The sequence below is a fragment of the Punica granatum genome, chromosome 8 (assembly GCF_007655135.1).
Source record: "Punica granatum isolate Tunisia-2019 chromosome 8, ASM765513v2, whole genome shotgun sequence".
NCBI classification, from domain to species: domain Eukaryota; kingdom Viridiplantae; phylum Streptophyta; class Magnoliopsida; order Myrtales; family Lythraceae; genus Punica; species Punica granatum.
The window spans coordinates 730,689-839,339 of record NC_045134.1 but is presented as its reverse complement, the minus strand read 5'-3'; the positions used below and the strand labels follow the sequence as shown (position 1 = coordinate 839,339).

At 39.8% G+C, this 108,651-nt stretch overlaps 23 protein-coding genes across 30 annotated transcripts; 9 read left to right on the top strand and 14 right to left on the bottom strand.

The window, feature by feature from the left end:
* Positions 1-1,071: 1,071 nt before the first annotated feature.
* On the top strand, positions 1,072-2,227 carry LOC116189103 (transcription repressor OFP13). The gene has a single exon (XM_031518635.1). The coding sequence runs from the start codon at positions 1,349-1,351 to the stop codon at positions 2,147-2,149; it is 801 nt and encodes a 266-aa protein (XP_031374495.1). The 5' UTR covers positions 1,072-1,348; the 3' UTR covers positions 2,150-2,227.
* A 2,646-nt stretch (positions 2,228-4,873) lies between these two features.
* On the top strand, positions 4,874-8,197 carry LOC116189102 (protein SMAX1-LIKE 3-like). Of its 2 annotated transcripts, none has more exons than XM_031518632.1 (3): positions 4,874-6,328; positions 6,429-6,645; positions 6,770-8,197. In XM_031518632.1, exons 1-3 carry the CDS (start codon positions 5,130-5,132, stop codon positions 7,877-7,879), a joined length of 2,526 nt encoding a protein of 841 aa, XP_031374492.1. In that variant the 5' UTR covers positions 4,874-5,129; the 3' UTR covers positions 7,880-8,197. The 2 variants fall into 2 exon arrangements, with proteins under 2 accessions (XP_031374492.1, XP_031374494.1); XM_031518634.1 differs by having other exon boundaries at positions 5,130-6,328; positions 6,773-8,197.
* Positions 8,198-14,806: 6,609 nt separating this feature from the next.
* Positions 14,807-17,543, bottom strand: LOC116187110. Its single transcript, XM_031515709.1, has 7 exons — positions 17,378-17,543; positions 17,123-17,240; positions 15,894-15,977; positions 15,782-15,821; positions 15,513-15,581; positions 15,288-15,397; positions 14,807-15,164 (listed from the first exon to the last, which is right to left on the bottom strand). The coding sequence occupies exons 1-7, from the start codon at positions 17,526-17,528 to the stop codon at positions 15,023-15,025; spliced, it is 714 nt and encodes a 237-aa protein (XP_031371569.1). The 5' UTR covers positions 17,529-17,543; the 3' UTR covers positions 14,807-15,022.
* Positions 17,544-18,912: 1,369 nt separating this feature from the next.
* On the bottom strand, positions 18,913-21,641 carry LOC116188289. The gene is made up of 7 exons (XM_031517551.1): positions 21,295-21,641; positions 21,068-21,176; positions 20,127-20,210; positions 20,015-20,054; positions 19,720-19,788; positions 19,485-19,594; positions 18,913-19,370 (listed from the first exon to the last, which is right to left on the bottom strand). The coding sequence occupies exons 1-7, from the start codon at positions 21,458-21,460 to the stop codon at positions 19,229-19,231; spliced, it is 720 nt and encodes a 239-aa protein (XP_031373411.1). The 5' UTR covers positions 21,461-21,641; the 3' UTR covers positions 18,913-19,228.
* A 276-nt stretch (positions 21,642-21,917) lies between these two features.
* On the bottom strand, positions 21,918-26,992 carry LOC116188286 (exocyst complex component EXO70A1-like). The gene is made up of 12 exons (XM_031517547.1): positions 26,559-26,992; positions 26,032-26,127; positions 25,699-25,904; positions 25,336-25,575; positions 24,692-24,830; positions 24,398-24,610; positions 23,777-23,982; positions 23,363-23,563; positions 23,180-23,279; positions 22,965-23,077; positions 22,740-22,886; positions 21,918-22,379 (listed from the first exon to the last, which is right to left on the bottom strand). Exons 1-12 carry the CDS (start codon positions 26,712-26,714, stop codon positions 22,262-22,264), a joined length of 1,935 nt encoding a protein of 644 aa, XP_031373407.1. The 5' UTR covers positions 26,715-26,992; the 3' UTR covers positions 21,918-22,261.
* Positions 26,993-27,164: 172 nt separating this feature from the next.
* On the top strand, positions 27,165-29,643 carry LOC116188287 (pentatricopeptide repeat-containing protein At1g61870, mitochondrial-like). The gene is made up of 2 exons (XM_031517549.1): positions 27,165-28,589; positions 29,352-29,643. The coding sequence occupies exon 1, from the start codon at positions 27,318-27,320 to the stop codon at positions 28,524-28,526; it is 1,209 nt and encodes a 402-aa protein (XP_031373409.1). The 5' UTR covers positions 27,165-27,317; the 3' UTR covers positions 28,527-28,589; positions 29,352-29,643.
* Positions 29,644-30,033: 390 nt separating this feature from the next.
* Positions 30,034-32,037, top strand: LOC116188290 (nudix hydrolase 26, chloroplastic). Its single transcript, XM_031517552.1, has 6 exons — positions 30,034-30,485; positions 30,646-30,696; positions 30,827-30,919; positions 31,269-31,363; positions 31,564-31,678; positions 31,777-32,037. The coding sequence occupies exons 1-6, from the start codon at positions 30,186-30,188 to the stop codon at positions 31,840-31,842; spliced, it is 720 nt and encodes a 239-aa protein (XP_031373412.1). The 5' UTR covers positions 30,034-30,185; the 3' UTR covers positions 31,843-32,037.
* Positions 32,038-32,191: 154 nt separating this feature from the next.
* On the bottom strand, positions 32,192-35,441 carry LOC116188288 (uricase-2). The gene is made up of 8 exons (XM_031517550.1): positions 34,785-35,441; positions 34,488-34,580; positions 34,282-34,357; positions 33,961-34,070; positions 33,631-33,722; positions 33,306-33,479; positions 33,122-33,215; positions 32,192-32,509 (listed from the first exon to the last, which is right to left on the bottom strand). Exons 1-8 carry the CDS (start codon positions 34,989-34,991, stop codon positions 32,426-32,428), a joined length of 930 nt encoding a protein of 309 aa, XP_031373410.1. The 5' UTR covers positions 34,992-35,441; the 3' UTR covers positions 32,192-32,425.
* A 1,169-nt stretch (positions 35,442-36,610) lies between these two features.
* Positions 36,611-39,146, top strand: LOC116189626 (vacuolar protein sorting-associated protein 60.2). 2 transcript variants are annotated; one of them, XM_031519378.1, is made up of 7 exons: positions 36,615-36,973; positions 37,379-37,530; positions 37,725-37,818; positions 38,112-38,183; positions 38,280-38,391; positions 38,554-38,696; positions 38,866-39,106. In XM_031519378.1, the coding sequence occupies exons 1-7, from the start codon at positions 36,905-36,907 to the stop codon at positions 38,917-38,919; spliced, it is 696 nt and encodes a 231-aa protein (XP_031375238.1). In that variant the 5' UTR covers positions 36,615-36,904; the 3' UTR covers positions 38,920-39,106. The 2 variants fall into 2 exon arrangements, with proteins under 2 accessions (XP_031375236.1, XP_031375238.1); XM_031519376.1 differs by having other exon boundaries at positions 36,611-36,973; positions 38,112-38,391; positions 38,866-39,146.
* Positions 39,147-41,040: 1,894 nt separating this feature from the next.
* On the bottom strand, positions 41,041-44,480 carry LOC116189570 (basic leucine zipper 6). The gene is made up of 5 exons (XM_031519286.1): positions 44,176-44,480; positions 42,658-43,407; positions 42,230-42,305; positions 41,681-41,807; positions 41,041-41,450 (listed from the first exon to the last, which is right to left on the bottom strand). The coding sequence occupies exons 2-5, from the start codon at positions 43,233-43,235 to the stop codon at positions 41,305-41,307; spliced, it is 927 nt and encodes a 308-aa protein (XP_031375146.1). The 5' UTR covers positions 43,236-43,407; positions 44,176-44,480; the 3' UTR covers positions 41,041-41,304.
* A 3,215-nt stretch (positions 44,481-47,695) lies between these two features.
* Positions 47,696-51,276, bottom strand: LOC116188464 (glycosyltransferase BC10-like). 2 transcript variants are annotated; one of them, XM_031517845.1, is made up of 2 exons: positions 49,837-51,276; positions 47,696-48,250 (listed from the first exon to the last, which is right to left on the bottom strand). In XM_031517845.1, the coding sequence occupies exons 1-2, from the start codon at positions 51,073-51,075 to the stop codon at positions 48,242-48,244; spliced, it is 1,248 nt and encodes a 415-aa protein (XP_031373705.1). In that variant the 5' UTR covers positions 51,076-51,276; the 3' UTR covers positions 47,696-48,241. The 2 variants fall into 2 exon arrangements, with proteins under 2 accessions (XP_031373705.1, XP_031373704.1); XM_031517844.1 differs by lacking the exon at positions 47,696-48,250 and adding an exon at positions 48,264-49,133.
* A 3,303-nt stretch (positions 51,277-54,579) lies between these two features.
* LOC116187175 (dnaJ protein homolog) lies at positions 54,580-57,791 on the top strand. 2 transcript variants are annotated; one of them, XM_031515788.1, is made up of 7 exons: positions 54,580-54,731; positions 54,834-55,014; positions 55,678-55,843; positions 56,064-56,205; positions 56,291-56,567; positions 56,739-56,937; positions 57,145-57,467. In XM_031515788.1, the coding sequence occupies exons 2-7, from the start codon at positions 54,865-54,867 to the stop codon at positions 57,465-57,467; spliced, it is 1,257 nt and encodes a 418-aa protein (XP_031371648.1). In that variant the 5' UTR covers positions 54,580-54,731; positions 54,834-54,864. The 2 variants fall into 2 exon arrangements, with proteins under 2 accessions (XP_031371648.1, XP_031371647.1); XM_031515787.1 differs by lacking the exon at positions 54,580-54,731 and having other exon boundaries at positions 54,865-55,014; positions 57,145-57,791.
* Positions 57,792-58,748: 957 nt separating this feature from the next.
* On the bottom strand, positions 58,749-59,816 carry LOC116187178 (putative RING-H2 finger protein ATL71). The gene has a single exon (XM_031515792.1). The coding sequence runs from the start codon at positions 59,623-59,625 to the stop codon at positions 59,104-59,106; it is 522 nt and encodes a 173-aa protein (XP_031371652.1). The 5' UTR covers positions 59,626-59,816; the 3' UTR covers positions 58,749-59,103.
* A 344-nt stretch (positions 59,817-60,160) lies between these two features.
* On the bottom strand, positions 60,161-61,700 carry LOC116187177 (cucumber peeling cupredoxin-like). Its single transcript, XM_031515790.1, has 2 exons — positions 61,328-61,700; positions 60,161-61,227 (listed from the first exon to the last, which is right to left on the bottom strand). Exons 1-2 carry the CDS (start codon positions 61,536-61,538, stop codon positions 60,752-60,754), a joined length of 687 nt encoding a protein of 228 aa, XP_031371650.1. The 5' UTR covers positions 61,539-61,700; the 3' UTR covers positions 60,161-60,751.
* Positions 61,701-64,356: 2,656 nt separating this feature from the next.
* LOC116187176 lies at positions 64,357-67,418 on the bottom strand. The gene is made up of 2 exons (XM_031515789.1): positions 66,114-67,418; positions 64,357-64,877 (listed from the first exon to the last, which is right to left on the bottom strand). Exon 1 carries the CDS (start codon positions 67,248-67,250, stop codon positions 66,135-66,137), a length of 1,116 nt encoding a protein of 371 aa, XP_031371649.1. The 5' UTR covers positions 67,251-67,418; the 3' UTR covers positions 64,357-64,877; positions 66,114-66,134.
* A 577-nt stretch (positions 67,419-67,995) lies between these two features.
* Positions 67,996-78,277, top strand: LOC116189187 (DNA gyrase subunit A, chloroplastic/mitochondrial). Of its 2 annotated transcripts, none has more exons than XM_031518741.1 (27): positions 67,996-68,561; positions 68,962-69,031; positions 69,160-69,225; positions 69,375-69,476; positions 69,558-69,602; positions 69,710-69,808; positions 69,967-70,053; positions 70,497-70,567; positions 73,129-73,237; positions 73,339-73,401; positions 73,745-73,810; positions 73,931-74,019; positions 74,152-74,200; positions 74,651-74,737; positions 74,943-75,036; positions 75,269-75,339; positions 75,442-75,531; positions 75,628-75,753; positions 75,859-76,016; positions 76,223-76,304; positions 76,417-76,581; positions 76,670-76,771; positions 76,880-77,016; positions 77,317-77,437; positions 77,529-77,583; positions 77,696-77,760; positions 77,883-78,277. In XM_031518741.1, the coding sequence occupies exons 1-27, from the start codon at positions 68,167-68,169 to the stop codon at positions 77,904-77,906; spliced, it is 2,688 nt and encodes an 895-aa protein (XP_031374601.1). In that variant the 5' UTR covers positions 67,996-68,166; the 3' UTR covers positions 77,907-78,277. The 2 variants fall into 2 exon arrangements, with proteins under 2 accessions (XP_031374601.1, XP_031374600.1); XM_031518740.1 differs by having other exon boundaries at positions 67,997-68,561; positions 77,696-77,795.
* A 51-nt stretch (positions 78,278-78,328) lies between these two features.
* LOC116189190 lies at positions 78,329-80,037 on the bottom strand. The gene is made up of 4 exons (XM_031518747.1): positions 79,780-80,037; positions 79,206-79,299; positions 79,011-79,115; positions 78,329-78,825 (listed from the first exon to the last, which is right to left on the bottom strand). The coding sequence occupies exons 1-4, from the start codon at positions 79,941-79,943 to the stop codon at positions 78,556-78,558; spliced, it is 633 nt and encodes a 210-aa protein (XP_031374607.1). The 5' UTR covers positions 79,944-80,037; the 3' UTR covers positions 78,329-78,555.
* Positions 80,038-80,237: 200 nt separating this feature from the next.
* Positions 80,238-84,008, top strand: LOC116189189. 2 transcript variants are annotated; one of them, XM_031518746.1, is made up of 8 exons: positions 80,238-80,443; positions 80,843-81,472; positions 81,764-81,864; positions 81,996-82,072; positions 82,618-82,687; positions 82,831-82,915; positions 83,001-83,048; positions 83,210-84,008. In XM_031518746.1, the coding sequence occupies exons 1-8, from the start codon at positions 80,375-80,377 to the stop codon at positions 83,834-83,836; spliced, it is 1,707 nt and encodes a 568-aa protein (XP_031374606.1). In that variant the 5' UTR covers positions 80,238-80,374; the 3' UTR covers positions 83,837-84,008. The 2 variants fall into 2 exon arrangements, with proteins under 2 accessions (XP_031374606.1, XP_031374605.1); XM_031518745.1 differs by having other exon boundaries at positions 80,239-80,443; positions 82,995-83,048.
* A 48-nt stretch (positions 84,009-84,056) lies between these two features.
* Positions 84,057-85,217, bottom strand: LOC116189191 (non-specific lipid-transfer protein 3-like). The gene is made up of 2 exons (XM_031518748.1): positions 84,442-85,217; positions 84,057-84,351 (listed from the first exon to the last, which is right to left on the bottom strand). The coding sequence occupies exons 1-2, from the start codon at positions 84,801-84,803 to the stop codon at positions 84,342-84,344; spliced, it is 372 nt and encodes a 123-aa protein (XP_031374608.1). The 5' UTR covers positions 84,804-85,217; the 3' UTR covers positions 84,057-84,341.
* A 194-nt stretch (positions 85,218-85,411) lies between these two features.
* LOC116189188 (probable inactive leucine-rich repeat receptor-like protein kinase At3g03770) lies at positions 85,412-88,925 on the bottom strand. 2 transcript variants are annotated; one of them, XM_031518742.1, is made up of 7 exons: positions 87,400-88,925; positions 87,038-87,168; positions 86,624-86,870; positions 86,318-86,520; positions 86,171-86,220; positions 85,981-86,092; positions 85,412-85,893 (listed from the first exon to the last, which is right to left on the bottom strand). In XM_031518742.1, exons 1-7 carry the CDS (start codon positions 88,748-88,750, stop codon positions 85,624-85,626), a joined length of 2,364 nt encoding a protein of 787 aa, XP_031374602.1. In that variant the 5' UTR covers positions 88,751-88,925; the 3' UTR covers positions 85,412-85,623. The 2 variants fall into 2 exon arrangements, with proteins under 2 accessions (XP_031374602.1, XP_031374603.1); XM_031518743.1 differs by having other exon boundaries at positions 86,321-86,520; positions 87,400-88,924.
* Positions 88,926-92,070: 3,145 nt separating this feature from the next.
* On the top strand, positions 92,071-94,847 carry LOC116189450 (ABC transporter I family member 6, chloroplastic). Its single transcript, XM_031519117.1, has 7 exons — positions 92,071-92,536; positions 92,845-92,895; positions 92,987-93,208; positions 93,297-93,419; positions 93,652-93,828; positions 93,975-94,075; positions 94,507-94,847. The coding sequence occupies exons 1-6, from the start codon at positions 92,201-92,203 to the stop codon at positions 94,059-94,061; spliced, it is 996 nt and encodes a 331-aa protein (XP_031374977.1). The 5' UTR covers positions 92,071-92,200; the 3' UTR covers positions 94,062-94,075; positions 94,507-94,847.
* Positions 94,848-97,854: 3,007 nt separating this feature from the next.
* LOC116187734 (benzoate carboxyl methyltransferase-like) lies at positions 97,855-99,641 on the bottom strand (the record flags this gene model as incomplete). Its single annotated transcript, XM_031516649.1, has 4 exons — positions 97,855-98,369; positions 98,631-98,732; positions 98,812-98,889; positions 99,564-99,641. Coding segments are annotated over 4 exons (624 nt in total), but the record flags the coding sequence as incomplete, so codon positions are not given.
* A 2-nt stretch (positions 99,642-99,643) lies between these two features.
* Positions 99,644-100,329, bottom strand: LOC116187733 (jasmonate O-methyltransferase-like; the record flags this gene model as incomplete). The annotated part of the gene is made up of 2 exons (XM_031516648.1): positions 100,129-100,329; positions 99,644-99,967 (listed from the first exon to the last, which is right to left on the bottom strand). Coding segments are annotated over exons 1-2 (399 nt in total), but the record flags the coding sequence as incomplete, so codon positions are not given.
* Positions 100,330-108,651: the final 8,322 nt, after the last annotated feature.

The following is a 108,651-nucleotide window of genomic DNA, read 5'->3' as shown; positions in this document are numbered from 1 at the left end:
TATAACGTACATATATGCGTTACTAACCGACCCTTTTGCACAGTTCCTCACATCTGCCGGCCCCTCCAATTCTATATTATCCAAATTCACCATTACGTCGCATGCAATTGGTTAACTTATCATTATTACAGCTTTCATGCATGTCATGTCTAAAGGCAGTGCCTATAGCTATGATCGATGATTATATACAAATATAAAGAATTTCACAAAAAGTCAAAAGGACGAAGATAAATGCAAGGAGCTAGTCGTAATTCTCGTATCTTAGCTTATTATTCTATTATGATGAGCCCAGCAGCAAATGGGTCCGTATTAGTACTTTTACTTTGGCAAATGGCTGCATTTGTTTTTTCGGCGGAAGGTAAATGGCTGCATTTAATTACGAGAATATACAATAATAAATCTACTCTGCAATTTGACAACAATCTTCTTTTCAATTTTTCTTTCTTTCCTCTTTTACTAGAGAAAATACTTGTCCTTCAATGAATATCATGGTTGTTGTCATGTCTCTATTTATCGTGTCGATCTCAACTAAGAAGACAGGGTGAATCTTCGCATGCACATTCTTGCATACACATTCTCCCTAATGGTGAATATTATGTAATCATGCGTCTCTTTGTGGAATCGTGAACGATACATATGTCTGGTATCGGTTTTGGGATGAAAAAAGAGCAATATATATATATATATATCTTTTTTTTAAAAGAAAAAAGAAAAAAAGAGGACATTTTTCATGTTAACTGCCATTGTTGTTGGTGGTGTTGGAGGTAAGAGTGGTTCTGAGAAGAGAGGGAGGCATTAAATAAGACATTGAATTCGACCACCCAACCATTGGTTCAATAAAAACGGATGAAAATTATTCACAAGAACGTGATTCAATGGCAAACTGATTAAAAGTTTTCAACGCGCGAATTTTTATTGCAGTGTAGAAGATTCAAAATTTACTGAAATCATTGCATTGCTATGATTGAAAAAAAAAAAAAAAAACTCAAACAAGATTAATTTTGATCCGTAAATTGAGAACATCTCGTGATCCGACCACATAAACTGATGAATAGCAAGGAGAGATTGGAGAAGCCAGAGAGGACGCTACTAGTCCCCCATTGCTTCCTCTCCATCTTCCTCCTCACTAGTCTCTCACCTTCCTCCTCATCCTTCTTCTTCTTCCTCTTATTCTACTTCTTCCCTCCCTCCTTTAAATATCATCTTCCTCCTCTTCGCCATTAATTCCAAAGACAAAAACCTTTCACTTAACATTCTCATTTTTTGTTCCATAACCTTATACACACTTCCCAGGCCAGATCTCCACTTCGTTCCAATATTTCCAAAGAAGAACACCTGACCTCATCATATGGGCAAGAAGAAGATGAATCTTTTACCTGCTCTCTTCTCCTCCAAGAACAGGGCAGAAACGGGGCAGCCACGGCAGTGGGCCTCCTGCAAGCACCCCAAGACCCTGTCCTTCCGAGCCGGGGATGACAATGGCGGTGAAGGTATATTCAAGACTGTGAACTCTATCTTCTTCGACCCGAGCATGAACGGGATCCGGGGGCTCGATGGCCACTCTCCCGAGGCCGCCTCGTGGTTGTTCACAAGCACGTCCGAGTCTGCGAGCTACTCCACTGAGGTGTCAGAGGACCTGGTGGCTGACGAGTCGCTTGAGGTGCTCGTTCGCGGGGCGAGGTCGGATCGGCTCTTCTTCGAGCCCCAGGGGGACACTAGCTCGATCATTGGACATCCTGGGAGCGTTGACGCCCTCGTCCCGCCGTTCAAGGAGAGCGTAGTCCTGGCTATGGAGTCGGAGAACCCTTACGTCGACTTCAGGAGATCGATGGAGGAGATGGTGGAGAGCAATGGGATCAAGGACTGGGAGTGCTTGGAGGAGCTCCTGGGATGGTACTTGAGAATGAATGGGAAGGAGAATCACGGGTTCATCGTCGAAGCCTTCATCGACTTGCTTTTGAACCTCAGCAAAGGTACCAAAGATGACTCATGCGGAGGTTTTAACAAGAACATGGAAGTTACTTCTTTTTCATCGGCTGCTTCTTCGTTTTCTGATGATTCATCATCAGATCCTTCTGTGAGAGAGGAAAATGTTGCTGGGATCAACGAGGAAGAGAAGACGATGATGACGATAACGTCGGTATCTTAATTAGGATCTTTTAATCCCGTTTGAGTGTAATCGATCTCTGTCTTTCTCATGATCTCTATTGGAAGTTTATTTTGTGTATATTAATCAAATCAGTTAGGTGATATATATATATATATATATATATATGAAAGGCAAATGACAAAAGGATAGCTTTCAGCATTCATTAGATCTTCAGATGTCGTTTTCCCTTTTCATCACTCCATTTCTTCTTGCAGCATCAACCGCACCACAGTGTGACTTTCAAGATCAGTCGATTAGTTTGTTCTAGCTAGGAGAACTGCAATTCTGGATCCCGATAAGACAACATATGCTTTACCCTCGATCTCGTCCACTGAACTGAACCTAATAAAGTCGTCTGTGTTTAGTCTGTCATCTACATTCGCGATTAATCTTTGTTTTTCTTTTTTTGGTGCTAATCCTAGTATCCAGAAGCTCAATTGAATCCCGACTAATCCAGTCGAGCTGGGTCGGCCTCCCTGCATGGATTTTTTTCATTCACAAAATTAAATGTTTATTTATGACGAGCACATTTATGCATATATATGGAACAAAAGAAAACGGCTCTCTGTATGAGTGACTGAGGTCCATTTTGGTATAAAGCTTGCTATGGCACACAGTTGAACTTGAGTGGCTGACTCTTTGGCCTTAATAATAATAAATAACTAAATGAGAGGGAGAAACGGTGCCTAACCTTCACTCTCACCGCAAATGTAGCAGGCCAGCACCGTTGGGAGTAGTTGAAGGTCAAAGTCGATCGAGTCCTTGCAACGATTGAGACCGCATGGGTGCTATTTCCGGTTTTCTACTACCTAGCCACTATATATATTACTGTCAGATCATATGAATCCCAATGGACCATTACGTACTGACATGGCTATCATCAAGTCAAGTCCCAAGCATAATGTGATGGGCAGCTCTGATCAGGCCACTAGAACTTTTACCTAAGTCCAAAGAGTAAATCGGGCTCATCGTCATCATCCCAGGCCTGCCGAAAGCTGCATTAAAGCCTCAATGGGCCTGGCTTTGGGCCATATGATGACATTGCCTGAATTCTGAAGTAGGAACATGCCCGTGCATGGTTATCACCAGGACATGCATATTTTCTTGTTAATTAATGTTTTACCGACAGATCCAACACACCCGTGGTATCGCTCTCGATCTAGTTAGGAAAACCATAGCGAGATCTCCACTTAACACGAATTTTCATCTTGTTATCAACAATCCTTAAGATCCGGCCAGTAGACCAACTCCCCTGATCTGGTGCCAATTTTTGCTCTCTTCAATCGTCCTCGTACTTGTCTCAAGTGGCGTATTTGTTTTGGAAAATGCATACGCTTCTAAGGGCATACCGTAAACGATGACTTGTGATTGTACCATAAACCTTTCCTGAATATATAGCAGTCACTTCGAGGTACATGAAACTGCTGGCTAAACTTATAGAATGCATCTCCACGAAACACTCGGAAGGATTATATATTGTCAGTTAATTACACTGCTAGCTGTGTGTGCTTTTTAGCCTCTCACGGCAAAAGAAACAAACATGACATTCAAAAAACTCGGAGCAAAGAGAGCTTCAAAGCCAACTTTATGTTTGTTTGTGAGAGAGAGAGAGAGAGAGAGAGGAATGTTTTTCTTTTCTTCTCTTTTCATCTTTTTTGCATGGATTTCATGAAACCTTAAGCACACAGCTTCTGATCTGATCTGATCAATAACTGCAGTCAATCATGGAAGCTATTAATCCTCTTCTTTTTTTTCGGCAAGTATTATTCCTCTTCTTTGAGAAGAGAGAAGTAAAAAAGAAAAAAGAGATAGAGAGAAACAAAGGAAGAAAGAAGAAAGTAAAGCAAAAATTAAAGCCCACAAAAACACATACACATACATAGAATAGAATAGGGGACACAGTCTCCTATCCCTTCAAACAGACAGACAGTCTCTCTTCTCCTTTTGTTCTGCTTAGTCCAGCCTTCGTAATTGGGTTCTTTCTGCCCTTTTCTAAAATTTTCCCTGCAAAATTTCACTGTCCAGGGTCCCATTCATGAAACCCTTTAGGCCGCTGAATCGTCGTAGAGCTCATGACCCGATTGGTTTGATGGGTTCACGAAACACTCCAGTTCATAGATCAGCTGTGTTCAGTTTCCGTTAATTAGAATTATGTAGCTAGTAATTCATTACATTGTATTGCCACGAGGATTTTTCAATAGAACAATTTTGTATTATGGCCAAAGCATATATAATTTATATATACATAAGCAAACAAAAGTGATTATTCCACTCAGTTCCTAAAGTTCATTTGCTCATATTTATTAATCAGTTCCCACTATTAGTGAATGAGTGAAGACTCGCTCAATCACTTAGGCCCGTTTGGATCGAGAGTTAACTGATTTGAACTTTAACTTTAACTTTAACTCAACACACTACACAACAAAAATACACATTTCTCAATTCAAAAATTTTAACTTTAACTTTAACTCAACACACTACACAACAAAAACACACGTTTCCCAAGTCAAATTTATAATCACATCTCATTTGTCCTTTTCCACAATCAAAATCAAAATCAAAATCAAAGTAATTTTAACTTTGAATCCAACGGCCCTTAGCTTTCACATATCCACAGAACACTTATGATCGAGAGAGAGACAGAGTGAGAGAGAGAGAGAGACCAAAAGGTTTGCATCACATGCACTGCACTTTCACATACAAAATCTCTCTCTCTCTCTCTTCCCCTTCCCTCACCAACAAGAAAGGAACCAAACCCAGTGGAGTTCCCATATATAATCCCTACCTTCCCTTCCTCCTTAACTTCTCCAAACTCACCTGCAATAACACATACACACTCCTACTACCTGATCATCCCCATCGAGCCTCTTATACAAACTTGTCAATATCTGTCTCTGGACATAAACCGACATCGACCGAGAAATTAACCTGAACCTTTGTCTGTTGCTTGTTAAACATATATAGCAACGAATTTATAAAGATGAGAGCAGGTATCTGCTCTATACAGCAGGCTCTGACTGTGGAGGCACTGGCAACAGTGAAGCAAGCAGTGAGCTTGGCAAGGAGGAGAGGCCATGCCCAGGTGACACCCCTCCATGTGGCCAGCTCAATGCTTGCCTCCTCCACCGGCCTTCTCCGGAGGGCTTGCCTTCAATCCCACTCCCACCCTCTCCAGTGCAAGGCCTTGGAGCTCTGCTTCAACGTCGCCCTCAACCGCCTTCCCGCCTCCACCCCTAGCCCCCTCCTGGGCCCCCCACACTCCCCCCATCCTTCCTTATCTAACGCTCTCGTCGCCGCCTTCAAGCGCGCCCAGGCCCACCAGCGCCGCGGCTCCATCGAGAACCAGCAGCAGCCCATCCTGGCCCTCAAGATAGAGATCGAGCAGCTCGTCATCTCCATCCTGGACGACCCCAGCGTGAGCCGTGTCATGAGGGAGGCTGGCTTCTCCAGCATGCAGATCAAGAGCAGAGTTGAGCAGGCTGTTTCCGTCGAAGCCTGCTCGCAGCAAGCCCCCAACCCAGACAGTTCTGTCAACAACCCGCCAGCTGCCAAGGAAGTTGCTCATGTCACTGCTGCGAAGCCTCTATCGGTACACTTTGCCACTCACTCGGCACTCGAACATGCCAGTAATGAGGATGTGGCTAGTGTGTTAGACGCCCTCCTCAGCAAGAGGAGGAATGTCGTGATAGTTGGAGAGGGGCTGAGTGGGCCCGAGGCGGCAGTGAGAGGAGTCATCGACAAGTTCGAGAGAGGGCTTGTCCCTTTGGAGCTGAAGTCGGTTCAGTTCATTAGCCTTCCCCTCTTCTCCCTGCGGAACTCGTCGAGAGAAGAGGTGGAGCAGAAGCTTGTCGACCTCCGGGGCCTAGTGAAGAGCTGCATTGGGCGTGGGATCGTGTTCTATTTGGGGGACATGCAGGGAGTTTCTGAGTACTGGTCGAGCTACGTGGAGCAGAGGAGGAGTTATTACTGCTCTTCCAACTTGGAGTACCTGGTCCTGGAGCTCAAGAAACTGGTATGCGGGTTCGGGGAGAGTAATAGGAGGATTTGGCTAATGGGGATCGCAACTTTCCGGACGTACATGAAGTGTAAATCGGGCCATCCGTCCCTGGAATCTATCTGGGACCTTCACCCTTTAACTGTTCCTGCTGGTTCCTTGAGCTTGAGCCTCAACCTTGACAGGTATATCCAGCGAGATCGATGTCATTCCGAGGTTTTCCATCGAATGAAATATATAAGTGCGATTAATTAATTACTGACTCGTATCATTCTTCTTATTCAGCGATCTGCAGGCTGATTCTAAAAGCAACGTTCTGATTGATGTCGAGAAGAGCCTCACTTGCTGCAAGGATTGCACCCTCAATTTCGACAAAGATGTGCAGGCCATTGGCAGTGTCGAGATCAAGGACTCAACTAACGAAACTTCTGTGAGCTCGAGTTTGCCCTCATGGCTCCAACAGTACAAGAACGAGAAGTCTAGAGATTCCCGCCATTATAAGGTATGCAACTTGTAGGACACTTGGAGGAACTACTATTTTGTTCTCACTACGAAACAGTTTTTGGGTTTATCTTTCATGTTGACACTAACTAAAGATTTGTTTGTGTTCTATGTTTCGGTTGCAGCAGGAGGAATCTGTCAGTGTCAAGAGTCTCTGCAAGAAGTGGAATTCATTCTGCAACAGAGCTCACCAGGACCCTCTGCATGGGAAGACACTCAAATTCTACTCGACTCCATCTTCCCCGACAACCTCGTTCTCTTCTCCTGAACGAAACTCGAGCTTCCCTCCAAGCCACCTGAGCTGGCCCACGATGATTGAGTTCAAGCAGTGCCCCAAGGAACACCAATTCTGGGCATCCGATGGGCCATTGGTCGACCCGCCGAAGCCCGACCTCCTGTCCAACCCGAACTCAAGTCCTAACTCTGCCTCTTCAAGCGAAGTGGCAGAGGACATGAATGATAATAATCCGAGCTTCAAGGAGTTCAGTCCCAACAACATAAAAATCTTGTCAGATTCCTTGGTGACGAAGGTTCCATGGCAGAGAGAGATTATTCCCGAGATAGTTGACACTGTCCTTAAGTGCAGGTCGGGAATCATTGAAAAGAATGGAGGCTCACGGTCAGAGAGACATAAAAGGGAAGAGACTTTGATGTTATTTTTGGGGACCGACTCCAATGCCAAAGAGAATATCTCAAGAGAACTTGCTAAGCTGGTCTTCGGCTCTCAGGGCAACTTCATTTCAATTGGCCTGAGCAGATTCTCAGACCCAGTTCAAGAATACGGGAAGAAGAGGCCGAGAGATGAGTTGGGATTCAGCTACCTGCAGAGGTTCGGAGAAGCAGTGAACGAGAACCCGCATCGGGTTTTCTTCCTAGAGGACGTGGATCAATTCGATTACAGTTCCAAGCTTGGGATCAAGAGAGCAGTCGAGGGCGGGAAAATATCTGTTTGGGGCGGGGAGACAGTCTCACTTCAGGATGCAATTGTCATCTTCAGCTGCGAGAGCCTAGGTCCTGTTTCGAGAAGGGAAAACAAAGGCTTAGAGCAGCAGGAGAAGGACAGGAAGGAGAAAGAGAATGATGACTACTCGGAGGAGAAGAACCCCGGCAGCGTTTCGCTAGACTTGAACATGGCCATCCATGACGAGGACGAGAAGGGAGATAACGAAATCAGGATGATTTTGGATTGTGTTGACAGGAAAATTATCTTCAAAACTGTCCAAGAACAACTATGAGCGACCATCAGGAAGAAGGAAAACAGTTATCCAGCATCAGTGTTGTTCCAATTAATGGCACTTAATTGATGTTTCTTTCTTAATTAATTCTTTTTTGTTGTTGTTGTTGTTTTTTTTTTTTCCCGTGTTTTTAAAGATTTTCAGGGTAAGGCTGGGTGGGGCGGACAGGTATAAGTTAGTTAACAGGAAACAGGAAACACAGATTGGGTGTTTGTATGTTGGGGGGGTGTTTGGATTTGGGACGTAGTTCTTTAATTCGCAGCTATATTGTAAATTGTTACATAATATATAGTATATCAACTTTGACTTCGATCATAACCCCCGCCCAAAAAAAAAGAAAAAGAAAAGAAAGATACTTCAACCAAAAAAATCATTTTTTTTAATGGATGTAGTTATTTAACAAGCTGACAGCACGTTATATATAAGATGTCAAGTGCTACACGTATAATGAGCAGCACCAGATTTAATTTTCATCTTTTCGACATAACCTGCATGCGGATGTTTTAGAAAAATTCTATGATACATATATTTAAAATGCATGTGTAGTAAATACATTTATTTAAAAAATTTCAAGTAATTTACTTATAATTCAAGTAGTAAATTACTTGAAACAAAGAAATTTACTTTAAAAAGTTCATGTAATTTTCTTGCATGTACAATACATACATATCTTCAATCCTACATATTGTAAACCAATCCGATGTTCTACCTCATTCTTTACAAACAAACGAATATGATAAAACATATAGATTCCATCTCAGACTTGTTAGAAGATTATGACACGAATAATTTCTCAGCGGCCATTTGATTGTTGATTAATGTATTGCGTCCTACATATACATATATCCTTATAAAAAAATCGCTTCATGACGATGAGTTTCTAGCTAACTAGCTTATACATAAACGGGTAATAAATTGATAATCTTCTTTCAGGATTTCGTTAAAAGTGTACAAAATTTAGATGGAGATGACAGATAGGAGGGAATAATTCTAAAAATGGAGGTGTGATCCATTACGTGAGAATGATGCAATAGAAGGGAAAGAAAAAAAAAAGGCTGTCACGAAGTGCAACAGAAAGTCCTATAAGTTTGGACTTTTTTAGAGCTCAGTCCTATAAGTTTTAGTTTGAATTTTTCAATCCTATATGTTTGCTCCGTAGAACACTTTTAATCATATTCGTTAATAACCATTAGGGATATTCTGCCATGGACTTCACAACATCAAATCTGTCATAGGTGATTGTTAATTGTCCACGTAATAATTTTTTATTAGCTGAAAATTAAAATGTTATAAAATTTTTAAAAAAATAAATTCAGAAATTAGCATAAGAAGTACACATGACAATTTTTTTTGCTGAAAACTTTTAAAAAAATTAAAATATAATTAATTATTATTTTTAACAATAAAAATATTTTAGAAAATAAAAAAAAAATTGAAAGGGGAGGGTGTCGGTGACCTCAATAAGGGGTGATGACCGGAATTGAGGCCTCCACCGCCGGCTTCCGCCCTCCCTTTCAATTTTCTTTTTAAATTTTTTTATATTTTCTAAAATTTTATTATTATTAAAAAATAATAATTAATTAAAGTTTAATTTTAAAAATGTTTTCAGCAAATAGAAGATTGCCACGCGGACTTCTTATATTAATTCCTAAAATTCCTTTTTAAATTTTCAGGCAATAGAAAGTTGTCACGTTGACAATTAACAAACCACTTAGGACGGATTTGAGTGTGAAGTCCACGTCAGCAAATTCCTAACGGTTATTAACGAATAGGATTAAAAGCGCACTACAGAGCAAATATATAGAGCTGAAAAATTCAAAATAAAATTTATAGGACTGAACTCCAAAAAAGTCCAAACTTATAGGACTTCTGCTGTACTTTTTCCCTTTATTAGCAGTAAAAATTGAAAACTTAGCACTGAGAATTGGAAAAAGCATAGCCTACTTTACATCCAAAAAATGGATGGATGGTTAGATCTTTTAACTTTAAGATTTTCTTGCGGATATTATGAAAATGAAAACCATATAGTTAAAAAGAACAAAACATTCTCGTCTTTTAAAAGATATGGGCGGGGCTTTGAATGATCAGAGAAGCTCAAAAAGAAGATAATCTTACTCCTTTTCATTTTTTTTTAAAGAAGTTTATCAATCCATATATACTTAATAAATATCAAATTAAAAAAGAAAAAAAATGATCAGAAGAAGCATCTGAGCTTAAGTAACTTTAGACCATAAAGATGTTTCTACTTTGGAATCAGCAAAAAGCTTAAAAGAAGAAAAGTTGCAATTAACCAATACATCAATCAAGGAATATTTAAACTAATCTACGCATATTTTTATATTGTCAAAGAATTACGCATATGTGCTTCACTTTCATTAATTTACAAATTAAAGGGGGCAATTTCCTTATAACAAAAAAAAAAAGATGCGCAAGAGAAAAAGAGTATAGTGTCACGTGCCCATTTGTTAACTATTAGGATTTATCTTTCATTATACTAAGTCTATTGATCTCCCTTATAACTGAATGAAAAAAAAAAACGAAGATGAGCCATTAACTAGGATATCAAGAGGGATACCATATATGCTTCAACAATGTCGTATTTTGTTTCTTTAACGCACTAATCTTGTAGTATATATGAATATGAGAAACCAATATTATTTGCAACTACATGAGAAGAAAGAGGAGTGAATTTTTAGGTGGTAATTAATTGCTTAATTATATTGAGGGTATAGCTTTTAAGTGAATGTTTCTTGTTTTAATGATAAAATCCAGTAAGGTGGTGTTACTTCAAAACCATGTCAAATTACGGCTTAAAATTGCACAATGATGAAGCTTTGATTCTTTTGGAGATTCTCTTTCTGATGATTATGTCCCGAATTTTCTGGACATGAGAAAAACCAAAAAATGAAAAAATGAAAAAAAGGGCAGATAAAAAGAAGTAAAGGAGAAAGTAGATGAAAGGAAAAAGGTTTAGTTTGTAAGGTTCCAAAACCACGATGCAAGAAAAACATCTCATCACGCAACCTTAAAGATTTTTGAGTGTTTAATTGTTATATGTACAATATCGGTTTTCTTAGCACAAGACAGTGAAGTGTATATATATATATAGTTGTAACCAGTGCATTAGATAGGGGTAGAAAGAAAATGTTAAAATAATATAAAGGTAAAGTGGTAAAATCCTTATAATTCATATGATAATATACTATATATATTATAAAAAAATTATAAAAAAGTTGTACCAACGCATAAACAGGGTAAGAAAAGAAAATGTCAATAATATAGGGGTAAAGTCATAAAATCCTTATAATTCATATATTAATATACTATATATATTATAAAGAAAATATTAAAAATCTATAACAAAATATTTCATTCACTTATTATCATATAGTGAACAAATAAAAATATTCATCATTTTAAGAAAATAATTAATGCGTTAAATTGGGGTAGAAAAGAAAATATCAAATTAATATATGGATAAAGTGATAAAATCCTTACTAATTCATATGATAATATACTATATATATTATAAAGAAAATATGCAAAAATGTCTAAAAAATATTTCAATCACTTATTATCATATTATTAACAAATAAATATATTCATCATTTTAAGAAAATAAATAATCACTTATACTTATATGAAATTAAAATTAATTTTAAAAAATTAAGTATTATAGCTAATCTTATAAAAGCTTAATTAATTAAAACTCTCTTTCAAATGACTTGATCATTTTGTCTAAAGTGTTCAAGGTATAAAACTTAATATATGGAAAATCAATTATAATGAAAGCACATATGCAAAAAATAAAGTTTAAAAGTTGTGATAGACTCTAAGATTCTTATTCTTTTATAAAATAAAACAAACGATCTTATCTAAAAGTATTCAAAATTTAAATTAAGTTTTCTTAGAGATTAATTTGATAATTGTAATGATGCATATATTACATGAATTCCTTACTTAAGAACTTTTGATATATATATATATATATATAATATTCTTCTATTACAAGTTTGAATTTGTTGCATAACTTTTTACATGATAATATAAATTATACGTTCAAACCTATTATTGTTTTCATATTTAAACTTTTATAGTAATATTATCTGCAAGGTCCACTAAACTAGTATATATATATACATATATATATATATATTAACTTAACTTGAGTAAATGTCCATGATTAGCCTTCTCATATACACATCCTCATTAATTATCGGCACACATGCATGTAGAAAAGACGAAGATATACATGTATGTAACAGACAATTCAATAAATCTGGCCAAGAAAACCATTCAATAAAAATTTTCTCGATCATAACAGTTAATATAGGACAATGATGTAAATATAGATAATCTCAATCCTCTATAAGATAAAGTGTGCTTCTTTTTGTGGATGTTCAAACATATCTCAGTGATATATATAGGTGATAATTGGTCAAAAACGTGGCCAAATACCCACAATAAACAACAAATAACTCTACTAAATGATTAATACCCTTTTTCCTTTGTTTACCAATAGCCACTTACAATAGTGGGCTTCCTTTTTCAATTTTTTTGTTTTTTTTGGTTTTCGGGGTCGAAGGAATAGTGGGCTTTTGATCACATGAAGAAAGACCTAGACATGGCCTCGAGCTCTGCTCCCATTATCAGGACTAGTGGGGCCAAAGTGCTTGCCCTAAAAAGTGAAATTGTTCATTTTTTTTTCATTTTTTTCCTTTTTTTTTCTATGCCAACTTTGATGATTTTTCATTCAATTTCCCCTTTTAGAAGTTTTAGATAATTGATTCCTTTCTTATAAGTAAGTGGTCCATGCATTAATTTCCTATCTTTTATTTAATTAGTGACTCATTGTGTTCAGCTGCTAAAACACCACTTTTCTGGAGCGAATCCAAAATGGATTTCATTTGCTGATTATATAATAGTTATATTTGCCATAATTTTGCAGACATCCAGGTGCCTCACTTCCCTAAAAAATAGGGTTGGATTATGTTCTACAGGTAGTCTAATTTGCTAGCTTTGCCCTGAAATAATATCCGTAAAGATCCTCACCTATCTCTCATACAAATTAGTACGACAACAAAAACGCATTATAATAGATAATTTTCATGTAAAAGGATTTTACTTAGGTGTCCACTTCCATAGTGAACTATGAAAATAATTTTGTCTTGCATGTGTTTATGTACTTGTTATTATCGACAATATATATATATATATATATATGAAATATTATGAGAAGTGGATAAATGATATTTGAAAGAATGAAAATTTGCCTAAAGGTTCTTTTATTCAGAAGAGATGGATATAATTCTAAGCAAAAACCGTTTTCAAACAGGGATGATCATTGAGAAGATGATCTACAAATCATTTGCATATGAAAAGTGAAGAAAAAGAGAGTTCAAAGGGAAAAAAAAAGAAAAAAGAAAAGGAATAAAGCATATATATGAATGCACTCCTTTTCATGTCTCGGGTTCTCATTAATGCCCTAAAAGCATTCAAAATCTCCCAACTTTTTCCAAAGGTATTCCGTCTTTCTTTGTTTTTTTTTTAAACCTTCTTAGCAAACAATCCTTCCGGCCTCACCCGAGATAGTTTCTAGATCGATCATCTGTCTATTTATCTAGCCGTCGTACAATTTGAGTAAAAGCTCTCTCTGAAGATTGCTAATTTAATTAGTCACCTTGACCTCAAATCTTGTACATGAGTTGGACTTTAATATCGGGTAGTAATGCCACCCATCAATGGGATATACATGAAGTAGAGTATAGTATAGCATGCCAACTATGCATGAATATATATATGATAGGATAGAAAGAGAAGGAACTAATATATGCATGCAGTGAAGACAAGCTTGAAAGCCACAAAATGTAAAGGGATGGGAAGGATGCCAAAAAATAAGGCAAAAGAAAATAAAGAGGAAGGGATTGAGGAAGGAGACAAAGTTTCTAAACATCCTTGGAGGGAGTTATCTTTTGTCAGTCTTTCTTTAGTAAAAGAGAAAGGAGGAAGGGAAGTGAAGGCCAAGGGAGTGTTTGTAATTTGGCCTCTCTCTTCTCTCAATCTCCCAAAAATCTAAGGTCACTGTCTACTTCATAAAGGGCTTTCTTCCTTTCTTTAAAGCTTTAAAGCTCTCTCTCTCTCTCTCTCTTTTGGTCTTTCCATTGTCTGTCCCCATATCATATTTTTGCATGAAAGTAAGGGAAGAATTCTCCGATCCCAATGTGACCCTCCAAATAATCTCAGCATCATTTCATCATCTCTTTCTCTCTCTCTCTTTAAAACTGATCTCATCATTCATTATCAGCTGTGTAGGAACTATAACAATCTCTTGTCGGATCCCTCCCCTCTCCCAATCATTGATCTCACACCACACAAAATCATAGCGTATATTGTATATCTGCAGATACAGTTTCATTTCTTTGTATGCATTACTCTCTGTGATCTCCCCCCCATAGAGAGAGAGAGAGAGAGAGAGAGAGAGAGAGAGACTTTATAGTCTTAAAGCAGAGATGGGTTGTCTGTCTTCAGTGGGGGATTCAAAGGGAGAGTATATTTAGTGGTAGAAGACCAGTCAAAAAGAGAAGATCTCTGTATATATATGTCTTTCCCTTGCATGTTTTATTTTACATGGCACTTCCCCACTACTGTTCTTTTTGGTCCTCATTTTCCTCTAAAGCATTCTTGTCATTTGTATTCCATCTGCAGATGTCTATCTATCTTATACCATACGTACACACAGAGCGCGTGCCGCAGAAAGATAGCTGCAACTATCCCAAGGAGTAACGGTGGCCCCATTACCATGACGTATCATAATGTCAGATCTGTGTAGACCCAGGGGATCCACTGGAGCAAGGAGTACCACTTGGTTTTGTACAGACAAGATCGCAACTAGATAAGAGAAGTTAATATAGACATTGAGGAGGAATATTATTGCAAAACAACTATCTTATCATAATATGCTTCTTCGCAAGTAATTTCACAATAGTACTACGAGTGATCGGCATGATGAATTGCTTCTTATACATGCAGAAAACTGCTGCAATATTGTTGTTCATGAATACACAAACAAAAGCTATCCTAGTTTGGAGCAATAATATGCATCTTTATTCATATGATGTTTAGTTTCTCTGCATTGACATTGGATCAAGTTTCGGGCTGGGGATCCTTCCCGAACCCCATCATAGCATGGATTGTCAACATGGCTCCCCTTCGCATTACTTCCATGGCTCTCCCAAACATCGGAATCTTTTCCGTCTCCCTGCTCCTGGGAGGCTTCTTGTCCCACCTGAAGAATTATATCCATACAAAACAAAACCATTTTGTAATGAAATATTGGAGGATATGATGCTGGCGAGACAAAGTTATGTGGAGTATATATATGATGGAGCTGAAGGGCTGCAGAGCATACCAGTCCTCATGACGAACGACTTTACCATTCTCAATATACAGCTTAATGAGTGAAACTAAATCGACATCCTTTCCCAAGAACTTGTAGTATTGTTTGCTATCGACTAAGATCTGAAATCAAGTGAAAAGAGTGGGAACATCACTAACTCGATCACTATGTACTCGAAGCAGTAATTAACCTGCAAAAAGGAAGAAGATTCTGCGCATATATAACGTGACAAGATACCTCATGTTTCCCAGGTGATACTTCATTTTCTTTCACAGTGTATTCAACAATTCTAGATTCCTTGAAAACCTGATGCATAGGCAACAGAGAAATTCAGCATTTAACAGGATAATCTGCGGAGACAGAGTAGAAGATAATTACTCAAAACTGATGACTATATTATATAAAGATTATCCAATTATTAATTGTACTTTCTGGCATTGATTCCAACTCCACTGTAGAACAAGAAAAAATATATAAGCAAAAAATGACAGAAGATGATGAGTGACCTTGGGGATTGAATAAAATGCTGATTTAATCTGCTGTAACCTGCACAACAATTTGCAGAGCGTTACTTAAAGGATCGTGAAGAAGGCAATAAATGCAGTTAACAACACATACCCATTAGCAGACGTAAGTGGATCTTCAAAAGCAGCATTTTCAGCATAAATATCAAAATCGCGGGGAGTGGCACGGGAGGCATATCTGAGAAAAGGTGAGAGCAATTTGATGAATTTTAAAACCAGTGCTACTTGAAAAATGAAACCTGGGTCTTCCATCAAACTGAAATAGCATATAACGAGTCCATGGAAACAGAGAGTGACATCAATACACGTGCATATCTGAGAAAAGGTGAGAGCAATGTGATGAATTTTAAAACCAAGGCTACTTGTAAAATGAAACCTGGGTCTTCCATCAAACTGAAGTAGCATATAACGAGTCCATGGAAACAGAGAGTGACGTCAATACATAATTCTTACCATCTTTTGACTGGCATGAAATATTTCCCATGGATAAGATATCGAGGATTCATTCTTAAGTAAATCGTAGTCATTAACATGGGCTCTCTAGCAAATGCTCAATATGCATATTTCTTTTCACATTTCAGGCCCACATCAGTTGTGTATCTCTATCTCATTGGGCCTATTTTTAACGGGAACTACTAAGTTGCAGCATACCAAATAGTTCATTACCAAGTACACAGAATATGACCACCTGAGGAACTACCTGTGCCCCCAGAATAACTATGTGATCCATGACATCAAGCATTGACTGCGTGCAGGCAGTTGAGACTAGATTTATGATCACCAGTTTCAGCTTGAACATAACTGGGAAATTCGCGATCCACTAGCTAGGCATATTCCTTCATAAGATGAAATCCTAGGCATAGCAGGGGCACATGGACACAATATCTAAACCCATCTCTGAATAGTGAGATACGTAATGTACACAGGATGCTTCAAACATATAATACACAACCAATAAGAAGCAAATTCGATCTCAGAACTACCCGCATAGCTTTCATTCCATCAAAACAGCTTCCTCGACTATCAAACGTGGCAACTTTTACTTAACTTTCAGTACTTATGAACTTCAGGAACATTGGAAGCAAAAGAATGCGAATCTCAAGAGATCCTCCTATACCCAATCATTTGAAACACAACGCACTAATCAACTATCATTCTTCCCTGCCTCAGTAATAACCAAAGCATCCGAGACCCGATCCCTGATGCTGAGACATCTATAATTAAATGAAATCGAAGAACAGATCACAATAAAAATTTGAACTTTTAAACATAAAGTAGAGGATATCGTTAAGAAGGAAAGTGGGTGATAACAAAGCAGCTCACAAGTTGAGAATATGGGGCATTATTGTCTCTGATAACCCCGTAGTCTTAGGCTTAGTATTAAAGTCGTTTGCTTCTTTACTGTAGCGTTCCCCCGTCTGATCCATTTTCGCTTCTTTATCTGCAGAACCCAGGAAGCAAAATCTTTCATTTAAGACCAAATACACATAAAAATTTCCCAGAACTCGATGATGGAGTAGGAGGTCCCACAAGGTCCAGAGATCACGATGAGTAACAAGAAATGATGAGTAATTTCACCTTGTGAGTGTCTGTCTATGTGCAGCTTTCGTGTTAGTTTCGCAGAGAAAGGGGTTGCTCGAAGTTGCAGACGAGATGGCTGTGAGAGTAGAGATCTTAGAAGAAATGTGGAAGACGGGAAAATGGCGGGGTTGACTATTCTCGTGGCCATTGGCGCGCAATGTGGCGAATGTACGGACAGTAAAAAGACAAAAACGTTGAACTGTTCCTGCGGTCAAATATTTATTTATGGGGAAATTACAGTAAAAGTCCTTAAAGTTTGTCATTTTTGTTGATCGAGTCCTGTATGTTTCAAAATGGAGATTTCAGTCCTAAAACGTATATTCCATTACCATATTCAGTCCAAATCGTAACTAAGAGTTAATGGGTGCCTACGTGGATAATAAACGGCGTGAAATATTTTTCATGTGTCAGGGAATGAAGACATGGCTAATTTTTTTAATGATGTGGCCAATTATTAAAAACAAAATGAGTAGTAATATTACTAGTTTACCCATTCTTTACTAATCAAATCGTCCAAATCATGCCACTCTTTCATCACTCCTCGTTTGTGACCACCACCGGATGTTTAAATCCGTCTACATCAGGACCCTCCCACGATTGTTCTTGAGTCCAGAAACCAAATCCGATCTCAGTGAGCCCAAATCTGACTTCCGTAATTTGTTCTGCAACGTCATGCAACAGAGCCACATCTGAAATTGTAGCTCGGATAGTCCCAACTTCTCCGACAGCCCGCTCGCATAACGATCAAGTTGTGATTTTCAATTCAAGTACCATATTCCAAAAATCTTGAGGTGGTTACTGTGGGGGTAGGAGGGGGAGTATTATAACAGGTCTCCTTCTCAAGGAAGAAGATGAGGAGGAAGCCATGCCCCAATTCTAGATTGATGGCGCTACTTCTCTACTAGCTGTCGCCGCCCTTTGTCGAGATGCCCATTGTTGCATCCACCCCTTCATCTAGATTTTGCAGGCAAAAGCGAAGGTCCTCTCATCGACCCCTTCGATTCCCGAGAGGTGGTGGTCGGATTCAGGGGCTACCACCACCCCTTCCCTCTTCGTTGAACCCTCGATTCTCTCTTCTTCTTCTTTTTTTTTTTCTAAATTTAATTTAAAAAATTAAATAAGATATGGACAAAAGTGAAAAGAAGTTAAAGTAGTAAGTATTTATCTAAATATAATTTAAGTCATTATACTTTTCATCCAACCAAATACTTTTTACTTAATCAATTATGCAGTTATTCTATTTAGATCTTAAATTTTTAATATTTAAAATTTAAGTCAAAACAAACGAGCGGGGTCTTTATTTGAATGGAAAATTCTACCGTGCCCGTTGTCTTGGGCCCCGTCACTACTGGATAGTCAAGCATTCCAACGCTGAACAAAGGCCCCATCCAACAGTAATAGGAACCTCCGGTACAGTGTCCGTGGGGTACCGGTAGTAGTTTTCCCATTTGAATACGAAGAGATCTCTACCCCGAAATTATGAACGGTCAAACCATCAAAAAGTGATACCGTTAACATGACGTACCAACATATTAGTAAGTGCAGGATGAGAAGATTCAATTACAAAAGGATCACAGAATTTTATCGAGATGAAGTCTGAATAGGAAAATGATATTCGAAAAGCAGAAGAATAACCATAAAGCCGCTCCATTACAATGTGCTTCTTTTACTAATACCTTCACTAAGACGGCAATTCTACTTCCTAAGACGCACTTTGCTGCTTAAGCGCAAAACTACTCGAAATATTGTCCTTAAATTTGCCCGTGGAATTATAGAAACCTTCCCAGGGGCAAACGGTATGATGCATCTTCACTTATTCATTTTTTTTCCCTCTATATTGGCATGTGATCAGTTTTTGGGCTGGGGGTCCTTCCCGAAGCCCATCATAGCATGTGTTGCCAACATTGCTCCCCTTCGCATAGCCTCCATGACTCTCCCCAACATCGGAATCTTCTCGGTCTCTCTGCTCCCAGGAGGTTTCTTATCCCACCTGCAAAGACATCCCATATAAAACAAAAAAACCGAATCAAAACGAAAGCTGGAGACTGCTGGAAACAAGAAGTGATTCGGAATATATGACGGAGCAAATTGCTTCAGGGCTTACCAGTCCTCATGACGAACGACTTTGCCATTCTCAATATACAACTTAATGAGTGAAATCATATTAATATCCTTCCCCATGAACTTGTAGTACTGTTTGTTATCGACCAAGACCTGCATTTAAGTGAAAAAGAGAGGGAATATCATTAACTAAATCGCTATATGAAGCAGAGATTTACCCGCAACGAGAAATAAGAAAAGATTACTCGTCCCGAGCAGAAATAACATGATGGACAGACCTCATGCTTTCCCGGTGATACTTCGTTTTCTTTCACCGTATATTCGACAATTCTTGATTCCTTAAAGACCTGAAGGAGCCAACAGAGGGATTCCGATGAACAGGATTTGATAAGAGGAATCGCAGACAGCTTAGAAGATAATCCTCTTCTCTTATCATGTTTGATACTTTTCATTTTCGGTAAAAACTTAATACCATCCATTCTCGAGAGTATTTCACAGCATTAAAAGGTCTAACTCCACGGCAGAACAAAGCAGAAAATTTTGAGCTAAAGATTACAGAGGATGATGAGAGACCTTGGGAAGTGAATAAAATGCTGATTTGATCTGCTTTGTCCTGAACAATAATTTGGAGAACATTAGTAACAAGACCATTAAGAGAGCTGCAGATGCAGATAACATCACCTACCCATTAGCACACATAAGCGGGTCCTCAAAAGTAGCATTGTCGGCATAAATCTCAAAATCGCGAGCAGTGGCACGGGAGGCATATCTGGAAAAAGGTGAAAGAAGAGGCGACGAAAGTTAAAATCGAGGTCACTTGTGAGACTGAAAATTAAAGGGCCTTCCATTAAATTGAAAGAACGTCACAATGAAGCCATGGAAGCAGCACAAATGATTTGAGAAAATAAAGCTTGCCATCTTTTCAATGTAAAAAGCATGTGCGCTAAGATGACAGCGATATTTATCCCCATAAGTAGAATTATAATCCTTAAACATGGTCACTTCAGCAGGCCCTCAGTATGCATTTCTCTTTTAAGTTATTTCTTTAATTTAACAACGGTTCTAGGCATAGAGAATTGGCAGGCAATCAATGCTATGTTTATGGCCATGAAAGTTCCAGTTTAAACGAGAACATAGAGAATTTCTGATCCATAAGGCATTGCTTTGTTCAGTTAGGTAAAATCCAAGCAATAGCAGGGGAGATGGAATAATATTTAAGCCAGTTTTAGCTATTACTAGTAGTAGTCAGACATGCAGGATACTTGATCGAGTATGATATACAAGGAATATTAGGCATACTTAATGCCAGAAGGACATATAACTTTCGTATCCGTCAGAAAGCTTCCTCGACTAACACTTATGACAACTTTGATATTACTTTCGAGTTCCAATGTTGGCATGACTCGTCACTAACATCTAAAGCAAAAGAACTCCAATCTCAGGACATCCGCCGATCATTTGAAACACAACACACTATATAAAACATCAGTCTGAGATTCCTATGGAGCCATTCAACTGATTGCTGATGCTGAACAAAGGATCTAAAGAAATGACATCAAAGCACAGAGCAAAAGAAAAATCTAAACAATCTGCAAGAGAGGAAAGGGGCAGTGCGAAGGAGCTCACAAGTTGAGGATATGAGGCATTATGGTCTCGGAGAAGCCCATGGTCTTCGCACTAAAGTCGCCTTCTTTACTGTAACGTTCCTCCGCATGATCCATTTTCACTCCTTTATCTTCAGAACCCAGGGGACAAAAAAAAAAAAGGGTTTTCCATTCAATACCAAATACATGGAAAAAAATCGCAACTTTAAACGACCCGACGAGTCCCATGAAGTCGAGAGATCACGTCACCTTGTGGATGTCTGTCTACGCGCGGCTTCGGTGCTGTCTTCACAGAGGAAGAGGTTGCCTGGAGTAGTTGCAGACGAGAAGGCTGTGAGGGTAGGGCTCTGAGAAGGATGGAAGAAGCTGGTGAAGGTGAAGTGACATGGTTGATAATTCTCAGGGTCAGGGCCATTGGCGCGCGATGTGGCGGCTGCTTGTCCACATTAATGTACGGCAGAAGAGCCAAAGTTACTCAAATGTTTCCTTCCCTCCGGTCAAAACTTATTTATGATGAAGAGCACTCCTTCCACTGTTTGGTTCACATTTGGCTCTCTAAAATGATCCTCCCTCGTCTGTTTGAATACAATCAAAGAGGCCCCACGAATGTCACGCTGAAGAATGAAAGGTCAAAGGTGACCCATTTTGGATAGGAATATAGGCAAATAAATGCCAAATACAGCAAGCAATGCCTAATCTTCAGTTTTGTCACTTCTCCTAATCATGTATGTTCTTCATCAATAATACTGTCAATCATTAGAAATGCGGGTCTTGAAAATAGGAAGTGATTCCATTTCCGACTAACGTGATAATTCAAAAGACGAAGATGTGAGAGAGTGAGAGAGAGAGAGACGTCCAGCAGATGGAACAAGTAGCAGCAACACCCAAACAGAACAAGTCATTACAAGCCCAGCTTCTGATTGAAAATCAAATCCTCCATGTCCAAAACATACCTTCTCTGTTCTGAAACTGAAACAACAATCTGCTCTGCTGTTCCTATTCACACCAATATACAGAGAATTTCACACACACGTACTACGTTTCCTCTCTCATTGCCCTTTCCCCGAGTGAGTGCATCGACTATGTAAAAGAATTTTACACATAGACCTTCTGGCTTCAAGCAATAACCCTCAGCTCCATAAATAAGTGTAGCCTTGTTAGGTTTTTCTGCTCTGCATGGTGCACCTATAGTTTGCATGACTGGCAGGCTGAAAATCTACCGCTTGGGCTCAGTCCCGTTCTTTCCATCGAAAAATTCACCTAGCATATGCTCGAGATCCTCGGCTGTATACTTGATGTACTTCTGTGGGGTTTTTCCGCTCTCCACTAAAGGACTGTAACAGAACACAGATAATATTTAGAATCAAATCACATATATACAATGGATTAGAACTATATATTATAACCCTGAAAGGATTCTCAGTTCCAAATATCATTTCACAAGTGCCGAGCCTCTGTACTTTTTAAGCTCTCGTACACCTTCAAGTATACTCTTAGATACTTCTACAAGACTCCATTAAGCCATTGTAGACAAAATTCACAAACGCTTTAACAACAAATCTCTTTTCCTAAATAATTAGTCTGCAATAACAATCTTGAAAATATAATCAAGGATTTGAAGAAGTTATCAATAAATATCCACGATTAAAGGACTGATCTGGGAACAAAAACTAAAATATCACCAAAAAACATACCCGAAACGTTTGACAAAGGATCTGTAAGCTGGCAAAAGTACTTCAGCAACAGCAAGCCTCAGAGACTCTCGCAGCTCGGTATCAGGAACTGTCCACTGAGATTGCTTCTGATGAAGCTCGTCGAACAGCATATTAAAAGTCTTAAACCTGAAGAAATATTCCACCTCTTTTGAGACTCCATGATGATTAAAAAAAAATCATTGCGTGCGGAATTTTTTGACTAACCTGTCTTTGACCAAAGCTCTCGAAGCACCACTACTATTTCCTCCATCCACAACTGATGCATTACTACTACCTCCAGATGATGTCAAGCCTTGAGCAGAAAGACACTGCAAAATCTGCACACAGTCGCAAAGAATAATGAATATTCCTTTTTGCTGTGAAGGCCCACTTTCCAGTTCCCAATGGCAAAAAAATGACGAAACCATCCAAAATCATACCTTTGCCCAAGCAATCCTCTTGTACTGATTGGCATGCTGCTGGACAATCCTCCGATGCCTTTGTACCCAATCATCACCCAAAAGATCCTTGGCTTCAGACCTGAAGACTTTCATATAAGGCCTTCTATTGAAAAAAAAATAAAAATGCAATCATTTGTAAAGCTTAAGAAATGGAGGGCAAACCTTCGAACTGATCTGACCATATAATGTATATTGTTCATGAGGAATAAATGTGTCAAAGCAGGATCCCTGTACTGCTTTGATTTTCCATCCAGATTGGTCTGAAGAGCCTGCATTATTCGCATTGTCACCTCTGCTAACTGAGAATTCGATCCATCCCCAGTTTCGAATTCTTGAAAGAGTTGTTTCAACGTTGATTGGTAGCTGAAAAGAGTTCAAAGCTTCACCGTTAGGTCCAGTAGTGAATCGTAAATGCATGATAGTATCAGTATAGAGCAAGAATTACACACACATATGCTCACTTATAACTCTCGACATGATTCAGAAGATCCCACGGCATGGGATGTATTAACATACAGTACAAAATAAACCAAGTAATTAAGAAATCACAAAGTAATAATTAAGGGCAGAGCATACTCGAATAAAAACTTGACATAGTTGATGACGTAGCTCGTCAAAGGGTGTACAGTTCCGTCTGAAACTGCAGTTTTTGTAGCATCTTTCTCGACTGCTTCTTCAAAGTCTCCAAAGGTCTCTTGGGCTGTTTGAGCCAGCCGCTTCGTCAAGCCCAATGCAGATTCTCTAATTTCAGTGCAAGCTTTGCCCTGGAAAAGAGATTCAATCTGCAAACAAACGAGAAGTTTCCCGAGTTATTGACCTTTTGAGTTAAAGTATCAATAAAATGCTTATTAGCAGCACGTCGAATGATGGTCCATACATATTGTTCGTGCTATCCTGCAAGCTTAAGCCTTGAAAAATTTGTCAATTAGCATTTTACCAGGCATATATTCAGTTTCCAAGTTTTGGAAATCTCTATTACTTTTATAATTCAGCCTTTACTTCTAGCCCATTTAATTCCAATTTTTTTCAATCTGTGTGGGCTCAGCTTTAGTGTGAATAAAAAAAATCATATGTGCCATTTAGTTGAATTGGTCATTCAAAACATCTGAAGTTCTCTTTCCATTTGGAAAAAAAGAGAAGCCACAAAGAAATTGACCCCTTTTGGATACTTGGTATTTGAATAGAATCACAGTTTACCTCGGAGTGAAGTTCTCTCATTATCTCGTACATGTCTAAAAGAACAAACAATTTCTCCGGTGACCTCTTGCTTTTGGCAATTGCATCACCAAAGCTAAGCAACACAGAGACACTGCCTGCAGTAGCTTCAGCAAAGCACTGATCCCTAAGAGTCTCAAAACCTTCAAATATTTGATCACAGACTTTCCTTTCTCCAGCAAAGAGCAATTTGACCTGATCAATTGATACAACAATAGTAAGAAACCAGACCTTAAAAGAAGGAATATAATCATAATTTGTCAAATAGGTTCTCACAGCAATACGCATGAAATGAATCCAGTTTCCAATCTTCGCCTCCAAAGCCTCCCATTGCATCTTCTGAACATCTTCTTTGCTGAGCTTTTCAACACCTAGCTTTCGAAGACTTTCTTCCAAAGCCGGGGAACGAGCATCCCTAGATTTCGAATAAGAACAAAATCGGCAACAGGTAAAGCTAAAAGATGTTCAAAGAGAACCATGGACAAAGCGTGAAGGCAGTACTAGAATGATTTTAGATATAGAAAAATATTAAATAGATACAAAATCCAATCTCTAAACAATCTGCAGATCATTAAATTATATTAAGGCTCCACAAACAATCCTTCATGCACGGCAAGTAGTAGAATCATGTGTATGCACAGATACATCATTATGAATATGTGATAGAAACTAAACTTCACAAACCCAGATTTGATGACAAGTAAACAAACTTCTCAGAGAAAAAATCGTATGATAGGTGGCACTGGCAAACATTCAGAAATGTATCGTTTCAGGAAGCCAAGCAATCAAAACAGCACAGCATACAAAAAAACCTAAGAAAAAAATTACGAACCGAAATATTTAAAAATAATAATAATAAAAGAAGCAAGAAAGAATGACAAAAATATGATAACATTCATATCAAAGGCAAAGCTCCTTACCGGTAAATTTTGACCAATTGTTGTTGATGCCCTGCTTGAACCATTTGATTGGCTAGATCATGCAGAAGAGGCAATATCCTTGGAGGTATTAGAGTAGGCGGAGTATATACTGCATTATCTGCTGAGTTGCCATTGGAGTGATTGTGCGGGTAGTGATTATTCCCACCAGAATCGCCCTCTGAGGACGGTCTCAAGGAGTTAGGTAGACACTCAAAAAGACGCTCAGGTTCCACAGGTTTGCTAATATCATCAAAAAAAGAATCAGTAACTCAACAATTGGTTAAATAGTAAGGCCGAGTCCACACACCCCCCCACCCCCACCCAAAAAAAAAAACAGAGAGAGAGAGAGGATGTATGAAAGACCTATAAGATGCAATGAGCTGCTTAAACTCCTCCTCTAGCTTTGATATGGCCTTCGCAAGCAGGTTATTGGTGTGATTGAGCATTCCCTCACTGCTCTTATAGTTTTTGCTGCTGCTAAAGAATCGGATGTTGCTTCTCAATTGGTTAATGGCAGCCAAATAACTTTCAAGATCCTCGTGTGGCCCTTTCAGTATTTTAGTCTCAGCCTACATTTATGAAACGAGCAAACTTTTTGAAGACTGTAACAAAAGATATGCCTAAATAGTATGCATGGAAAATTATTGTGCCACAGGATAGATATCAGATAATCAAACATCTACTAGAGACACAAACCTGGCGATAAGTATCGAATTGTGCCAATATAACTTCTGCTGCCTTCAGAGTCTTGTCAATGTTCTCGTTAGCTTTTCTTATTGAATGTGTTCTGATCTGTACAGCCAGAGCAACAACATTAGGCACGATAAGCGGCAAGGTCAATCTATCTACGAGGGAAAAATGCAGAAGCAATCTATCTATAAAGTAGAGCTGCTAACGCCATTCCCATTCAAGATCAAACCATTCCAATATAATCGCAGTATCTCTTGCCACAGCTCTTTAATTCCTACCTATGCTCTCTAGCATTCTGCAAATGGTAATCCACTAACAGGAATCTCATTTCAAGAGCCCAGAAAACTACACAGCACATAGATATACAAGATTCATGCCAACTGATCTAAAGATCTGGAAAGAGTCAAAATTTCCGACTTGCGCAGTGATTCATCAAGAAAGCAAGTTGAACGAATGGAAAAGCGGAGAATTTTGATCCCGGGGGGGGGGGGGGGGGGGGGGGGGGGGGGGGGGGTTGGGAATGGAAAGAGAACCTGGGTGGGGCGCATGGCGGACTCGAGGGCGGAGAGGCGGTGGTCGAAGGAGCCCAGGATCGAAACCATGTTGTCAGTGATGGTCTGGCTCTTCTGGAGGGACTCCCTCATCAGAGCAGCCCTCTTGGTCAGCGGATCGCCCCCTGCTACGCCCATCTCTCTCTCTCTCTCTCTCTGCCTGCTTCTCTCTCTCTCTCTCCCCCTCCCCCTCCTCGGTGAACTAACAACTGCGGAGAGAGAAGGAAGGAGGAGGTTGGATGCTTTTCTTTAGCAGGGAATATCAATCAATTAATAATGAAAGGGGGTTCGGTAGATGAGATCATGGGACTAATGGACAAGCCACAGCACAGACATTTCTTCTTCTTCTTCTTCTTCTTCTTCTTCTCGAAACAAATAGTAATGAGCTCTGAAAAATCAAAGAAGTATTCCTCCCTCCTCTTCTCTTCTCTTCTCCTCTTGCTCTTTCCTCTCTCTCTTCCCCGGCCGAGTTATCAGAAAGACGCCAGTGCTACTACTGATTCATGCCGGTGCACCCGGGTGCACATGCACCCTCGGCTTGAGAGGCGCAGTGCGCCCAGCTCAAGCAGCTTCGCCAATCCAAGCCCAAGGCAGGCCCAAGCCTGGGACCAATGTCAATCCTGAGACCAACACCAAGCCCAAGCCTGGCCCACTAGTCTGGTCGGGTTTGGTAGTAATTCAGCTCCCCATCGGTGTCCCTCTCAGTCGCAGTTCGCAAGAGCAACAGCAGCAACAGCTATAATGGCGTCCTTGCTCAGGCACCCAGCTCTTCGCATTCCCAAATCCCTCTTCTCCACCGCCGCAGCGGCTGCCACCAGGACCCCGCAGCCGCCGCCGCTGCCGCCACCGTTTCCCGCCTTCCGCGCCGCCAGGTCCGCCATCCTCTCCGAACGAGACCCTGAGAAACTCACCAAGCTGTTCGAGCAATGCTCGGCCTTCGCCACCTTCCGCCGCCACCGCCCTCTATATCGCCGCTCCATCGCCAAGCTCGCGAGAGCCAAGCGCTTGGACCTCGTCGACCGCCTGGTCGGGAACGAAGCTCAGAACTCCGTCTCCAAGACCGAGGGCTTCTGGATCCGCCTCATGATGCTCTACTCTAGTGCAGGCATGCCCGAGCAGGCCCTCGGAGTCTTCAATAGCGTCTGCGACACCAAAGCTTGCCCCTTGACGGAGAGGTCTCTCTGCGCTTTTCTCACCATTCATCTGAAGAGCAAGTCGCCCGAGAGCTTGAACTTACCCGAGCTTCTCAGGACAGCCTCGGATAAGATCAATCTCAAGCCAACCGCTCAGTCGCTTAATCTGGTTTTGAAGGCATTGGTTCAGTGGCGCGACGTCGACTCAGCTGTTAATTGGGTTAAGGAAATGGAAACAGTTTGGAATGTGAAGCCAACTATCGAATCTTACACCATTCTTTTGAGAGCTCACCTGAAAAATGGAAACTTCAGCGCTTTTGATGGGGTCGTGAAGGAGATCGCGAGGAAGAGCTTGGAGTGTAACCTGGCAGCTTACAACCTTAGGATTATGAGGTTGTGTAAGGGTAAGGAATGCGCTAGAGCAAAGAAGCTGTTAGATGAGATGCTCGCTAAAGGCATCGGACCGTCTTCGACTAGTTACAATGCTATAATCGATGGCAACTGCAGGCTGGGGGATTTCGAATCCGCTAAGAAGGTCTTGGACAGTATGCCTACTCGGCCTTCTTCGCATCCTTATTTCAGTTTGATTCGGGCCATGGTGAAGGAGGAAGAGTTCGATTCGGCTTTAGAGGTGTGTAAAGAGATCATGAGGAGGAAGTGGATTCCCCCGTTTGAGGCAACGCAGGGTCTGGTTGATGGGCTTTTGAAAATGTCAAGAAGGGAGGAAGCAAAAATGGTTGTTGAGAAAATGAAGAAGAGGCTCAAGGGCGAGGCTGTAGGGTCCTGGGCGAATATTGAAGCTGCTATTCCCCTTTAGGATTCCATAGAACCAGTGGAAACCGAGGAATTGGATCTCTTGCAGTTCAACTCAATTTTACTGGTACATTTGAGTGCTCCGCTGTTCTGGTTTGTTCTTGAGGAGCGTAGTATTTCGGAATAACTTTAAAGTTAGTCACTTGATTTGATTGCATAGTGTGGAGCAGTGTATGAAACTGTGGCTGTGTAGCCAAAATAGATTCTGACATTATTCAGTGACTATATTCAGTCCAATGGTTAGTTCCAGTATATCATTATTTAAGGACTGCATCTTATCTTATAGAAGCCAAAACATGGTGCGGGAGTGCTGAGTCCCAAAAGCATTCAAAAGCCTGCATATTGTTTCTGTGGTTAGCAACATTTTCATCAATTGTTTTTCCAAATTAAGCCACGGCGACTTTAGTCATTGAAAAAGATTGTTTTTCTCAATGGCTGAACCCTCATCAAGTAGTTTCTTAATGTAGTTGGAGCAGATGCCAAAAGGGCGAGGTCTTTGTGTGAGTAGATGTCTATGATTGTTGCATCAAAAATGGAATTTCAGGAGAAAACTTTTGTGGGTCGCTCAGTCCATCCTAAGATATCTAATCAAAATTGCTGCCTTTGAGTCTTGGAGAGGCTGGATCACTAGAATCACGTATGCAATTGTACCAAGTCATTTGGTCGCGATCCTTGGGTTTTTTGTACTTCCGTGCTTTAGTTTATCAGCCATTTATAATTATTGATGTCCACCATGATTGAAATGTTCTGCATCTGCAAGATTGCTGATTGATTAGTCCTTTCGCATATGTGGAGTAGTTTGCTGAAGTCTCTGAGGGCACTGTTGCAGGGTTTTCTCACCAAGGGGGATTAAGATTATAAAAACAGTATAAAACCTGCGCTGGAGTCGCCAAGAACTAGTCACAGTTATCGCCTCTCATCAGCAGTATCTTAATTCATGTCCTGCTTCGATCAGTAACACCAAGGAGCTGCTTTGACATCCTCCAGCTGTAGAGTGCAGAACATGAGCTTGTAGCTCACTGGAGCACTAGAACATCTGATGTAGTTCACGAGTTTGAAATTTCCATAATGTTACTGGAACGGTTTTGTTTTAGGCCGATCGTACTTACTGTTTCTTTTCATTTGCTTGTGAGAAGTTGATGCAGAGATCATCGTCTCTGCAACCGAAGTCCATCATGAAGCCTTCCAGCTAAAATTTGCGATTATACTAATAGAAATACTCTTTTCCAAATCCCACGAAGATAGATCTTCCATAAATTTTGGGTGTTAACAAAAAAACTCACGTTCCCTGTGCGGAAATTTCAAACCGCAGTTCTTCACAGAGAAGTGAGAACAGGCTGAACATCCAGTGCGTTTCCTCCAGACGGATTCGAAAATGCTGGTTCGTGCACTAAATGTGTCTGATGTCCTACTTCCTGAGCTTTTCGGTATTGGCTCTGATTGTCTCCAACTTTTGGGCACCCTCCCGGGCCTAAATGTTATATACTCCCCTAGAGGGTCGATTCGATTGGCTCCCAATGTCTGTCTTTGCTGAACGTTGCACTGGCAATACTACGAGAACAGAACAGAACAGAACAATGGCCGTACAGACATATAATCGATTGGGCATCAGTGACGGTCTCGGTCGTCCCCCATAATAAAAAGGACGGCGCTTTCTTGAAAGATGGCGGCATCTTTATGCCGTTCCGCACTGAATCTCTTCTTCTCGAATTCTTCAGTCCACCATTGCCCTCACCACCGACGTCAACATCCCTCTCTTCTTCATCTCCTCTCGAAGCCCCTTTCTTTCACTTCAAGCTCTCCTCTCACCCTAACCCATCACGCGAAGCCACCGCTTCTTCAGAAGCGCTCGTCCTTTAGCTCGATTCTCTGTAACTCGGCATCTTCCTCTTCGTCCATGGAGGCTCCGCCTGAGGGGTACAGGAGAAACGTTGGGATCTGCTTGATTAACCCCTCTAAGAAGGTCAACTCTTTAATTGCCCGGTTAAATTTTGGCCTTTTTGTTTTTGTTTTTTTTGTTGGGGGGGGGGGGGGGGGGGGGGGGGGGGGGGGCGCCTCGGAATGCTGATTGTCTTCGCTTAAGTGTTTGACAAAATGCTCCACCCGGTGCGTGCTTGTTGCAGATTTTTGCTGCTTCGAGGCTTGATGTACCTGACGCATGGCAAATGCCCCAAGTGAGCTTCTTTCACTGTCTTGAAACCATGAAAGTTGACTTCTTCCCGTTGTTCTTTGATTTTGTTTCTGGGAGTATGATGTTTTTAGCTTCTATTCTATTGAGCATTTGCAGTTGTGTTGTGTCAACAGGGAGGTATTGATGACGGGGAAGACCCGAAGACTGCAGCCATCAGGGAACTGAGAGAAGAGACAGGAGTCAGCTCAGCCGAGATCATTGCAGAGGTTCAAAATTTTACATTCATTGTTCCGTTGTGATGAATGAATCATTTTGCGATAAGTTTCCATTGAAAGTAGTGGTTACAGCTTACTTGAGTGAATTGAAAGTAGTACTCCTTTGCAAATTCTTCGCTTTTTCAGTCAAAGAAGTGCTGCTTTGCCATTTGTTTTTCATGCACTGCATCTGCATATATGCATCAGCACCATGCTTAGTGCACACTTTTGGGTCCAATCAATCTACAGCTAGTTAAACCTTCCTTCTAAGATTGTTTACGACTGGCAAGCTGAGTGAAACTTTTGTGACCGGAAATATTTGTTTGTTTGTTTGTTGATGTATATCTAATATGCTGTGCAGGCACCTTACTGGTTGACATATGACTTCCCACCTGAGGTCAGGGAGAAGCTCAAAGTTCAATGGGGGTCAGACTGGAAAGGCCAAGCTCAAAAGTGGTGAGTGCACAGCTCTTTTGTTTCTGGGACGAACAGGACCAAACTTCCCGTGGATCGGGATCTTCTGCAGCTTTGTAATCGAAAATTAAAAGGAAAATTTTGAGATCTATTTTTCTCCTTGCTTCGCGTTCTCTGTCCTCCTCCATCTGCATCCACTCAGAACCTTAATTAATCAATATAAATGCTGTGTAAAAGCATAGGTTCCTCCTGAAATTCATCGGGAAGGATGAAGAAGTCAATCTCCAGGGAGATGGCACCGAGAAGGCCGAGTTTGGCGAATGGGCGTGGATGTCCCCAGAGCAAATAATTGAACTCGTGCGTATACCTCACTCTGCCGTTGGTTTTAGACTAGAACCAACTCCATGCTGAGGTTATAGTTATATGCAACTGATGCTTTTTCGATCTTCTTGCAGGCGGTGGATTTTAAGAAGCCTGTTTACAAGGAAGTTCTGAATGCCTTTGCTCTCCATCTCCAGTAATCCTGTTGTTAATTCCCCTTGACATGCATGGCTCTTGATGAGAGTCGAAACAATGCCAGAGTTCTTAGGCTATCTCGAGTGAAAATGTTGCAACTTTTGAACTTATATTTCCATTGTTTGGATTACTAAATTTATGCTGGAGGAATAAGAAACTGATGCTCCACGGATAAATACCAACTTGCAGTTAACACCGTATCTAATGTGTTTCTGCAGTCTTCTTCTGATCGTCCCCATAGGGATGAGCTCTTCTTGCATCCAAATTATGATCTCAACAGATTGAAATACTCGTCAATGGTCAACGTGTCAAATTATATCAGCCACAAATAAATGGCCCTATAAATGACCTGCCTTAACCCAAGATCCTATTTTGCACCAAACGAGGAGAATACATCTTAGAGACTTGCTGGGGCAGCTATTGCTCATCAAGCAAACGGCCACTTTATTAAATATATTTGTACAGTTCAAGACTGGAACACAAGGCTATCGAACAATTATTTAAGGATAGCGATGCACAGACCAGCAGATACAAAAAGCAGATAGGAGATGTAATTAACAGCAGATCTGCCACTGTGCTATTGGCTTTTTACATTCTTGACCAGAAATGGCTCAAGCTGGCTTGAATGGATCCATGTGGATCGTCTGTTGGTAGGAACACATCATCGTTAAACTGCCCAAAAAAGGAAGAAAAAAATAAAATTGGCATGTATCAGTCAGCTGATTTTTCTGGTGGATTCACATCCATACTTGGAATTTGGAAATGGTAGAGACACATGCATACAAAGTACAAACACTTCATGTGCAAACATCGCATGATCAATAACTGGTTTTCTGAACATCATGTGCAACCATCACAGAAATTATTGGTAATTTCTCGATCTTCCAGATACAGATCAGCAATCACAATCAAACCTAGCTTTTATAATTGTCTGATAACTTCCTGGAGCGGGCTGCTCATTTTTGGGAAAAAGAAACGAATAGAGAAAGTGGATGACTCCATTCCAACAACCTATATTTCAATATAGCTAGATAGAGGATCACCATTGGGACAGACCAAGAGTGACATTTACGCTTGATCTTCTTATCTCCTTCAAGTTTCTTTCTTTTTCATCTTAATTAAAATCTTAATTTTCAGCGCAGGAAATGTTTTCAGCCCATGGTACATTCATAGTTTGTGAAAAAATGTTCCTTCTATAAATGTAATCATCCTCTGCCTACTCCATGAGCACATAAAGAACATTGTGTAATGAAACATCAGATTGAGGAAAAAAAGAAATCAAACCTTAACAATGGCAGGATTGTCCTTGCTAGATATGTTTACGGGCAAGAAATGGAGATTTGGCATCTTTAGCTGCACAGCCGATATGTCAGGAAACCTGAGAGTGGAAAAAAAAACCCAATCAAATTAGCATTTTGTGAGCATCAAAAGGGAAAGGAAAGGAGATTGAGGAGGAAGGAGGGATTACTTGCTAAGAACTGCCCTTTCCATGTGAAAGAGAGTGCTCTGCACCGATGGGCTGTACACTCCCTCTTTCGGTGGACCAAAAAAGGTGTCCATCAATACCTTTTTCACGTCCACATATCTCTCTGTGAAGTAAAGTGGCTTCTGAGGGATCCTAGATAGGTTATCGTAGGTGTACCTGTAGTTCAAATCATACCTTGGTGAATGAATGACCTCAAAAGTCAAAAGTCAAATCCATATGCTAAACATGTATTTTCATAACACGGGATAAAAGAATAGCACAACTATGAAGAACAGAACTAAACTATTGAGGAAGAGGCAATTCGTACCTCCAAGATGCAGTGACCTCAGTTGCCAGTATTCTTTCTCGTGTTTCAGGAAGAGCAGTGTACTTGTCCCTGATGAAACCTTCAAAACCTGACTGTTCATATGGAAATGGCAGAACAATAAATGAGGGACTGGTAGGTATATAGATCACATCACCAAGCACAATCATCTCAAGGGTACACTCTGTCTCATATCAATAAGAAATTTTATCTTCAATGCACATGGGATAGACAACCGCACAATCTTCCCACAAGAAGATCGTGAGATTCTAGATAAATCACGGGATGTGCTAGGTCGGGGTCTAAAGAAAAATTTTAGATTAAATAGCTTACCTTGGTGGTCTTCAGCACAGACAACTCTTCTATACCCGAAACCAATTTCACAGCCCCCGACTTCTTCACAAACACTTCTACTGTATGCTTCTCAGATCCAAGCTTAAATCCTTCAATGATATACAGCATATGAAGAAATCACAACAAGAACGCATGTGTAGGTTTGCCTCATATGGAGAAATCTGAAATCTTTTGGCCGGCACTTCAATCAAACAAATAATGTAAAGTAAAAGTCCCAAGGAAGAAACAGGGAACACCCTGCAGCAGTTATTCAAAAATGTACTGATTGTTGCTCCATCATGAACTTTAGGGAAGACTGACCGTGTTCATGCGGTTGGCCATCAATATATACACGCTCCCAGGGCTTCTCCACGATTTTCACTATTGCACCACTCACCTACAATCAGAGAGAAATGGATGTGGAAAATAAGAATTCGAAAGAAACAAGATCGATCATATAGAATAGATCGTGAAGGTCGAATTTTCAGAATCACCGAGCGAACCGAATGGAATGCAGCAGTATCTACCTGACTATAGAAAGATGTGAAGTGCTTCGCGAGCAGAATCGCGAAATCCTCCACCGAGAGCTGCTCAGTGCATTCCTTGGCCTTGGCATAAACCTGATGAGCAAGTAACATAAAATCATTCACTCATCTCGAATGGCTGAACCATAAAAAGGGCAATTTTATGAGCGACAAAAGCACACTCAGATGCTAATTAATCTGAAAATCCCACAACTCGATCACCGAATTAACTTGAGGCAATCAAATCGACATGGCTGGAATGCGGGGAAGAGGTAAAAGGGAGAGAGGGGAGTGTGATACGGTGTTCTTCATGGTGTCGGTGGCGACGATGTCGGAGTTGTCGTCGCGGACATAAGCAGCGATGCAATCGGAGAAGAGGCTGATGCTGACGTTCCACTCCACCATGAAGTGGCGGCCATCCCTGGCCCTCCAAACCCTAGCCACCCTCACCCGATCCTTCCCGTGCATCTGCTCGAAGTGGAAGCCGTCTAGCTCCTTGCCCGCCATTGAAGCAGAGTTTCGATCCGGAGAGGAAGTGATGGTAATAGAGCGTGAAGAAGATGAAGATTGAAGAGTAGGGTCAGAGCATTTTATAGAGGCAGAGGGTGAGAAGAGAGGATTCCGTTCACTTCTTTTCTTTTCATTATATCTTTTGGGTAAATGGGGTCGAAGAAGATTCTGTCGGAGGCTCTGAGCACGAAGCAGCGGCGGCGGCGGCGTCCGTGATGTTCATGTGAAAACATAAATGCACCCGGTGCACGTACACTTCGAGGCAAAGATTGCGGGACCCACAGGCTCATGGCGTGGATACTTCGTGAGCCCGGCTGCGTGTAATTTCTACTTTCTATTCTTCGTCTGTGCTGGCTATCTGAGCGGGATTTGAGGAAAATGATGAACAGAACACGTAGGACAGCGGTCGCGCCACCCTCCTTTGGGAGCGCGTGGACTCACATATTCCTTTGTAATAGCATTTAGTTTAGAAACTATCTATGGAGTTATATCAATTTTGCGAGCGAATATTTTATTAAGCTCTCTCCTTCACGAATCCTCTAGAATGAGCACGCGCCATTGAAAGAGAGTTCACGTTGTCAACGAGATCTTGATAATTTAGTGGAGAACATTATTCTTTGGATTAATTTCCCCCATGCCATTATATTTTAAATTTTTTCATTCGTCGTAATTTCACCAAATCAGACGATATTTTTAAAAAAAATTCACGGCATAGCACGAAATGTAATAATTTCACCGTAAAGGACAAAATTTCAAAAAGATTTCATGACATAACATGACATTAGTTTTCCGTCGACGACTTAACGGAAATATGACGTGGCTGATATTGTTAGCTCACCCTTGTTCATCCCAGCCATACATCGCCACGTTAAATTTCCATTAGGTCAATGACGAAAAATTAATATCGTGCTATGCCATGAAATTTTTTTGAAATTTTTTATCATTCGATGAAATTATTTGCTTTGCGTGCTATGCCGTAAAAGAATTTCAAAATACCGTGCGATTTAATAAAATTATGAAAATATATATTACGTGACGAAATTTTTCAAAATATAGTGTTGTACGGTGAAATTAACTATTATTCCGTTGCTTTTTTAATAATGAAAAAATTCATAATGATCCGCGCACGTCTTAGGATATCTATATATATGTATGTGTATATACATATATATGAGACTTTTCCATCTATATCGCAAGCATAAATTTCTGATGACAAAAAAATGTATAAGTGGCGAGTATACGGCCCACAGGATTGGAAGGACTTTGGAAACCTTGGACTATGCTTTCCGGCATGCTTCGAGACTTTCGACCCCGACCCGATAAGAACCCGACATCACCATGAAAATGTCCAATTCTATGTCAATAATTAGTGGTTAGCATTATGTCAACATGTTAGTTAAATACAATAATAATCGAGATACGATCTTTAACTCGATTTTATGAAAGAAGGAATGGACTCGGTCTAAAAGTAAAGTAATCATTAAAATGGGCCATAGCCCATAAGTGGGAAGGCTTCTGCTTCCGGCCCAGCCCAAAAAATCATAAAGCTGACGTGGCTCCGGCGTGTCGTGTCGTACAGCTGATGGAAGACTCTCGGGGACGTCCGGTCAACACAAATCGACATAACGAACCACCTTGGAATTGGATCGATCCCCATATCCCCGATCGAGATTCCCCGTTCAGTTTCGTCGAAGCTTCTCCTCCATCTTCTACACCCTTCCCTTACCTTCCCTGCTAAGGAATCGGAGCCCCTTCCGATCAACTTCCGGCATTCTCCTCCAACTTTACTGCGTCGTCCGATAGCTGGGCGAATTGGGGCGGACAACGCGCTCCTAAGATCAGCTTCTTCTGACGGTTCATTCGCGGTTTAGGCTCGAAGGAGAAACCCTTTCGGAGGGCAGAAGAAGAAGATGAAGAGAGTTTTTGGCATCAAGAAAGATAAGGAGCCCCCTCCCTCCATTCAAGATGCCTCCGATAACGTAATGATATCTCCTTCTCAGGATTAAGGATTTTTTGGCTGGGGAAGTTCTCTAATTGCTCAATCGATTGATTTAGGGTTTGTTCTTATAGCTCGAACTCATCACCATTTTCGGAGCTTGGAGTGTGGAAAGAACATCTATATGGATCTCCACTGAGCTGAGAATTTTGGGTTTAAATCATAACTTGAGTTTGCTGGGATTGCTCTCATCTAAAGTTTGAAGTGTGTGCCTCTTAGATTTGGGTTATAGGTGCTGATTTGACATGGCCATATTTGTTTATAGCTTGGAGCTTGAAATGAGCAACCTGGCTGTTCTAGCATGTTTGCTGTAGGACCATGTTCTCTGCATTAACTCTCATGAGATGATCACATATGCTGATGCATTTTATTGCTTGACCGTGTTCAGATCACTAAAAGGGGTGATACAGTTGATGACAAGATCAGGAAGCTTGATGCCGAACTCAGTAGATACAAGGAGCAGATCAAGAAAACACGTCCTGGTCCTGCTCAAGAAGCTGTGAAAGCTCGAGCTATGAGGGTTCTCAAGCAGAAGCGAATGTATGTTGCCTTTTCTCGATAGTCTGAAATCTTACTTGTCAGATGCTTCGTGTGTAGGCTGTAATTTCTTTCGGATGGCTGGAGATATGGACATTCCTTATTCGGCTAGTAGTAGAGTAACTTGGTCAGAGCTCATATGAAGGGACTCGCAGTTTTGATGAGATGCCTATAACGGGTTTTGTGTCTGTGGACAGGTATGAAGGACAGCGTGATATGCTGTATAATCAGACTTTCAACCTTGATCAGGTTTCCTTTGCCTCCGAAGGGATCAAAGACGCTCAACAGACTGTACGTACATGAAGACCCCTTGTTCTCTATTTAAATTCAAAACTTGAGATTTACTGAGTCGGTATTGGTTGCCCCTTCAGGACATAATCTAGTATCTTCTAGAAATAAAGATCTAACCATTAAGCACTGGACAGTGAAGAGTGAAATGCTTCTCTTCGATGCTTTAAAAGCCACGTGATACTACAGCTGTTTTCGGGATTGTCAATTTATAAGTCAATAATGCAATAATGCACTTGTTCCGTTGAATTTTACTGCTCATTAATTTGCCTTTTGCACTGTCTTGTTTGTTGCAGATGACAGCTCTAAAATCTGCCAACAAGGAGTTGAAAGGAATGATGAAGACTGTGAAGCTTCAGGACATAGATGTATGTTATTTAATCAGAAATGTGATTATTATTTTTTCCCTGCTTGTTTCCTTACATATTCTATGTTGCTTATCTGTTTTTTCGTTGATTCTGCAGAGCTTGCAAGATGAGATGATGGACCTCATGGATGTAAGCAATGAGATTCAAGAGACCTTGGGCAGAAGCTACAATGTACCTGATGACATCGATGAGGATGAACTTATGGGTGGTAGGTTTCCAATTACTTTTGGCTTGTCCACTTCAATTTTCTTAACTTCAGTTTGTGCAATCTTCGAGAAAGTTGGACTGTTCCCTTGGGAGTTTTGAAAAGAATGATCTGAATTCGCTAGTTACTGTACTATTATTGATTCTTCCCAAAATTGCAATGCAGAGCTTGATGCCTTGGAAGCAGATATGGGATTGGAGACAGAAGCAGGAGTTCCATCTTATCTCCAACCTGATAAGGAGCCTGATATGGAAGAGCTCAGCCTGCCTTCTGCACCAACAGGACATGCTGGCAGAACAAATGCCCAGGTGAGCCCCAGCTAAGGTTATTTATCGCCTTTTATCTGCTAGTTATTCGTCATAAAGAAAATAGTAAGAACTAAGAGCAGGGCTTCATTGCTCGTGTGTTTGTACTGTTACACTATCGTTTGGTTATATTGTGCAGTATAAAGAAGCTAACTTGTTTGATGTTCCACAGGCTGAGGATGAACTGGGATTACCTACTGTTCCTCACGCATCAATTCGCAATTAAGGATCCCCATTGTTCTGTATGGAGATGTTAAATGTTGATAGTATTGTTGCTCGATGGATTGAGTCGGTGTAAAGATTCTGTGCAGATTTCTGATTCGTCATCGGTTCCTTCTATTTGGTTCCCATGTTGGATTGGTTTTACTTTTTGAATGCTTCCAGAGATTTTGATGGAAGGCCTTGATGTCTCATGGATCACTGTCCATATAAATGTGTCGAAAAATTTTGTTCTGTCGTGCATCTCCTTCAAGTTTTGGGACTGCTAAACTACAATGCCGAATCGGATCTGATAAATGTCCATGACTTATCGGAGCTATGGTCCACAAAAAAGCCAGAAAAGATATAATCCCATCCCAATCTTCGGAACTACAAGATGAATCAAAATCACAAGATTCACAGAAGATACGGCCGTAGAGAAAGAGTGCCACTACATACACTCATACTATGATTATATATCCACGTTCCACACAATGCCCTTGTGTAACTGACGATATTCTTGTTTGTTAAGGAGAAAGCTCGAAGCTGAGCTGAGCTGACCGGGCAGAAAGATATATTTTACGTACGGGCAATGGAAAGCAGAAAGAGATGGACGAACATAATAGGATAGACGATCCCACCTGTCTTGGTTCAAGCAATTTGGTATTTATTGTCCATTTCGGATTTAAGGATTGTGAATGGAAAAAATTATTAATCAGGAGCATTTTACCTTTAGTGAGCTAGCCCGGCTCGACTTAAATAGTCGGGATCCGTTGGACTTTCGGATACGTAAGGTAGATGAGTCCGGGCAACTGGTTCGGATCGACACCATCACGAAGGAAGTATTAAAGATGGCCAACGCCAGTTTTGAGCCGGGTATGTTGTGGGCCCGATTTTGAGTACAGAAGAAAATATGGGCCTCAGTATTCCTCTCGAATTTCGTCTATTGGTTAATCGTCACAAAGAAAATGGGCTGTTGCAACTGGGTGTAGTCTGCGCCTCTGCGGGTTTGCGCAGGTAATTAGAGAAATTAATAAAATGTAATTATTTGATAAATGTATTGAGAAATTAATTAATTTTTCAGGTGTGGATTTGCGCAGGTAATTAGAAAAATTAATGAAATGTAATTATTTGATAAATATATTGAGAAATTAATTAATTTTTCAAGATGGGGTTATATTTAAAAATTTTAATATTTATTGTAAAATAAAAAAATAATGTTATAGAAAAATTTTATTACTTATCTGCTAATTTTAATATAGAATTAATTGTTATGATTGTATCAAAATCGAAATATTCAAATGCATGAATTTCTTTTGAAAGACACTCAACCATGAGTTGAGAGTTAGCGGTTGGAGCTTTCATGACTCCTGCTACGTTCAATCACGAGCTGAAGGTTAGCAAAAAGTGTTTTCACATCTCGAGTTTCAGCTTTTATAAATTATAAATAGACGTGCTGTATAGAGAAGCCGATTGTCTCTTGATGAGTTTGATGCTCCACAGGCTGAGGATGAACTGGAATTAGCTGCTGTGCCTCGCCCATTGATTGGCAATTGTGGATCTATGGTTCTGTACAGAGATGTCAAATGTTTATGGTATTTGGTTTCAATGGATTGAGTTGGTATAAACATTCCGTGCGGGTTTCTGATTCGATCATCGGTTCCATCTATTCGGTTTTGATGTGGATGGATTGAGTCGGTTTTGAGGTGGACTGGTTTTGCCAGTTGATGCTTCCAGATATTTTGATGAAAGACCTGAGATGGCTCAATGATCGCTGTCCATATAAAATGTGTCGAGAAGATTTCATCTTCTCATGCATCTCTTCCAAGCTGTGAGACAGAGACTGCTAATCTACAATGACCAAAAGCAAACAGCACTTGATCAATAGCAGAACTAAGTCGAAGCGAGTCCGTGATCTATATGAAGGCTCATTCCCAAAATCAAAGGTTCTCCGAGCCAAACTCGATGCAGCCATACCGATTAGGTTACATGTTTTGTGACAGGATGAGTCATGAGAATCTCCGTTTCAACTTCCTCAACCATGAGCAGCATTCTCGCGCCAAAACTCCTCGACCATAAAAAAAAAAAAAAAACCAAATTTACAAGATTCATGGAAGGTACTGCTGTGAAAATCGAACCGGCGAGACCGTAGAGAAGAAAGTGTCACCTCGTATACAGATGCTGAATATCCAATTCCATACATGTAACCGACAATGGAACCGGTTCGTAGAGCCAATACATTTACACAAAAAGTGTGAAAGACTTCCTACTAAATCAAGACACCAAGCATTAACTCCTCGGATGCTCTTCCACAGAAGAATATGACTGTGCAGAACAGAGCAAGGCCTCAGTGGGATAAGTCGATTCTGTGGTCTTTCCAGTAAAGTACGCTTCAGTTAAGGTTAAGTTTCTCTCAGCCTAAAGTCTGCCAGTTAGCTTCTGAAATTCCAGCTCTTGCAGCGAGACTAGTCTCAGAATAGGCCCTCCTGTGTCGATTCGGAGAGCTTGCTAGATCAGCTTTGAGCCTCTCAGCTTCTTTCCTCAAGGATTGATATTGCCCTGTAAAATAAGACATCGACGGACTTTCACGAACACTAAAACGTCACATAAATTGGAGAATACACATGCGACTTGTAAAGATCTAGGCGAACTCTAGAAATGCAAGTATGGCTTCAAGCAGCCGTAGTATATCAAGCATCTTAGGAAGTAATACTTTAGCAATGTTCAATTAGATTTCTCATAGATGGACACTTCATGAACTTAAAATATCAATAAAGAAAGATTGTCACCTTCCATGATAAGTTTCTCCTGTCGAAGTCGAGCCATCTTTTGTTTCAATTTCGCATTCTCCATCGTTAATGTGACTCGTTGCTGAAGCAAAGTGGCCACCCTGACTGCTAGTTCTGATTCAAAAGCCTGCAAAGCCCATAGAAAGGTCATGCTGAGTTCCTCCTTTTCTATCGTACGCTAATTTTACCTTCAGCACAAGAATTACTGACAGAAGGATGAAATCGAGCCGTGAGTCTAGATAGTACTTCTAGGAATATGTGTGTTATTTCAGTAATCTTTTGAGTCATAGTTTGTAACTAAAATATCGAAGAAACACAGCGCATTCTGTTCGACTTATTGAGTGATTAAAAATGGAAATGTGCCCATTACATTCTAAAATAAAAGGTCCCTATGTTCCCACTCAAAAGGTTGAAATTCAGTCAAAATTCACAAAGACCATTTTCCATGACCTTAAGTTCCCTGCATGCTATCCAAGTAAAGATATAAATTGGCGCATGCAAAAGGAAGAGAAAAGGAGTTCCCCTCTCTCTCCCTTCCAGCTAATTTACCTGGAAAATATTTACAGTCTTTTCAAGTTCAGCAATATACTGGAGCTTACGGACCCTCGAGCGTTGCCCAGATTGCCTGCAGCAAATTAATCAAATCAGTGTTGCATATGCATTTTCTGGAATTTATAAAGACCATAAATAAAAATTATACATATACATTGAGACTATACGAGCACAAAGTATAACTACTGAAGAAGAGAAAAGCGGCCCAGAAATCAAATTAAGAATGATTTGAGAGGAGAGGTCTTAGCGATCAATCGACAATTTTAGATCAAACCATGCAAAGTGGCCAATAAAGCATTTCCTAGCCAGCATAAATATCATTATCGTGCTTCTAAAGAGCTATCTGAAGTATAAGCTGCTATCATGAAGGGATGTGAACAGCAGAAATCAGACGATCATGCAAAGTAAATGAAGCAGATTGTGACCTTTTCCCCGGCTTCATCTCAGGGTTGAAATCTCCATTGGTCCCGCCAGGACCATCACCTTTCGAATCGGAATTAGTTGTTCCAGAAATGCAGAGACTGCCATCGAGTAACTGCAGGGGATTCTGAGAAATATACTCGGACAATGCCGAAACGATCCCACTGTCTGAAAATGTCATCCCGCTACTTCTTCCTCGAGGTGAGTTGGGACCATAGGTACAATCCAACTCTAGCATCCCTCTTTCTTCATTCTTCACATCACTTAGTTTCGCATTGCTACCCAGATTAAGACTCTGTAATGAGTCTCCAAGGCCATCTAAAAGGGCTACTGAGTCGCTAGCAGATCTTCGGTGGACTGCTCCCTTGGTACTGACTTCTGGATCACTCAACAAGTCCTCGAGCCAAGCAGGCTGGTCTTCTAAAATTGACCCTTGGGAGGGGGACCTATGGTGGCGAGGAAAGTAGCCTGGATTGTTCGAATTTGTGGGAGGAGAGGTTGAGCTCGGGTCTCGAACTGGGCGTGAAACTGCTTTTTTCTGGAAGGGACACCGTGGCGGAAGGTGAGCCTGTCTAGTAGACATGTTTCTTTTTTTATGTTCAGCACAATAACTCACCCATAAGATTCATCTATCTCGAAGGCTTCCCTGTTTGAAGCATGACCCCGAGCCATTTACGCATTATTCGCTCACCCAACGTGTTTGCTCACCACTTGCCGGAAGAGAGCTTCGCAACGAGAACTCGTGCTGAATGAAGCTACAGCAGAGGAGGAATAACTAATAAGAGCTTGCAGACAGATTCTTAAACATGAAAAACTACAAGAGAAACCGTTGCGAAGTCTCGACTGCTAATGGGGATACAATCCCCATGTACAGACAAATTGAGTGAGCAGGCAAAGAAGAGCGAGTCAAAGTCTGCTAAATGAAATCTGCAGCATGAAATTTCCAATAAAGAAGTGGCTAAAATTTTGTTCTTTTGTGAACTGTTCAGCGGACGGAAAGTATTCCAATTATGCATCCAATGTGAAAAAATCTGCAAAAGAAGAAAAAGGGGGTCCTTTGAAATGCTAATGGGATGAGAAGACTGTCTTTTTCCAGAGTAAATTGATGTGTTTTTTCATGAGCTACTAGTTGGGAATAATCAGCTCATAATAGTTTCCATTTCTCATCAAACTTTACAGCTAATGAAAGAACAAAAACCAAGAACAGGGGCAGAAGATTCCAAACAGAAATCCAAGAACTGTGAAACACAGCGGCCTGAGAAGAAAAATCCAATCTTTCTGGCTCCACAGAACTGTTAAAGGAACCACATTTAGTATTTAGCAGCAAAATCAATGGAACAGTGACCGTCAGAATGAGACTTTTGTCAAACACTCCACCCCATAGAATCAAGAACCAGGAGCTCGGACAAGACATGCATGCATTTCCCAAAGAACATCAAAATCGTCTTTCTCACAACGCCCAGAAAAATGAAAAGCTCCCAAAAAAAGAAAAACAGAAGCCAAGGTGAAAGAGTTTAACTCACAAGGTGTTTGTGGGCAGAAAAAGAGAGACAGAGGAGGGCGGGTGGGTGGTTAGGGTGTTCTCTCGTTCAGAGTGTTCATCTCAGTCACTGTAAATGTTCCTCTGCTCTTTAATATAGGGAGGGGGGACTCCCATTCCATTTGTTCATCTCATGGCATCAGCAGCAGCAGAACGACCGAAAGACTGCAACTTTAGAGAGAGAAAGAGGAGAGAGAGGGGGGTGTCCTGTGTGGGGTTGCTTGCTGGAAGACAGCAGGATGGAGAGAGTGTACGAACAACACGGAGTGGGGTCTGATATTTGGTATGGTATGGTGTAGTCTCTGTCTCTCTCTCTCTCTGCTTTCTTTCGCTTTTTCTCCCTCCCCTCCCCTCCCATTCTTTCTTATTTATTTATTTATTTATTTTCCCTTATCTTTTCCTTATTTGTATTTATTAATTAGCTGCAGCCATGAGATGACGACAGAGGCACAAAATAAAGCTAACAAGGTTATTATTTAATGTTATCATTATTCTTATTTTTCATTTGGGGGTGTAATTGTTTGGTGTCAACTATGAATTAAACAATGATTCCTTTAACCTCAGTCAGAAGTCTTCATTTGTTGTTTAACCTAAAATGTCAATGACCATCCCATGATTTATAACATTCATCTGCTTCAAAGAAATTTGCATTCATGTCCGGATTTTTGTTTTTATGACAGTTGTTCATCCAAAAATGTCAACGAAAGGTGTAAATCTAACTGTTTAGAGCCTTTTCTATTGTAATTTTATTTAGATAATTGATTATTACTATTTTTTTTATGTCATAAAAAAATCTATGAGTCCAGTATAACAAAACACTCAAAAATCTTCAAAGAATAGCTACTCTTCTACCTTTGCCAAAAAAAAAATCTTTTGAATTATCGAATAAATGTATATATTTCTTTATAATCTCACTATTTTCAAGGTTTTCATCAAATAATAAATTTCACTAAAACCTATATTCAACCAAGTCCCTCCATTTAATAAGTTTTTTCCCCTTTTATTAAACTGATAATAATAATAAGTATCTCACGCATGGGGAATCTATATCTATGCTTATATATATATGTGTGTGTGTGTGTGTGACAAATCTAATCTAATATCTAATATAGATTGTTAAAAGAGATATTTCCATGTATAGTGGGGGTGATGGTGAAAAGGAAAAGTCTTTTCCTTTATGCATGAAACCAAGCAACAAGTTGCATGCAAGACCCATTGGCCATGGATTTGGACCGCTCCAATTTTATATTGCATAAATCAAAGAATCAAAGTATCCGCACTAACTTTGGACGGCTTTGATTTCACTTTTGAGAGGCAAAAATAGACCATAAACAGATCCCAGCCGTCCAAATTTTGTCAAATCACGTGCTCGAAAGAAAGAGAATGAGAGCATAAATTAGCTAGTGGTGATTAATGATAATAATAACAATAATAAAGAGGTAAAGAAATTCCATCTAATGTTGTGTGTTGTATTGATTCCAAAGGACAACATAGGATAGGAGATTGATGATGCGGGCCGCATGCAGCATGTACCCAGCAAGTTGGTCATTACTATAATTTACGCCATTTCAAGCCTCGAAAAAGGAAAATCATCAATGCATCCTTATATATACATTATACCGAGGTATAGGTGGAGATCCTCCTAGCTAGTCAGTGACAATATATCATTAATTGCGTGGACAATATATGAAGAAATATAATTCCAGCGTGTAGAATAAGTATTTCATCAATCTAAACAGTATAAAAGCTACATACTCTATATGACTCAACCGAATCCCTATGTGGCCAACTACATGGACCCGATCTCATAACCTACTTGTTGGACCGAAAGGAAGACATAGAGCACAATTCTATGTTAATTAATCGATATATAATATCAGGGACGATGACTGGTCATAAAGCACGAGATTGAGTGCATTTCTCCCAACATATTTTAATGATTTCAATGTTGATAAAGAGCTAGCTGGGAAGAGCTAGCAGATCAGACATCAGAGAGTTTTGATATCCGATGTTTATATATAGCTATGTGTTCTGTGGGATTGGTAATATTAATTTGGTCATATTTCCCAATCAGATTATTAAAGGCTAAGACCAAGAGAGGAAAAAAAATTAAATTAAATTAAGAAGGAAAGGCACATATTATTTGCCGATGGATATGACAATTATTGTTGCTTAATTTGCTTGTGTGAGTGTTAGTTGGTGTGTGGGATACTACAAATTAAAGCATTAAGCAAAGCTAGGTGTCAACTTGTGATAGAACATTTAAAACTTCCAATATGTTAAAGACTTAAGCCAGCCCCCACTTACATAAAACTAAGATGTTATAAAATGATTTGAGAATATTTATTGCTTTCTTTTTTATTATCAAAAGTTACATATAACAAAATAGAAAAAAGATAGGGAAAAATGGTAATAAAATAAAAAAAGGGCCTATTCCTTTTGAAGTTGCATTGGTGGGTCTATCAGTCACCATCATCATCATCTTAATAAATTGTTGTTGTTATTATTGTTTTGGTTGTTGCCCAATTCCATTATGTTTCCAATTGATATCAAGCATACATTCATAACTGGTGTTATTGTACGTACGTATGTATAAGCCGACATTGACATCATCATGCGTTTACATCTCTATTTATTTATTTTTATATTACCTATATTAATATATAATAGAAAAATATACTCTATTTATTATTCATTAACTCTAGTCTTGTGGGAATTACATGAAATATATAAATAAAAGGAAAAAAAGAAGGCAAATTTGCTAGATATGGGCTCAAGCCCAACTCTACAGATTCGCCGCTGAAGCCCATAAGCCCAACTAAGAAACAATGTTGCATACACGCATATATAACAGACCAGACCACCTACCTATAAACTTAATGACCCACTCCATAATTATGGGCCCTTTCAATTCTCTCTTATTAATAATAACTGAAGGAAACAGTAGTTGTGGAATGTGCATACATAAAATGACGATGACGATGACGATGCATACAACTTTCACTTTTGTAACTATTTTAACTCGATGCCTTCATATTGCACACTTCCATTTATGAGCTGCATTCCCTCAGTGTGTATATATTGTCGGCACGGCAACCATTTGTCGATTTTCATCTTAAGAAAACCATATACAAGTATCATTCCTAATGAATAACTATCGCTTAGGAGACGGATTCAGGGATGGATTTAGGGGAGAGGGGACTGTCGGACTCATGAAAAGTTACAAAATTTATAATATTTTTATCGAATTTCCAATTTTTCTATGAAGTTATCGTCTTTTGCCCCCCATTGACTTCAGATTGTACTATTCATTTATTTCCTGTAGAATTTCACTCTCCTTGGACTAAATTTCAAGATCCGTCTTTGCTCGATCTCAACTTTTTGTCTTGTTTCTGTTTTCCCGTGTCATTATTAACTGTTGACTTCAATGCAGATTGGGAGAGTGAGAGGGGGAGAGAATGCAAGTTGGATGTGGAATAAAGAAGTCTGAGAGCAAGCAAATGGATAGAAGAAGATAGAAAATTAATCCCATCACCACTCGATACAGAAAATAAAGAAAAAAGAGGCAATTCCCAGACTTTTTTTTTTTTTTTTCCTGGGCATTTGCTTTTTCCTTAATCCACTCTCAGATTCTATGCATTGCTCATTCATATCCCTTCTCTCTCTCCCATTCCATGCTATACTTAACCCAAAATAAAAGGGAGAATAAAGAAGCAAAAAAGAGCGACACTCTTTATATGCAATTAGACACTCAATTTCACTCATTCACTCACTCTCAGACTCACCTTTCACTCTCTATATTTACATTACAAAGCGAAGTGACACTGACAGACAAGAACACCAATATACTTACAATTGACTGACCATTGGCATTCATTCATTCATTTGATTGGATAATATTGTTGGACTGGGTTCTGCTGGGGAACTCACTCTATTCTTTTTCATAAAATTCCCACAAACACTCCCAAGCTCCAACACACCAAGCCAAAAAGATTCCTTTCCCTCCCCCTCTCCCTTCTCCTTCCTTGTTTGTATGCATGCCCTCCTCCTCAGATTCCCTGAACCAAAAAAATAAATTCCAAAGGCACCAGATGAAATCCGAATGTTTGCAGGGCAGAGAAGATCTAACGTGAGAAAGACAACCACCATCATCGTCAGATTCAGACCTAGACTGAGTGACTCATCATAGCCTTGTAACGCAACTCAATCACACACAATCATCAGATTCGGACCAACAAGACTGATTCATTGCCTTGTAACCCAACACAATCAGAAGGCAAATGCAGTCTTTCATTTTCTCTACTTTCTGCTACTTTATGCAATCCATACACATATACACATTCATACACACGCAAAGTGCCATTTCCTCTATTTGGGTCACTTTCAAACGCATGCAAAACAGCAGAGCTTGTCTTTGTACTTTAGACTTCCCATGTGGACAAACACAAGATGGCCTCAGAATCAGATTCTCTAATCCAACGCCAACAATCCCATACGAAATGCATATATAATAATTAAGTTGGCAAATCCCATCATCTGACCTCATAAAACTTCACAATCTTTCAGTCCTTTTATATATATAACCGACATACAATTTCACATTTAAACACCAAACACAGGACAGATTACAGACAGGTGCTCCTTCTTGGTGACCCAACTGTGTCCCAACCCAATCCCTTCATTACCATGGGCTACATCACATATAAGGTTAAGTTCATGGTCACATCGCTGTGCCCACCTAAGCTCGAGTACGACCTCTCATAAACCTAATCTTTCAAAGTCGTAACAGTAGCATTCAATCCAATGATACCGACAGTAGACTACTCTATATTTTATATGTGACCATGATCATGATGATGCGTACCTATACCCGCACGACTAGGCGGGCAACCGTTCTTTCGATTGCATTGCCAGACAAAAGCATTTATCTTGTCCCAGCTCCTGAAAGGGACACAATTCTGATGAACGTAACGTGTATGGTACTAATTTTTCCAATTCCATCTATGGTACTAGTTCTTTTTGGTCGGCAAGGGCAATGAACGCAGCTCAACATCATTGTTTCTAACTTAGAAAAAAATTCCAATTGTAGTTCTTCACACGTTTTCCATCCAAAGCACTTCAAAATTTACAGCTCTTGAATTGGCAGAAAGAATAAAGAAAGAAATCGGCAGATCTTAGTGTTTTTGTGGCAAGAACAGGAGACCGAGTCATCAAACACTATAAAACCACCACGTGAGTGCAAAATATAAGCTATTTCCATATAAATCAGTTAAGCAGCAAGCAAAAATCACTCCTAGTTAGTATGCGAGATCGAACCATGAAAAGAAATTGTGACTCTGACATATAAACTGACTAATCAATCAAAGATTATGTCACAAATCACAAGTTCACGACACCAAAATCAGAGGTTTTCATATAAACTAAGAACTATCAAGTTATGAACAATTCCCAAATTGGGAACCAAAAGGGGCACCCCTAAAGGTCACAACTTTAAACTGTTTTCGTTCAGTTTGGCTATCTCACAGAACAAAAATCTAACTTTGGCCCGTACTTCCAGCTCGGATTATCAGTTCTTGTCAATCATCATCCATGTTGGCACAACAATAGAAATAAAATAAATGAAAAGGATGGTCCATTCACTCACCGAGTCACCGGAGGAGCTGATTTCAGTCCCGAAAATGATGTCATCGGCCATATCCATCAGTGGCCGCAAGGACTCTGGCGAAAATTTCCTTGCGAAGAAGTGCGAATAACCCAAGTCTGACTCCCTCAACTGGTAAACAAGGTCGGGCGAGATCTCATCAGGCCCGTATAAATGAGGGTGCCCGTCGAAACTGCCCGTCCAGTTCACCCTCGTGAGCGTATAATGGCCGCAACCCTTCGGGTCTGCCATCGATAGCAGCGTAGGGAAATAGTGCTCTTCGGGGTAACACGACTCCTTATTTAAACAGGGCAGCCTAAATTTCCTCCACAGCTTCCGGTCCTTGATCGCCAGCAAAGAGTGCCTCCTGGTTAACATGAAGAACTGAGACCCCACTCGGAATTGCTCGAAAGGAACTTCCGGTAGCATGACATCCTCTCCTCGAGCTGTGTACCGTTCATAAAGGTTCGGCTCGTCAGAAAGGATCTCGATGAAACTGGGGAATTTGGAGGGGTTAATGTAGGCCTGGACGGCTTCGAGGGAGTTTCCGAAGAGGGTTTTGTACATGAAGCTGAAGGAGTGGAGAGGGATGCAGTGTTGGGAGACTAGGGCGAAGTAGAAGTTTGCCGGGTCGTCAAGCAGGGCGGAGGCGAGGAGCCTCCGGGCAGCCGCTATCAGCGCTGGCGTCGCCCGTTCAGTCCGTTTCGACACGATGAATCGGCCATCGAAAACTCCTCCAGGAGACCGGTATCCCGAATCCCATATCGACCTTGCAGGCCAGGAGAGCAAAAGGTGGTTACTGTGCTTGCGCGAACCAGTGAGCCGCACTCTTTTGCCAGAGGACGCGGTGCTGGTCCGTGAGCTGGAGTTGGTGTTGCTCGACTTCATGGCCGGGTCGGCGTGGATGTAGATGTTGTAGAGGTGGTCATGGCCCTTGAAGAAGCGCTCCCACAGAGGGGCGAAGGTGAGGTCGGAGTTCGTGAGGAAGAGGAAGGCGATCTTGGGCCGCGGCTTCTTGAGGCCCAACCGGTTGCACTTTGGAGGGCGTCCTGCCGGGGTGGCTGCCCTGCGAAACAGCGAGAGGTCATCGAGCTCATCGGACGCGGCGGCGGAAGGCAGGATAAGGGGCGAGGAGGGAACAGGGGCGGCGGCCTTGGAGGGGAGAATGCTGGAGGAGAAGAGGTAGACCACGGGGAGGGAGAGGAACAGTGCAAAGCAGACCACGAGGGGAGATGAGAACATGGTGGGATGGACTGGGCGACGGTTTCTCTTCCTCTGAGGGTAGAGTGAGATGCGAAGCTAGAAAGGGTATGGGTGCTGCCCGGGAAGAGAGAGAAACCGTGGAAAAGGTGTCATCTTGGAGGCTGGAGGGTCAGCGAAGCAAGAAATGGATTTGATTTCGAGGAGGAGGAGGAGGAAAGAGGAGGAAGAAAGTGACACTTACCAATCAAAAGGGAAGAGGGAGAGAGAGAGAGGAAAAGCATGCAAGGTCTGTTTTGGCTTCTTCTTCAGACTGGAACGAAGTGCAAGCAGAGTAGAAACTGCAGAGCAGGCAGAGTGACTGACACGAGAGAGAGAGAGAGAGAGAGAGAGAGAGGAGATGTCAGCAGATGGTGGTGGTGGGGCTGCTGCGGCAGGAAGTGAAACTGACGGAGGAGATGGAGAGTCTTTGTCCAATATATTCTTATATTTTTGAAATTATTTTTCGTAATAATCTTTCTTTAAGAAATATTTTCTACATTGGTCTTATAAAACTTCTTCATTTGTTTCTAAAGCCCCTGAAACTCTATTATCGAAAAAAAAGTTCCTGAAACTCTTTTACTATTTTATTTGATGTCCCTTTCATAAACTTATAAACTGAAAAATAAAAAGAAAAGCAACTTAATATAAAATAGGGAGAATGAGGGGGGGCGGCGGAGGTGAGCATGGTTTGCTTCTGTTTGCTCGTGTCGAACTAAAAACAAAATGATTAAGTTCGAGTGATAAATTCAAATCTTAATCACTTTGTGATTAAAAAAAAAAAGGCAAATATTTTACGTGAGTCTGGTGATCTTGAGGATCGTGGTCAATGTTGGGGTGGAACCTAGGGGTGTACAAAGAACACAAAAACAATTTAATTAATCTATGAGTCCAATCGAATCTAATAAACAAGAATCTAACTTCTCAAATTGATTCTAATTCCATGCGATTTTAACCAAAAAGAAATTCGATAATAAATTTATTGTATTCAATCCGATGAACTACGGTCCACTAAACCTAACAGCTTTAGTAAAATTTATTTTAAAAAAATACTAAAATAATATGCTAAGATAAGTAAAATAACTCAATAATTGAATAATGAAATAAGAAAAATACTAATCTAAAATCAATTTTGTTTACTGTTTGATTCATGACAATTGTGTCCAATGTAGCCGAACCCAATTATTTCTTTCTAATCTAATAATTTTTTAAGAAAAAATTTAGTTAACGAAATAAAAAATGGGTTATATTTGATTTGACTATATCTCATAAAATAAGTTATGGTCTGAACTTATAACCTCGAACTGTATAGAAGCATTTTTAAGCCAAAAAATTAAAGCATTTTGTTTTTGTTTCAGCATGATTTTCGAATCGAACCATGGCATGCCCAACCTATGGCATGCCGCGGTTTGATTCGGAAATCACGTCTTTTGGAAAGAACCGCTAAATTAAGTTCCGGTTTAGGTGAAGGAAGTATGACTGCCTTACCCACCACCTCTCCGTTCGTAATTTTACCCTGCCTTTCGTTTTTTTATATATATTTTTTCCATCATTTATTTTATAAGTTTCATAAAGGGACTTAAAAATAAAATAGTGAAAAATTTTTAGGGACTAGAAAACAAATGAAAGATATTGTAAGACTATTATGCCAAATAGTTTGTCAAGAAAACTATTACGGAAATAGTTTCAGAAAGAAGACCATTTGAGCAAAAACTCGGAGATTGATGGGTAAACTTCCCCTGCACTTCGAGTGGATTCGTTTCCTTTTCTCCTTAGATTCACTTTCGGGCCTTGCATTAACTTCTTTACTTTTTTGGTAAATGGGCTTTCTCAGTCCAGTGGGCTTCATCTTAACTCGTCGATGGGCCTGTACATGTGGTCAATGGGCTTTCAATTTATGCCCAAGCCCACCAGCCCAATTACCTAGTCGGAATTTTCTCTCTATTGTTATTAACTAGCGGCATGCCCGTGCTCCGATTCTTCACAAAGTTTACTATCACACTTTTAACCAACGTATTAATTGGTTAACTGTACCATTTGCGTAATTTTAGAAAAGGCTAAATATACAGTTTTCATTTTTTACTAAATTTACTAATTACAAAGATTAATAGCTTCTGCGATTAATGCTTCGTTCGAGAGTGCGATTGCAATTGAATAAGTGTTTTTTTTTATTGAGTTTTAAGTATAAGCAACGTTTGGTGAATTTTTTTTTAAATCATGATTAAGCTAATTTCTGTTATTGGAAATGTGATTTTCTCCAACGTGTTAATTTGTCCTTATAAAAATTGATTATATTTATTATCCATTTTAAACATTATTTTTTATTTCAACAGTTTCAATAAATATTATTTTTAATTTCAACAGTTTCAAATTAATACTTTCCAAATGTTTTTGCTTATTCTAATATCAACACTTATTTTTCTGCAATTATATTCCACTACTTTTGTTTCAGCAATAGTACTCCAAAACCAAGCCTTAAGAGAAAGAAGAGAATACTCAAAGAGGGTATAGCGTAGTGACGCACTCCTTACTTGATAACTAAGAGATTTCAAACTTGACACAGGATTAGTCGTACTGGCCGTATTCATTTATTAAATATTTAAAATTTATGCATGGGATATTTATTTTATCTAATGATGATTCTTAGACTATTTTACTAGGGAAATTTTTAAAAGACGATAGTTAATTTATCAGAACCCACCTCACATGCTTTTCTAATTTCTCTTCTCATGGTGTTCTTACTATAACTATAAGCTAAAGAAAAGTATTATCATTGCCCACTCGAACTCTCCTGTTACACGGCGGCTTCGTCCCGATAGGATGTCCATAACTATAACAAGGGCTCGAGCAAATATGCTATTAATAGGCACTTCCGGGGTGCCTTGAGGTACCAAATCCACGCCCCATTTGCTGTCGATTCATCCCATTCCCTTTCTTTTTCTTTGTTTATGACGATTCGCAACAACAAGCGAGGTCCGTGTTAGATTATCATGAAGTTACGGGAGAACTTTCTCCCATCTCTCTCTCTCTATATATATATAGGAGGCTTTAATGGGTCAGTCAAAGGTTAGACTAAGACGTGCATATAGACATTAATAAATAAATACGACATGTTATGTATTTTTACACACATGTATGTATAATTGTGCAAGTTGAGAGGACCAACAAGAAAAGTCTCATTTGGCTGACAAAACAAAATTTTCCTTTAATTAAAAATTATTTTAGTGATCAAAAGAGAATATAATGCAATAATCTATATTTTTATTTTTTAATATAGAGATGTTCAGGCTCGACATCTAATGAAATAATTATATTATTCTATTAATTATTTACGATTTTTTTTATTATATTAAAACTTTGAACCGGCTTTATAATTAAAAAAAAATCATTTTAGTGGACGCGGATCTTTACTGAAACCCCACACAAGTCCCGTATGGTATGGGAGAGAGTTTCTAGATCCTTCCGCCTTGCTATTTGCCTTCTCTACTTCAGATCCTGACCGTCCATCCTCTGCCTATATAATTCCAGACCTAACACATTATTTGTCTCTCTCTCTCTCTCTCTCTTCACCCCCACGCTCTCGATCTGCAGCTTGCTCGTCCTCTCAAACCCTCGCGTTTCTCAGCTCTCTCACCCAAAGTCTGTCGATTCCATACCAGGTCTGCGTGTGATCTCTCCCCATCTCTGATTCCGATCCCTTCATCTCAGATTCGGTGTTTCGTACCGCTCTTGGATTCGATTGCAGTTGTTTCCTTTTGCAGATTCTGTGTGAGATTTGCCAAGTGAGACGAGATGTTTGGGAGAGCGCCCAAGAAGAGTGACAATACCAGGTACTATGAGATCCTCGGTGTCCCCAAGAATGCCTCCCAGGACGATCTCAAGAAGGCCTACAGGAAAGCCGCCATCAAGAACCACCCGGATAAGGGCGGTGACCCCGAGAAGGTACTGCTCTGCTGCCCACGCCACCGGTCGATTTGTGTGATCGACGTTCTCCTTTGTTGATTGGGTTTGATTTGGGAATCTGATCGGATTTGCTGATTTCTCTGTTCACTCCGTGTTGTCAATTTGTGATCTACAGCCTCGTAATTATCTGTGATGTTGTCATATAATTTTGAGCTCGCAGCAATCGCGTCCTTTATATCAGTTGTCCAATTCGCACGTTAAATTTTGGGTCTTTGAATTTGTCCGACAATTTTCAGGGTTACTCAGGTTATCTGGACCAGTTGGAAAAAAAAAAGAGAGTATATTTTCTGGCGAGACGTAGCTACTTGAGCTGAGAATGAGCATTAGATGCTATGCAGTGAAAGAACTTGATAGGATTGAGAAATGTAGGATGTTTCTTAAACTTGCCATGAAATATGGTCGCGAGCATTAGTGCACATGAATCTCAAGCGAATGCCTTCAATGTATCAGAGATGTATCTTGCTGTTTCTAGAACTGTTTGAGTTCTTCATGTGCTTAATTCTTCTGCATATACGATCTGATCTACAATTAGTTTTGGTTCCTTGACCCGGACGCTCACTTTGGCTTTATGTGTGTCTGTGGCCTCTTTTAAGCGGCACCTGAACTGTACTTATCTTCTTGTTCAATCATTTCGCATTGCAGTTTAAGGAGTTGGCTCAAGCCTATGAGGTTCTAAGTGACCCAGAGAAACGTGAAATTTATGATCAGTATGGCGAGGATGCCCTCAAGGAAGGAATGGGCGGTGGAGGCGGTGGGCATGATCCCTTTGACATTTTCCAGTCTTTCTTTGGTGGCAGCCCGTTTGGTGGTAAGAATCAGCACTCGCGCGCGCACGTACATACACGCACGCACACACAAAAGCTGCAATAGCCCCCTGTTGCATTTCGGTTTAAGCTCATTCTAAATCTCGGATATGATATTCATCATAGCATTTGTCTAGTCTTTGCAGATATATTTTTTCACTAGTTTGTTCCCTTTTATGCGATGTGACTTCTATTGCCATCCTAATAATTTCATCTTGTTCCCAGGTGGTGGCAGCAGCCGAGGCCGAAGGCAGAGGAGGGGTGAGGATGTTATCCACCCTCTTAAGGTTTCCTTGGAAGATCTCTACAATGGTACATCCAAGAAGCTATCTCTATCTCGCAACGTAATATGCTCCAAGTGCAAAGGGTGCGTACTTGAATCTTGTTATGATGATCTTGCTGGTATATGTATAGGATGCTGACGAGTTTTCTGGACTTGTAATAATTTACAGTAAAGGGTCCAAGTCTGGTGCATCGATGAAATGTGCGGGCTGTCAGGGTACCGGTATGAAGGTTTCTATTAGACACCTTGGTCCTTCAATGATCCAACAAATGCAGCATGCTTGCAATGAGTGCAAGGGTACTGGTGAGACCATCAATGACAAGGACCGCTGCCCTCAGTGCAAGGGTGAAAAGGTCGTGCAAGAGAAGAAAGTGTTGGAAGTCATTGTTGAGAAGGGTATGCAGAACGGACAGAAGATAACATTCCCGGGAGAAGCTGATGAGGCGGTAAGTTAAAATAAATGTTGGATTTATGCTCCCTGTCGCTGTATTGGAGGAGTGTCATAACTTATTTGTCATTGGGGTTAATGCACTTTCTAGTAGTGTTAATATGTGTTGGTTGTAGTTCCATGTTGTTGATGGGATTGTTCTGATTTGTCTCATCTTTTTGGCTTGCAGCCCGACACTATCACGGGAGACATAGTTTTTGTCCTGCAACAGAAGGAGCACCCTAAGTTCAAAAGAAAGGGTGATGACTTGTTCTATGAACACACATTGTCGCTTACGGAGGCACTCTGTGGCTTCCAATTTATCTTGACACATATGGATGGTAGGCAGCTGCTGATTAAGTCTCAACCCGGGGAAGTGGTCAAGCCTGGTGAGTGAGCTGTGTCTACTGACAGCGTTAAATAATGACGATCGTTGCTTGATGGCTAGTAAAATTTGACCCTTAAGGGTGTATTTCTCTATGGTCTTACAACTGATTGACTGTTAGTCACTGTATGAGATTTACATGCATGCATAGCCTGCCAAATCTGGTAATCGGTTGAATTATGGAGGCTTGACTGGTGAGTTGGTTGTACAGATCAATTCAAGGCTATAAATGATGAAGGGATGCCCATGTACCAGAGATCCTTCATGAAGGGGAAGCTGTACATCCACTTTTCGGTGGACTTCCCGGAATCGTTGATCCCAGACCAGTGCAAGGCACTGGAGACAATACTACCCCCAAGGACATCGGTGCAGCTGACAGACATGGAGCTGGATGAGTGTGAAGAGACAACCCTGCACGATGTGAACATCGAGGAGGAGATGAGGAGGAAGGCGCATGCACAGGCCCAGGAGGCGTACGAGGAGGACGACGACATGCCCGGAGGAGCCCAGAGGGTGCAATGCGCGCAGCAATGATCGGTTTGTGTGCAGTGCAGGAGATTCTCTTCTTCGAAGCTGTAGGACCAAGTGAAGCTGCTTAGGTGGGACAGGTAATATCCGAAGACGGTGATGAAAGTGGGGGGCTAGTGTGTCGACTTTTTATTGTTTATTGTCATGGCAAGTAATTTTTCAAGTGTGCTTTTTTTTTTTTTTACAGTATAAGTAGTAATATAGTAGGGGGGAAAGGAGGAACATTAGGGGCCTGAATTGAACTGGGTTTTGGATTCTTTTGCCATTTTTATAATCTGACGTTGATGATGATGGTGACAATGATCTTCTATTATCCAACAGTTTGCTGCTGCTGCTCTCTCTCTCTCTCTCTCTCTCTCTCTCTATCTAGAGGCTTCTTGGCCCCTTTATTGCCGCATTGGGCCAACATTTATTCCTATATCCTACCTGATCCCATCCTATTCTATTGATATAAAACTGCGCACGAGGATGGGCTAACTTAAGTGGGCTACATTCTTAATTAATCTTCGCAAACAAATTCTGTTAGAAATTGCAAAATCATCATCAACCCCCATTGACATCTCCTGTCTGTGTTTCTTTACGTTATTATTACAAGTTTAGTTCTCCTGAAGAACGATTCTGAAAATGTAGTTACGGAGTTGACTAAAACTTGCTGAGGTTAAAAAAAATAAGAGCCACGCAATTTGTCAAATCTCTCTCTCTCTCTCTCTCTCTGGTTCTCTATCATCAAACGGGATGGTGTGTTGTTTAAGCAATTTATTTAATTTTAATCACTTATATAACCTTTTCAGAAAGTAAAGGACGTGCCAGTAAAATTATAGGTAGTTGACCTAGTCAATTGTTTGATGCCATCGCAACTGGTTCGATCAATAAAAACCACTCGCTCTTAGTCTACTCGAAAGGGTCTTGACCACTGGTCAGTTTCGGGTCGGAGGAAAACAAAAAAATTCAAGAGAGAACATGTAGTTGTCTTTGTGATTATTTTAGCAGCTTAATTAAAACGAAAAAAAAAAAATCCGCAGCGCAGCCATTAGCCATTAGCCATTAGCCATCCTATCCTATCCTGTCCTGTCCGAGTAATAATCAGTCGAAAAACATAATAGAAATCGCATGGGTATTTAGAAGATTCAAAAAAAATTCCAAACCAATTGAGTCAGCCAAGTATATTCTTACACGTATCAATAAATTTCCCAATGGCCAGTACGATAAAACCACCACAATCAATGGAATGGAACCATCGATCGGGATCCCCGCCTCCTGCCAATAACAACAATTTCTTCAAATTTATTGGTGGAACAAAGCAAGAAGATATTATTCATCAACATATATATAACATTCACATATGTACGTAACGCCCTGCCCTCTGCGACCAACTCTAACTAGCACCTTTGCTTTGCATATTCGATGATGAAAAGAAAAAGAAAAAGAAAAAGAAAAAAGAGGTGATAGTGATACAATTAATTAGCTCGATAGGCTGGCTGTGGTAGGTGGGTAGCCCTAACTACACTAAATATTGATGATCAGGTACCCCTGAAAGAACCTACAACTGATCAAGAGGTACATTTAACTTTCAAATTAAACTAAGCTCAAACATCGCCAAAATTCCAAAATGATTAATTGATTGCATTCTTCACCGAATTGTTCATGGACGCATGAACACTGTAAAAGAAGGGTTCGACTCCTGACGTCGTGTCGAACCCGGACTACTGATCCCATCCCCGTGGAAATCCGTCACCCTGATCAATTGCTCCCTGCAGATCGGGCAAGTCGAATGCAGCTTCAACCACGGGTCCACACACGTGTGGTGAAAGAAATGCTTGCACTCCGGCAGAACCCTAACAGTGTCAGTCTCCTGGTAATCCAGCAAGCAAACGGGGCAAGTATTATTCGAATCGTCGAGATCTGCCTCGCCGACGTCCTTGGCTGCTTGCGAGTACTGGAGCTTCGGGTAGCTAAGGATGGTAGCTTCGTCAAGCCCGAGCTCTCGATCCTCATCATCATCCCCATCGGTACTGTCGTGATCGCTCGGCGCCGAAGCCCCGGCGAGTCGGACCGAAGTGTCTGAGTCTTGTCGCCTGCGAGCATAGAAGTAGGAGAGGAGGACGATGACCGTGAGGAACAATAGGACGCCGAGAGGAGGGAGGATGCCGTTGATGGTGCTCATCCGATTGATTACTGTTCGAGGATGAGCTAGCAGCAGGGAGGATCTGAGCCATTGGATATATATTATATGTGCACATATAGTTGCATAATATAATAATACGATAATTACGTTTACTACCGCATACTAAATTATATATATGCTAATTACATTAGTTATTTTAGAATGTCAACGCGGTTGCGATCGATCCTTTCTTTGATCGGGGACCACATCATATTATACGTTACATACGAAGGGAGAATTAAATCGAACATGTAATATTAATGTATATGAGATCTTTCTCGATGACATTTTGAATTTGATTTTGATATTCCAGCGCCAAAAAAAAAATTTTTTGATTTTGATATCATGGCTAACTAGGGTTCATCTACCAGTCTTAGTATACGAGTTTAAATTGTTATATAGTACTTCATAAAATTGTGGAATAATAAATTAAAGGGAAAAATCCCAGCATCAATTACTTTACGAATGGACTGCCTAAATGTTGTGGGGCACACTCTACTGTGTGTTTTGAGCATGCCGCTTTATTTCGTAGTCCAGAAAAATAGAAAATTTTCTACCAAGGACGTATACAATATTATATATATAGATACACACATTCAGGGTAAATATGTATATATATATATATATCTTGGTTTGCCAGATTAGATAAATCGATTTAACTCCCCTGAAAATGAAGAAAAAACGAACTGCAATTTATATATATATATTGGATAAGCACAAATTTATATTTCATTTCCTTTATAACGACAATAATCATTTTCTGTATATAGTTAGAATAAAGAAGCCGCCGTGCAATATGCATTCACCTATCAAAAAGGAAATACATAAATATATTTCACTTCCTTTAAAAAAGGTTTGTAAATTGAGTTTTAGTGGCAAGAAAAGGTTTCCACTTGGTCGATCTTTTTTTTTTTTGAGTAGTGGAGGACAAGTGGGGGTGTTGGATGTGAAAGATAATCAAAGCCAATTAATTTACCCCTATTAATTGATCAAGCAGCAATGGGCAAATTAATAATAATTTAAAACATTTTCGGCCGTTGGTCTTCTTCCTAAATCTGTTCAACCGACAACTCTGTAGTCTGTCTGTATGCCTTTACAATGCCAAAAACTTATAGACACTGTTCAGTCAGTTGCTTAGTATGGTTCCACTTCCACACGAAAACAGGGAAAATACGAGCTGAATCGTTATGAAGGACACCTTGATGAACCAACCGTGAAAGAGGCGGCCGGCCGATGAGTGAGAATCGGCAGTGGTCGATGGCGTGGGACCTGTAGGAGGAGCAGGGGATCCAGTTCCATTTCTTTCGGTTGGAGCCGGTTCCCACGGTGATAAAGCTGGAGTGGGCGAGAATGGAGCGGGAGAAGGTGACGTGGTTGTCGGGAAACTTATGCAGGAACGACGGGATGCTATAACCGATACTTTCTGCCCGAGCGAGCAATAGTTGGAGACGTTGCAGATGAAATAAGACTCGCCTTCCTGGATCAACAGGACGGTGGCAGGGCTCGAGTCGAATGCCCGGAATGGATTGCCTGCTGTGCAGGCTTCGTACTCTAGCTTCGACACTTGCATTACATTATAGAACCAAGGCTCGAAGTCGAAATCTGCAAGGAAGTTGGGGATTGAAATCAAAGAAACGTAAACGGGGGGGTGAAGAATGCTGGGAACTGGAAGTGATCGAAAAGGAAAGCTAGGACTGGTTACAGAGAGTGTCGCCAGTGAAGAAACGGCGAGAGGAGGACCAGTTGGCGTAGAAACCGGGAAATGGCGGGATGGTCCACTCCGAGCCTCCAACGATGTGTTGCAGAGCTGATGAGAGGCAGGGAAGCTGACCCATCACCATCAATAGGAGAAGAAGAACAGGAGACACGGACACTGGCCCTGCAGAGGATTTTGTCTGAAACTCCATTGCCATATAAATTAATTATGGAAGAAATGCATAGCACTGAAGGAGGAGCTTTTGGCTTTCAAGCTTCATTGTGGAAGATGTAATGTAACGGTTTATCTTATTCAAGGAAATTGGGTCGCCTCACCAGTTTAAATGTAATCAAATCATTAATTAATTACAGAAGAAGGATGTGGATGATTCATCACAATACAGAAGTCCCTACCTAGCTAGGGATATCATATATTGCAAGCGAGTCACAGCCACTCCCAACTCCATTTGCCTAATGAAAAAGGCTCTAACCCTGAAACAACGAAAAATCTCCGCCAATTCGGGGAAACAAACGGCCTCAATGACAAAAGCAAGAGCCACAAGTCAAATCAAGAACCAACCGATCAGCATCAAACTCTGTTTGAAAGAGATTTGATACCCAAGTTGTGAGTCATCTCAAAATTTCGACAGTCAAAGTATTTGACAACCCCTAATTACGATAAAAGACCCTCATTCAGTTCCCTGAGTTCCTGTGCTCTTTCTTAGTGCCGTAGCCAAAAGAAACAGAATCAAAAAGTTGTTTGTAAAGGCATCAAATTATAGCCTCAAAACAAGTGGCAACTCAAGGCACAGGCATACGGTTAACATGCTCAAGGAGCAACGAGGTCGGAAGCACAATAGGCTATACCTTAAATTGCCTCACGGCAAGGTACTGCCCAATGTGCCCACAACTTGGCCCATGCTGCCCAAATAGTCAAAACAGTCCACCCCGATGGGCCCAAGGAGGTCCCGCCCAGAGCACCTCCCCCAAGCACATGCCGAAAGCACACATCAGTTGGACGCAAAAGTTACTGAAGAACCAGCCATCACAAGATGGTCGAACATAACAAGGAACTGAGGAAAGCGGACATCATAAATAAAATAGACATAAAAGAAAAAAAGTCGACCGACATATGTTATTATCGGCCTCGAGAATACTACCAACTTGGGACGCTCTGTCAGGATGAACTCATCTTCATGGCGTGGAGAAAGAAGATCACAGCTCACAATTCCATTCATGACTTCTTTCTTTATTTCTTAGTAGTTGTAGAGCCTGTGTATTGCACGAGATAGTATACTAATCTAAAAATGCAATTATAATTAAAAATTAAAACGAGAAATTCATTCGAGAGTTAAAAGTGAAATAAAACTAATAAAATAAACAAATAATCTTCACATGTAGTGGTAGATGAACTTAGGGTAACCATTCGAGATATGAAACTCAAATAATCAATCTTGAGAAAGAATATGAGGAAAAAAAAGTAAAAATTAGATAAAATAAAATATTAAAAATTAAGATAAAATGAGAGAAAAAAAATCAAAATATAAATTTAATTAACTCACTTGCATCTAGAGATGAATATACGTTTCGAAACCTCGCGTCTAGTTGTAAACGTATTGTTTGAGAGCTGAATATGCTCATGTGTATGTGTATGGTAATTCCTATTTATAATTACCATATAGAATCTAGATAAAATATAACTTAATTTGTTTTCTTTTTTTGATGAACAAATTTGATTCGTAAGAAAATATTAGTCATATATATATATATATATAATAATATCTAATCTATTTTTAAAAAATAGATATATACAAAATCATATAATTTATATATACTTTTTTCCCTATATATACTGAAGTTGTCCATGTAACCATATATTAACATATATACTTAATTTCATTTTAATATTGATGTGATGAAATATTAATTTTTATTTAAAAAATTCAAGATTATTAAATATTATCTATATGCATAATAAAATCTTTCTCATTTATTTCATAAGAATTAAGAAGGGGAATAGATTGAGGTGCTGAGAAGTCGCTCCTCTGAACGGCATGGCTAAGTGCTGTCGTGATTATTCATTGCTTCGCTTTCTGTTGATCTTTTGCCCTCGTCCTGCATGAGGAGGGAACTAACATGTAAAAGATAGTGCTATCGCATGTAAATTCGAAACCAAGCAACAGCAGCACCGGGTATGGGTTTGCAATGAAAACATTATATCGACATAGTGCATATAACTCCTCAAGGCAGGGAAAATGCCTTTCATTTCTTACAAAGATCTAATTAAATGGCTTAGCCCTCATAGGGTCTCTCGAACTATACTCTAGGAGCTATCTCACGCTAGAAGACTGAAAATCTCAAACACCCTCGGAGTGGCCGAAAACGGGTCGGATAACAGCATTTCAGTTCTGTCACGGGAGACGGCTAGCTGAAGCGGGAAAGAGAAAAATCATGGACCTCTGCCTACACAATGAGTAGAAACCAAACGACCATTTCTTATCTACTCAGATCATGATAGACTGGCATTTTAATTTTCTACTCTCACCACCATCCTCAAACCTTCACTAATAAGCTCCATGAAAAACCATCCATAGCATATTCATATGACTTGACTGAGAGCTTAGTTTGCTGATACAATCATCTCAGTTAAGTTGGGGCAGCAGATGGATCGTATGCTTTACCTGACCCGAATTATATATGACTCGAACAGTTCCAAATTTAACACACCAATGGATGCACACCGACAGAAACTAAAGCAAGACTATTGACATTTTAGAAGAAGTTCTTATCCCCGCACAACTTGGTCCAACTTCCCCCATGTTCACAAGGCTATCTACATCTATAGCGAGTAAACCATTGAATTCACAAGACTGGGTTGGAGAATGCGACACTACACTTTGACCGTCTGCACACTAAATAGAGCATTCAGCTGTCTACAATAATTCATCATAGTGTAAAATTACAGATTCGGGTACGTCTATGCTGTTCAAATTTTTGAAACTGACAAACCTGGGAGGCCGAGATTTTGAGAGTGAGTGAAAACGTGAAGCAAAGCCAAAATAATGTCATTGAAGATGTCAATTGTCGCTCACCCAGCAAATAGCCATATACACATGTTCATAGGTACAAGATGCACATAAAGAGTAGTAGTGTTGACAGACAGATCGGCATCACAATTCATTGGACAGAAAGATCAACCGCTACAACTGCAGAGGATGTTCTCGAAATAGAATTAAGTATTTCAACCCAGGAATTGCTGCAGCCACCCCCTTCACCAATTGATGAATCCCAGTTGAAATTTTCAGTTCAGCCCTTTTTGCTTGTCTCACTATTGCAGAGATCGACATCCGGGGATCCCATTTCCAATAGCGGAAGTAACAATAAGCCCGCACGCCACTGAACCCGAGATAAAGATTGCGTGCACTTTCATGAAGAATAGAAAGGATGGCCTCTCTTCGTCAACAGAAAATCATTTCTAGGCTTCAACAGGGGATTAAGCGATTGATCAAAATGTTTTCTTACAGGAGCTCTCCTTCTCCCACTTTGATTCTTGGTTCCTACCATGAAAAGATGGAGCAGAAGCAGATGAGTACAAGTATTACTCTTCAAAGAAGTGACGGGCTTTGGGCCAGACATCTTCATGGAATATTCTCTGATATAAAGTTGATTCAGGTTTATATAGATCGCAGTTTGCATATCCTAAAGTTAAAAATTGTTCACAATTTGGGGCTGATGAAAAGCTCAGACAGTTTAGGCTTGGGAGACAATTGCGCAGGACAAGTGTACAAATGAATCAACCATCCCGACCCTCTCTATGTTCAAAATTGTCCTTTTTTTAGCTTCTTTAAGTTTAATCCTAATTTCGCCAAGCTAATCGATATATCAAACTATCAAAGAATACGATATGGTCCTCAGGCAAACAAGAAAGGGTCAAGATGAAGGAAGTAGAATTCTGGCAGAAGAAGTCAATGAACTATTTCCAATTATCTAAAGCAATAGACATTCCCACTTTTTGTTTTCCTCATGTGAGAAGAAGGATTCTCCATAACGAACATGAGAATGGCAAGCAAAAATGTGAAGAACAAGGCAGGCAGAATGAGAAAAGATAACATTCTTAAAGTGGCAGTTGCAAGTATGCAGTGCGGCTATTCACATCTGAGGATAGTCAATGATGAAAACAGTGGACCCCTTGTCCAAGTTAGCCAGAATCAAGTAATTATAAGAATATTGTCTCATTATGCTGCGCCTGGCTTCAAAGTAGGATTTTAAAATCAGATTTTGATTTTGAAAAAGAGTGGTATAAATGGAGCCCACCTTTTGACTTTGTATGAGTTATTTTGCTCAAACATTCTTTCCTTCAAATTATAAACCTGTAGCTGGTCTGGGAAGTTTTCACAATGATGATACCCCAGCTTTCGAATTTCTCCCTATCTTTACCTCATTCCTGTACATGATCATTCTCTACAAACAACCTATATGCATCTAAAATGAACATGATTTACCAAGAAATGACTTATGACATTTGATATTGTGGGGTACAAGCCAAAATTCATTTTGCAGATACAAACTCTTCAATATTAGCACCTTCAAATACGCATCACCCTTCAATATGCTTTAACTACTAAGACAATTTCCTTCCAATTTTCATGCCCAATTGAGCTTAACTTGTTTCATTTCCATGACGCTACCTACATCTATAGCAAACATAAACCGTGCAGTGCACAAAACTGCCAAATCTTCTAAGCAAGAGCAGCTTGTTGCAACTAGAAAGAGATAAGAGATAAGAGTATCACCTTAACTTTGGAGTGGCCGTGCTAGGATGAGAGAACTTTCTTGCTTTTGTACATTTCCAGAATCTGGGGAAGCTTCTCCCCGTGAGGCACCAAAAAGAACTTGTAAAACTCGGCTTCGGATATTACAGCCGCGCGACCTACAGCCGTTTGCTTGACGAGACCCTCCGAAAGCAAAAACATAAAAACCTGTACCCTAGGCATAATCTTCTTTTCCAAGCTCGACATCAGGACAATAGGATAGCTAGTAATATAGTCGACGGTCCACCCAAGGTCGTTCATCAAATAATTTAACATCTTCTCGAGCCTCTTCATGGATGAATTCATAATCCCGGGCTGCTTCACAAACAGGGCTCTGAATTGAGCTTCGGAGAACCCATATTTGTAAAAGACATTCACTTTGGCATCCCATTTCTCATCTTTCATCCCTGCACAGCTGCAGACCCCATAGATAAACATCATGGAAGAAGGGTCGAGCCCCATTTGCTTGATTTTATCGAGAATCGCCCTGAACTCGCTCGGAGTTCTGGACAGCGCCCTAACCCGAAGAGTAATCAGCTTGGCGATGCCCGAATTGGACACCCCGAAGGCCCGCAAAGTGTTGATGTTGAGCTCCATAGCTTCTGAATAGTTACGGAGAGCCCAAGATCCACGCTTATTCAGGAACAGCGACACAAGGTCCTCCCTGCTGCCGAAGAATTTGATGAGGGAGTTCATGCAGGGGGCAAGGTGGCCCTCGAGGCTTCTCATGAGGATGAAGGGGTCGTTGCAGATGACATGAACTAAGGTATCGCCAGATAACCCGCTCTTAGAGAGGAAGTCGAGCTTCGGCTTAATGTTCCCGTGAGCCTTGGCCGAGAGCACGTTGGGGTAGGAGATGAAGATGCTGGCCATGGAAGCGGGGGTAAAGCCGTAATTTTTGAAGAGTGTGATGACGGAGTCGAACCTTGCGCCGGATCTCCCACGCTCGGCGACGATGTTTGCGAGCGTGAGCGCTGCCTCCTGGGGGAAGCCATGGGAGCTGATGAGGTACTCCGCCGTAAGTGTTTTCGGAGGTCGGGACACGGACGTCGAGAGGGATCTGAGGGACATTGACAGAGAGAATTGCAGCGACTCCATAAAGAACTTGAACCGAAACATCTTCAGCTGCTAATAGCTATGGCGGTGAAGTGATCAGAAGACCAGCTTCTTTTATCTTCCCTCTTCCTCCTCCTCCTCCTGCAGTGAAGCTTTCTGACCGACGGCTGAAAGCTATGGCTGGCGGCGCCGATCGAAGGTTTAAGGAGGCGGGCGGAGAATGGGATATGTACTCGTGATTATCTTTTGAAATAAACGGACATTTATTTTGGAAAAATTCATTTTCGCACCCTGAAGTTGTTCGTGTATTCCACTATACTCCCCGCAGCTTTTTATGCAGCTATCTTTGCCACTGAGGTGAGTTTTTTCATTTGCCTCAGTTTTGCTTTGCACCCTATCCAGTAAAGATTCAGTGCTGCCAAGTTGCACCTTCGAGTACCAAATAATAATACTCCTGATGCCACAATAAAAAAAAGTCTCGGGAGGAATTCCTTTTATCTCATTGTCATAACCGACACATTAAATCGGAATTCATGTAATACTTTAAATTATCACGCTATCATGTGGGCTAGGATTACAAGCTAATCCATTCTCAAGATTAAAAAACAACACTTTGTATAATTAAGAATCATCAATTTTTATCATGAGAGTAGAGGCAAAATAGAAAAGCTCACAAAAAAAAACCAAAAGAATAGGGTGCAAATTGATAATGAAAAAAAAGGTTCAGGGTGCTAGTTTTGATATGGTCACGTGCCTGACGCGTGCGCCGCTCCGTCAGCGGGCGTTATCAGCAAGACCCGACCACGGTGGCGCGCGCGAGAAGAGATTCAAGAGAGACACCTCCAAAGAAAACGTCTCTTCCTAGTCTAGGGTTTTAGACAGAGACCAAAACCCGGATTTCCCTCCCTTCCTCTCCAAGTCAATCTCTTCCCTCCTCCTTCAGTGGCGCCAGTGTTACTCCTCACTCCCACATGACTACATGAGCTCCTCTCCTCTGCTTCAAGCTTCCCCAGCTCCTCCAATGGCCTTCACTTCCACTCTTCGCTTCTCTTCCCTCCTCCTCCGCTCCCGCTTCACCGCTCCCCTCTGCCCGGTCCGGTTCTCCTGGCGCCTCTCCGAGCTCCGTTTCTACTCTGTCCCTTCCTCCCGGGTCCTCAGAGCGAGACGCAGAGAGGGGCCCATCAAGGCAGAACAGGGCGGAAATGGAAGCGTCGTCGTCAAGGATAAGGACGGGAATAATGGGGAAAGGATTATGCCCGCTGAGCTTCATAAGGAGGCTACTGATGCTTACATGGCATATGCAATGTCAGTGTTGCTCGGCCGTGCTCTGCCCGACGTTAGGGATGGTTTAAAGCCCGTGCACCGACGAATACTGTGCGTCCTTTGTTCTGTTCTGATTCCTTTTGTTTCGACAATTGCTACTTGGTTGCTGGAAAAATGGAAGAACACGAATTGGAAGACATTAACAAGTGCATGTTTGATTTCCCCCCCCCCCCCCCCCCCCCCCCCCCCCCCCCCCCCCCCAACCTTTAACTTTGTATATATTCTGACGCTCGAAGTCAGTAAGGGTTGACGAGGTTTGACATGCGTGCACTGCTTTTAGCTTCTTAGGTTGCCAAGGGTCGATGAGACTATTGGTAGTTGGAATTAATGGAATGAAGCAGGCTGACAGGATCGTCGAACTAGTTTGCTCTACTGCAGCATGAGAGCTTGTTACCTTCAAATTTGCAACTTGCGACCCCCTAATGTAGATCTTGGAATGTATTTGCTGCAGATTTGCAATGCATGAACTGGGCCTTTCATCCCGAAAGCCATTCAAAAAGTGTGCTCGAGTTGTTGGAGAGGTGAAATATTTGTTTGAAGAGATATCTCTTCTATTTCAGCCAATCAATACATTCACCGCAGTCATGTTTAGTCATGAACTACTTCTTAATAAATGTTAATTCTTTGCCAAATTGTGTTTTTCTTGAAGGTTCTTGGGAAATTCCACCCGCATGGAGACACTGCTGTTTATGATTCTTTAGTTCGAATGGCACAGGTAATTTTTGATTTGTATGAATTATTAATGAAGAATAGTTTATTGATTCCGGGCATTTAAGACTCTTCCTTATCTTTCTTTGTATGTGTGCTCGTTATTATAGTTAATTCGAATCCCCCGTCTTATCCTGATATGTTCCTTTATCCTAGGGTTTCTCCTTGCGATGTCCACTTATTCAAGGACATGGAAACTTCGGTTCGGTTGATGCTGATCCTCCAGCAGCCATGCGATATACTGAATGCAGATTGGAGGTCCTTCCTCCTTTTGATATATACTCTGCATATTTTCGTTAATTGGATTCTCAGTTGATTAAAGCAACTTTGCTTTTGCAGGCACTTACTGAAGCTGTGTTACTGGCTGACATTGATCAAAAGACAGTGAGTCATTTGTCTTATATGTACTTGTCTCCAATCGCCTCCTTATAAAAATGTATTTAAGAAAATATTAATTTGTCACTGATCAGTGATGTGTTCACCTGTTGCAGGTTGATTTTGTTCCAAATTTTGATAACTCGCAAATGGAGCCATCACTTCTACCAGCTCGGCTTCCCACTTTGTTGTTGAATGGTTCTTCTGGGATTGCGGTGATATTCTGTCTTTTCTAGTAATATGATATGCGGATCAATCTATTATGAGTTTACTTTCCTGAAAAGAGAAAAGAACAAATTTCATCTTGATATCTTTTTCTATTTGCCACTGTTTTTTTCTTCCATTTCTTGATCACTTATTAGTCTGACAATAGGTTGGTATGGCTACAAACATTCCTCCGCATAATCTTGGAGAATTGGTAGATGTGCTTTGTGCGTTGATTCATAATCCAGAAGCCACAGTAAGTATTCTGATTCATATACTCGTTTCCTTAATTGGTTGAGACGAATGTGCTATCTTTCCCCGGAGACCGTTTTCCAATCCTGTTATGATTGGGTTTGTGATTTAAGACTTTTCTTGAGAATTTGTACATCTTTATGTATCTTGGTCTTCAGTGGAAATCATTCTTTTGGTGCCCTTGGGTAATCTTTGCTAAAGCGATGACATTATCTGGTCAATGGGCGGTTTTAGAAAAATCTTCTTTTATATAAAAAAAAGCACGTTGACATCTAGCTTCTGTATTGGATGCTTCCAATTCAATGCGTGTATTTAAATTTTTGAATCAAGAAATAATATTTTTGCACGTCTTCTTCTCTGCTATGTGCTACTTGTTCTACATTATATTTAAGATCCATGCTTCTAATTGATAATTTTACCGTTTACGTGCATTTTGCTTTTTGGTAGTTGCAAGAACTGTTGGAATACATGCCTGGACCAGACTTTCCAACTGGAGGATTAATCATGGGAAACATGGGGTAAATTTCATAATAATGGCTTGCTTTGCTCTTGTTAGGGAGCTCAGCACATAAATTATTAGGCATAATTTTCCTTGAACTTCAGCAGTAAATATCGAGAAAATGATAATATTATAGCATTTTTCTGAAGCCCTATTTCAAGTTGTATGTCAAATGATCCTTTTAGATTTTTCCATTTATTCATTGGTGGAGCCTTTAATCGATACTGAAATTTTGCTCTTCTGCTTTTTGCTAAATTATTATTTTCGTCATTATGCTTTTGTAGACACGATTTTACCTATTGATATGTCCTGATTCTGAAAAGTACTTGGCCAGTCTATATCATCTTGTATTTAAGCTAAAGTAGAGTTACAACAAGCTCTACGAGAGAGGAGTAGCAAATAAAACTCACTCTCAAGAGTGAGGCATCAATATATTCACTCAACCTAAATTTTTAATATATTTTATATAAAAGTTATGAGCACTATAAATATTATTTGTTTTATGAAAGTAGCTCCTATAGGTTAATATTGATCAAGTACTAATATGTAAACCCTATAGGTACTACAAAAAGAAGAATTACCTTTTTTTTTAATTAGTTCTTACTATTTTGCACCCTTACGAAATTTCTTCCTATAATTCACTTTCCTTTTTACTTTTATTTTCATATTAAGTTTGGAATCATAAACCCTATAGGTGCTACAAAAAGAAGAATTACCTTTTTTTTTTAATTAGTTCTTACTATTTTGCATCCTTACGAAATTTCTTCCTATAATTCACTTTTCCTTTTCCTTTTTACTTTTATTTTCATATTAAGTTTGGAATCATGTACTCTTTGGAAAAATTTAATGGACTAGTTTCAAAGAAAAGTTATCTTTCTACATGCAAAAAGGACCTACCTTGGTAGGAGAAACTATAGTTGAAATCACAGGTGGATGCTGACTGGTAAAATTTAATTATCTGGGAAGCTTTAATTACCCATATACTCTTATATTTAATTAAAGAATTATCGATTGTCGATGAACTAAAAAGACCTAGAAATTAAGTCTACTTGATTTGTCTGCACTTTTCATTTATCGAACTAATGTGGTTTTTCCGCTTTTTATTTCTTAAAAGTTAAAATTTTATTTACAGAAAGGAAAAAATAAATTTTGCCGGGAAAATTGACGGAGGACTGCAAGTGAATAAACAAGACAAGATGAGAATAATGTTCAGCTCTAAAAAAGGTTTTAGACTGCAAAATAGTAATATAGTCAAATATTAGGATCTAAAGATGATTTTCACTTCACTTTCTCATTATAAAATTTTAATATACAATCAATGCAGGTAAAAACTATTACTTTGACATTATTTTTTTGCCAAAAAAAAGGAAATAATAATTTTCTTATATATGATTCTACAAACGTATAATTTCTTAATTTTTAAATTAAAATCTTTATTTATTAGTTATTTATTCAATCATATAATTTATTGGCTAATCAAATCAACAAGTTTTTGAATATTTTAGTCAAACATAAATAATTATAGTGATGAACATAAATTCGCTGCGAAGCGCGAGTTTTTAATGCTAGTACATCTTATGCTAGGGTACTTGGAAAGGAGTTGCCTTATAAATGTCACTTAGCATCCATTCTCTCTCTCATACATATACAAAATTATTGTACACCCTGCATGCAGAAAATTAGGGTTATGTTTGGAAACAGAATTTTGCTCAGTTCAACTCAATTCCAAACTTTTTAAAATTTCAAAATGACCAAAATATTTTCAAATTTTTCACTTTTGCCCCATCCCTTCTTCCTCCTCCGCGAAGTCACTGTTCATCATCTTCCTCCCCCCTCCACCCTGTCCTCTCTCTCTCTCTCTCTCTCTCTCTCTCTTCCTTCATGCCGATCCCCGAGCCCCAAATCTCATCAATCGATTCTAGGGTTTCCGATTTCCACTTCAGATTTCCACTTCATAATCTAAAGATCTATCCGAGGGTTTCCGATTTTGACTTCATAATCTGAAGAGGCCAAGTTCACTATTTCCAATGGAAGCCAGACTCCATGGAACCTCGGACGAGATAATCGGATGGAACTGGCGGAGAGGAGTAGATCTCCTTGTCTTCTTGGAGCGACTGGTGAAAGAGTTGCAAATCTGCAGATCATCGCTATCTTCTCACGAACCTCGCGCAAATCATCCTCCTCCATGAACAATGCAGGGGGAAGAAGAAGAACAAAGATGGTGACGTCCTTGGCGGAAGGGAGAGTGGTCTTGATGAGGATAGGGAATGAGGAGAGGGTGGGCTCGAAGATAGGCGAGGTGGAGGAGGGAGGAAGATGATGAACAGTGACGTCGGGGAGGAGGGAGAAAGGGTGGGGCAAAAGTGAAAATTTTGAAAACATTTTGGTCATTTTGAAAATTTAAAAAGTTTGGAGTTGAGTTGAACTGAACAAAATTCTGTTTCCAAACAGACCCTAGATATTCACAGCCTTTAAACAATTTTGACTTGCTTGGATGTCATTCTAAATTTGTGTGAATATGTAAAGTTTCCTGAACTAATATATACAATATGCTCACTGATCTCTATTTAATTTATAAAGCATATTGGAGGCGTATCGAACTGGGAGAGGGCGGATAGTTGTCAGGGGGAAAACTGATATTGAGTTGCTAGACTCTAAGAGCAAGCGAACTGCAATTATCATAAAAGAGGTAACTCTTCTTTTGTTCTATATATATGCATGAAAGGTACATTGTTATTTTTACCACGACAAAGATAAGATATTCTTTCCAACTGGCTTTCCTTGCAACAGATCCCTTATCAAACAAACAAAGCATCTCTGGTGGAAAAGATTGCAGAACTTGTAGAAAACAAGGTACCATCATTTCAAAAGCATTATGATGTCAATTCATGTCATGTTCGGTGCTGGTTATGCTTCATTCTCAATGGTGGAGTTGAGAAGTTATATTTATAATCCAGCTGAGGAGCTTCTCTATCGGACAGAATATTCTATCTGATGTTGTTTTTAGTGCTTGAGGTCGGTCTGTTCCACTAGCATCTGGCAATTGGTACTAAAAAATTGAGTTCTTTGCCAACTTTCACTTGACTTTGTTAAATGATTATTTAGTTCTGTGCCAAGTTTCACCTGACTTTCCTAAATGAACTCTGCTGTTGTTTGTACCGTACAAAAGATTCATATATTTATTTTGTCTGAACAGAGCTTAGAGGGAATCAGTGACATTCGTGATGAGAGTGACCGCTCGGGAATGAGGATTGTCATTGAGGTATAAACTTTGAATTCCTGGCCTTTTCTTTCTTCTCAGTAAAATCCCATTTCCAAGCAAGATTTTTAATATTAGGTCAGTATGAGATGAGCTAATGGAGCATTCATTTGTTTTTTTCAGCTTAAACGGGGCTCTGAACCTTTGATTGTTTTGAATAATCTTTATCGGCTTACGGCTCTTCAATCTAGTTTCAGCTGCAACATGGTCGGGTGAGTTCTATGATACTCTAAACAAAAGTTCATGAAGTTTTCCTTTTACAACAGTTTAGGTACGGGATATTGGCATATCTGCATCCCTTCGATTCTATTGCACTTATGTTGACTCCATAAGTGTCTCCACAGCATTCTGAATGGACAGCCGAAGCAGATGGGTTTGAAGGAACTGCTTCAGGTAATATCTTATATGTTTGTTCCTGGCTTTTCTTCATTTCAGGTTTCCTTCATGAATTTCTCATTGCTTCTGCATCCAGTTCATGGGAGTCCATTCAGCTATATCTTATCTTTGCTGTTTTCTTCCTTGAACGATTCAAAAGCCATTGGCTTAGCTGGAACTTATTGGCCAGATAACTGGGTATGCTGGTTTCTAAAAAGATATAGTGGAAATGGAATTAATTTGAAGGATTCATGTTGATTATTTGTTACTAGGTTGAGAATAGGTTTCTATTTAGGTGATTTATGGTCACACGTGCAGCTCTTGGAAGAAAACATGACTCCATTTTCTGAATTTTCTTTTAATTGTTTTATTCAACATTCTATTGCGTGACCTATTGTTGCGATGCTTGTATCATTTGTAAATAGGTTTCCAGAATGCTTAAATTGCTTATAGAGAATCTTATTGTAGGCATTCTTGGACTTTAGATGCACAGTTGTTGAGAGGCGTGCCAGATTCAAGCTTTCTCAAGCGCAAGATAGAAGGCATATTGTGGAGGTACAATACGCTTTCCCACTCATTTGTAATTGCTGTCTATTTTAAGTCCTCAGGTATCACCTTTTGTGAGCACACCATTGCTGATTCTTCTCTCAGTTAAGAAACCTATACGACCTCTCCGTTTGAGATGCGTCAACTTACGCGGAACTTATTCTGCAAAAGACGTTGAATTTGTCGTATTGATGCATATTCTATGTTTATGTAGGGTATTGTGATTGGGCTTGATAATCTTGATGGAGTAATCCGTATAATAAGACAGGCTTCAAGCAATGCACATGCATCAGCTGGTCTTGTCAGTGGCAAGTTTTTCTTATGATCGGACTTTCTCCTTATCCAAATTTTCGACCATGTCTTATCTTTGCTTGGTTAAATAGCTCTGCTGTATTGCTTGTTATTTCACTAAATCCAATGTCTCCAATATAGAATCTTATAATAATCATTATTGTTGGACACTGTCCTGAATAGCTACCTGGAAATTCTCTGTGCTTCCCGTAGGGATGTTTCTCATTGTTGTGCATGTTTCTTTGGCAGAATTTAATTTGTCAGAAAAACAAGCTGAGGCTATATTAGACATAAGCCTTAGAAGACTCACTCTTCTTGAGGTATGCGGAAATAAATAAATAAATAAATAAATGCAATACTTCCTTCTATCGTTATCCTTTCACTATTTATTTGAGCTAAAAATATTTTCATTTACTCTCCAGAGAAAGAAGTTTGTTGATGAAAGCAAATCCCTGATGGAACAAATTTTGAAGATAGAGCAACTATTATCAACCCGGGAGAACATCTTGCAGGTAAATTCTATAGTACTATTGTCTTTAATACTTGCATGTTGAATTCAGACTTTTACCGATTTTTCATCCTTTGTTATTCTACAATTTATCTCTTAGCTAATTGAGCAAGAAGCAATTGAATTGAAGAACAAGTTCTCCAGTCCACGTCGCTCAATATTGGAGGAAACTGACGGTGGTCAAGTTGAAGATATTGACGTCATTCCGAATGAGGAAATGCTGTTGGTATGCTGCCCTTGGTGCTCCTTTTTTTTTTTTTGTATTTTGTAATTTTCCCTTCCTTTTTCTTCTTCCTTTTCCCAGTTTAAAAGTGACTGCTAATATTTTCAGGCTCTGAGTGAAAAAGGTTATCTGAAGCGGATGAAACCCAACACCTTCAACCTCCAGAATCGTGGGACAATTGGGAAATCTGTTGGGAAATTGAGAGTAAATGATGCTATGTCCGACTTCATAGTTTGTCATGCACATGATCATGTGCTTTATTTCAGGTCCCTCTCTCTCTCTCTCTCTCTCACATGCATATACTCTTGGACATGTTCTACTAAAAACACAATTGATGAGAAGTTGTTTCACCAGAATCAAAAGATTAATTTCTTTGAATGAACTAGTACTGCTCCACTGCCCAGATCATGCTTTTGGTCCTAAATAAAGGTGAAAAAATTATCCCAGATCTCATCTCGCGTGACATTTGCAGTGACAAGGGAATAGTTTATTCTGCGCGTGCATACAAAATTCCTGAATGTACAAGGAATGCTGCTGGCACACCATTGGTCCAGGTATAATCCTTACTCGTTCCCATATTGTGGTTCACGTTGTTCTTTTTGTTGTTTGTCTGGTGATTCCTATTAATGGTTTTCATTTAGCAATTCTTATTCTTGCTTGAGACAGATGTTATCTTTGTCTGATGGTGAGAGGATAACGTCGATTGTTCCTGTGAAAGAGTTTCCTGAAGATCAGTTTCTACTGATGCTTACTGTCAGTGGTTACATAAAGAAAGTGTCCTTAAATTCTTTCTCATCCATCAGATCAACTGGAATCATAGCAATTCAACTGGTTTGTGCGCCTTATTTAACTCTTTTTAGATTGATATAAATTCTGAGTTGAAATATCATCTTTACTGGTTAGATGAATTAACTTGTAGGTTCCTGGTGATGAGCTAAAATGGGTACGTCTTTGCACGAATGACGATCTCGTCGCAATGGCTTCACAGAATGGAATGGTCATCTTAAGTTCTTGTGATATTGTAAGATATTCTTTCCTGGAATATTCTGAGTGAAATGATGAAAAATCGGCTGATCAAAGCTTAACAAAAAAGTATAGCCGCCTTATTTTGCCAACTGTCTTTTCATAGATACGCACACTGGGAAGGAATACTCGGGGATCAGTTGCAATGAGACTAAAAGAAGGAGATAAGATGGCTTGTATGGATATAATTCCATCATCCATGCGGAAGAATTTGGAGATTGTTTCAGATGCTCCGCAGAGCAAGTAATACTTGATTACTGGTTGCTACTTATCTTTCTAGTTATGGCAAATGCTGAAATTTTGAAGCACACCTAGCAACTTTCTCAGCTTTATTTGGTATGCCGGATGTTTTTCACATTGGTGCTCTATCCTCCTTACTGTTTAGCTTTCTTGCTTCCTGGGGCCAAAGAAAAGATGGAATTTTTCTTCAAGTAATTTAATAGTTTGCAGAATCCTTTTTTAAAATGGAAGTTAGCCTATGGACTACATGTATATACGAGTGAGATACATGGGAACACCATCTGACTGTTTGCTTTATGGCAGAGATAAAGGCTTGAAAGGTCCTTGGTTGTTGTTTGTGTCTGAGAGTGGCTATGGAAAGAGGGTCCCATTAAGTCGCTTTCGCACCTCAGCTCTGAATAGAGTTGGCTTGATAGGTTATAAGGTAGGCAATCTTTTAGCTCTGAATATACTCTTTATTCTAGTTTTTGTCCTAGCTCTAAATCTTTTAAAACCATTTATTGGTCTGATTGCAGTTTTCATCTGAAGACCGCTTGGCTGCAGTGTTTGTAGTCGGGTTTTCATTGTCAGGTACTCCAACTGAAGTTATTCCATGCCATCCCTGCATTAGATCAATAAATATCTCCTTTCAGACTCTAATCGCCTTCTCAATCTGTTACTTTGTCGTTGTATATTTTAACAGAAGATGGAGAAAGTGATGAGCAATTTGTGCTGGTCAGCCAAAGTGGTACAGTAAACAGGATCAAGGTTCGTGATATCTCAATACAGTCTCGTTACGCAAGGTTGGTTTGATTGTAGTAATAGATTCAGTGAATTTTTCCTTGCAACTGTAATTTGGTTTTGAGTTTGGCTTCAACTGATTGCTCCAGGGGTGTGATCCTAATGCGGCTTGAGTATGCTGGGAAGATTCAGTCTGCCTCCCTAATATCAGGAGCAGAGACAGATTCGGAGGAAGAAGTTGCAGCTCATGGATGAGTATCAACAATACCAGCTGGAAATCAAATTTTGCTCTCTGAATCCCTGTGGTTCAATCATCCGTCTGCATAGATCGCTTAGAAATCAATTCACAAGTGGCTTCAAATTTGAGCGTGCATCTAACTGATTAATGAGCCTGTGTAGATAACTCGCACAAGTGGAATACTTTGTTCTATAGAAAGGGGATCCGTGCGAGTGTGCGACTTGTGAACTAATCCGATCTTCTACGACTTCGGCAATGAGATCTTTAGCAATATCTCTAAATTAGATCTACCAGTAAATTGAACAAGATATTCGTGCGGGGTGTTTCTGTTGATCCAGAAAAATTAAAAGCCATTGATTTCGGCATCTATCTCATGTTTCTGTTGGTAATAAGTAAATTAATCCAATACATTCTTCGAGTGGCAATGTCTTACATTATCTCTACCTCTAATAAACTGAATATACCTATCGACCAGCATATTAGATATGATTTCATTCAAGAAAACTTTGAGCCCATGTACACATGAAGGTCGTATTCACTCTCTCAGAAACCGAATAGATACAATTCAGTAGCACGCGGGGGGGTCAATGAGATTCTAGTGCAGCAATTTCATACCGAACTTCGTCCAGATGGTCATTTATAGCAGTCACAGCATCCTGCACCCCTCTAATGGCTTCCTTGAGGGCATTGTCATACTCTGCATCTGCCTCTGCCTCTTCTGTCCCGGCGGCTTCTGTAATCTCGTGGAGGTGGATGCATTCATGCCCCATGGGTTTCTTGAATTTGCAGTTCTCATGGCTTACAATACGCTCCGAGGGGCGACCAGCTTTCTTCAGCACTTGAATAGTGGCAGTCTTGGAGACAAGGAAGGCATGTCAGTAAAACCTCCTCAAGAATAGAACACCAATCTCATTTTGCACAACTAAAACTCATATGAGCCTAAAACTTTACGAAGTAATTAACTGCAACCACAGCGAACCTTAGCCTTGTAAGTCGTAACATCTATGCGTAGCCGCAGCAGGAAAGAGCAAGGCCTTACCAGGTGCAATTTCTCCTTTTCCTGTACTTGAACTGCTCTGAGTAGCTGGGCTAAGTCGACCCGGCATAAGTCGGGATTCATGAACTGAGACTCCATTTCGAGGACCTACATGTTGGGCGAAAAGCTTACATGTTATTATCGAGAAAGGCAAATGCCGTAATGTAAGAAGAAGGTGAGTATTATGATGAGCCGAACTTGTTTCGAGCAATCGTTGAACTCGACAGTGATCTCACTGCAGAGCTGTTGGTAAGCTAATTCACCACCCGAATCCATATACTCTGCAAACCCTCTGCAAACGCAACAGCAAAATCATAAGAATGTGAACGATCAGAGATATGCCGAAGATCCAATGCAAGAACACAATTCCAGTTTCCAGATGAAACTTGGACTGTTCAATGGATTACTCGATGCAGCATTCGCCAGAATCCGTGAGGACAAACCCGATAAACGAGCACATATTGATTACCAAAGCTACAGCTTTCATTGATTAATGAACACATTTTGATTACCAAAAAGCTAAAAACTTTTCATTATGTTTTTGGATCAGATCAGGAATATTCTTAGCCGCCTAATCTTTCATTAAAAAGAAAAAAACCGCAACTTGCAATCAAGAAGTAGCTTTAGAAGCTCCACAGAATTCCAGAAAGCATAGGTTTGAGCATCGGAATCAAAGACCCAACCAGAGGCGGCTCCGAACTCCCCCTCCCCCAAGTTATCAAACAGAGAAATCGGAAAGGTCGCCGGGGAGAATAATGAACAATGATCGTACTGTTTAAGCCTGGCATATGCTTCAGCTCTGCGCTGCTGAACCCCGAGGAATCTGCGAAGCAATTGGAGAGTTTGAGAGGAAGAGTTACTATCGCTGCTACTGCTGCTGTCATGTTCAACGTCCATGGAGTCGGAGATTGAAACCTTCTTCTCAAAGTCTTCCATTTTCTTCCTAGTGATTGCAAGCAAACGAGAGTTTCAGAAGCTCGATCACATGGTCATGTCGTCTGAAGACTTCTCCAGCGGTTCTTTCTGCACGGAGGGAAGAGGAGGAGGAGCAGTAGAGGAAGAAGAACCCTGGGCCGGGCTTCATCGGAGAAAAGTGGGCTTAAGCCCAAGAAACAGTACAACCAGAAGCCCATACATTTCTAGAGGCCTATGGAAATCCTCAAGAAGCCCAACCGTTTGTCTTAACCCTTGTGTCTGTATGTCGTTGTCTTCTTCTTGTTCTTCAGTCAATGCTCAGTTACAGTAAACCTTAAACCCTAACAAGATAAAATCAATTTCACTATTGCCCTTGAACGCTCTTCTGCAAGCCGATATCCTTGCCCTCCATGTGATCAAGGAGAACCCCCGGACATCCGTCGATCTCAAAAATGTATCCTGGGTTCAATCCTTTCCCTCATCGTCCCAATCAATTTCCCGGCAATCCCTCTTCTCAGCAGGTATTTCTTTCGACAAGCTCGCCTAAAAGTTTCTCCTTTCCTGATGCAGACATCACCAGGAAAGGAATTACGTGACACCCTTTTACATTGCATCTGCTGCGGGCACGGCGCCTAATCAGTACAATCATGTGCCAGTCTTGATGAGAAAAATTAGATGGCCATAGAGTAATGAGCTAAAAATATGGGATTTTTTTTAGTGCGTTAAGCTAATGTACTATGAAGTAGCGTGGACAATGTGGAGCGATCAATGCTGAATAAGTTGAAACTTTTACATGGCAAAATCTTATCGATGCTTCATTGAACCATGCGGCTATGTAAAATGATCCTCTGATGAGTTTTCTATGCGATTGCTCTTATCTATTCCAACTCTTTCTTTTTTCTTGTTGAAAATCCTGGCAGGTTGTTCCATCTGATCAGTCCATTGGAAATGCTCCGAATATGCCGCCAAATGGCATGCAAGTTCAACCTCAGATGGGTTTTTATCCGCAGAATGCGGTTGCTCTAAATGGTCTCATGACCCAGTTGAGCAATGCCCCTAATCATTTACTCCACTTGCAAAGCAATCAACTCGCAATGCAACAGCTGATGGGGTTTAGCTCACAGAATAATGCACAGGCTTTGCATGCTGTTCCTGGTCAATTCTTCAATATGGGGCAGAACGCAAACCTGTTGAATTTATTACGACCACTAAGTGGAAATATGGTCTTGCCAAATTTGCAATATTCTATGCCAAATGCCATGCTAAATGTGAATCAACTTCTTGCCATGCAAATGTTGAATCCTGCCCAAGTACCTCATTACAATGGCCCTCCTTGTCCTAATCAGGCCATGGGTCCTGATTGTTTAAGGCAGCAGATTAATCAAAGTCAGCAAAATTTTTCTTCTTCCACAATGGGGGCTAATGGATTGGGGCCACTAGCTGTAGCCAGTCAGCAACTGCAAGAAAACCATGCTGCGATAGTTAATCCTCACTCAGACCAAGCAAAAGGGTCTCCGAAGTTTCCTTCTTCTTTACACAATACATCACAGGTAGCTTTTGATTTGCTAATTTAGGTTATCTGGGAGGCCAATCTTCCTAATCGTAGTATCCCCCTTCTTGTCATTTTTGGGGATAGAAAAGCTTGACTTTTACTTCTTATTATTATTTTTTAATCTTTTCTTTTTTGCCATTTTATATTTGCGAGCTTAAGCTTATCTTACTGTCTGCAAGAGTTATCTGGAATTCGCCCCCAATTTCTGTTTTGTAGAACATTGCACTTTCCTATATCTAGATGAAATTCAGTGCAGCGGTTGTTTAAATTTGATTGTATGATTTTGCAGGAGAACCATAGTAGCCGAGGTGGGGAAAATACTGCAAATTTTAATTCTAAATTCCAAAACTTCCCAAGAAAGGAATTTACTAGGAATCCAAGAACACAAGGGTAAATGTCTCTAGTCCCTTTTTTTTTTTGGGGGGGTGGGGGGAGGGGGGTGGGGGGTGGAGGGGTGGGGCTGCTCTTTGTGGATATGAACCCTAAGCACTTGTTTCACAACTGTTGTATTTTTCTAGCAGATTTCAGAAGTCTCATTTCCATCATATCAAAAATGGAAAGAGAAAATTTGACTATGCTGATGGACTTGGAGGAAAAGGTTCGCAATTATCTTTCTGCCAGATATATTTAGTTTGTTCTTTAATAAAGTGAGTAAGAAGATGACATGGAAATTGGTACCACTGGAGTAAATTTATTTAGCCTCTGTCCACACCCAGTGAAGCCATGTCAATCAGCATCTGGGGGAATTTGCAATATGATCTATTGGTTTGATGTAATTCATATGGAAGAATCCTGGTCTGCAAATGCATTTCATCGTGAAATTAAATTTTCTCGTCCTAATAAAAATAAATGAAGGGTAATAAGAGAATTTTTTTTTTTAATATGCATATATGTGCTCTTGCAAAATTTTTTTTTTCTTTGGTTTCCTTAGAGCATCTCTGCAGCATATATAATGTCAAACTTTAATGTTGCTTGTATTAAATTATCATGCATCACTCTGTATTTATTTATTTAATTTTTTTTTCCTTTTTTAGCATTTATGAGTGAGCTGTTTGCTGACGTGATACTGTCTCTGTTGATGTCTTTTTTCTTTATTTTTTCTTTTTATAATTTTCAATTTTTTTGGCGGTGTTTCTGAAGCAGAGACTAACATTGAGAAGGCACAAAAATATGGGTCTGATCATCCAGCCAATCAAGCTAATGAAAGGAATAGGTAGTTTCACTTATACTTGTTAGACATTTATCTATATACATATACATCAAATGTGTATGTGTCTCTACTGTGTTCACCATACATCTTAGTTACTTATCATGATACTCCTGACTGATTTCTTCTGTTTGTCTTTCAATGTTTAGGGTTTCAATAGCATACACGGTGCAAGAAATCAAGCAATGGCGTGAAGAGCGAAGGAGGAATCATCCATCAAATTCCACAAAGAAGGTTAGATTAATATCAGGGGCTTCAACTCTTCATTTATATTTTCCGATGTAGCTTTTGTGACAATCGTCATTTGTTGCAGAAACAGATGGAGTCAAAGATTGATGAAACAGATGATTCCAAGGCAAGACGTGAGGTATGCATTTCTTCTTTAATTAACCAAGATCTACGTCTCCAGTTTACACTCGCAACTTCACTGAAGTAAGTGTCCCAGTGGCCAAAAGAAAAGGTGTCCTCGAACATTTTCTTTCAGTTGCAGTTGGTAATTAATGAAATGTTTGAAATTTCTCTCTCCAGCAACTCAAGGAGATATTGGCAAAGCAGGTTGAGTTGGGAGTTGAGGTTGCGGATATCCCATCGCACTACCTTGCAGAATCAGAAAACAAAGTTCCAGGAAGAGAAGAGAACAGGAGGCCATTTAGTAAGAAGCATAGGTGCCAGAATAAGCACGATAAAAGAAGAAAAAACAATCAAAGGGAGAGATTCTCTAAGAAGCAAAGATCGGAAGACACAGGTCCACAGAGAGCTCCACCCTCTTTGGAAAGAAGTGAGCCGACACTCTTGAAGAAGCTCCTGAGCAAAGATATAAGGAAGGACAAACTCCGCTTGCTGCAGGTCTTTAGGTTTATGGCTATGAACAATTTCTTCAAAGATGAGCCTGAACAACCCTTGAAATTTCCTTCAGTGATCATTAATGAAAATGGCACTGAGGGGTCACCGTTCGAAGAGAAGGCCTCTGTGGTCACCGGGGGTGACCTTGAAGCTGGTTCAGAGAAGTGTCCAGATGAAAATCTTGGTGGTAGTTTTGGTGTTGATGATGGTAGTATTAGTGACGATGCTGAAGATGGTGCCGATGATGACGATAGACGCGGTGTACATCATGAAGAAGAAGAAGAAGAAGAAGAGGGAGAAATCACGGACTGAAGTCGAATGTGCCCGCCCTCTGTGATTGTACTTTGTTGTGACATATTATGCAGTTGAAGTTTTGGCGGGAATATCTGCAGCAAGATGGTTGTATGAACTGTCATATCCTGTAAATTTGTTAAGAGGAAAATTTTGGTAACAAGTGAGCCGGTCCCAGTATTTTTACTTTTCAGCATGCATCTTTCATTTCTTCGAGTTTCACCCAAAAAGAAAAAAAATCTCAGTAAATTGTTAACCCCTCCTGACTCTTTCATAAAGGTTCAAAATGGAAATGGCAGAAGTGGGTTTTGACTTTTTTAGGAGTCTTACAATACAATAAGATAACATGGGTTCAGAGATATATGGGTTCAGAGATATATATGATGCAGCTGAAAATGACATATCAATATAGATTACACGGTGATCTATTTAATCTTGAATACATTGCTGTCTCTCTCGGTAAGATCTTTGCTTTTTGATAAATATGGCCAGCGCCCCGATTTCAGAAGCCAGCACTTCACTTCGGTCATGGAATTCTGCACGTCACAGATGGAAACGGGAATCAGACATTAGATGTAAAGAGCTATGTGCTGAAGTCACAGAGAGGGGAGAGGGAGTTTATATACTTGGAGCAGTCATAATGTGGCTCAGCAGGAAGAGTGATCTTAAGCTTGCAGTACAGAGGAAGTGAATTCACTCTGTCAGGTTTGACCCCGAAGGACGGACTAGTCTGCTCAAAGCACTGACACAGAGCCCTCCTCTTCTCTACAGTATTGGCCATTGACTCAAGGTTCCGAGCACCTGAGCAGCAGTCAGAGCTTGGAGTAGGGAGACTTGAACCTAGCAAGAAGGCCTCACATGGGATCAGAGCAGCTATGGCATCCCCACAAGATATTATGTCTGCAGTGGCTCTCGAACTTGTGATCACTGCAATCACCAAGAACCCAAATACCCATTTGCCGCAGATTTTTTTGCCACCTAATGCCATATTTTCTCTCTGTGCTGAATTTGCTTGGGAAGACTCAGCTTTGTTTGTTATTTATAGGAGACTAGGAGGAAGTTTATCTGGTGATGGTGTTTTATGACAGCAATCCGAATATGACAAGCTCACTGAATGTAATTAGGAATTTCTCATTAGCAGAATGCTATTTCCATATATCTCTCTTTAATCTCTTCCGCTTTCCCCAACCATAAAATTCAAATTTCTAGCTACCACCCTGACTATATCCTATTAGTAGCCATTTTCACTCACTGCTCATTACTTCGCAGACGTCTTTTTGCTATTCAGCGTCCTCCAAGTCGGTGATAGTTGCTCAAGCTTCAAAGTCATCTGCATGCTCTGAGAGTTCAATGGCATTAATGTAGACAAAGACCAACTTGATGATAACTGACACTGTTGCATTCAAGGAGATAGACTGTGTACACGACAATGGATTAAAGGGTGACTAGGGAAATGAAAATAAATTTGATTTTTTACTCGCTCATGTACTGTAACACTTTTCCTAATTAACTTCAATTCAGCAGTTATATATAACCGTGCGTATTTTATCATTTTCACCTATGGTCTCAACCAGGAAGGATCAATCTAATATTAAGTTGTTGAAAACTCTGTTCATTGCATCTCTGAAGCATTTTTAATACATCATCAAGGCTATCTTATTATCAAAATATCCAAAAATTACTCCACCAGGTGAACGACTTATGTGCGTGCTCTAAGGAAAACATGCTACAAAAAAAAAAAAAAAAAACCTCTGAAGAGCAGTAGGAGAAATTAATATACACGAATTTTAGTTTTGAAGCTGCCTAAATTAGAAGGGCACATTCACGAAATTTTCTTCAATGGCCGTCTCTGTTTCATTTTCTGACGGCTCTTCCTTCGACGACTCTTGTACCTGTATAGCAAACTGCAAGTTCCAGAGAACATCTTCTACAGATGGCCGATCGGTTTCATCGGGGGATATACATCTCAGGCAAATTTGCATCATAGTCCTTAACGATTCATCAGAGCAGTCCTTCTGTACAGCTGGGTCAGCGATACTTCTTCTTGCCACTTCATCCGTAACTAAGCACACTTGCAACTGCAAAAATATGATCCACATGCTGGACTTACGATCTTTACTTTTACAGCCCTAGACACTAAATAGTCAGTGGAGAAAAATACTTACAAGATCTTTCAAAAGAGTTACTTCATTCTGGTACATGATTGGCCTTCCAACGATTATCTCGAGAAGAATTACTCCGATATCATAGACGTCATCCCCGCCTTTGTATTTTACTCTGCAAAGATTATCAAACTAAGAATCTTTTGTATATTCTCCAACTTAATGAACCTAGCAATTTTTCTTCTGTTCATACCTCGAGTGGGGGCTTCTTTCAGTTCTAGGCAACGAGACTCGAGAGGAAACCTGAAAGGAAGGAAGAAAATTCGAAATGAATTCAATAGAGTGAAAGAATATAGAAAGATACCAGGTTTGACTAGATGAATTTATGGTTGTTAACTGCCACCTTTCTATCGTCTGCCAGAAGAGGCAGATTATATTTGTTGATCTTTACTTGAAGACTGTGATCGAGTAAAACATCCGTTATCTTTAGATCATTGGAGAAGACACCAGGCACAGTGCCTGTATGGAGGAACTGAATGCCTTTCACCACTCCCAATGCCGACACGATTCTTTGAACCCAAGTAAGCTTTTTTGTCAAAATCCCTGCCGAATTAAAGAAGTGGAAATGTGGATATTAAATTATACAAGACGTAATAAAGAAGAAAATCAGAGAATTAGGTCAGTTTTCTGGACCGAGTTTTTCTACCTTTGCCCGAGATATGGTCTCTGAGAGTTCCATTTGTTGTGAACTCAAATATGAGGTAAATTCTGCTAACTGTCGAATCATCGGGGTAGCATTCAAAGCAGTGTCCTATAGCACTCGACAAATGGCCGTGTCTGAGTTTCGAGATCTGTTCGATATCAGGCATATAGGATTGAGGAGTCCGCTTCTTTCTCATTTCAAGTCTCCTGATAGCTAAAACAATACCATCAGCTAGCTTAGCTCTGTATATCTGCGGTGAGGAATTGAAGCGAGAAATATGAGAATCACACTACCAGCCTTGAAAAGATATAAATCATGGCCCGCGCTGCAACCTATTAGCTTAAGCTTTTGGGTTGCGGACGATTCAAGTCCAAAGTAGGCCCTTATTGCCAGTAGGCCTGTCGATAAATAACACACCTGATAATTTGAACCTTCAGAAATTAAGCTCGAGGAGTCAAAGTTATTCGTAGCATTTTTTAGCTCTTCCAGAGCAAATGTTCGGTAAGTCGGGATGGTGGCTCCCATCTTCATTGTCTGGGATATGTATCCTGTAAATATTAGAAGTGAGAGGGCACTCTCATGAGACATGGAACAAAATATAAGCAAGAGTTCTTCCACTAGATAGAGAAAATTCCAAAAGAATATGAACTGAGCTTGTGTGATCCCTGTTAGCCTGTTTTGTAAGATTCAAATCAAAGCTATCCCTCGGTCTCGACAATGTAGAATAAAACATCTAGAGCAACAATTACTTCACAGAAATAGTCCCAACTTCCACTCACTCGCATCTGATAGCAGTTTCACATTGCAGAGAGTCGAGGCATTCTCAGTCAGCAACCTTGCTGGGGGCGACTTAACCTTCTGTCGAGCATTTATTTTCCTCACAGCTATTAAAACCAAAGCAGAAGTGGCAATCCCCCCAAGAATTCCTCCCAGCACACCAAGTGCAAGACGTGTTTTATGAGCAGATATATCGTGCTTCTTCTTTGCAGGCAAGAGTGGAACCGCAAGAGCCTCTTTGTGGCAGAAGCTCGACGGATGTTGCTCTCGAACTTCACCTGATAGGCAGTTGTCAGCATAGAGAGCAACTTTCCACGTTTGGTCAGATAGGAGACAATCAGGCAAGGTCCCCAATAAGAGGTTGGAGGAGAGGTTCACAAAGGTGAGTTCCGGGTTGCAGGACATGTTACTCATGAGCAATCCTGTGAACCTGTTTCCTGATATGTCGAGGTACTGAATTGAGGGAAGGGTGAGCATAAATGGCAGGAATGGACCGACAAACCCGTTCATCGAGACATCAAGCTTCTTCAGCTGGTAGTAGGAGGCTAGTTCACTGGGAAGTCCCAAGCCAAACTTGTTCTTCCTGAGAACGAGAGTGACCAACCTCGTGGGCATGCTCGGCAACCGTGGCCCGAAGTGGTTGCCTTCTAAGTCGATAACTTGGAGGTTGTGGAGCCGGTGAAGGTTCGGGATTTCGCCTGACAGGTTGTTCCCGGAGAGAGCGAGGACCCGAAGGTTTCTCATGGCTGTGAACGACCTTGGGAGGGGTCCACTTAGCGAGTTGTTCTTCAAACTCAAGACCGCCACAGCCGGAAGAGAACCGAACCATGCTGGAACTTGGCCGCTGAACGCATTGTCATCGAGAATGAGACTCTGGAGGCCCTTCAGGGATGACATTTCCTTGGGAATTTCACCAATGAATCTGTTGGAACTTGCATTGAGTATCTCAAGAGAGGATAAGTTGCCAAGGACAGCAGGCAATGGCCCTTGCAGGCCCAAGGAGACCACAGAGAGGACCTTAAGGCTTGAAAAGGCAGTGATAGTGGAGAAGAAGGCCCGAGTGGAGAAACCTCTTGGAAGCGGGAAGCCTCCAGTTTGGCCATTGATGTGGAGCTGGGTCAAGTTATCTCCATAGCAGGCTAAGGTGAAGGTCTGGGATGGCTCAATGCTGCAGAGGTCTGAGGTGTTGAAGAAGCTGTTGAGGGGAGGAGGGGAGTTGAGTAGCTGCTGGAGCCTTAGGAGGGCTTGGAACTGAGAGAACTCCAGCTGGGCTGATTGGTCGATAAGCGAGACCGAAAGGATTATGGCCACGAGGAACGTAACTGAGGAGGACGAGGGAGCGAGTTTCGCCATTGCAGCCTCTGAAAGGATTGGAGAGAATAGAATACTATGGAAGAAGAAGAAGAAGAAGAAGAAGAAGAGATAGGAGAGAGATAGCTGTTGTACTGGGCTACTAGACAAACTCCAAAATGGTTCTGTTCAGTTGCAGAATTGCTCCTTGTCACTTTTCTTGTTTTCTTGGAGGATTGATTGCACGGCCCCTCATTCCTATTTAAACGTATCACGTGAAACATTTCAGACAGACATATTGCCAAGAAAACGGAATCGGGAAACTTCTTATTAATAATGATCGAATCATTAGGATTTCCAAATGACTTCCGTGTTCGTTCATGTTATGATCCTGGTCTACGACCGCATGTTTCTGGAGAAAGATTAAGCTTGGCCGAGAATGCATGCGTTAAGTGGTCCTGTTCTGGGATTTTACCTTCAATGTGAGCAAAGCAAAGCAAAGCAATCAAATTCCATCTGCAGAAAGACCTGAGACTTCCATCAGGTCGAATGTAAAATTCGAATCGGTAAAAGTTGAATAAATAAATTAATGAAGGAATATCCCTGCGTTTGAATTGAATTAGTTTAGCGTGGTGAGGTGACGCACTGCATTGCTCGAAATGATCAGTAGATAAAAGATTCTGCAGGCAAATGAGGCACATGTTAACACCCCCATAAAACAATGTATAAAAGACAGTCCCGCACACACAACATGAATGAATATATATGAAGTCTCAGTCGCATCAGTTTGTCTGACTTCTCTGCCATCTTGGCATCATAAAATATACTGTTTCAACGCTATGTAGTATGTATGTGTTTATATCGATATAAGATTATATTGATTAAATAATTAAGAATGAGTATATCAAGTTATTCTTATATTAGTTGATTAATTAATGCACAATATATATATATATATATATATATATATATATATATATAAGAACAAGGAGAACAGACAAAACAAGGAGGTCATATGTGTCCCCTGGAGCTTCACGGGTAGTCGTAGAACTAGGAGTAGAGCCACAAGAAGCACATGACCTAATTATTCCTTCTTCTTCTTCTTCTTGTTTTTTTTTTTGGCCCCCTCAGCTAATCAAATTTATTTGTCACACACACACACACACACAATATATATGTGTGTATGTTTCGTAACACGCATATCAATTCGTTTAAACTTATGGAAAGTGGCATTTTGTGGTCAATTCATAGCCATACAACATGAATTTCATAGACACGGCAAGGGGACTAGACTAGACATAATGCCCGCGTACATCGTAACCCTTACGGCCAGAACTGAAAGTTCAATGTCCTCATATATGCTGTTACACGTGTACCCTTTTGTCCATATAAGCAGCTACCCTACGCATCAATATCATATATCATTGAGGGTTACGGCCTCACGGACGAGCCCCGTACACTCGCTTGTATATATATATATATATATATAAACTAGGACGGTTACCCGTGTAATACACGTGAAAACTTGATGGTACAAAATGTTTTTTTGCTACTTGATGGTACAAAATGTTTCAAAGTTGTAACATGATAGTACAAATCGTCATCTCGTCATTGACGCCGTCAAGTCGTCCTTTCCAAGACTGTAAATTTTACAACCATCATGTAACTTACGTAAAACATTTCGTATTATTAAGTTACAACTTCAAAACATTTTGCACCATCATGTAACATCCCACAAAAATCTGTTTTGCACCATTAGCGTAGGCTTGACGGCGTCAATGACGAGATGACGGTTTGTACTATCATGTTACAACTTTGAAATATTTTGTACCATCAAATAGTAAAAAAAAAAAACTTTTTGGACCAACTTGATATATTATTAAAATTTTTTGAACCACCAATGTAATTTACCCTCATATCATATCATATCTTATTATTATTTTATGATATTATTTTATATTATTATTATTATTTACTTCATGTTAAGTAATATCTACCGGTACATTAATTTATTCGCATTTTTTAAAAAATAAAAGAGACTCAGGAGTACAAAAACGAATGTACTTTCCCCGAGAATTTAGACAATGTTTTCGGTTTATATATATATATATATATATATATATAAATTGGGGGAGAGGATCAAAAAAATTATCGAAAAATTTTCTTTAATTTGATTCAGAGGAGGGGTTGAATATAGATATATATGTGTATGTATCTATATATTATGAACGTTGAGGCCAAAAATATATTGTTGAATGTCTGCCTCAGTGATGATTTTATGTATGTGTACATATGATATATCCATGCACTTAATTCATGATTAGGTGCCCAAACTAGAAGTCGCCGTGAATTTCAATTAGACAAAATCAACGAGTTGATTCGAATATTACTACAAAATAGAAAGAAACCCATGGTCTAACTTGAGTTTAAGTTATTTACTAAATCTATACTACTATAAGAGGAGAAGGATCCCTTTGGTGTAACATTCGTTTTTCCGAATTACCATAGCACATTATGTCCAAGTAATGATAACGACCATATTTTGGATATATTGGTAATATTTATCAGTAAACTACCTACCCCACTCCATGTGATCATGTAAATTAAAAAAATTATAATATTAAATACTAAAAATTTAAAAACTCAAAATCATTTTAAATTTTAAAAATGTAAAATTTTGTGATTTATGAAATATTGTAACTGACAATATCTCATAAAAAGATTAGAAAATAATTCCTTTTCATCTAGTTATTGTCATAAAACATCTTTTAACAAATTTAAAATATTTTTTATTAAAAAAATTTTCTTACTAAAAGAATTTTGAAAAATTATAAAAATTAGAAAAACTAAAAGAAAAAGAAATTCATAAAATTTTAATATGTTAATTTTCATGTTCAATATTGAACACTAGAAAAACTTAAAACTATTTTTTGAATTTCATACACCGAAGACTTATTTTTGAATTTTAAAAATTCAAAAGTTTTTCATTTTAATAAATATTATCTTTCGGGTGAAATTTATTAAATATTATTTACGTATCTTATCAAAAAATTTTAAAAATAATTTGTTATCAGATTTTGTCATGATAGTCTTATGAAGTTTTTAATAAAATCGTTTTTATCAAGTTAGGTCAGCCTATTAAGGAGTATGAGAGCGTTTTTTCTTTTTAATTTACAAAACTCAAAATCGAGACTTTATTTAAGGGAAACAAACGAACACCGAGTCACTTGGACTAACGGAAGTTGGTAATTAATTAATTTAATTGTAATTTTATATATGTAGCTGAAGAAGGATTGTATACACGATGTGATGTGGGAGGGGGACAGTAGAGTGGGCTCTGGCCCAGAAAGCCCATCGGGAAGAACCAGGCCGCCCCATAAAGTCCCAACGTTTTGACTTTCTTGTTGCTCCGTCCCGTCGGAAAAAAATTGAAATTATATCAATCACTCCCGTCGCCGGAGCTGCTCTTTCCGGCTTCTTCGTCATCTCTGCTTCTTCCGCTCTCTCCCAGCCATGGCGGTTTCGGCTTCCCTCCACAGTCACGGCGCCTCTCCTTTACTGTCCTCTTCTTTCCCTTCTTCCAGACCCAAGCCCTCGCCTTCTTCCACCACTTACCTCTACGTCTTATCGAAGCTTCGCGCAGTCCGCCCTCTCCGTCTCTGCCCCAGCCTCCGGTTCTCTTCCACCGCAGTCAAAGCCACCACCCTGTCCGCCATCGATCCTTCCACAACTTCCCCCCCCGGGAAGGACGGGAAGCTTCTGCTCGAAGTCAAGGATCTTACTGCAGTGATTGCGGAAACCAAGCAGGAAATCCTCAAGGGCGTTAACCTCACCGTCTACGAGGGAGAGGTGAACTCCTTGCCTCCTCTGCCGTAGCTGTTAATTCTGAGTCGAGAATGCTCTTAACGTCCCTTTAATCGAGCGGGCCTCAATGGCCAAATTTCTCATCTTCTTGGACAATCCCGCCATATGTCACCGAATTTCCTGCTGTAATTGAGCTCCGAGTTGGTGAATTGCGTACCCCCGAATCATCTTATATGTTCTTTAACATCCATCAGGCTCCTAGTCCGAGTTGATTTCTTATGTTTGGACAGTGTTCTGCTGAGACCTTCATTAATGTCTGACATTGTTCTAGAATTCGTCATTGTTGTCATCAGGTCCATGCGATAATGGGGAAGAATGGCTCCGGGAAGAGCACGTTTTCAAAGGTTAGTTATTTTGCATGATCCATCACCCGCTTTCATGTCTGGCTCGAGTCTAAAGGAGAAAACTTTACTGGAGTACTGTTGTGTCGTGCAGGTTCTTGTTGGACATCCAGATTATGAAGTGACAGGAGGCAGTATGGTGTTTAAAGGGGAAAATTTGCTTGACATGGAACCGGAAGAAAGGTCTCTTGCCGGCCTCTTTATGAGTTTTCAGACCCCGGTTGAAATACCAGGTGTCAGCAATGCTGACTTTCTCAACATGGCATACAATGCTCGAAGAAGGAAGCTGAATCAACCCGAGCTTGGTCCCCTTGAGGTGTAGAGTTATCTCCTGATTATATTTACAGTTACTGACTGATTTCCTTTTGGTCGAATCGATTCTGATGTCATGTTCGTTTTTGCAGTTCTATGCTTATGTCTGTCCCAAACTCAATGATTTGAAGATGAGTGTAGATTTCCTTAATAGAAATGTCAATGAAGGATTCAGTGGTGGAGAGAGAAAGCGCAACGAGATTCTACAACTAGCTGTATGTAGATTTCTTAACTTTTATAAGATTCTCATTAGTTGCCTGCTCCTTGTAATACATAATGCACTGTAAATCTAATTTCCGGTTTTCTTTACATGAATTTGAAACTTTAACACCTCTCGTCCACCATCCCCCTGCCCCCTCAAAAAAAAAAGAAAAAAAAGAAAAAAGAAAAAAAGAAAAAGAAGAAGAAAGATTGGTCCCTAAACATCCAATTTCTTGGGATTTGCAGGTTATTGGGGCAGACTTAGCTATACTGGATGAAATTGATTCTGGGTTGGATATTGATGCACTTCAAGATGTGGCAAGAGCAGTAAATGGGCTTTTGACAGCTAAGAATTCTGTTTTGATGATTACTCATTACCAACGGCTTTTGGAATTTATAAAGCCAACTTATATCCATGTTATGGTAAGAATATGTTTCGAGTATTGGCAGTTGTGGTGTTTTTAGAGGCTCTGAAGTACCCTTGTCGACCTTATTCCTGATAGATTGTTCCTGCTAGTTGATGTCCTATTTGGAATTTGGGCTTCAGCCTTCGTTTTCCATTTATTCAGGAGAACGGCAAAATTGTGAAAACTGGCGATATCTCCATAGCTAAGGCTCTTGAAAAGGGAGGATACAAGGCAATAGCTGAGAGATGACTGCCTTAGACCAGGTATTATATACATTTAAGAAGCAATTACTGCATCACTTGCAGATGCATCATAATTGAATATTAATGTGCTACCGACTTTTCGCTCCGCGTTGTCCGTCATAAGTCAAATTGTGGTTATGTATCTGTTTTGCAAAGTTGCCATCCCCTTTAGCGTGTTATGGTTTTTGCTTCTGAGTTTTGATATATGTAATGCAATTTTATGCGGGAGAGAGCTGATAAATAAGAGTTTATTGTTCCAAACTTCCTTAGGTAGCCTCTGGATTATTCTGTATCACCCTTCTATTTAAGGCCTAAACAAGCCATGCAGGTTAATAATTCAGTCTCGCAGAATTTGGATTCCATCCAAAAGACATAAGTAGAACATGATATAGTGATGGTTTTGAAGTTTCTTTGAATTTTCAGAATTTCATTTTTGTCTGTGATTTTTGCAGATCTGATAAGGGCTTTTGAAGGCGACTTGTTATAGATTGATCAAGAATTCCCCAAAGTTGGTCTTTAGATTTTTTTGGCATTCTGTATGTCCATAGCATTGATTTCATCTCATGAGGCTCAATGTCTTGGGTATATTGGTTATTTAACCAAATGGATTTGCACATTGGAGAGAGATCGAGATCGATTATTCTTTTTTTTTTTTTAGTAAAGTATTGAGATCGAATATTGTTTAATGGTCAGCAAATATCTTTATGGAATAGTATTCTCAACGGTATTTGTTGCTTGAACTACATGTATTGTATATATGATTTAACGTTTGTTCTTATATTCTTACCTCGAATATGGTCAATAAAGAATTTTCAATAAAAAGGTCAGCGAATACGTTGATGGAACAGTACGTAATCTTGACCGTATTATTGCTCCAAACACCATCTACAATTCTAAGGCATTATTGCTTCAGCATGTACTAATTACATTCGTTAGTTATTTGGCCTTTATTCTTATTAAGGCAAAGCCAAAGATGGAGAGATCGATTTCATTTCCTTGTCAAGGAAATTGCTATGTTGAAGTACTTGGTCTTCTCCACCTCTAAATGCTCACCGACGAGCCTTGCATACCTCTTGAATACGTCTCCCATCACCAATCCGTCTCCAAAGTGACATCTCAGGATGGGTTATGTGATAGATCTTATACAGTCGGCCACGTTTTGCCCGCTCTTATACTTGTCAAACGTGCAGTTCTCATCATCTTCATCTTCATGGTAGAAAGGGTCCCAATTAACCTTAAATGTTTCAAGGCGATTGATGGTGAAGGATCCCTCTCCCTCTACCACATCTGTCACCTCTTGTTTGTAGGGCATGTAGACCGGCTGGTTGAATGAATCTATATCAGCAGCTTCAACTAGTCCCTGGAAAAGCAAAGGTGAATAATGATAATATATTAGCTAGATGAGATTATCTTGAACGTGATGATATGAGCTTAATAACTTGAGATGTTAAATCACATCGTGATGGCCTTATCAATAAATATATAATAATATGTACTTGAGAAGATTTAATTTCTCTTCAATCTTTTCCTTAAGACTTAAGGCCGCTCGATCGGTGATTCGGAGACTTCCTCATATGCTCCACTTGAACTCTGTCTCTCACCCGCAACCTTGTCATATATGATTCCATTTTCTTGAATCAAGCTATCAATATTTGCATTTCTCCTCCAACACATGAGGGATGGAGCAAGGACTGGACAGCAGTGGCAGGAGATCAAGTGGCCTGGACAGCAGTGGCAGGAGATCAAGTGGCCAGGACAGCAGTGGCAGGAAAGCCTGCAAAAAATTATGTATATCGATCGTATCTATTTTCCTAGCCAGCAAAGCCTTGTTATTTAGTTTGAATTTGTTCCCTTTTTATATATGGTGCTCGTCTGTTTGACATTTAATGGGGTTTAGAAAGATTATATGCAAAGCTGCCATCCCCTGCATGTTGTCTACTTATGGCTTTGACTTCTAATATTCATAGAATGTACTGCAAAGTTATTACCAGTGATCAGCTGACAAGAACTTATCCAAGCCATGTACAAGCCATGCAGGTTAATTTAACAGTTCAATCTCCGCCAGTTGCAGAATCCAAAAGACATAACCGGAACCAAAAGTACGAAACCGGGACAGGATGCTTCGAAAAGTTCCTATAAAGTTTTCAGGAATTTCATTCGTTACCTGCGATTCTTGCATATTTGACAAAGGCTTCCGAATTAAGGGAACCTGTTGTAGATAGATCAAGAAAACTGCATAAATTTGGCTAGCTAGATTAATTACCAGGTAATGGTAATATTCAGGAAAGAAAAAAAAAATAAAGAGGAAAGAATTACAGATATATATAAAAATTATAACATTATTCACATATACAATTCGGTATGTCTTTCACGGGTTAAGCATACTTTCATTTTCCTTTACAAATGGCATGATCTTCTAAGTTAGTATATAAAATCTCGAAAAATCATTAGAAATTCCATTATGTCAGTTGGATATGGATAGTACAACATTGTACATGTAAGACAGCCCATTGTGTGGACTGTGGGGGCAGAGCAGCAGTCTTCATTTCATTTGGAAATCACAACCACGCAAAAATTGCCAAAAGAATCTTCCCCTGCCCATGTAATCTCTCTCGTCGTTTTTCATAAAGTAGAAGCCCACATAATCTTTTTTTTTTAATTATTTCCAAATTTGGAAATATTTGTGCCCAGACACAATAAGAAGACAATATATATACATCTGTACAAATCTAGCCAGCTAGCTCGGTAGGAGAGCACGCGGACCTGATTGGCATGCATGATTCCGTATCATGGAAACACAACTTCTCTCACGTTGGATGCGCGTGGATCCCACGGTGCATTAAGCATCCAACGGTAGGAAAATAAAAAAGAACTTAGGGGGAATTGAAGAAGTTGCAATCAAATAAAATAGAATTGAAATTCTTGATTTGGATCGTATTGACAATTGCGAAGAAATATCTAAAATATAATAAATTCATTCTCCAAAACCGAAATAATAAAACTCTATCGTCTAAGAAATCACAACCACGCAAAACTTGTATTTCCAATCTCGGAAGGACTTCGACCAATGAAGTGGAGGACAAATAAAATTGGTAAAAGTTGGCTTGGGAGGACAACTTGGGACCCATTTCCTCCCGATCAATTCAAAGGAGAAGTTTCCGAAATAGCATTTAAAGAGGGGAAAAAAAGATAAAATAGAAAAAAAAAGGAAAATGGATATGTATTATCGAAAGAGAATATAACGCAGTGGCGCACGCTCTCACATGTTAACCTAGAGATCATATGTTACATATCTAGTGAGACTATCCGTATCATTTTATTAGTTATTAATTTTTTTTTCTTATTGTATTAAGTCTTAAATCTCTTTTATAATTGAAAAAAAGTTAACCTTCCCCTTTCACTTTGAGTCGGACCACTAAGAGGACGCTTGACTGGGGGCCTATCAGCCCATGAAGAGGCCCATAGGTGGACGAGTGAGTTGTGTTTCGCTGTGTCCCCTCATATTTGAAAGTTCAATAAGTTAAGACTAATTCAGTCGAGTCGAGTCGGCCTATTAAAGAGTAAAGTTTTTCCAATATCGATTTTTCTCCATGAAGATTGGGTTGTTAAGGGAGGTTTTATTCACGAGAATTGTAAAATTGTGAAGAGATGTGATATATCTCCACAACTACAGCTCTTGACAGATATTATACTACTAAGAAGCAATTATTGCATCCAATTTCCGAGTGGATTTGCACCTTGGAGAGGGAGATGGATATCGAATATATTTGTTTAATGGTCAGCAAATACGTACCTTGACAGAATACTAATCTCGATTGGCCGTATTATATTATTGCTTCAAACAACCCTAAGGTATTATTGCTTCAACATGGACTAAACTCAGTACTTATTTCATGTTTGCTCTTTTATTCTTATCTCAGTGCCAAAGTAGTAGAGGCAGAGATCGATTTCATTTCCTTGTCATGGAAACGGCTATGTTGAAGTGCTTGGTCTTCTCCACTGATAGATGCTCACCCACAAGCCTCGCATACCTCTCGAATAAATCGTCCATCATCAGTCTTTCTCCAAAGTGACTTCTCAGTATCGGTTCTGTGGCCGATCTTACACAGTCAGCCACGTTCCGCCCGCTCTTCAACTTGTCAAACAAACAGTTCTCGTCGTCTTCGTGGCAGAAAGGATCCCAATTCACTTCAAAGGTTTCGAGTCGATTGATGGTGAAGGATCCTTCTTCCTCTACCACATCTCTTACTTCATGTTTGTAGGGTGGGTAGAGCGGAAGGTTGAATGAATCTATATCAGCAGCTTCAACTAGTCCCTGGAAAAGCAATGGTAAATATAATGGATTAGCTAGATGAGATTATCTTGAAGGTGATGATATGAGCTTAATAACTTGAGATGTCAAATCACATCGTGATGGCCTTATCAATAAAGTTCAGTTTCCACAGAATTAATTTATCTAATGGAACTTGCACGTCCCGATCCATTTAAGAAATTTATCCGGAACGGCGAGAAGAAATTAAATCTTCTCACGGACATATATTATTATATACTTATGCACCGCAGTCGAGAGTGAAACCTCGTCAGCCATTTCAACAAGGGACCTGGAGAGCCACCACCAGAGGAGGGCAGCAGTCTTTGCTGGTGGTAAACTCAGAATCAGGTTTGCCGGGGACTTTCTCTGCCGGGAGTCAGGAGGTTCGTCATCTTTTGGAACGGCTATGTTGAAGTGCTTGGCTTCTTGATAGATGCTCACCCACGAGCTCGTACCTCTCAATAAATCGCATCATCTCCTTTAGCAAAGTGCTTCTGAAAGAAGTATCGGTTCTGTGGCCGATCTATACAGTCAGCCATGCCGCTCTTAACTGTAAACAAACAGCTCTGTCGTCTTTGGCAGAAAGGATCCCAATCACTACAAAGTTTCAATGATTGATGGTGAACGATCCTTCTCCTCTCAATCCGGCTCATGTGAAAGGGGTGCAGATGGCAGTTGAATGAATCTCTTCAGCAGCTTCGACTAGTCCCTGGAAAAGCAATGGAATAATGATAATATATTAGCTAGATGAGTTATCCTGAAGGTGATGGAACATGAGCTCGGGCACAACCTGAGATGTTAAATCACATCGTGATGGCCTTTCAATAAAGTCATCCACAGAATTAATTTAGAATGGAACTTGCAGTCCCGATCCATTTGAAATTTATCGGAATGGCGATAAGCTCATCTTCTCACGAATTTATTACATCGTTTTGCACCGCTCGAAGAAATTTAAGAAATCAAAGGACGAGATAAAAAGAGTACGTCTTTCTGGTTAGAATGCTTCTCCCATGAGCATCAGCTCCATTGCGCCTTCAATTCCTCGCCGTGTCAGGAGTCGCAAATGGAAGATTTATGATGTGAAGACGCTCGTAGGGTTCGTGCCCAGGGTTCTGCGGAGCTCGACCTGATCAGATGAGAAACAAACAATGAATATATAGCAAATTGTTCTTTGAAAGAAGAGAATTCTTACTAGACCTGCGAAAGCCAATGCACACTGTAAGAAGAGTGAACGAAATGCAAGCTTCTGCTCGGAAATAGCCGGCCATAGAAAGAACCAGCATCGCAGATACGTAGCAGTTAATTTCAACTCTGTTCTTCTCCTTCAGATTCTCATAGAAACTGGGAAGAGATGAGAGGACAGTTTTGAAGTCGTTCCCTGGAAGGTCGTTCAGGAACACAAGAACCTCGGGCAGCGAACGCCCCGTTTGGCTGCACAATCCCGATATGGCTTCAATGATCCAGGAGATGGCAAGTAGAGAGTTCGGTCCCGAAGCGCAGCCCAAGTCCGCCAGTGCAAAGTACTTCGGGAATATGGCTTTTCTGTATAAGGCGCTCACTCTTTCCTTCACGATTGGCATCGTTTTGAACAACACGTTCCTCTGCAAGAAATTTAAGAAATCAAAGGACGAAGACAAACAAGAGTACGTACCTCAAGTTCTCGAGTTAGCATATGCTAGCTCTCACATGCATGATGCCTTCTATATATGAGCACGTAACGCCGTGTCAATGTAGTCGCTAGGAGGAATGGAAAGATATATACCTGATGTGTAGAGTTACGGGCATAGCTGTAGGGTTCGTGCCCAGGGTTCATGCGAAGAACAGACTCCACGTTCATCCTTGATCAGATGAGGAAACAAACAATGATATATATATTTATTGACAAATTTTGATCTCTATATACATATGACAATTGAAGCTGAGAAATTAACATATATACATATGCGACAATTGCTTGCTTGTGCTTCTCCCTCCCTCTTTATTTATATATTTATTTGTTTTTGGCGTTTGGCGTTTTTGGGGGGGGGGCGGGGGGGGGCGGAGCTTGATGAATATACAGTACATGAACTTAACTATGACGCATATAATTTTTCAAAATTTTGATTTGTAGAAAAATTAACTATATGTACGTACGGTGAAATATTCTTCTTCTGTATATATAATGTACATATGTATGTTTATTTGTTTGTTTGTTTGAAGTTCATTACATGGGAGCTGTAGATGATAAGAACAATTCCAATTATATTGAAGTCATTGCAACTTCACCTGGTTCCCGTTTGAAATTTTCATGCAAAATTATGACTATAATTTTTAAAGCAAAAAATCAATGATAAATTATTGACTAATTTCTTTTTTAATCAAAACTGATAATCAAAACAATCACTTACAAATTGGTGCATTTTCCTTTACGGATGGCAAGAATTTTCTAAATTAGTAGAAAAAATCCTGAACAATCATTAGAAATTTCCCCACATGATCACTTGGATATGTACAACGTTTTTAAATGAACGATAGAGCAAACACATGCATGTAACCAACATGGGTTGGTTTAAGCGGTTCGGCACTTGTTCTACTTAAGTAACTTCTCGAGTTCGAGTTCTTGTGAATGCAGAAAATTCACGTTGGGAGAGCTTTATCCCTTAATGGGCCGACCCCTCTCGACTGAATTAGTCGGGGCTCAATTGTACTTCCGGATATCAGGATTCACACCGAAAAAAAACACATGCACCTAAGAAAAGGGAAATGCATAGGGTTTAAAATACATGTATGGTACATGTAAGAGATATTGCTGGTTTTTTTTCTATAAATTATTCATTATAAGTAAATTCTCATTTTTAGAAAAAAATGCATGTATATAACCATCTGCGTTTCAAGTGTGCGTGTCATCGAATTTTCAGAAAGACGAGTGATTGGCACATAAGACGATCTGTTTCTTAAAAAAAGATGTTTCTTCTGATCGGTTTGTCTACGGTTTGAATAAATATATATATATATATATATATATGTATATGTACTTATTAAGTTAATTTATTTCTTCAATCAATAAAATAAACGACGATGGCATGAACGGGACCAAGACAATATGGCTATGTTGTTGACATTGTTGAATGCTGCTCTTAATGTTTATGAATTGAAAGGAAGTTCAATGGGTTGAACTTCAAGAGGTGGCCGCAAAAAGATGCTATTCTACCTCACAACTCTGAACCTGGCAAGGTTCTTGACTGAAAATGCTCCACCCTATCTGGGGGGAGCCAGATGTGCAAGCTCTCAGTGCGGTTGACGCTTGGAAAGCACTCTGACTATCTTTGTCGAAATTATATCATGAACAGTCTTCATGATTCCCTGTATAGTGTCTATCAGGGGTTTAAGACGCCAAAGAGTTATGGGAATCCTTGGATCGTAAATATAAATCACAAGATGACGATGCGAAGAAAATTCTCGTCGGACGTTTCCTCGATTTTAAATGGTGGATTCAAGGACCGTAATGAGTCAAGTACAGGAATTTCAAGTGCTCTTACATGAGATTCAGGCTGAGGTGATAGCTCTAAGTGAATCATTCCAAGTGGTTGTTGTCATTGAAAAGTTACCTCATGATTGGAAGGATTACAAGAATTATCTAAAGCATAAGCGAAAGGAAGATGACAATGGGGGATTTTATTGTCAAGCTTTGATTGAAGAAGACAATAAGAACTCCGGAAAGGAGCTCATCCTCCCTACTGCTGCTAAGGTAAATGTCATGGAGGAAGGGCAAAACTCCAAAAAACAAAAAGGGCAAGAAGAAGCTGGGTACGAATGGAGGGTTTCCAAGCCCAAGTTTCAGGGGAAATGCTTCAACTGTGACAAGAAAGGTCGCAGATTTGCTGACTGCAGGCTTCCAAAGAGGAAAAGGGGCCATGAAGCAAACATAGTTAATGAGATGACCCGAGATATGGTAGACATCAACCTATCTGCTGTGATTTCAGAGGTGAACCTCATTGGGTCCGACCCGAAGGAATGGTGGCTCAATACCAGTGGCCACCAGACATGTGTGCTCAAATATATACATATTCACTGTGCTCGAACCGGTCACTGGGAGAGGATCTATATGGGAAACTCTGCCTATTCTGTTGTTGAAGGTCAAGGCAATGTGGTATGAAGATAACTTCAGGAAAGGAGTTGACTCTGAACAACGTATTGTATGTACCTGAGATTCGGAAGAATTTAGTCTCCGAGTCATTGCTGAACAAGCATGGGTTCACGATGGTTTTTGAGTAAGACAAAGTTATTTTGTCCAAGTTTGGAATGTACATAGGAAATTGATATGTATGTGATGGGCTTTTTAAGCTCAATGTAATGACCATAATCAATAAGAATTCTGGTCTTCTGAGTATTTGTTTGAGTCTCCTAATTGTAGCATGGAAGACTAGGTCATGTTAATTATAATACTTTGAGTAAATTAATTAACTTGAATCACATACCTACATTCCAAATTGATTCACGGCACAAATGTGAAATTTGTGTTGAGGCCAAATTGACAAGGTTACCATTTCAAACGATTGAAAGAAACACCGAACTACTTGATATAATTCATAGTGATGTATGCGATTAAAAGTTCGCAAACACAAGAGGTGGTAATAGTTATTTTATTACCTTTATCGGTGATAGTACACAATACTGTTATGTATATTTGTTGAAAAGCAAAGATGAAGCCATAGAGAAATTTGTTCTCTATAAAAATGAAGTTGAGAATAAACTTAACAAGAAAATCAAGAGATTGAGGAGTGACAGAGGAGGTGAATACGTAATGCATTCGGGGAATTCTGTGCACAACACAGAATTATACACGAAGTAACTACCCTATTCACCTCAATCGAATGGTGTTGTTGAACGCAAAAATTGCACGTTGAATGACATGATGAATGCGATGTTATTAAGTTCTGGATTACCTCAAAATATATGGGGCGAAGCAATATTGTCAAGCAATTACATATTAATAAGGTAAATCAAAAGAAAGAGGAAAATACCCCTTATGAATTATTCAGAGGTAGGAGACCATCCTACGATCACTTGCGAGGATGGGGGTACTTGGCAAAAGTAGTCGTTCCGACACCAAAGAAAGAAAGATCGGTCCTAAGACGGTGGACTGCATCTTTATTGGCTATGCACATAACAATAGTGCTTATCGATTTCTTGTGCATGAATATAAGATTCGCGATATACATAAGAACACGATAATGGAATCAAGGAATGCATCGTTCTTTGAAGATGTATTTCCATGTAAATTGATCGAGGCCTTGAGTTCATCGAAACGAAACTCACACACTATGAATGATGGACTTCATGACGTAGATCATGAAAGGTAGGGTTCGAATCAAGAGATTGAACCTAGATGCAGCAAAAGAGCTAGAATTGAAAATCATTGGGGAATGATTTCTGACATATTTGTTAGAAAAGGAACCACAAAACTATGATGAAGCAGTGAAGTGAATTCATCTGAGGGACCTCTCTGGAAGGAGGCAATCAAAAGTGAAATTGATTCGATTATGCGAAATCACACTTGGGAATTAGTGGATTTCCCCACTGGTTGTAAACCCTTAGGATCCAAATGGATCTTTAAAAGGAAAATGAAGGCAGATGGATCCATTGATAAGTACAAGGCCAAGCTTGTAATTAAGGAATACATGCAAAAGGAAGGCTTGGACTATTTTGATACTTATTCTCATGTGACGAGAATAAATTCATTACGATGATACTTGCAATTGCGGGCACTGTGTGATTGGAAGTTCATCAAATGGATGTGAACACAGCTTTCCTAAGTGGAGATTTAGATGAAGAAATCTATATGAACCAACCCGAGGGGTTCGTGGCTCTTGGAAAAGAAAGGAAAGTCTGTAAATTGATTAAATCATTGTATGGATTGAAACAAGCGCCAAAACAGTGGTACGAAAAATTCGATAATGCAATTATTTCCAAAGGATTTAAGATCAATGAGTGTGATAAATGTGTATACATTAAGGAGACAGAAAATGATTATGTCATTTTATGTCTCACGTGGATGACATACTCATTGTTGGTAGTGATGACAAAATGATCAAATCTATGAAGAATAGGCTGAATTCAAGATTTGACATGAAAGATATGAGACTTGCTGATGTGATTTTAGGAATTAAAATCATGAGAATATGAGATGGACTAATTTTGAGTCAGTCACGCTACATAGATAAAATTTTGAAAAAATTTACCGAAAATGATTCTGAAATTTCAAAGACTCCAATAGACAATAATCTTCATCTATCAAAGAATAGAGGAGAAAGTATTTCTCAGTTAGAATACTCGCGGGTTATTGGAAGTCTGATGTATCTGATGAGTTGTTTACTAGGCCGGATATTGCATACTCGGTTAGTAAACTCAGCAGATATACGAGTAATCCGAGTAGGGACCATTGGAAGATAATTGTCAAGGTACTCAGATGTCTTAGATACACTTGAGATTACATGCTGCACTATACTAGATATCCAGCTGTTCTATAGGGGTACAGTAATGCAAACTTGATATCTGATATAACGGATTCAAAATCCACTAGTGGATATGTGTTCACACTAGCAGGTGCAACAGTTTCATAGAAGTCTTCGAAACAAACTATTATCGCTAGGTCCACAATGGAAATCTGAGTTTATTGCTCTGGATAAATGTGGAGAATAAGCTGAATGGCTGCGCTATTTTTTAGATGACATTTCTAAATGGGAAAAACCTGTGCCACCAATTTGTATCCGCTGTGACAGTCAAACGGCAATTGGAATGGCACAAAGTAATATGTATAATGGTAAGTCTAGACATATACGTAGTAGACATAATAACATTAGACAACTGATCTCAATTGGAATTATCTATATTGACCACGTGCGGTCAAATGATAATATAGTGGATCCGCTAACCCAAGGGTTAAGTAAAGAGCATTTTGAGAAGTTGTCAAAGGGAATGGGTATGAAATCCAATAGAGGAAAGGTTTTATAGCGAACACCCAACTTAGCTGACCGGAGATCCCAAGATCTAGGTTCAATGGGACAACCAAGTTATAGAATCAAATTAAATCACTGTGGGGGAGAAAATCCCTAGACCATTCTTTGATGAACACAGTGATAAACGGATAACGCTAGCAATCTAAATTGCTTTAATGATATGTGAAATCACCTATGTGAGAGAGAAGTGAGACCGCTTTAGAGGAGAATTTCTATGGACTTAATTTTTCAAAAACTCTCGCAAAATCAGGATGGTGTTCCATGACCAAAATGGACACAATAATGAGAGCCGAAAGGAAGTTAGTTGATTCCTATGTGAGGTGTGAGTCATCTTTACACAAAATAGCAGGACAGTTCAAGGACATCATGTCTACTAGATAGCTAGTAAAGTACATGCATTTCACAAGGGAGGGTTCAAGGGTGGTGACACCTACCTATCCTATACAGGGTTCAACTATTGAACACTCTCAGTGAGTTAAAATAAAAACAATTTTCATTCATGTGGGGGATTGTTGGAAAATAATGGCATGATGAATGAGAAATTGTTTCTCATTAATGAAATTATGAATTGAAAGGGTGTAAGGATTTGAAAGGACACCATCAATTGTTATGAATTGAATGAGCACAATCAATTGTTATGAATTGAAAGGGTGCAAGGAAATGAAAGGACACCATCAATTGTTATGAGTTGAACGGATGCAAGGAATTGAAAGGACACCATCAATTCTATAAATAGCATGTATTCATTGATCGAAAGAGAAAAGAATTGAAAACTCCCTTCATTCTTAGAAAGGAAGAGAATTGCATAATTCACTTAGAGTGTTCAACTTCATTTTCTGGTTCGCTGGAGTGCGGATAGCTCGTGCCGCTAGCTGCACTCAAAGCCGTTTTATCCTAGAAAAAAGACGCCCATGTGACCTCGAGCAGGCCTTGAGGGGACGAATGTTTCAAGGGGTTTGTGTGAAACACATGACTCAGCTTTCTTCTCGTGTCTTCTGATCTTCCGGTTTCATCTTTGTATCGGTTTGAATTTCCTAATTCTTATACTAGTGAAATTCATTTAATTTTATAGCATTCTATTTATCCAACGTGCTATTCGAATTTGTTACTTATTACAGTTAATTTAATTTCTTACAATATATATATATATATATATTGTAACGTTAATTTATTTTAGTGACGTTACTAAAAATAAAGAGAAATTCAGTGTCGATTTGATAATAAAGTTAAATTTAGTGTCAAAATTTAACTTCATTCATTCGCATTGAAATAGGTAAAAGACAAATAAGTATGTTGATAAATATATATATATATATATAAGTGGGATTATAATAATGAAGTTGAGGAAGAAGAAAAAATATAATGATTGTGTTGTTGAGCTGTAAAAAAAAGTAATAAATATTGAGAGAATTTAATATTAAAAAATTAAATTGAATGGTAGTTAAGATAAAATTTTGTTTAAAAAATAGGAGAAAAGTAACGATTATGTTGTTGAATTGAAGAAAAAATAAAGTGGGGGTGTAGTGGAGTATAGTGAAAAATATTTTCACTCTAAAATCAAACGGACTCTAAGAAATGCTATTGATTTGTGATTTTTTTTTGAACTCTGGTATCCGAAAATTCAATTGGACCATGACTAATTCAGTCAAATCGGGTCGGCCCACTAAGGAGTAAAACTCTCTTAGTGTGGATTTTTTGCATTCACCAAGGATCGATTTCGAGACCTTATCGACTTGTGAGATTGCCACATGAATACCCATTACATATAAGACTTTGTCACAGAGCAAAGGCTTTATTTGGGAGGTGAGTCTTATATATATATATATATATATATATATGTAACAGAGTTCATATAATAAAATCACAGTCCTTTAAGATATTTTAATTTTTATTAATTTTAAAATATCACAAAAATATAAAATTTTAAATTTGTTGTGATTTTACCATATAAATTCTGTCATATATAACCATTTCACGGACGACTCTCATTTGGGAGAGCCAAGCGAAGCCAAAAAAATAATGCTTGCCAAAAGTTATTGGGCCTCCCATTGCTAGACGAATCCATACGGTACGACATACAATAATGGCTATATATATATATATATATGTTCGGTGGTTGGGTTGGAGCCTGTGCCTTTCGGAGCAGGTTACGGTTTCTCCTCCCTCCCTTTTCTTCTCCGATATGCTCCAATAATGGAGCATTAATTTTTTTGCTGAATCATCGCCTGCATTAATTGCCAGCTCCTTCAACTGCCTCCTCTGTGTCTGTTCCAACTGCACCCTCCCTGTTCCCTTCTTTCCGCACATTAAATCTCCCCACCTACCACCATGGCCCCTGGATCGGATCAATTCCTAGCTAGATGCTGATTCAAGGGCCATGGAGGCCTCATGAACCGTTCACGCACTGGGGGTTAGAATTTTCCGTGTCAAAGCGGATCTACTTCAACCCCGTTTCCCTCTGTAGCTCAATTTATTCAAAAAGGAAAGAATTGTCAACCTCCACAAACACTACACCTCAGGATGGATACCCCATGCTAATAATTGATCCAATGCCGCGGACACCAGTCATGGAGATCGAAGTAAAAGCACCCTGAGAACGTATGCTTCGCAGATCATGTTATTCTCGTTGTCATGTCGACCCGGCCAGTTCAACGCCCACATGCAAAGTGTGGCATGAACCATGAAGCGCTCAAGCTGGAGCTATAAAAACGACGAGTCGACCCCAAGGCACTCACCTAGCTAGTCACCCTTCTCGTCAAACAGCTAGCTTAGCTTCCTCCTCAACGAGTCATCATCGTCCCAAATATGATCGAGTTAAGCTTGGCGTGGCTTGCCAAAAAGGAGCGTCTTCATTGGTCGTACCCAATGAATGCTCAAAGGATCGATATTAATAAACCTTCGGGCAGCAAAGACCAGGGCCGTGGAGGTGCTCATCTCATATTATTTTGTCAACTGGTGTACCCACGTTCTGAGCGTACACAACAACCTCAGAGCTTGGTCGTCACCCGCTCATCACTCCTAGTCTGGTCCAACAAAACCAATAGTAGCCTCCCCTCTACAAGCTTAAGCTGAAGCAGTTCTCATAGTTCAGACAATTATTGCCCTTGATTAAGGATATATATTGGAAAGAACATATGGATTGAATGCGACGTACTCCCCGAAGCTATTTCCAACCCACAACAGGCTCGTTGGGAGATTCAAACTATTTTGTAGGATAATTCTTTTTTTTTTTTTTTGGATTAACGATGTTCTTGAGGTCTCCATTCTCCAATACTCTTGCTCATGAA

Bases quoted from the DNA above. Each gene is read 5' to 3' on its own strand.
- LOC116189103 (XM_031518635.1), top strand. From the start codon at position 1,349: ATGGGCAAGAAGAAGATGAATCTTTTACCTGCTCTCTTCTCCTCCAAG.
- LOC116189102 (XM_031518632.1), top strand. From the start codon at position 5,130: ATGAGAGCAGGTATCTGCTCTATACAGCAGGCTCTGACTGTGGAGGCA. The intron at 6,329-6,428 runs GTATATCCAGCG...CTTCTTATTCAG, and splicing joins TTGAGCCTCAACCTTGACAG to CGATCTGCAGGCTGATTCTA. The intron at 6,646-6,769 runs GTATGCAACTTG...TTTCGGTTGCAG, and splicing joins GAGATTCCCGCCATTATAAG to CAGGAGGAATCTGTCAGTGT.
- LOC116187110 (XM_031515709.1), bottom strand. From the start codon at position 17,528: ATGGCCACGAGAATAGTCAACCCCGCCATTTTCCCGTCTTCCACATTT. The intron at 17,241-17,377 runs GTGAAATTACTC...TGGGTTCTGCAG, and splicing joins CATAGACAGACACTCACAAG to ATAAAGAAGCGAAAATGGAT. The intron at 15,582-15,781 runs GTCACTCATCAT...CCTATGCATCAG, and splicing joins CATTTTATTCAATCCCCAAG to GTTTTCAAGGAATCTAGAAT.
- LOC116188289 (XM_031517551.1), bottom strand. From the start codon at position 21,460: ATGGCCCTGACCCTGAGAATTATCAACCATGTCACTTCACCTTCACCA. The intron at 19,595-19,719 runs GTCTGTCCATCA...ACTTAAATGCAG, and splicing joins TATCACCGGGAAAGCATGAG to GTCTTGGTCGATAACAAACA. The intron at 19,371-19,484 runs GTAAGCCCTGAA...ATGTCTTTGCAG, and splicing joins GTCGTTCGTCATGAGGACTG to GTGGGATAAGAAACCTCCTG.
- LOC116188286 (XM_031517547.1), bottom strand. From the start codon at position 26,714: ATGGGCGTAGCAGGGGGCGATCCGCTGACCAAGAGGGCTGCTCTGATG. The intron at 22,887-22,964 runs GTTAGTCAAAAA...ATATTTCTTCAG, and splicing joins AGAGCTTTGGTCAAAGACAG to GTTTAAGACTTTTAATATGC. The intron at 22,380-22,739 runs GTATGTTTTTTG...GTTCTGTTACAG, and splicing joins TCCTTTGTCAAACGTTTCGG to TCCTTTAGTGGAGAGCGGAA.
- LOC116188287 (XM_031517549.1), top strand. From the start codon at position 27,318: ATGGCGTCCTTGCTCAGGCACCCAGCTCTTCGCATTCCCAAATCCCTC.
- LOC116188290 (XM_031517552.1), top strand. From the start codon at position 30,186: ATGGCGGCATCTTTATGCCGTTCCGCACTGAATCTCTTCTTCTCGAAT. The intron at 30,697-30,826 runs GTGAGCTTCTTT...TTGTGTCAACAG, and splicing joins ACGCATGGCAAATGCCCCAA to GGAGGTATTGATGACGGGGA. The intron at 31,679-31,776 runs GTGCGTATACCT...ATCTTCTTGCAG, and splicing joins CAGAGCAAATAATTGAACTC to GCGGTGGATTTTAAGAAGCC.
- LOC116188288 (XM_031517550.1), bottom strand. From the start codon at position 34,991: ATGGCGGGCAAGGAGCTAGACGGCTTCCACTTCGAGCAGATGCACGGG. The intron at 34,358-34,487 runs GTAGATACTGCT...CTCTGATTGTAG, and splicing joins TCACATCTTTCTATAGTCAG to GTGAGTGGTGCAATAGTGAA. The intron at 34,071-34,281 runs GTCAGTCTTCCC...ATATCATTGAAG, and splicing joins TGGCCAACCGCATGAACACG to GATTTAAGCTTGGATCTGAG.
- LOC116189626 (XM_031519376.1), top strand. From the start codon at position 36,905: ATGAAGAGAGTTTTTGGCATCAAGAAAGATAAGGAGCCCCCTCCCTCC. The intron at 37,531-37,724 runs GTATGTTGCCTT...GTCTGTGGACAG, and splicing joins GTTCTCAAGCAGAAGCGAAT to GTATGAAGGACAGCGTGATA. The intron at 38,392-38,553 runs GTAGGTTTCCAA...ATTGCAATGCAG, and splicing joins TGAGGATGAACTTATGGGTG to AGCTTGATGCCTTGGAAGCA.
- LOC116189570 (XM_031519286.1), bottom strand. From the start codon at position 43,235: ATGTCTACTAGACAGGCTCACCTTCCGCCACGGTGTCCCTTCCAGAAA. The intron at 42,306-42,657 runs GTCACAATCTGC...AATTTGCTGCAG, and splicing joins GAGATGAAGCCGGGGAAAAG to GCAATCTGGGCAACGCTCGA. The intron at 41,808-42,229 runs GTAAATTAGCTG...TGGGCTTTGCAG, and splicing joins AGACTGTAAATATTTTCCAG to GCTTTTGAATCAGAACTAGC.
- LOC116188464 (XM_031517844.1), bottom strand. From the start codon at position 51,075: ATGTTCTCATCTCCCCTCGTGGTCTGCTTTGCACTGTTCCTCTCCCTC. The intron at 49,134-49,836 runs GTGAGTGAATGG...TGTCCCTTTCAG, and splicing joins TCAGCTCCTCCGGTGACTCG to GAGCTGGGACAAGATAAATG.
- LOC116187175 (XM_031515787.1), top strand. From the start codon at position 54,865: ATGTTTGGGAGAGCGCCCAAGAAGAGTGACAATACCAGGTACTATGAG. The intron at 55,015-55,677 runs GTACTGCTCTGC...TTCGCATTGCAG, and splicing joins AGGGCGGTGACCCCGAGAAG to TTTAAGGAGTTGGCTCAAGC. The intron at 56,568-56,738 runs GTAAGTTAAAAT...TTTGGCTTGCAG, and splicing joins CGGGAGAAGCTGATGAGGCG to CCCGACACTATCACGGGAGA.
- LOC116187178 (XM_031515792.1), bottom strand. From the start codon at position 59,625: ATGAGCACCATCAACGGCATCCTCCCTCCTCTCGGCGTCCTATTGTTC.
- LOC116187177 (XM_031515790.1), bottom strand. From the start codon at position 61,538: ATGGCAATGGAGTTTCAGACAAAATCCTCTGCAGGGCCAGTGTCCGTG. The intron at 61,228-61,327 runs GTAACCAGTCCT...ACTTCCTTGCAG, and splicing joins CTTCACTGGCGACACTCTCT to ATTTCGACTTCGAGCCTTGG.
- LOC116187176 (XM_031515789.1), bottom strand. From the start codon at position 67,250: ATGTTTCGGTTCAAGTTCTTTATGGAGTCGCTGCAATTCTCTCTGTCA.
- LOC116189187 (XM_031518740.1), top strand. From the start codon at position 68,167: ATGAGCTCCTCTCCTCTGCTTCAAGCTTCCCCAGCTCCTCCAATGGCC. The intron at 73,238-73,338 runs GTAACTCTTCTT...TCCTTGCAACAG, and splicing joins CTGCAATTATCATAAAAGAG to ATCCCTTATCAAACAAACAA. The intron at 76,305-76,416 runs GTATAATCCTTA...TGCTTGAGACAG, and splicing joins CTGGCACACCATTGGTCCAG to ATGTTATCTTTGTCTGATGG.
- LOC116189190 (XM_031518747.1), bottom strand. From the start codon at position 79,943: ATGGAAGACTTTGAGAAGAAGGTTTCAATCTCCGACTCCATGGACGTT. The intron at 79,300-79,779 runs GTACGATCATTG...TTGCGTTTGCAG, and splicing joins GCATATGCCAGGCTTAAACA to AGGGTTTGCAGAGTATATGG. The intron at 78,826-79,010 runs GTAAGGCCTTGC...CTTGTCTCCAAG, and splicing joins AAAAGGAGAAATTGCACCTG to ACTGCCACTATTCAAGTGCT.
- LOC116189189 (XM_031518745.1), top strand. From the start codon at position 80,375: ATGTATCCTGGGTTCAATCCTTTCCCTCATCGTCCCAATCAATTTCCC. The intron at 81,473-81,763 runs GTAGCTTTTGAT...ATGATTTTGCAG, and splicing joins CTTTACACAATACATCACAG to GAGAACCATAGTAGCCGAGG. The intron at 81,865-81,995 runs GTAAATGTCTCT...TTTTTCTAGCAG, and splicing joins AGGAATCCAAGAACACAAGG to ATTTCAGAAGTCTCATTTCC.
- LOC116189191 (XM_031518748.1), bottom strand. From the start codon at position 84,803: ATGGCATTAGGTGGCAAAAAAATCTGCGGCAAATGGGTATTTGGGTTC.
- LOC116189188 (XM_031518742.1), bottom strand. From the start codon at position 88,750: ATGGCGAAACTCGCTCCCTCGTCCTCCTCAGTTACGTTCCTCGTGGCC. The intron at 86,521-86,623 runs GTAGAAAAACTC...TTAATTCGGCAG, and splicing joins AGACCATATCTCGGGCAAAG to GGATTTTGACAAAAAAGCTT. The intron at 86,093-86,170 runs GTATGAACAGAA...TAATCTTTGCAG, and splicing joins GAAAGAAGCCCCCACTCGAG to AGTAAAATACAAAGGCGGGG.
- LOC116189450 (XM_031519117.1), top strand. From the start codon at position 92,201: ATGGCGGTTTCGGCTTCCCTCCACAGTCACGGCGCCTCTCCTTTACTG. The intron at 92,537-92,844 runs GTGAACTCCTTG...TGTTGTCATCAG, and splicing joins TCACCGTCTACGAGGGAGAG to GTCCATGCGATAATGGGGAA. The intron at 93,209-93,296 runs GTGTAGAGTTAT...TCGTTTTTGCAG, and splicing joins CCGAGCTTGGTCCCCTTGAG to TTCTATGCTTATGTCTGTCC.